Here is a 144,179-nt window from a genome sequence, read left to right on the forward strand (position 1 = left end):
AAATTAGTGGGGATGGGTTGCAGGGAAATTTGGCAGTCTGGATACAGAATTGGCTGGCCGAAAGAAGACAGTGAATGGTAATGAAAGTATTCTGCCTGGAGGTCGGTGACCAGTGGTGTCCCACAGGGATCTTTTCTGGGACCTCTGTTTTTTTCTAGTTTTTATAAATGACTTGGATGAGGAAGTGGAAGGGTGGGTTAGTAAGTTTGCCGATGACACAAAGATTGATAGAGCTGTAGATAGTGTCGAGGGTTGTTGCAGGTTACAACAGGACATCAACAGGATGCAGAGCTGGGCTGAGAAGTGGCAGATGGAGTTCAACTTTGATAAATGTGAAGTGATTCATTTTGGAAGGTCGAATTTAAATGCTGAATACAGGGTTTAAGGCAAGATTCTTGGAAGTGTGGAGGAACGGAGGGATTTTTGGGTCTATGTACATAGATCCCTCAAAGTTGCCATCCAGGTTGATAGAGTTGTTAAGAAGGCGTATGGTGTGTTGTTTTCATTAACAGGGGGATTGAATTTAAGAGCCGTGAGGTTTTGCTGCAGCTTTATAAAACCTGGTTAGACCACACTTCGAATATTGTGTCCCGTTCTGGCCGCCTCATTATAGAAAGGATGTGGATGCTTTGGAGAGGGTACAGATGAGATTTACCAGGATGCTGCCTGGACTGGAGGGCATGTCTTATGAAGAAAGGTTGAGGGAGCGAGGGAATTTCTCACTGAGTGAAGAAGAAAGAGAGGAGAGGCATATAGCCAGAGACTTTTCCTCAGTGCGGAAATGGCTGTCACGAGGGGATATAATTTTAAGGTGATTGGAGAAAGGTATAGGGGAGATGTCAGAGGTTGGTTATTTACACAGAGAGTGGTGGGCGTGTGGAATGCACTGCCAGCAGAGGTGGTGGAGTCAGAGTCATTAGGAACATTTAAGCAACTCTTGGACAGGCACATTCGCAGCAGTAAATTGAAGGGGTGTTGGTTGGGTTGATCTTAGACTAGGATAAATGGTCGGACAACATTGTGGGCTGAAGGGCCTGTACTGTGCTGTACTGTTCTATGGTCTATGTTCTAAAAAGGTCATAATGAAGACTGAGAGTTTTCCAAGGTAGCAGGGGCTAGGACACTAGGACAAGAAGTGAAGGTGACCCCATTTCGGCCAATGGTGATTCCTGGGGTCACATTTAATGGCCGGCAAAAAATCAAGTAGCTGCTGCCAGTTAGTGGCTTACCTGCGCACACCACCACACATCCCCACCTCCCCCAGGGGTAAATGGACAAATCAAGAGTGCTGCCACATTAGCAGCCTGAGTGGTGCCGTGGAGAGTGGGGCATACAGCAAGTAGATGAAGAAAACAAGATTAAATCATCAGAGGGCCAAGTATGTACAGGAACCCCTTCTATGGAAATCATCGGGGGGCTGTGGAGACTACCCCTTTGTTTCTCACCGCACAGAATATTTTTTAAGGGTGACGAACTTGTAAGTATTGATGTTCAAGGAGACTAGGGTATGCTTGTACATTGAATGCAGACAGTTCACATGCAAATTATAGCAAGAAATTAGAAAGGCAAATTGTACTTGGAACTGCTGAACGGTTTATACTGAACTATTTAAATAAGACCTTTCAAAAATCAATAAAAGACAGAGATAAAAAAATGTTTTCCATGAGTCCCCTGATGTCTGATACTGTAAATGAACTACTTCGATGGAAGTTTCCATTTAAAGTAGACAGCAGACTTGTTGCATGGAATTTCACACTGGAGTTGGGAAGGCGGTTGGTGTCAAGATCCACTTCAAACCAGAACTGTCTCAAAAGGAATGTATAATAATGCAAAGTGGTGGATTTTTATTAATTATCATTCTATCAAAACAGTGGGAACTACTGACCGTACAGGTGCTTATTAAACAATCAAAACCCTCGAACACTGGGAAACACACGGCTAAATGCGCTTGCTATGGGACTTTATTCTCAATTAGTTGAACCGCTCCCAGAGTTATTGGTGATTGTTCGAGGGCTGGTGAAAGTTTCCAGGATAGAGTGGGGTGAGGAAATATAGGGTTTAGACATAAGAAATACTTTCTTTGGGTTGGAGCATGTGGTGCTCAATGAGTGAGATTGGATGTAAGTTGGAATAAATGCAGATGAGGTTTAGCTAAGCTTAGTTTCTGTAGGGTGTGTAGTGATGTTCAGTTATCAATATACATGATCAATGTATGTAAATGTAGTACAGTCATTTCAACACTAGATGGCTCACAGTCAGATACTATAAGAACTGGGTTCCCGCCTTTTCTAAGTCAGATGATGATGTGATTCAGAACAGTGAACAAGCAAGACATAGAATAGCTAGAGTGAGAGAAGTTAGAACTAGTTTGTTATAATAATGTATAGTTAGACAGTTAACTGTATTGTACTTTAATTCTTTATTGTTAGTTTAGTATTGAGTGAAAGGACTCACAGTTTATTATTTTTTTACTCATTAAATAGTTCATCTTTCAACAAGAAGTCTATTGGTCATTTTATCATCTTGGTGGATTCAAGAGTAATATATATATATTTTAGATAAGTCAGCTTTAAAAATATAACAGGGTGAGGATGTGCTGATCTGGAGAGCCCGAGAGTAGTCAAGGTTGGAGATGACAAATAAAATTGGATAAGGTTTTCTGCAGATGATGGGCTGAGGTATGTGGACAGGTGATGTCATGAAGGTATAAGTAGGTGGTCTTTATGATGCAGTGGATATGGGGGTCATGTTTTTCCTCACAATTGTACATTTTCCTTCCTAACATCATGGCCCCATTGTATTGAATTGCGTCAGGGGATTTTAGAGCTTTTGCCAAAGTATATATGGTGCAGTCTATTGGGAAAGGATATTGGTCCGACTCAGAATTCCTCTCTCAATGGGAGAGATTTCCAATTATCAATCTGATTTATCCTGACCACTTTTCAGTATAAACACAAAAAGGATTTGCCTTGAGTTGACATTACTGGGTGGGCTTTGCACCTGTTGTGGATGCAAATGAAAACTTCTTTCCTTTGCACCTCTCTAAATAACTTGGGTTGTTTCATTACCCCAAGAGAAGGCAACTGAATATAGCAGATATTGTGTGAAATTATTGAAGCACTCTTCTCCAAAAACGTACAGAAAAATAAATATTCCCAATAGGACAGTAAATGAGCTGATTGTAATTATATGGTTTAAAATTAATTAAATATAATTAAAGATGATAATTAACAGAATAATAAACTGTAAAAATATCTTTCAACGGTAGTATAAAGGACTTATTTTTCTCCAAAATGTTCTGCACACAGGTCAGTGCATGTACTTTCAACATTGATAAGTTTTTATTTCTACTTACTTTCAAGGTAGTTTATGCAAGCACATCATATCCAATTTACAGTAATTATTGATGTTAAATCTAAAGATTGTAAAAGCGACTCAATGTTCCTCTGAAGAACATGGTACTAAACACAATGTCAAACGAGTCATCCACTGGTCGAAATCTGCCTCTGAATCATCGCCATCACATACACCATAAATTGTAGGTCCTTGCCTTAGTTTCTAACTCTTAACACAGTACACAGTCATTATGTCTCACCCTGATGTCCTCATCTTCATTTTGTCAAGGTTATTTGCCATTATTCTGAGAAATTGTCTCTTCTCCTCACACCTTAATGTGTTCACTTGTTCTTCTCAAAGAGGTGGCTTGACATCTTTATTATACATGTAAATTATACTTCAGCTCCCAATGATTTTTTGGTTCCAAATTGACAAGCAGAAGTAAGTTTCAATAGCCCAAGGGTGTGTGCATCATTTGAATCTGGTAATTGAAATGAATCTGCAACTCTAAATTTCCTTCAACATATTTAGTATGATATTAATTGAGTTTTGGAATTGATACAACTTTGGGTCTTTTCTTTACATCAAAATGCAATAAATGGCACAAATGTTCGACATAAAGATTTAAATGCCTGGTGCAGGTGTATCATCCTGTCACCTTCACAGCCCTGTGTAGTATTACTAGAGTTTGACAGAAGCTAGAGTCTGAAGTTTAGACTTCTATTTCCAAGCTCCATGAGCGACAGGAATAGCAGGCAAAAAGAAATAAATCAGTTGTGTAAGATGTGTTAAGTGAATTTCCGACACGTACCCTAATTATTTTCAAATTATTTTCAAGTCCCAGGTTTGTTCTTTGTGTACTACACAAGGCTGCCGTAGTGTGAACTGTTTTTTTTCTGGATGATTACGATTAATTGAAGACCTTGGGATCCTGTTTTGTGTCGTGTGCTTTGAGCCATCGTATGTCAAAGTCAAGTCTACTGTAGCATCATAAATCTTAATATGAGCAATATGACCCCGTAGCAGTTAAACCTAGCAGTAAATCTGCTCATTTGACAGATTGATTCAATAGATTATAATCTCATTACACAGTTATCATAAGAAATAACACTCTTTGGTTTAAATAAGGCATGGTGAGGGCTGAAGAATGCAGATCTAAGATGAAAGAAAAATCAAATTTGCTGCCAGGTTGATCTATTACAGTCAGACATGAGGAAGAGGGAAATCGCTACACTTGTGGATCAATGCAGGTGAGATGGTGAGATAGGATGAGATTGAGCATTATGTTTGTGACAGCATTCAAAAACATTGCCAAATTGCACATTACATATTAGAAGGTTGTGCTCTGAGAAAAACTGAAACAAGAAAAGGCTGGAACATGAAACCAGTTTTTTTTAAATTAAGGGGCAATTTAGTGTGGCCAATCCACCTACCCCTCATATCTTTTGGTTGTGGGGGTGAGACCCACACAGACACGGAGAGCATGTGCAAACTCCACACGGACAGTGACCTGGGGCCAGGGCCGTGTCCTCGGTGCTGTGAGGCAGCAGTGCTAGCCAATGTGGCATCATGCCACCCAAACACCCAGTTCTCTAACCCGTGTTGTGTTTAAGCAGAGGTGTGTGAGTGTGAGATTGGTGAATTTATGTTACGGTGTATAGAATTGAGTTAAGGCCTTTAGAAATTTCTGAATTTATTGCTATTATCTGTGACTGGCATATGAGCTGTTTCTAAAACTCCTTTTATCTTCAAGACCATATTAATAAAACTAGTTACAGTCGAGGCCCAGAAATATGCAATAGTTTATTGCAGTTATAAAGCAAAGACTCAAAGGCCTTAGATTGAAATTGTAGTGCCGCTTTCAAATCATTAATGCTAATAATAATCTTTCTGTCATAATGCTAATAAGCAGAATTGATAGCTTTGCCAGTGAGGAGAATAAAAGCAAAATTGATTGCTCTACAGGCTCAGCAAGCCAAAGCTTTCCTCGGTGACCTCCGATTTTTTCACTTCAGTTCATCTAAAGTTAAGTTACCCAGTTAGTCTCCCATTTACCCACCATCCCGATGCTTGCTTCCCTACGTTGGCTTCGAGTTCCTCAAAAACTCAAATACAAAATGTCATCTTCTTGTTTAAATGCTTTTGTATCTTTTACCCTTCTTGAGCAACTAAAACAAGAGCTTCACAATCCTCACCAGCGCTTTTAAATTTCTCCTCCAGGCTTCATAATACGGCCTGGCATCATGTTTCTGCCCCATTTTCAGGGCAGGTTTATGGGCCATTGGTTCAGCAGATCTATGCCCCGTACCTGTGGATGGAGTGCCCTTAGTGTCCAAAAAGGTTGGGCGTGGTTATTGGGTTATGGGGATGATATATGGGTGGAAGTGAGGGTTTAAGTGGGCCGGTGCAGACTCGATGGGCCAAATGGCCTCCTTCTCCACTGTATATTTTATGTTCTATGTTCTCTGAGTGTTTGCAGCATATGCCCCACCCATTCGTACTTTAAAATTGCATTGAATACCACAGCTCCATGCCACCTTCATTTAGTTCTCTGCACAAGACTGCGACCTATTTCACAAAGAACGCTGGCTCCCGATTTTGAGGGCAAACTCAGAATTCCTCCCAGCACAATCAAAGACTCCTACCACCCGGCTTACTCACTCTTCCAACTTCTTCCATTGGGCAGGAGATACAAAAGTCTGAGAACAGGCACAGACAGACTCAAAAACAGCTGCTTCCCTGCTGTTACCAGACTCCTATTACCCTCTCATAGACTGACCTATGCTACACTCCTGTATGCTTCACCCGATGCCTGTGTCTATATATTTACATTGTGGACCTTGTGTTCCCTTTTATGTATTTTCTTTTTCTTTTCTTTTATTTTATTTTCATGTACTAAATGATCTGTTTCAGCTGCTCACAGAAAAATACTTTTCACTGCACCTCAGTACACGTTTCGATAAACAAATCCAATTCAATCTTCTCAGAATTCCAATTGTGGCATAGTGGACAGTGAAGAGGGTTATCTAGGATTGCAATGGGATCTTGATCAATTGGGCCAGTGGGCCGATGAATGGCAGATGGTGTTTAATTTAGATAAATGTGAGGTGGTGTATTTTGGGAGATCGAATCAGGGCGGAACTTACTCACTTAATGGTAGGGAGTTGGGGATAGTTGCAAAACAAAGAGATACAGGAATACACAGTCATATGTCCTTGACAGTGGAGTCACAGGTGGACAGGGTGGTGAAGACGACATTCGGCGTGCTTGGTTGAGAGATAGAAGAGTCCAGAGGGGCAGTTTTTTTCACACAGAGGGTGGTGAGTGTCTGGAACGAACTGGCAGAGGCAATAGTAGAGGCGGGTAAAATTTTGTCTTTTAAAAGTATTTTGACAGTTAAATGGGGAAAGTTGGGTTATGGGCCAAATGCGGGCAATTGGGACAAGCTTCGTGATAAAAACTGGGCGGCATGGACAAGCTGGGACAAAGGGCCTTTTTTCATGCTTGGTCCATAGCCTTGTATGCCATGGGATCGCAAGTGCACACTAAATACTTCTTAAATATAATGTTCTAGAGATTGATTCCAATTCTCCACTTCCTGGAGACTCCAGGCCAATCCTGGAAGATTGGCAACACTAAGAACAGTGAGACATAGCAAGAAGTAACAGTGCAGTTGACATGGGTCTATTTTATGTAAAGCAAAGGTTTGGCTGAAACAATGTGGTAAAATCGGACACTGATCAATAAAATCAAATTAAATAAATGAACTTGAATCTAAAATGGAAAGGTTGGGTTGTTATTTTGTTACTATTTCATTTTTGTTTGATCTGAAAAATCTTAAATGTTACTGTAATAAACTGATGACAGTTAGATGTATTATCCATAATATTGGTGATTGTTTCAGCTTCATTGACTACATATTGAAACCTTACAATAGTAACAAACTGACTGAGGCAGTCATTTCCTTCAACAAGTTGAGAAGGAGCCAGTAAGAATTCTGAAATGGTTAAGGAGAAATAGCTGTACCCATTACTAGGGCTAGAAATTGATCTACAACCGGTCTTGGATATGGGAGTCCCAATTTACGAGCTGTCCATGCCAGTTGGCAATTGCTGGCTGGATGCCCTCACAACAGGGGACCTAATAACATGTAATGCTAACATGCGTTCCAGCGAGCCTGCAGCTCTTAAAGGCAGTCCCTCTCTGTTCCATTGCTGTGATTCTGAATAAGTGAAATGGAACATGAGGCCTGAGAGAGAGAAAGAGAGAGGTTGCCGCTTCAGCAGTCTGGTGCTGTAAGCATTAGTGACGGAAATGGACAGCAGGAGCGAGGTTATGTTTCTGTGGAGCATCAGGAGACCTTCAAGCACATGCTAAGAAAGAAATTGACACATGTGACCAGAAATATCCACTATCGGTTCCTGAGGGCCAGATTTGTTTGAAGAAGTATCACATGTGATGGATAATGGGGAATTGGTATTGGACCGAGATTTCCTGAATGCATTTGATAAGATGCCACATCACAGGTTATTACAAGAAATAAAAACTCACGGTGTAAGGGGTAGCATATTGGCATGGATAGGAGATTGATTAGTTAACAGGAAACGGAATGTGGGCCTAAATGGGCTAATTTCTGGTTGACAAGATGTAATGAGTGGTGTGCCATAGGGATCAGTACTGTAGCCTCATAAATTACTTGGATAAAGAAGCCAATGGTATTGTTACTATATTTGGTGATGACACAATGATAGATTGGAAAGTAAGATGTGGCTCACCAGTCATTACATCTTGACAACCAGAAAATGACCCATTTAGGTCCACATTCCATTTCCTGTTAACTAACAAGGAATTGTAAAATTGGAATCAAACTCTGGAACACTATATTTAAGAAGTGTTTAGATGTAAACTTGCGATCCCATGGCATAAGGAGGCTGCAAAGGGAGATGGACAGGTTAAATGAGTGGGTAATTGGAGTATAATGAGGGAAAATGTGAAGTTGCCCATTTTGGCAGGAAGAATTTAAAAAAGTATTATCTAAATGTTGAGAGATTGCAAAGTTCTGAGATTCAGGGGTATCCTCGTGTCCTCGTGCCCAAATCACAAAAGGTTAGTATGCAGCAAGTCATTAGGAAAGCTAATACAATGTTATTGTTCATTGCAAATGAAATTGATTACAAACGTAGGACGGCTATGATTCAGTTATATAGAGCATTGGTGAGACCACACCTGGAATACTGTTTGCAGTATTTGTTGTAACATGGGAGCTTTAGACATCTCAATGATGAGATCTTGAGACTTTTATGCTTAAACATGAATTGTTTATTGTTAAGACTTTATCTATTTACAAATTCCAGATGCTGTCATTCATGGTGCTGCATCTCTCATGCAAGCTGCTTCCATAGCGTTCTTTCTGAGTCCATTACACTTGACTCTAGACATCATACCATGAACAGTACAATTCTCCAGTTTCACGATAACCCTTGCTCTACCAAGAACGTTTACATTACAATGGCAAACATAATGAAGAAGTTTGGTCTCTTTATTTAGGGAAGGATGCATTGGAAAAAGTTCAGAAAAGATTTACAAAATTAATACCTGGAATGGGCAGGTTGTCTTACAAGGAAAGGTTAGACAGGCTGGGCTTGTGTCCACTAGAGTTTAGAAGAGTAAGAAACATATACAATCCTGAGGGATCTTGAAAAGGTAGATGTGTAGATGATGTTTCCTCTTGTGGGAGAATTGAGAACTAGAGATCAATGTTTAAAAATAAGGGCCGGGATTCTCCGACCCCGCGGGATCACCGTTGAAAGTGGCCCCCCTGGCGATTCTACGGGCCTCGACGGGCTGAGTTCCTGCCCAGTTCGGCCGAGTCCCGTTGGCATGGGTTACGAATGGTCCCACCTGGTGGGACTTCGGAGCTCTGGCTGCGTGGGCCATCGTGGTTGGGGGGGGGGGGGGGGGAGGGGGGGACGGCGAGGGGATCCGACCCCAGGGGGGGCCATAGTGACCTGGCCCGCGATCAGGGCCTACCAATCGGCGGGTGGGCTAGTTCCATGGGGGGCCTATGTTCCTCCGCTCCAGATCCCTGTAGGGCTCTGCCATATTGCTTGGGGGCCGGCGCGGAGACGGGAACCCACGCACATGCGCGGATTCGCGCCGGCCGAGGCGCGCATGCGCGGACTCGCGCCGGCCGTGGTACGCTGACTTTCGGGTGCCAGAGCTGCGGACACCACTCCAGCGAAATACTAGCCCCCTAGGAAGGGGTGAATACCTGCCACTTGAGACCCATTAACGCCGGAGTGGCTTGCGCCGCTCTTCACACCGACGTCAGAACTTGGCCGCGGGACTGGAGAATCCTGGCCTAGGGGTCACCAATATCAGATAGAGATGAGGAGAATATTTTTCTCAGAGGATACTTGGACTGAAAAGACAGCAGAAAAATAGCCTTTAAATATATATAGATTCATGAGAAACAAGGGGTAAAAGGTTGTTGGGCGTAGGTGGGAATATGGAGTTGAGGTTCCAATCAGATGAGCCATGATCTTATTAAGTGGTGGAGCATGTTCGAGGGGACGAGTGGCCTATTCCTAATTCATTAATTTGTCAGCACTTAAGACTTGGCAGCAGTGACAGAAGAAATTCAATGACCTTTCAGATGCAGTTAAATTCACTGAATGCATTATCACGCGACATCTTATAACCACTAAACCTTTCACATTACCCAATACACACATCACTATCACTCACCCCATCAGCAGTCCATAACACTCAGGACTCACTTCTGTTCACATATTTCACCTTGCCCAAACACCTTTTGATGTTTCCTCAAATCTCCAGCTATTAATTTGAGGCAGGCACATTGTATTGCAATCGGCAGGAGCAGGAGAGAACCAGCGAGAGACGCATATCTTCATTCACATAACCCAATGGAGGAGATGCTGCTTTGCATCATGAGACTGACTGCAGCAGAGCTTCTCACAAGTATGTTACTGCCTCGTACCTCTTCTCAATTCCCTCCTCATCCTCAATCTGCTATCTGATATGAAATGAAAGCTACGATTGGTGTGACCATGGACCTCACCCTAATTCTAGTAGCCCCACTCTTCCTTTCTGCTCTCATGTTTTATTAAGGATTGCCACCTGACCAGCCATAGGGGCTAAACCATGGGGCTGGTTTGGCACAGTGGGCTGAACAGCTGGCTTGTAATGCAGAACAAGGCCAGCAGCGCGGGTTCAATTCCCGTAACAGCCTCCCCAAACAGGCGCTGGAATGTGGCGACTAGGGGCTTTTCACAGTAACTTCATTGAAGCCTACGTGTGACAATAAGCGATTATTATCATAGTAAACCCAGGAGGAACCGAGAGAGCAACCTTATAACCAGTGATGAGGAAGCAACATTACTTAATCTTATTTTTGCAACCACTAACTCACTTACTAACACTGCCTGCACTTAGAGAGGCACATCGAGTCAGGCTGTACACATGGTATTCACTGGGAACTGCTGCTAAACCAGGGAAAGGATAACATGTATGTCACTCCGCCGGTTTCTACAAATATATAAAACAAAAAGAGTGGCTAAGGTAAATATTGGTCCTTTAGAGGATGAGAAGAGAGTTTTAATAATGGGAGATGAGGAAATGGCTGAGGAACTGAACAGGTGTTTTGGGTCAGTCATCACAGTGGAAGACACAAATAACATGCCAGTGACTGATAGAAATGAGGCTATGACAGGTGAGGACCTTGAGAGGATTGTTATCACTAAGGAGGTAGTGATGGGCAAGCTAATAGGGCTAAAGGTGGACAGGTCTCCTGGCCCTGATGGAATGCATCCCAGAGTGCTAAAAGAGATGACTAGGGAAATTGCAAATGCACTAGTGAAAATTTACCAAAATTCACTAGACTCTGGGGTGGTCCTGGTGGATTGGAAATTAGCAAACGTGACACCACTGTTTAAAAAAAGGAGGTAGGCAGAGAGCGGGTAATTATAGGCCAGTGAGCTTAACTTCGGTAGTAGGGAAGATGCTGGAATCTATCATCAAGGAAGAAATTGCGAGGCTGAGTAGACTGGGACTGTACTCGTTGGAATTTAGAAGGATGAGGGGGGGATCTTATAGAAACATTTAAAATTATGAAGGGAATAGATAGGATAGATGCGGGCAGGTTGTTTCCACTGGCGGGTGACAGCAGAACTAGGGGACATACCCTCAAAATAAGGGGAAGTAGATTTAGGACTGAGTTTAGGAGGAACTTCCTCACCCAAAGGGTTGTGAATCTATGGAATTCCTTGCCCAGTGAAGCAGTTGAGGCTCCTTCATTACATGTTTTTAAGGTAAAGATAGATAGTTTTTTGAAGAATAAAGGGATTAAGGTTTATGGTGTTCGGGCCAGAAAGTGGAGCTGAGTCCACAAAAGATCAGCCATGATCTCATTGAATGGTGGACCAGGCTCGAGGGGCCAGATGGCCTACTCCTGCTCCTAGTTCTTATGTTCTTCTTATGTAAGACTGCAGGTGAATTATTTTCCAGGAGATTTGGATGAAGATTTTGATGGGCTGCAGGAGAACAGTGCTAAGTATGCACACTGATTTGTACAGTGCATTGACAGGTCTGTTTACTAACCAATTGTTAGTCTTAGGAAACTTTACCCATCCAGCTCCAATTTGGCACAGGGGTTTGCATGGAGCTTGGAACCCTTCCTTTCCAGCATTGAACTGTTGGCCAACTCCATTACTGAATTAGACCACAATGAGCTTTGAAACCTTTCCAGCAGGTACTGTTCATTGGCCGAGGCATTGAGTACAAGAGTTGGCAGGTCATGTTACAGTTGTATAAAACTTTAGTTAGGCCATATTTAGAATATTGCGTGCAATTCTGGTCGCCACAGAAGGACGTGAATGCTTGGAAAGAGTGAAAAGAAGGTTTACCAGGATGTTGTCTGGTCTGAATGGTATTAGTTGAGCAGAGGTTGAATAAACCTGGATTGTTTTTGTTGGAAAGACGGAGGCTGAGGACAGACCTAACTGAGGTATACAAAATTACAATAGGTACAGACAAGGTGAATAGTCTGAAGCTTTTTCCCAGGGTGAAAGACTATATTATAAGGATGCACAGGTTCAAGGTGAGAGGGGCAAGCTTCGGGGAGATGTGAGGGAAAGGTTTTTCATGCAGTGGATGGCGAGTGCCTGGAACGTGTTGCCAGTAGAGATAGTGGAGGCAGGCACAATAGCAATGCTTGAGATGTATCTTGATAGGCACATGAACGGACGGAGAATGGAGGCATATGCGGGCAATAACTAGTTGGTCTAAATAAGGAATCTGGATTGGTGCAGGCTTGGTGGGCCGAAGAGCCCGTTCTTGTGTTGTAATGTTCTTTGTTTAGACATTTTTTGGAGCTGGAAGACATTAGGGAGATAAGGATGGATGAGGTCAGGGACAGGTTTGAAAATCAAGACATTGCAGCTACAGGGGTGATGGGTGAAAGGGATTATTTACTGCATGTAAAGACACAGGCAGCAGAGGTTTGCAAGTCATCAAATATAAATAGTGCAGAATGTGGGAGACTAGCCGGTAGTGTGTCAAAATAAAGACACAGATGAGGGTTTGAGCAGAAGATGAGCTGCATTCAGGGGCCAAGTCATGAAATGGTATGGAATTAATGTCTTAACGATTGTGCAGACATTTGTGCGGAAGCCCATTCAGGAGTCAAGCACATCACCAAATTTAGACCTCAGACAGTAAGCAATGGTTCTATGGAATATGGATTGCTGTTCTTTCTCAGAGTAACAGCCTTGATCCTACCACCATGGCTACTCCACCAGTGCTTTTGGTATTTCCTGTCAGCCAGCCTGCCCAGGTTGTGGCTGCCATGCTGAGGTGGTGAGTGTCGTGTTAATCACCCTGGGGTAACAGGGACTGCAATTGGATGCAGTTGTACTTGAAAGTAGACTCCAAACTTTGATGTTAGTTCAATATGCTTTATTGAACTTGTGAAGCAGTGCACACAGTTCACTGTGGGTTTGACACTCTACTAATCTAAGCGTGCTTACTGTAACTAACTAGACCAGACTAGCTCTGAGCAATGTGTAGAAGGTGCTAACTGATATATACACCCTGACTGTCATGACAGTTGTCACCAGTGGAAAGAGGCAGAGTGTTGATGCCTCGTGTGTTTTATAGTGGGAGACCAGTTTCTAGTGTTCTGCCTGGTGATTGGTTGTGTTCTGTCCTGTGTGTTGATTGGCTGTACTGGGTGTCTGTCACTGTCTGCCTGTATCTCATTCTGTGCATGAGTGCATATCATGACAGTGAGGTCAGAAGCAGGGCTTTCTATACAGGCAGAGCTGTTCGAGACCATACCGCGAGGTCATCTGTCATCTCTCCAGGTGAAAGCCAGAAGCTTTGTACCAGGCCATGCTTTAATCGCTGGGGTGGCACTGCAAGGGCAAACGGTAAAGCGTTAACATCCTTTCGCCTCTGCTAGCCATACTCTATGTCCTCATGCCAATTTCTGGTGGCAGTTTTGGCATTTCTGAGCCTTCTGTGATTTAAAGTTACTGAAGTTGTGCCGTTCACATTTTAATGAGGTCCACTCTTGTCTGCAGCTGTTAGCTTCCACACTGCCAGAACCACTGCTGGCCAAACGGCAATGGATGTTCAAGAATAATCGCAAAATGGAACAGGCTGTCAACAACCCCATCACTTGAAATCAACAAGATTCATTATTTCCATTTTATTATCAGGACTACCGTCTCAGCACCTCATATCATACATGGTTCAGTTGGCACTATTCATATGAACTTTAGCAGAATATGGATATTCATTGGACAGATGCCGACAGGATTAAAACAGAAGCAGAATATGGCCATCCCCCATCCGCCATTTTAACCTCTTTCGTGTCCCACTTTTGCCAGCTGAACTACGCTGAAATATGGCGAATTGTGTCTCTTAAATATTGTGTTTCATTTCCAAATGAAGTGTGACATGTATTTTGAACACCATTTTAAATTTATTGATGAAGTGGTCAAGGATAAAGCTGCAACAGCATGTTTTCTGCAAGTCATCTGTTACTGCCATCATAGTAGTCATATTTGTGCTATTGCGAAATGCAGGAATATTTTATTGACTAAACCTGACCTTGGACAATATATCCTGTGACCAAGTTTGAATCAGTTTGCCTTGGAAAGCAGAGTGGTTTGTTCATTAGGCCACATAAGCAAAAAAATTTGAATAGCAATCAATTTGCTTGTGAAGCTGATCAGGTGCCAAATGAAGCAATCTCTGATCTAATCCACAAATCTTGCTCTGTTTCACCGCCTGTTTCTACCCCGTCCTTTCTGTTTGTCGGGCAGTCACTTGGTTTTCTGAGTCTTGTTTAAATCAACCTTCAGAATCTCATTCATTCTTTCTCTTTCTCTATTATTCTGACACCAGGCATCGGGCATAATGCATTCACAGAGGTTTCATTTGCATTCAGCTTATGGATACGTTTGTGTGAAATATCTACAGCACAACAACAAAGTTGCAACGTGTAGATATATATATATAGTGCTTTGATTGTATTAAAATGCTTCAAAATCATGGAATTATTGAATTTACAGACCATTCAGCCCATCAAGTCTGCACCGGCCCTTGGAAAGGGCACCACACTTAAGGCCACACCTCCACCCTATCCCCGTAACCCAGTAACCCCACCTAATCTTTTGAACACTAAGGAAAATTGTTAGTATGGCCAATGCACCTAACCTGCATATCTTTGGACTGTGGGAGGGAACCAGAGCACCTGGAGGAAACCCACGAAAACAGGGGAAGAACGGTGTTTCATGGGGAGAAAGATGCTTCACATAAGCATTATCAAACTAAGTGTCACGCCACATAAGGAGATATTAGGAAAGATGACAGCGCACTGAAGAGAGGACCTAAAATCAGTGCTCCTGCAATCAGGATTTAGGGAGCTCAGTAGAACGTTAGTGAGCAGGACGTCAAAAGTAGTAAACTCCAGATTACACCAAGTACCATGTGCAAATGAGTGTGCAACTGGGTGGATAAAGCAGATGAATGTGTCTCCAGGGGAACAGTACTGGCTTACTCCATCTTATTCAGACTGTTATATCATTACACTGTTATGAGGATCCTTCCTGTTCATTTCCTGTCTATTTCCTTATTTCCCCATTCTTTTATTTTTGCCGTTGCAATTTTGATTCGTAGACAATTCATGAACAAGGCATATGGCCCGTGCCTTTAATTCATGCAGAGGATTGCAGCAACAGGAGGGATCACAAGTGGCAGAGATTGGCTAGAACTCTGTTTGATTGATTTGGCTGGTGGCAGATGAATTGGCCCAAAAGCAAGTGCTCTGCCTGGTAGCGGGTGGTGATTGGATTTGATCCCACTGGAATGTTTTTGAGAGCTCCAAGGGTTGAGTTTGGTTTCAGTTTTGATCTTGTCAACTCTAGGAAAGGACCTGCTATCTTCTTGTCTTCGTTTTTCTCTAGAAAGGCTGTGTTTATGAACTGGATGAATCTATGTACAGGCAAAGTCCAGAACCAGCCATCTCTCTCTACAAAAGATAGACGTCTAAATGCGAAACTTGAGTTAAAGGCTCAGTTTGATGAGAAATAAGGTGCTTCTCCAGAAAGCCTGCTGCCTGTGAATACGATGTTTTCTAACCAACAGGGACCCTGAATGAAAGAAGACCATTACTGGCTACAAATCAGAGGCCTTAATTAGCAAGCTTACTGTGGAGAAAGTTTGGAGAAAGTGTGCTAATCTGAAGCAAAGACTCTTATCTTCAGACTTTAATTCATTATTTTTCACCCCTTTCCCCCTCTGTGATTGTCTGTCTTGTGCGTGTGTGTGTGTGTGTGTGTAGAGGGCGGGACAGCCAAAGTGTGTAGTATACAGCTGGTTATTGGGCTGTTTTAGCTCAGTGGGCTGGACAGCTGGTTTGTAATGCAGAACAAGGCCAGCAGCGCAGGTTCTATTCCTGAACCAGCTTACCCGAACAGGTGCCGGAATGTGGCGACTAGGGGCTGTGACTTCATACTTGTGACAATAAAAGATTATTATCATTATTATTAGGTATTAGCTTGTTGTTATCCAGTTGTATTTTCTACATATATTCATGATATTTCTTGGTATAAAGAAACAGTAATTCTGTTTCATTTTACAAACCTGGTGACTGTATTTAACGGGCAACCAAGAGCCAAAGACTTTGGATATTTTGATAAGAATTATTGGTTAATTTACTTGTGTTGTGACTCTGGGATGTGTGGGGCAGGAACATGACTACAAACCTGCCAGGGTGTCATTACACTGTGTAAATATGAGGGAGCTGGTCAAGGGTCCACAATTTGGCCACAACTGGAGAGAAGAGTGGCAATACGGCAAGTGGATGGGATAATTAACGTGGCAATGTTGTTCATTGATCCACTGAATGTAGCCAGCTTACTAAATACTGCAGCGAGTTGTGGTGGCACGGTAATGCCAACTCCATCTCTGTATCTTGGGAAGCCACTGAGGAATTCAGTTCAGCACACCATAGGGAAAGCTGACAACAGGCCATTCATTCCAGGATTATCAAACAGTGGAACAACATTTGCACTTTCACACTCGGCTAGGGGATAGATCAATAGAGAAGAAGTGGCAGACTCTTAAGGGGTTATTTCAGAACGTTCAGAATAAGTATATTCCTGCTGCAAAGAAAAAATTGAAAGGGAGGAGCCGCCATTTATGGTGAACTAAAGAAGTTAAGGAAAGCATCGAACTTAAGGAAAAAATATACAACTGCGCAAAGATGAGTGGTGGGTCAGATGGTTGGACAGAGTAGAAAGAACAGCAGAGAATGACTAAGAGATTAATCAGGAGAACGAAATTAGAGTATGAGAGGGAACTAGCTCGGAATGTAAAAACAAATAGCCAGAGTTTCTGTCGGTATTCAAACATGAAAAGATTAAGTAATGTGAGTGCTGGTCCACTAGAGGGTAACAATGGGGAATTCATAGTAGATAATAAGGCGCATGAAATGAACAGACATTTTGCTTCTGCCTACACTGCAGAGAATATACGAACCATTCCTGTAATAGTTGTAAATAAGGAGGTGGATTAGAGAAAGGAACTTGGTGAAATTAAAATTACTAGGGAAGTAGCACTGAGGAAACTGATGGAGCTGCGGGCTGACAAGCCACCAAGGCTCTTCAAAGAGGTGACTAATGAGGGGCTGGATTCTCTGCCCCGAGATGCTGGCAATGTGGATCGAGGTTAGCGCCAGACTGACAGTTACGCTCCAGCCTCCTGCTGGCTGCAGGATGGCGTTCATGCTCACGCACCAGCGGGAGTATGCTATTGGATGTAAATAGGTCTTAATAACCCAGTTACATCGACTTGGCAGGCCCGGCAACAGATTCCATGGGCCCTCACGTGGGCACAGATCACTACAGATATCACCAAAGGTGTACCTGGCATGGTGGTCCCCCCAGACACCCTCTAAAGTGGGAGCCACCAACCCCGCCCCCCCCCCCACAAGCGATCCCCTGACTAAAGAGACCCCCCCTACAAAGACTCCCTAACTAGAAGAACCTTCCACAGTCACCTATTAAATAGAGGGATCCCCCAGACCCCCCCCCCCCCCCCCCCCCCCCCCAGAAACAAAGACCCCTGTCTAGAAGTTAGGGAACCATCCAGACAGAGGCAGTGACATAAATAACATTTGTAACACTTACCTGGAAGCACCACTTGACCATTACTGGAAAGAGCACAGCTGAGACCTATGTTGGGCGGCACAGTGGCACAGTAGTTGGCACTGCTGCCTCACAGCACCAGGGGCCCGGTTTCAATTCCGGCCTTGGGTGAAAGTCTGTGTGGAGTCTGCACGTTCTCCCCGTATCTGCGTGGGTTTCCTCCGGGTGCTCGGGTTTCCTCCCACAGTCCAAAGATGTGCGGGCTAGGTAGATTAGTCATGCTAAATTGCCCTTAGTGTCCAAAGGTTAGGTGGGGTTGTGGGATTACAGGGATAGGGTGGGGGAGTGGGCCTGGTTGAGGTGATCTTTCAGAGGGTTGGCGTAGGCTTTATGGGATAAATGGCATCCTTCTGCACTGTAGGGATTCTATGATGATGTTTAAACCCCTCAGATCTTGTACCTGCAAGTGATTCATTCATTTCTAGTAATGGGCTGTGATTGATGGTTTCCACAAAACAGCTTCAGCCTTGCTTCATTCATCTCGCTTCATGGGTATGTGACTCTAGCTGCTGAAATCATAGAATTTACAGTACAAAAGGAGGCCATTCGGCCCATCGAGTCTGCACCAGCACTTGGAAAGAGCACCCTACCCAAGCCCACACCTCCACCTTATCCCGGTAACTCAATATCGCCACCCAACCTTTTTTTTGGACACTAAGGGCAATTTAACATGGCCAATCCACCTAACCTGGGCATCTTGTAAATGTAAATAATCTTTATTTTCACAAGCAGGCTTACATTAACACTGCAATGAATTTACTGTGAAAAGCCCCTCGTCGGCACATTCTGGCACCTGTTCGGGTACGCAGAGGGAGAATTCAGAATTCTCAGCTGGTACGGGAATTGAACCCACGCTGCTGGCCTTGTTCTGCATCACAAACCAACTGTCTGTGATGCAGAACAAGGTCAGCAGTGTGGGAGGAAGCCAGAGCACCCGGCGGAAACCCAGGGCAGACAGGGGGAGAACGTGCAGACTCCGCACAGACGGTGACCCAAGCCAGGAATTGAACCTGGGACCTTGGAGCGGTGAAGCAACTGTGCCACCGTGCTGCCCAGTGGGATAGGCTCTGGCACGTTGGTTTGGGGCTAGAAAGTGTTTGAGGGTGTGGGTAGAAGGGGTAGGAGGATTGAGGGTGGGGTTGAGATGCCCGAGGTGGCTGGGTAGATTTGGGATGGGTTTGAGGAGGGGGATGGGTGTTGGGGGTTGCAAGGATGGAGGTTTAAGAGGTGGGGAGGAAGGTAGGTAAGGGGGGAAACTAGGTAAGGGGGTGGGGCATTGGACACAGGTGGGGGCTCTGGGGCCCAACTAGTCTTGAGACTGTCTGAAAAGCTTTTTAAAAAAATTCCACTCCATTCTAAACACATGAAGCAATCAACTGTCTTTAATTAAATTCAGAGCTGTCCCTTTAGGGGAAAATAGCTGAAACGTTTTTAGCCCTATTCCGCCTGTTAACAAATTGTAACCATTAATTCAATTCTAAAATAGTCAACCTAATATCTGTATTCCACCTCTCTGTATTCAGCAATACTGGAAATTGGGAAGTGGACGTGTTTAATTGCGGGTAATGTAATGTCATTGTAAAGTCACCAGATGACCATAGGCTGCTTTCCCCTTTGAGAAAGACAGCTGACTGGTGGTGATTTAACTGAGGATCACCACACCACAGGCAATGGGCAAGGTTGAGAATGCGGGATCTCCATGAATAACCTCAGCCGGTATGGAAATTGAACCTGCACTGTCGAGACAACTGAGCTAAACCGGCCCCCACTGCAGGGTAAAATTTCAAAGGTCAGGCTGCAAGAAATTACTGACTTTCTGGGCTTGGTTAAGGCTCCCTCCTATTTAAACACCCTGTGCCCATCAGAGGACCCCTGCCTGCAGAAACACTCAATCGCTCAAACACCTCCCCCACCCCACTTTAGCAGGGTCAGCCTGACTGGACCTGACCTGCCCCACTTGGCTTCACTCAAGGTCACCTGCTGCTGCCTGGGGCCTACTTAGGTCTACAGTGCCCCTCAAGTGGCATTGCTGGGATTAAAGAGCTACGGCCCTCTGATTGACCAGCATTTCTGAGACGTGAGGTATCCTGTTTCATGGTAGAGGAAGCAGGGGCAGAGGGTACTGGAAGACATATCTTCAGGCAGCCAATTGCCTGACGCCTCTAAAATCCAGTTATGTCTTCTAGGGCTGGTTGATCAAAGCTCGACCCCTACTTTCATATCCTTGGGTGGGGCCACTTCATCTGCCTGGAAACCCGGACTCTGACTTCTCACTTCTTGGGTAGTCCCTCAGGGTCGAGGAGGACTTGCTTCCACTCCGGGGCGATGGGTTCTGCGGTGGCTGAATGGTCCGATCCTGGGTCCACAGACTCTGCCACATGTTTGGCAGGTGGTGTTTGATAAGGTGGGTGGATGGGATGCTCTGAAATCTGCCCTCTCCTTCCGCTGTTTACACTTGGCCTCCGCGTGCTCCACCCTGTGTCGCTTGAGGTGATAGATGCTTTCGCAAATGTTTCTTCACGAACTTGAATGAGTTTTTCGAGTAAGTGACGAAGATGATTGATGAAGGTAGGGCAGTGGATGTTTTCTGCATGACCCTCAGTAAGGCCTTTGACAACGTCCCTCATGGCAGACTGGTGCAGAAGATGAAGTCACACAGAATCAGAGGTGAGCTGGCAGGATGGATACAGAACTGGCTCAGTCAGGAAGACAGAGAGTAGCAGTGAATGGTGCTTTTCTGATTGGAGGGCTGGGACTAGTGGTGTTCCGCAGAGATCATGCTCGGACCTTTGCTGTTTGTATAAATGATGAAATGAAAATCGCTTATTGTCACGAGTAGGCTTCAAATGAAGTTACTGTGAAAAGCCCCTAGTCGCCACATTCCGGCGCCTGTTCGGGGAGGCTGTTACGGGATTTGGAGGAAAATGTAACTGGTCTGATGGGTAAGTGTGCAGACAGCACAAAGGTTGGTGGAATTGCAGATTATGATGAGGACTGTCGATTGGAGACTTGAGTGGAGTGATGGCAGATGGAGTTTAATCCAGACTAATGTGAGGTAATGGATTGAATTGGATTTGTTTATTGTCACGTGTACCGAGGTACAGTGAAATGTATTTTTTCTGCGAGCTGCTCAAATAGATCATTTAGTACATGAAAATAAAATAAAATAAAAGAAAATACATAATAGGGCAACATAAGGTACACAATGTAAATACTTAGCACTGGCATCGGGTGAAGCATACACGAGTGTAGTATTAATCAGGTCAGTCCATAAGAGGGTCGTTTAGGAGTCTGGTAACAGCATTCTGGATGCTCTAATACAGTAAATGGCAGAACCTTAAGATTATTGACAGGCAGAGAAATCTGGGTGCACAGGTCCAGATGTCACTGAAAGTGGCAACACAGATGGAGAAGGTAGTCAAGAAGGCATACGGCATGCTTGCCTTAATCGGCCAGGGCATTGAGTATAAAAATTGGCAAGTCATGTTGCAGCTGCATAGAACCTTAGTTGGGCCACACTTGAAATATAGTGTTCAATTCTGGTCGCCACAATACCAGAAGGATATGGAGACTTTGGAGAGGGAACAGAAGTGGCTTACCAGGATGTTGCCTGGTATGGAGGGCATTAGCTCTAATGAGAGGTTGGATAAACTTGGTCTGTTCTCACTGGAACGCTAGAGGTTGAGGGACGACCTGATAGAAGTCTACATAATTATGAGGGACATGGACAGAGTGGATAGTCAGAAGCTTTTTCCCAGGGTGGAAGAGTCAATTACTAGGGGGCATAGGTTTATGATGCAAGGGGCAAAGTTGAGAGGAGATGTGCGACAGTAGTGGATGACTGGAACTTCCTGCTGGAGGAGGTGGTGGAACCAGATATGATTGTGACATTTAAAGGGCGTCCTGACAAATACATGAGTAGGATGGGAATAGAGGGATACAGACCCCGGAGTGTAGAAGGGTTTAGGCTAGACGGGCATCATGATCAGCGCAGGCTTGGAGGGCTGAAGGGCCTGTTCCTGTGCTGTACTTTTCTTTGTTCTCCAGTTTGTGTGTTCTAAGACAAACGATTCCCATGCGTTGATGGGGATGTTATATTTATTTAGGGAGGCTTTCTGAGTGTCCTTGTTGTGTTTCTTCTGACTTCCTAATGATCACTTGCCATTGCGGTGTTCAAAGTCGAGCACTTGTTTCCAGAGTCTTGTGTCAGGCATGCGGACAATGTGGCCCACTCACCGCAGCTGGTGGAATGTGACCAGTGCCTCAATATCGGGTACATTGGTACGCCTGTCCTGCCAGTGGATTTACAGGATTTTGCGGAGGCAACATTTGTGATATCTCGCTAGGGATTTGAGGTGTCTGTTGCCCATGTTTCACACAGGAGGGCGGGGACCACAGCTGCTCCGTAGACCATGAGCTTGGTGCTGGATTTGAGGTCTCGGTCTTCAAGCACTCTGTCCCTCAGGCGTCCCAAGACCGCACTGGCGCATTGGAGTCGATGTTGGATTTCATCGTCAATGTCTGCTCACATCAAGAGGTATGGGAAATACACCCGAGATGAAGGTAATTCAAAATGTTTAACATTTCAGAATATAACCTGCTGGGAAAGACAAGTGATGAAATAAAATCTTGTTTTCAATTGACTTCAGTTGGAAGTAACAATCGTGGGAGATGTGAAACAGGATGCTGACTTGTTAACAGGCTTTACAGTACAACACCAAGATTTATTTCAAATTGCGATCTGACCTCCGTAGATCACAATTTTCTCTGATTTATATTCTACTCTTTGCGTCCGTCGTTTAACATTGCACTGATTTTGCTGTTTTTATTGATTGCCTGTGTTGGATAAGCATGTTGAAAATGAAGTCTATTAAGACTCCTTGGTCTTCTAACACTTCATTGCTAGCTATTTCAACATCATTCATGAAGTTCATTTGCTGCTTAGTTTTTCAGCCATGCTGCGATAATTTACACTGTAATCCACTATTGAGCTCCACATACATTTATTTTGGTCAACTCACTCTGTAACTTCTGAACTGCTACCTTCAATTCCACTGCCCCCTCTGATTTTGTATCATCCCCAAAGTTGACCCCTTTCTGCATTGAGCTTTTGAGTCCAGATTCTTTAGGCAAATGGGAAACAGTACTGGTTTCAACATTTGAGTCCTGGGGCATGCCACTCAATAACTCTTCTCAACCTGACCCCACCTTCAGAGTGGCACCCGAGTAATTGTTGCCAGTGCAACCCTTATCTCTTTCAACACCGGTACATGTCGCCTATCTCCACAGAGTAATTTTATTCTAGTGTATCTCAGCTTCATTGGGACTTGCATCTCTTTTATGTCAAAGTTATTGATTTTATCTTGATCATACCTATGTAGGCACATGGCTGTTGTTAACATTTCAGGGGACAAGCGCAGTAAATAATAGATGACTATCACGAAAGGACAATCTTCAAAGACAAAGGTATAAATGCAAAATTGTCCTACCGAGGATTAACCGGCGAGTCATAAAAAAAAGAGGCTAAGGCTCCCTATGGATGGATTTAAAAGTTTATTCAATGGGATCAAATAATTCAAGCAAGTGCTTTATAACTTACTCTAGTCGGGACTTTGAATGGTATAATGCTTTCACTGGTGGGTTATTTTAATCCTCAAGGGAAGAGGACCGAGAATGTAATGAAATGAAATGAATGTAGACGTGTTTATAAAGGGTGAGAGTCACCTCTATTCAGAAATAAGGGGCGGGGTTTTCCCGCAATTGGCACAGCACGCCTTCGCCCGTATTAGAGCAGACATAGCCAAGGCCGGGATGCATGCAGTAGATGAGACACTGCCCTTTCAAGTAGAGAGCGACGCTTCAGATGTCGCCCTTGCCGCCACTCTAAACCAGGCAGGCAGACCCGTGGCATTCTTTTCCCGCACCGTCCACGCCTCCGAAATTCGACACTTGTCTGTTGAAAAAGAGGCCCAGGCAATCGTTGAAACGGTGCGGCACTGGAGGCATTACGTGGCCGGCAGGAGATTCACTCTCCTCACTGACCAGCGGTCGGTAGCCTTCATGTTCAACAACACACAGCGGGGCAAGATCAAAAATGATAAAATCTTGAGGTGGAGAATCGAGCTCTCCACCTATAATTACGAGGTCTTGTATCGCCCCGGCAAGCTCAACGAGCCCCCAGACGCCCTCTCCTGAGGTACATGTGCCAGCACACAAGTAGACTAGCTCCGTGCCCTTTGCCATCCGGGGGGTCGCTCGGTTGTACCACCTCGTCAAAGCCCGCAATCTGCCCTCCTCCGTCGAGGAAGTATGGACAGTCACCAGAGACTGCCAGGTCTGTGCGGAGTGCGAGCCGCACTTCTACCAGCCAGACCGCGCGTGCCTGGTGAAAGCGTCCCGCCCCTTTTAACGCCTCAGTGTGGATTTCAAAGGGCCCCTCCCGTCCACCGACCGCAACACATATATCCTTAGTGTGGTTGATGAATTCTCCAGGTTCCCATTCGCCATCCCATGCCCGGATATGACGTCTGCCACCGTCATCAAGGCCCTCGACTCCATATTTGCTCTGATCGGTTTCCCCGACTACATCCACAGCGACAGGGGATCCTCATTCATGAGCGATGAGCTGCGTCAGTTCCTGCTCAGCAGGGGTATCGCCTCCAGCAGGACGACCAGCTACAACCCCCGGAGAAATGGGCAGGTAGCGAGGTATGGAGGGCCGTCCAGCTGGCCCTACGGTCCAGGAACCTCCCAGCTGCTCACTGGCAGCAGTACCTCCCGGATGCACTGCATTCCATCCGGTTGCTACTGTGCACTGCCACGAATAACACACCCCATGAACGTGTCTTTACCTTCCCTAGGAAGTCCACATCCGGGGTGTCGCTCCCGACTTGGCTCGCAGCTCCAGGACCGGTTGTACTACGTAGGCATGTCCGACTCCTCAAGGCGGACCCCTTAGTGGACAGGTTACGCCTGCTCCACGCCAACCCCCAGTATGCCTACGTGGAGTACCCCGACGGCCGCCAGGATATGGTCTCACTCAGGGACCTGGCTCCCTCGGATGCCACTCCCACTCCCACACACCTCCCCACCCACGCGCCACCCGTGCTCCCAGCACCAGCCCCACCAGGTCCATCCCTCCTTCCCCTGCCCACGCTAGAGGACGAAGAAGATTTTGGCACGCTCCCGGAGTCATCCAGCTGCTGGCCAGCACCAACACCGCCAGCACCGATGCCGTCAACGCCGCCACCGCCTATACAGACATCACCACCACTGTTACGTCGCTCCCAGCGAACCGTCAGACCACCGGACAGACTTAACCTCTGACGGGCACCGGGTCACAAGATGGACACATATATTTTTTTCCCTCCCCTCTGTAAATAATTCACAATTCTGTATATAGTTCCACTCTACCCCCGCCAGACTCATTTTTAACAGGGGATGAATGTGGTGATCCACTGTGTAATTGTGTGTGTGCCTATATTAGGGGATGTACAGTAGTACCTATACTACAGGTTCGCCGGTAGCCCCTGCCGGCTAGCTCCGCCCACAAGGAGCCATATAAATATGCATGAGTTCTCCTGATCAGCCATTCTACCAGCTGCATTCGGAGGATATACATCTAACCGTAATAAAGCCTTTTTTTTATACCCATTCGAGTCTTTAGTACAATTGATAGCGCATCACACCCCACATCTTGTTTTGTTTTCTGCATCACAAAGTTTAATTTATCAACACACACCTAATAATTTGCTTGGTACTTAAGGCTCAAATCCAGCTTGCCAGGACTCTACCCTGATGAGATGCTTTCCTATAACACCAATGTAGATTCAGGAAATGCACCTGGGAAAAATACTGCGCTGTATTCACCGTTCTGGAGACTAAGTGAGGAGGAGCGGTGGTATTTTTTGACAAAAATATCAGCGCCGACCTCTCACCGATCCTGTGACCAGTGAGGGGCTAGCAGCCACGCCGAGTAAAACCCCCCGCTCCCACGAGATAAACGGCCGTAGAATAGGTCCGTGGGGATGACCTGCAGCAGTCATACCGGCTGTGCGCTGACCCAATCTGCCAAATAGTGCCCACCTGGCTATCACCTGGCCATCCCCCACCAGTACCTCCAGCCCTCATGGAGCCCCCCCCCCCCCAGTTTCGGCGTCAGAAGGGATTCTCCGCCCAATCGCTGATTACAAATTCAACGTCGGAGAATGGAGAATCCCTCCCACTGTCTTCCCTTGTGGCTGGTCATCAAAGGCGTTTTTGAAAAAAATAAAAAAATTAGAGTATCCAATTCATTTTTTTCAATTAAGTTGCAATTTAGCGTGGCCAATCCACCTGCCCTGCACATCTTTTGGGTTGTGGGGGCGAAACCCACATAAACATGGGGAGAATGTGCAAACTCCACACGGACAGTGACCCAGAGCCGGGATCGAACCTGGGATCCCGGAACCGTGAGGCAACCATGCTAACCACTTGTGCCACCGTGCTGCCCTATCAAAGGCATTTATTTACTGCTAGCCAGTGTTGTACAGGGGTCTTCATGTCTATTGTGCAGAAAGTTATTCCTCTTTATTCTGTGTCAGTCTGCTCCAAGCTTAAAGGAGGTGATAGACTGCATGGATGGCTTCTGGCCGATCGTGTTCAGGGTAGCAGGTCGTGTCTGACAGATCACAAAAGTCCTGCAGAATATAACGACCATAACAACCGATTTTAACCAACTCAGCCTGACGAGAATGTGGCAGCTTCTGCTCAGGCTGCTGTTTTAGACCCTGCCACACAATTTTCTCCATCCTGAGATGTTTAAAGCTCATATCAGTCAGCAGAAAGGCATTTGGAACATGAAAACTACATGGCCTGATATTTTAGTGGGATTGTGCACAATTCTAATGGTGCAATGTTATGTCAAACTGGATTTGCACAGATTACAAATTTGAAGCTGAACATTCGAGGAGACTGAACCCCAATTAGCGGCTCATTTATCTGAAGCATTTTTTTCTTGTGTGCTGAAAGGTGAACTGTGATCCAGGCTTCTGTCAAATGGGATCTCAGTCAAACAGAAGCAGGTTTTCTGGAGTTAGCTCCTCCAATGGCTTGCGTCTGAAATAAGCATTTACACCGTTGTCACTTGATCTTCAAAAGTAGCTGCAGCAATCAGTGTTGCCATGACCTTGGGAACAAACTGCATTCAATGCTTCTTACACGAAGTAGATTAGCAAGCAGTGATTTTAGTTTCTATTCAACATAGGGTTGCCAAGCCTCTAGAATCCACAGAATTCCTACAGAGCAGAAGGAGGCCATTTGGCTCATTGAGGCTACACCAACCCTCCAAATAAGCACTCTACCTATAGTCCCCCTACCTTGCCGTTATTCACCTCCACAACCTCGTGCATTGATCATGGCTAATCCACCTAACCTGCATATCATTGGACTGTGGGAGGAAACCGGAGCATCCGGAGGAAACCCCCGCAGACACGGGGAGAACGTGCAGACTCCACACATTCCCCCAAGGCCAAAGTTAAACCCAGGTCCCTGGCACTGTGAGGCAGCAGTGCCAACCACTGTGCAACTCAATTTGCCTGGGCTCTCCAGGAATTGAAGATTGACCTCCAAGAGGCTGCACATGTCCAATTCCGGAGGAAACAATTCATTAATAATATCTTTTTTTTAAATTTTCTTTGAATATTTCTCTTACCAGATATTAAAATAGTGAAAATTGGAGGTTAGCAGTGGGGGGAGGTGGGGAGGCTGCTTGGTTGACAGTCAGGCACCGTTCAATAGGTTGATGTCTTTTTGCTTTCCAACTGCCGTAAGAAGACAGTGCATCAGAACGATGTTGTGTTGGTCAACAAAGGGCAAGGGTGGGGCAAGTCGCATGATGAAACCCCCAGGAATACATTTCAACACAACTAGAAACCTTAAATCAACAGACCGACTCTTGTCCCTGCAGGAGACCCATAGAAGAGAGGTAATGTGGGTAGGCACCAGTGAAAGATTGACAAGGATTGACAACTGGGGAACAATGACCAATTTGCACCCACTCATTTTCGAGTGACTGAGAGCAGTTGTGGGTGAAGTTCCCACCTCTTTTAAGTATTAATTTGGGTAGATGCATATAATTTCTCACTGCACTGTTGCTAAATGTCTATGCACAGCACAATACGTACCATGGACTGTTAGGTGGCACTAATTATAATACATGTATTATACTCATTTATAAACTTGTTTTATCCTTTTTTTCTTCTACTAGCACCATGGGAGGTAATGGTAGAGTGGTATGGTGGCGTTGTCACTGGGCTAGCAATCGAGAGACCCAGTAATGCTCTGGTGACCTGACTTTGAATACCACCACGATGATGGTGGAATTTGCAAATCCCAGTAGTGGGAAGGCGACAGAACTCTGCCATCACCATCTCAGGGTATGGACAGGCACAGCTGAGGTGGCAACACAGTGGTATTCAGTGGTATTCGGAAGGGAGTTGCCCTGGGAGTCCTCAACATCCACTCGGACAAAATGAGGTTTTATGGTTGTTTACACTTACTGCAACACCGCCCCCATCTCCCCCAACCCTCTACCCTCAACCTCTCGCAGTACTCCTCTGTGCTCTGTACTGCACTTAGGGGAAACACTGGATGCGACAAGGACGCAAAGTATACATTGGGTGGGGGACTTCAATTCCCATCATCAAGAGTAGCTCGATAGCACCACAACAATCCGAGCTATCTGGATCCTACAGGATATAGCTGCTCAATCGAGTCTGCAGCAGATGGTGAAGGATCCAACAAGAGGGAAAAACATACTTTACTGCACCCTCACCATTCTGACAGTATCAGTAGGAATGACCATTGCACAGTCCTTGTGGAGATAAAGTCCCGTCTTCACATTGATGGGCCAAAGGACCTTTCCTGAGATGTAGACCTCAATGACTCTATGATGTGCTAAATGGTGTAGACTTCAAGCAGATCTCGCAACTCAAGACTGGGTATCCATGAGGTGCTGTGGGCCATCAGCAGCAGCAGAATTGTACTTAACCACAGGCAGTAACCTCATGGCATGGCATATTCCCTGTGTGCCATAACCACCAACCCAAGAGATACAACCCTGTTCAATGAAGAGTGCACCAGGCATACTTAAACATCAGGTGTCAACTTGATGAAGCTACAACACAGGACTACTTGTGTGTCAAACAGCATTAACAGCAAGCAATAGACAGAACTTAGCAATACCACAACAGATTAGATCCAAGCTCTTCAGCCCTGCATGTGAATGCTGGAGGATGATTAAACAACTCACTGGAGGAGGAGGCTCCACAAATATCCCCATCATCAATGATGGAGGAGCCCAACATATCAAAGCAAAAGATAAGGATAAAGCATGCGCAATAATCTTCAGCCAGAAGTGCCGAGTGCATGATCCATCTCGACCTTCAACAGAGGACCCCGGATTTACAGATGCCAGTCTTCAGCCAATTCAATTCGCCCCACATGATGTCAAGAAATGGCTGAAGGCACTGGATACTGCAAATGCTATGGGCCCAGACAATATCCCAGCAATAGTACTGAAGACTTGTGCTCCAGAACCTGCCTCACCCATAGCCAAGCTGTTCCAGTACAGCTACAGCACTGGCATCTACCCGGCAATGTGGCAAATTGCCCGGGAATGTCCTGTACAGAAGAAACAGGATAAATCCAATCAGGCCAATTATCTCCCTATCAGTCTGTTAGTGAGAGAAACAGAGTTAACGTATGAGGTTGAGCTGCCCTTTCCTCAGAATTGAAGAAAGATAGATAGGTATATAAATGTTTTTAATCCCGTGGGGGGGAGGGGGGGGGGGGGGGGGGCAGGAAAAACAACAAAGAAAGTCATGGAGGGCAAGAGAGGATAAATAACAAGAAATTTGTGACACAATAGCAAAAGCAGCTGGTAGTGGCTATCGTAAAGAAACAAAGGGCGGGATTCTCCGGCCACGTCCGCCCAGCGATCGGAGAATCCCACCTGAGATCAATGGACTTCTCCATTGTCTGCGACTCACCCGTGGCGATCTTGTGGCGGGCGGGACAGAAGAATCCAGCCCAAAGATTGTGTCAAAATGAGGAACGAATGGCTACATCACAGCCATCTGAGGGCAACCTGAATCTTAAACCTGTGTTCCCTGGTTATCAACTGCCCTGCCATGGGAACAGTTACTCCCTGTCTCTTCCATCAAGACTCCTCAGAATTTAATGGGAACATATGAAACTGTTTGTAATGAAATTTGAGTTTAAAACAAAATATCTTTCAACGTAATATACCCTATTCTGTATTTACAGTGCATATGTCTCTCCAGTTGCTCAGGTGAATGTATTTTTTCCCATGTGTGCTACTAGTTATAGCTCAGTTAGTGATGGAAACTGCAATAGCTTCCCTAGTGTAATTGAGGATTGGGAAGATGGATAGTACAAAGCCACCAACTGATGCATTAGACACTGGGACACTTAACATCTTTTACTCTCTCAGCTGGATCTGGGGCTTGGATTTACAGTATCACAGGCACAACAGTGTGTGCAAAGTCTGTCAAAATGGGTTTTGAATAGTCTTGCACTGTGGTTTGTGGATCATTCAGGAAACCCATTTAAATGGCATCCGAAACATGTACAGGTTTTAAAAAATATATTCTTTCATGGGATGTGGGCATCACTGCTACAGTGCAGAAAGAGGCCATTTGGCCCATAGAGTCTGCACCAGCCCTCCGAAAGAGCACCCTACCTAGTGCCCCCTCATCACGGCACCCCACGTAACCTTTGGACACTGAGGGGCAATTTAGCATGGCCAATCTACCTAACCTGCATATCTTTGGACTGTGGGAGGAAACTAAAGCATCCAGAGAAAATCTACGCAGACACGGGGAGAACATGCAAACTCCACACAGACCCAAGGCCGGTAGCACAGTGGTTAGCACTGTTGCTTCATAGTGCCAGGGTCCCAGGTTCGATTCCCAGCTTGGGTCATCATCTGTGCGGAGTCTGCACATTCTACCTGTGTCTGTGTGGGTTTCCTCCGGGTGCTCCGGTTTCCTCCCACAAGTCCCAAAAGACGTGTTTGTTAGGTGAATTGTACATTCTGAATTCCCCTTCTGTGTACCCAAATAGACAAAATGTGTTGACTAGGGGTTTTCACTTCATTGCAGTGTTAATGTAAACCTACTTGTGACAATAAAGATTATTTAAAAAAATAAATTAAGAATTGATCTCTGGTGGTGTGAGTGCTAACCACTGCGCCACTTTGTTTTTGAACTAAGTGTCTTGCTAGGCCAGTTGAAATGGGAGTTAAGAGTCACCTTGCCGTCGGTCTGTAGTCGTGCGTAGGCCAATTAGGTGAGGATGGCAGATTTCAATCTCTAATGGGATACGTGAACCAGACAGGTTAAAAGAAAACTATAGTTGTTGTGGTCACCACTGCTGATGGATAGCTTTTATTTCCAGATTTATTGATTGAACTTAAGTTGTGCCAGCTTCCTTTGTGGAATTTGAACCGATGGTCCCAAAGCATCTGCCTAGGCCACTGGATTACTAGGCCAGCGAAGTTGCCAATACACCACCATTGCCCCCTTCCTGCCTACAGCGGGAAGCTTGGCGGGCAGCAATCTTAATTTGGCAGGAGGTTAAAAATCAGTTTACTGACAGAGGGATGAACTTTTGCAATTAGTTTCTCTGGATTTTAAAGGCACATTGTGTTCCCCAACAAATGATGTCAGGAAACCTTTTGGATGAATGAGCATGCTCATTAAAAGGCTGGCTCATCAGAATTAAGTTTCCCTTCCAAATTAAGCTCCCCGTCAATCAGAAATTGGAACATTCATATTTACCACTGTCTATAAGCGGTATGCGCCTGACGGGGTTGACTTCTTTCACAATGTGGCCCCCCATCATTAAGGCCACACCTCTTTCAGGCTCCCCCTTTCAGGAAACCCCGTTCACCCACCCCCACCTTTCAAAACTTCCCTTCATACCCCCTTTCAACCCGCTACCCTTAGTACCCTCCCCACTTTTCATGAGCATGGTCCCCTTCAGGTCCTAGCCGATGGCAGTGGTCCTTGGCAACAGGGAACTGCTTCATGGCACCGTGTCAGCCCCTACATGGCATGCAGGCACTGCCCCTGGCACCCAGACAGTGCCAACATGACACCCCTGCAGTGTCAGGTTGGCACTGCTCAGGTGCCAAGTGTAGTTCCAGGGCACTGCCTGCCCCATCCACGGCCACTTGGGGGCTCCAATAACCTCTGAGCACACCCCCCACCCCCCACCCCTCCCCCATCCTTCCACCATTTCCATCACATTTGGTTTCTATTTTTGGAGATCAGTACAAATTCACGTTGATGTCAAGTGCGCAGCACTGTAGCACAGTGGTTAGCACAGTTGCTTCACAACTCCAGGGTCCCAGATTCGATTCCCAGCTTGGGTCACTGTCTGTGTGGAGTCTGCACGATCTCCCCGTGTCTGTGTGGGTTTCCTCCGGGTGCTCCGGTTTCCTGCCGCAGTCCAAAGATGTGCGGGTCAGGTGGATTGGCCATGCCAAATTGCCCTTCGTGTCCAAAAAACTTAAGTGGGGGGTTACTGAGTTACAGGTGCTCTTTGTAAGGACCGGTGCAGACTCGATGGGGCAAAAAGCCTCCTTCTGCATTGTGAACTCTATGATCCTAAGCTTCGCTAGTTGGTCCGGTGAATACCGATAACCGGGAGATTGTGGCCTCGAACAGACTTTGCACATTTAAATGAGTTTATTGACTCTTTTAAATATCCTGACCTGGCTTGCTGCCAGCTTTGGCATGATCCATACCGTGTTGGGTGTAGCTGGTCAGGTGCATCATGTGTGACTCAGCCCTGTATGCGCCCGCTCGCACAGTTCCTGAACATCCTGCAATCTGCTGCTGTATGCAAGTCAGGTCTCTCCAGCAGTGATTACATGGAACCTTGAGACCCCACAAAATTTGTGTTCAATCAGTATTTGAGTGCTAAATCTCCAGGTTTCTTTCTGCCTTTGCACCTCCTAGTAAATTCAAATTCTGACAATTGATTAGAATCAAAACTATGTGCTTAATCCAGCCTTTCAAACATGTGTGTGCAATTAACACAGCCCCATTTAGCACCTACTTTAACCCTTGGACCAAAGATAAACCCCTCTATAGTTTCAAGCCCTCGAACTATCATTTGAAGACATTTGACAAATTTAAGTCTATTAGTCATGGACACGTTATCATTTTTAATGTTGCATTTATTGAAATCATGAAAATGCATTTAAAGGAACAAAATGCAGAGTTATCAGTGAGGGTAGTTTGTTTTAAAATAACTCAAACAATAGCAATAAATCACCAAAGAATGGCTGTTTCCTGATGCACCTAAAATTCTGGACTTATATTGACATCCATTTTAAATCAACATATTTAGAGGAAGTTTGTACTTAAGGAACTGAGATGCATTTTGGAGAAGGGACAGGTACACGAGCATAAAAGAAGAAAAATTTGAGCATCGCGTAATCAGGTGTATAGCGCACTAAGAACATAGAACATTCAGTGCAGAATGAGGTCATTCAGCCCATCGAGTCTGCACCAACACACTTAAGCCCTCACCTCCACCCTATCCCCGTAACCCAATAACCCCAATAACCTTTTTGGTCACTGAGGGCAATTTATCATGGCCAATCCACCTAACCTGCACGTCTTTGGACTGTGGGAAGAAACTGGAGCACCCGGAGGAAACCCACACAGACAATGTGCAGACTCCGCACACTCAGTAATCCAGCGGGGAATCAAACCTGGGACCCTGGCGTTGTGAAGCCATAGTGCTATCCGCTTGTGCTACTGTGCTTGCACTTGAGTTGCCTCAATTTTTCACACCAGCGATGCACCATCAATTGGACTGGAGTCGTACTAAAGTTCCAAACGACAGGCTTTAATACGCTAGATGTGAGCCCGGCAGTGGTCGTACAGAGAAAGGCCGACTGCAAGCCAACACGAGCTCTTATACCCCGCCTTGTAGACGGAGCTACCAACCTCTCCGCCAATCGGTGGGGAGTCACATGACCAGCCACAACCAATTGGCAGAGAGGCACATGACTTGCCAGGGCCAATGGGCAGTGAGGCTGCTGTACCAATGGCAGCCTGGTTCTCTAGTAATATGATCTCTCTAGCCATACTACCACAACCAGGTCATTCCTTTGTGCCCCAAAGTACACATGTCAATAGACACCATAGTGTTTGCATAGATGTTGAACAAAGAGGTTCAGGTTCACAGCACATGTGGATTACAAAAGAAAAGTTCAAATAGACTTTATCATTACCTGAATTGATGCCTTGACATCAGTAACTCCTTGTCATGTTAACTGCTGGTTGTTGTATGACAACTCTCACCTTGAAGGATTGACTTCATGTTGACTTCCTGACAATTTTATATTCAATATACGATGAAGATTTATTGTCTTGATAAATATCAAGGAAAAATACAGTTGGTCAGAACAAGCCTCCCAAAAATCCTTTAAAAATGTACTTCATTGAAGATTTTCCTGAACACTTAAATTGTAGTCTTACTTTTGGTGTCAAGATAGTAAACACTGGGGATTCAATCAGAGATAGATGTATTTATTTTGCCTTGTGGAAGAAATTAGATGTTCAGAGGTGTAGATACAGCAGTGATCAATTGTAGTTTGTTGATGGATAGCTCTTATTTATTATTCTTGCTTGGACTGACTACCCTGTTTGGTCTTTAAAGTTGGGATGTTAGTGAGCAAAGAATGCACATTCATTTTTGTCCAAAAACACATATTGGCCTTCATTTAAACTGGAGGGAATATGGAAAAACTATGGGGCAATTTTCTGGTGAAGTTCTCTCCACGACTGTCATTTGTCTGGTATTCCAGGAAACAGCGGATGGATCTTTGTGGAAAATTATTCACTATGGATCCAGTGAGCATTCAATACATGATTCTTACCCAAGCCAGCAACTTCAAACAGAGCGTTAATGTCTAATTTAACCTATAAACTGTGCTCTATTTGAAGTGTTTAAACTGTTTAAAGGAGCTGACAGTAGATAAAGAGAAAGAGACATAACTTTAAAACTAGTGCCAGGCAGATCATTGGAGCTTTCAGAGCACATTTGCTTACACAAAAGATGTGATGGAAATCTAGATCTCTCTTCACAAGGTGAATTGATATCTGAAAAACAAGATGGATGTTATTTGTTAGGCTAGGGCATTAAAGTGAGGCAAGGAATTAAGGTTCATATAAATACTTATCAAATCGATTGGCTAAATGGACTTAAGGAACTGAATAGCCTACTTATGGTCTTATTTTCCTATTATGATCGTATCTTTAAAAAGAAGCATGACCTTGTAAGCATTCCCAGTATGTGAATGCTTGCGTGAAGGCAGGGTTGTTTCAGAAATTGTGGACAGATTTAGTTACTTTAAGTATAAAACAATTGCAATTCAAGGTTTAAAAGAAAATTACACATACGTCCCTAAAAAAGAGAGCATAACTTAAATGTTTCACTGTCTTCTCAGGAAAGGTTTGCAGCTCCAACAACAATCAAGAAGCTCAACACCATCTAGGACAAAACAGACACTTGATTGGTACCCCTTCCACAAGTATTTAATCTCTCCACCTCTGATGAACAGTGGAAGCCGTGTGCACCATTTACAAGAGGCACTGTAGGAACTCACCAAGGTTCCTTAGACAGCACCTTCTAAACCCACAAACACTAGCATTGAGATAGACAAAGGCAGCAGATACCTGGTAACACTACCACCTGGAGGTTCCCCTCCAAGTCACTTACCATCCTGGCTTGGAAATATATCGCTGTTCCTTCATTCTCGCGGGGTAAAAATCCTGGAATTCTGTCTTCAAGAGGACTATGGGTGAACCTACACCTCAGCCACTGTAGTGGTTCAAGAATACAACTCATCACCACCTTCTGAAGAGCCAGGAAGGATGAGCAATAGTTGCTCTTCTAGCCAGCAACACCCACATCTTGCAAATTTGTAAAAAAATAACTTCTGGAGTTCTAACTTAGCAATGAAGGGTTAATGGCACAGCAGTTGGCATGCAGTTGGAACACAGCAAAAAATGTGAGCGGCAAGTTCTGAAAATTGCCAGGAATAAGCTCGGAAAATTGTCGGGACCAAATTCCGCAATTCCTGATGTGCGTTCACTACTGCAAAGCTCCACTAGCTGTGTTTTTATTACTACGCCAGTACAACCAATATTTTCATTCAGTTGTGTGTCATATCATTCAAACGTATTACAGGTCCACTGATACACGTATAGGCTGGGAATCCAAGTAAGTGAGTGTTTTCAGGCATGACTAATAAAAATTAAATACCCACATAAAACAACTGTGGTCACTCACTGAGAAAACCATATGTGCTCTCCAGCTGTACTGGTGTTAAAACTGGCCACTTATCAGAAAGAGAACTCCAGCTCTATTACTTTAACAAGCACCGTCTGTATTTATTCGCATGATATTTAACAAGGGATGACCAGAGGATCATGAACAGAAGTTGTTTACCTCATGCTATCTATTTTGATGCCAACTATTCATTTGTCTTTTAATACCATTAGGAACCATTCATTAGCCTAACCCTCTGAACCAGTCTGGTCACTCCAACACATTTTTTTTTGCCTCACATGATGGCTATTTTTCTCTTTCCACCACTCATCCACCCTCCACACAGTACTGCCCCCACTTACCCCCAACCCTCCCCCCGCCTTCCTCCACAACTCCGTACCGCCGCAGGACGCTGCACTCTGTACTCTTCAACTGTTAGATTTGGAGCTGCTTCACTGGGCATCTGGGTATCATTGCAAGGGCACAAGCCACTGCTGAAACCTTGCCAGCACTAAGTTTATGGCAAGCTCTTTGACGTCACAGCCAAATTCAATCCCATCCTTGCTCAAAATCCTCACTCAGATATACACATCTCCAGCTGCAGACTGTTGATAGTGACCATGCAGGAGCAGTCCAGGGCCTTCCTCACCTCAGAGTGCTGAGGTAATTTAAGCATCCTGACCACTATCAATCCACATTTTAGCTCATGCTTTGCTCAGCCATGAGGACAGATATTGTGCACTGATACATTTTCCATCTTGTCCTTCCAGGGGCTGGTTTAGCACAGGGCTAAAGACCTGGCTTTGAAAGCAGGCCAAGGCAGGACAGCAGCACGGTTCAATTCCTGAACAGGCGCCGGAATGTGGCGACTAGGGGCTTTTCACAGTAACTTCACTGAAGCCTACTTGTGACAGTATGTGATTTTCATTTCATTATTTTTTCAGTGAAAGAGAGCGAGGAGAGCGGTGGGGACACAGGATAAAAGAGCGCGAGGAGAGCGGTGGGGACACAGTGAAAGAGTGCGAGGAGAGCGGCGGGGACACAGTGAGAGTGAGGAGAGCGGCTGAGACACAGTGAAAGAGCGCGAGGAGAGTGGTGGGGACACAGTGAAAGAGCGCGAGGAGAGTGGTGGGGACACAGTGAGAGTGAGGAGAGCAACGGGGACACAGTCTGCCAGAGAAGCGGCCTTCAGATTTTCGGCGGGAGCAGTGGCCAGGGGTCTGTTGGGAAGGTAAGTTTACGTCTTTAAAAACTTACCTTGCAGGAGAAGCGGCCTTCAGATATTCGGTGGGAGCATTGACCAGGGGTCTGTCGGGAAGGTAAGTTTACCTCTTTAAAAACTTTAAAAACTTACCTTGAAGAGTGACATCACAGCAAAACAGTGACCTGATTGGCTAGTAAGGAAAGTGCCCCAATCAGCAGTAGCTGGGAGAAATTCAACTATTCGTGTGTTGGTAAGTATTCTGATTGGGAAGTAAAATCTTTATTCCTTTCACTTATTCATTAATTGATATTATATTTGTAATTAGTTAAGGTAAAGTGTAAAAATGGCAGGAGATCCCAGACCTGTGTTATGCTCCTCGTGCTCAACGTGGGAGTTCAGGGACATGGCCGATTACCATGACTCCTTCATGTGCGGGAGGTGTGTCCAGCTGCAGCTCCTGTTAGACCGCATGATGGCTCTGGAGCTGCGGATGGACTCACTTTGGAGCATCTGCGATGCTGAGGAGGTCGTGGATAGCACGTTCAGTGAGTTGGTCACACCGCAGATTAGGATTGGTGAGGGAGACATGGAATGGGTGACCAAAAGTCAGAGAAAGTGCAGGAAGGCAGTGCAGGTGTCCCCTGCGGTCATCTCCCTCCAAAACAGGTTGACCGTTTTGATACTGTTGGGGGAGGTGACTCACCAGGGCAAGGCAGTAGTAGCCAGGCTCATGGCACCGTGGCTGGCTCTGCTGCACAGAAGGGCGGGAAAAAGACTGGCAGGGCTATAGTCATAGAGGATTCAATTGTAAGGGAAATAGACAGGCATTTCTGTGGTCAAAAACAAGACTCCCAAATGGTATGTTGCCTCCCGGGTGCATGGGTCAGGGATGTCTCAGATCGGCTGCAGGACTTACTGAAGGGGGAAGGTGAACAGCCAGTTGTCGTGGTGCATATAGGCACCAACGATATAGGTAAAAAATGGGATGAGGTCCTACAATCACAATTTAGGGATTTAGGAGATAAGTTAAAAAGTAGGACCTCAAAGGTAGTAATCTCAGGATTGCTACCAGTGCCACGAGACAGTCAGAGTAGAAATTCAAGAATAGTCAGAATGAATACGTGGCTTGAGAGATGGTGCAGGAGGGAGGGGTTCAGATTTTTGGGACATTGGAACTGGTTCTGGGGGCGGTGGGACCATTACAAATCGGATGGTCTACACCTGGGCAGGACTGGAACCATTGTCCCAGGGGGTGCTTTTGCTAACACTTGGGGAGGTTTTAGACTAATGTGGCAGGGGGAATGGGAATCAGTTTAGGAAGTTCAAGGTCAGTAAAGAGGCAGCAACTAAAGCCAGTAAGGTACTAGATAATAAACTCAATGTGACTAAGGGGAAGAGTAGACAGGGAAGAGATGATGAACGCAAAGGGACAGATGGTCTGAGGTCCATTTGTTTTAATGCGAGAAGTGTAGCAGGTAAGGCAGATAAACCTAGGGCTTGGATTAGTACCTGGGAACATGATGTTATTGGTATTACTGAGACTTGGTTGAGGGAAGGGCAAGACTGGCAACTAAATATCCCAGGGTATAGATGCTTCAGTAGGGATAGAGAGGGAGGTAAAAGGGGTGGAGGAGTTGCATTACTGGGCAGAGTAATATCACAACTGTGATTAAAGAGGGCACGATGGATGATTCGAGCACTGAGGCAATATGGGTAGAGCTTATAAATAGGAAGTGTGCAGTAATATTGTTGGGACTTTACTACAGGCCTCCCAAAAGCGAGCGTGAAGTAGAGGTACAAATATGTAGACAGATTATAGAAAAATGTAGGAGCAATAGGGTGGTCGTGATGGGAGATTTTAACTTCCCCAACATTGAATGGGACTCATGTAGCATTGGAGGCGTAGACGGAGCAGAATTTGTAAGGAGCATCCAGGAGAGTTTTTTAGAGCAGTATGTAAATAGTCCAACTCGGGAAGGGGCCATACTGGACCTGGTATTGGGGAATGATCCCGGCCAGGTGGTTGAAGTTTCAGTCGGTGATTACTTTGGGAATAATTCTGTATGTTTTAGAACACTCATGGACAAAGACGAGAGTGGTCCTAAAGGAAGAGTGCTAAATTGGGAAAAGGCCAAGTATAACAAAATTCGGCAGGAGCAAGGGACTGTGGATTGGGAGCAGCTGTTTAAGGGTAAACCCACATTTGAAATGTGGGAGTCTTTTCAGGAAAGGTTGATTAGAGTGCAGGACAGACATGTCCCTGTGAAAATGAGGGATAGAAATGGCAAGATTAGGGAACCATGGATGACAGGTGGAATTGTGAGACTAGCTAAAATGAAAAATTAAGCATACATAAGATCTAAGCGACTTAAAACTGATGAAGCTTTGGAGGAATATCGGGAAAGTAGGACAAATCTCAAACGCGCAATAAAGAGGGCTAAAAGGGGTCATGAAATATCTTTGGCTAACAGAGTTAAGGAAAATCCCAAAGCCATTTATTTGTATATAAGGAGCAAGAGGGTAACTAGAGAAAGGATTGGCCCACTCAAAGACAAAAGAGGGAATTTATGCGTGGAGTCAGAGGAAATGGGTGAGATTCTTAATGAGTACTTTGCATCGGTATTCACCAAGGAGAGGGACATGACGGATGTTGAGGCTAGGGATGAATGTTAAATACCCTAGGTCAAGTCGGCATAAGGAAGGGGGAAGTTTTGGGTATTCTAAAAGGCATTAAGGTGGACAGGTCCCCAGGTACGGATGGGATCTATCCCAGGTTAATGAGGGAAGCGAGGAACGAAATAGCTGGGGCCTTAGCAGATATCTTTGCAGCATCCTTGAGCACGGGTGAGGTCCCGGAGGACTGGGGAATTGCTAATGTTGTCCCTTTGTTTAAGAAGGGTAGCAGGGATAATCCAGGGAATTATAGACCTGTGAGCTTGACATCAGTGGTAAGCAAACTGTTGGAGAAGATACTGAGGGTTAGGATCTGTTCACATTTGGAAGAAAATAGACTTATCAGTAATGGGCAGCATGGTTTTGTGCAGGGAAGGTCATGTAAAAACCTAATAACATTTTTTGAGGAAGTGACAAAGTTAATTGATGAGGGGAGGGCATGTCATATACATGGATTTCAGGCGTTTGATAAAGTTTCCCGTGGCTGGTTGATGGAAAAAGTGAAGTCGTATGGGGTTCAAGGTGTACTAGCTAGATGGATAAAGAACTGGCTGGGCAACAGGAGACAGAGAGTAGTGGTGGAAGGGAGTGTCTCAAAATGGAGAAAGGTGACTAGTGGTGTTCCACAGGAATCCGTGCTCGGGCCACTGTTGTTTGTGATATACATAAATGATCTGGACGAAGGTATAGGTGGTCTGATTAGCAAGTTTGCAGATGATACTAAGATTGGTGGAGTTGCAGATAGAGGAGGACTGTCAGAGAATACAGCAAAATATAGATAGATTGGAGAATTGGGCAGAGAAATGGTAGATGGAGTTCAATCCAGGCAAATGTGAGGTGATGCATTTTGGAAGATCTAATTCAAGAGCGGACTATACGGTCAATGGAAGAGTCCTGGGGAAAATTGATGAACAGAGAGATCTGGGAGTTCAGGTCCATTGTACCCTGAAGGTGGCAACGCAGGTCGATAGAGTAGTCAAGAAGGCATACAGCATGCTTGCCTTCATTGGACGGGGTACTGAGTACAAGAGTTGGCAGGTCATATTACAGTTGTATAGGACTTTGGTTAGGCAACATTTGGAATACTGCGTGCAGTTCTGGTCACCACATTACCAGAAGGATGTGGATGGTTTAGAGAGGGTGCAGTGGAGGTTTACCAGGATGTTGCCTGGTATGGAGGGTGCTAGCTATGAAGAAAAGTTGAGTAGATTAGGATTGTTTTCATTGGAAAGATGGAGGTTGAGGGGGGACCTGATTGAGGTCTACAAAATTATGAGAGGTATGGACAGGATGGATAGCAACAAGCTTTTTCCAAGAGTGGGGGTGTCAATTACAAGGGGTCACGATTTCAAGGTGAGAGGGGGAAAGTTTAAGGGAGATGTGCATGGAAAGTTTTTTACGCAGAGGGTGGTGGGTGCCTGGACTGCTTTGCCAGCGGAGGTGGTAGAGGCGGGCACGATAGCATCATTTCAAATGCATCTGGACAGATATATGAACGGGCAGGGAACAGAGGGAAATAGATCCTTGGAAAATAGGTGACAGGTTTAGATAAAGGATCTGGATCGGCGTAGCCTGGGAGGTCTGAAGGGCCTGTTCCTGTGCTGTAATTTTCTTTGTTCTTTGTTCTATCTATGGAGGCATTTGATTTATCATGATCTATGGTTTCAATCAGGATAAACAAGATGGAACTAAACTTGTTTTGACAAATGCTGCAGTCTGCAATATTTTAATCTGTTGATCAATGTGTCGATATCCTCCCTGCGCTAATGTAACAGAGCCAGTAACTTCTTTATAATAAATGGCTGGACAAGCACGAGCACACAGGCTTTTGATAAAAATGTATTCACTTGATTACTGAAAAAGAGCACGTCAAGATATTTCACACTGAGGTAATCTATTATTATGGACCAGATTGGAATCAGTTTAGACCTGCCCTTCAGGAAACTGTTTGGATCAGACTTTATATTTTAGCCAGTTTTATTTGCCAGTAAAGCCTGGCAGGGTGTAAAACAGGTTATGTTAAAGTTGCTCTTCAATAACTGGGCAGAATTATTTGTATGAGAAATTGATGTTACAATTAGGGTAATACATTAATCAAACCAAACTCCGCTGAACACGGTGACAGTTATATAAATATGATCATTTAGCTTTGAAGAAATGACCGCCCTAACATGATCATCAAATTCACATTATTCACTCTTCGCGGACATAAAATAACATCCCCTCCCTTAATCAATAATATTCCAAGACATAGTCTCATCGGCATCCATTGTTGATATTACTCTGTGTTGAATTTCAGGCATATCCGCATAATAATAATGTGTGATAAAACTGAAAATAAAATCTAGAGTTCCAGAGTCACTATTTTGTCACAATTTGATTGGTAAAAATAATTTGACCCGCTCAGCCACACTGTCTATTATTCCATTTAATCATACATTCAGGTCTAACATTTGAATGCCCTAATAAAAATTTGGACTGACTTCCAGTGGCACATATGGTAGAGCTCTTTGTCAGGTTTATATTGATGCATTTATTTGAAAAGGGGGGAAATAGCCATAAAGCAGGCTTGTCCAAACATTTTGCATGGGGCAGCCACATTACAATTTTTCCTCACATTTAATGAGCAAATTTTGGAAATATAAGATTTGGCGCAACATTAAACATGATTTTATTTTAAAGCTTACGTATGAAAAGAAATGACTTGCTGGGCAAAGCAAGTGTCAAAATAATAATTCAATTATTTTTTAAAAAAATGAGTAATAAATAATATCGACCATTAGAATGTGAAAGCTGAGCGTGTATGTGTCCAACTCACTCCTAGTCTCAGGTTGATCACTCACCCTCACCCATTGTGAGGGTGATGAGACCATCAATTCACAAGACACGTGATTGGAAGTGAACAGTGGTTTTAATAGTCTTACAACTGAGCCTGCCTGCGACGAGATGAACTGGCAGCAGGCTCACGGCTGCAGATCCTTATACTTACGGTTAGTGGGAGGAACCATGGGCGGAGCCATGGGCGCAGCCAAGGGTGGAGCCCAGTACAAACTCCTCATCTCCCCCTTTGGGCAGAGCCGCGCAACGGCTCGTATACAGAGCCCACAAGGACACAATACATATGATACAACAAAGTGTGAATTACTAGGTTTATAATTCACCACAGAGGGTGTATAAGAATGTTTGTTATTGTGTGGGGGTGAGGGTGAATAAGAACACGGGGTTTAGGAGTGAGCCAGACACACACTTTCCACACCCTCTTAACCCGTCTCTCTCACACACACTCGCCCCTATATCCTACGCACAGCCACTCACCCTTCTCTCACTCTCTTTCACGCATACACACATTCCTCTCTCTCTCACATACACACAAACACACACACCCCTCTCTCACACACACAAACACACACACTCATCCCTCTCTCTTACACACACACGCTCACCCTTCTCTCACACATACACACACATCCCTCTCTCACACACACACCTATGCTTATCCCTCTCTCCCTCTCTCTCTTACAAATACACACACTGGCTCTCTCTTTCTCCCCAAGCCAGAGGTCGGACAAGTCCGGATCACACCCACCTTTTGGATTATACAGTGAGGGCATCTGAATCATATCACACTTCATTAGCAAGGAAGTATTCAATGAATGGCATGGCACTGGGATGTCCCAAGGAACAAAAGGACCTTAATGTGTTTTCCATAGATCTCTGAAGGCGGGAGGGCAGGTTAATCGCGTGGTGAAAAAAAGCATATGGGACACTTGTCTTCATAAATAGATTCTAAAAGCAGGGTGTTCATGTTGAAGATATGTAGAACTTTGGTGAGGCCACAGCTGGAGTACTGTGTGCAATTCTGGTCGCCACATTATTGGAATGATGTGATTGCACTGAAAGGGGGTGCAGAAGCATTTCACCAGGATGTTGTCTTGGATGAAACAGTTCAAGTTCTGAAAAGAGGTTGGATAAGCTTGGGTTGTATTTGCTGGGGCAGAAAAGACTGAGGGGCGACCTGATCGGCCACCATGTGACGCTGGTTCTGGGAGTTGGGAGTAGATCGTGCTTGGAGATAGACATATTTTGTAGTAGCTCTGAAATAATTCGTTTTGGTAGTTCATTTTTTATTTATCATAATTATCTTAATCACAAAGTTGTTAAATAATAAATTATTTAAATTAGGTTTATCATTCACTTTGGCCAGTCTACAGAACATGACAGGCATGAACAGGGTGAATAGGGAGCAGCTGTACCCTGACGTGTTATCTGTGTTGGTCTAACATCGACTGCAACTGAATGCGGTGAAACGAGAAACAGGCTTCCGACACAGGAGATGGTCCAACACTGTTTTATTGAACCTGTTGATTGCTGTACATAATCTGCTGTGGGTTGACACTCAACTAACTGATAACCTCCTACTGGCTTGGCCAGACTAGCTCTCTACCACATGGTGATGATGTTCACTGGTTTGTGCACTGTGACTATCTCCTTAGCCATATCCTGTGAGAGAGGGAGAGACTTAATGCCCTGTGGGCTTTATAGTGGTGGTGCCTTGTTTGGTGATTGGTTGTTCTGTGTCGTGTGTGTTCATTGGTTATCCTGTGTGTCAATCACTGCCTGTCTGCATCTCATGACATACATGAGTGGATATTATGACATCTCCCCTTTTTAAAATAAATTTTGGAACGTGGTTGTATACACATGCATAACTATGTACAAGTGGGGAATGAAATGAAATGAAATGAAATGAAAATCACTTATTGTAACAATTAGGCTTCAAATGAAGTTACTGTGAAAAACCCCTAGTCACCACATTCCGGCGCCTGTTCAGGGAGGCTGGTATGGGAATTGAACCGTGCTGCTGGTGTGCCTTGGTCTGCTTTAAAAGCCAGCGATTTAGCCCTGTGCTAAACCAGCCCCTGATGTCATGGCTGCGTGCTGGTTGTTACAGATGCACTCGAGGTAGGTTCGTTAGAGTTAATAGCTCCCTGGTACCATGATGTGTTATCTGTGTTGGTCTAACATCGACTGCAACTGGATGCTGTGAAACGAGAAACAGGCTTCCAACACAGGAGATGGTCCAACACTGTTTTATTGAACCTGCTGATTGCTGTACATAATCTGCTGTGGGTTGACTCTCTATTAACCTAACTGATCACCTCCTACTGGCTTGACCAGAGTAGCTCTCTACCACATGGTGATGATGTTCACTGGCTTGTGTGCTGTGACTATGTCCTTAGCCATATCCTGTGAGAGAGGGAGAGAGAGAGCCTTAATGCCCTGTGGGCTTTATAGTGGTAGTGTCCTGTCTGGTGATTGGTTGTTCTGTGTCATGTGTGTCCATTGGTTATCCTGTGTGTCAATCACTGCCTGTCTGCATCTCATGATATACATGAGTGGATATTATGACATTCCCCTTAGTTGAAGCGAGAGTCATGAGGGGCCACAAGTTCAAGGTGAGGGACAGGAGGTTTAGGGGGGATTTGCGGAAAAACCTTTTTATCCAGAGGGTGGAGACGGTCTGGAATGACTGCCTGGGGAGGGCGGTAGAGTCGGGTTGTCTCAGATTCTTTAAAAAGTATCTGGATGAGCACCTGGCCCATCATAACATTCAATGCTATGGGCCAAGTGCTGGCAAATACGATTAGGTAGGCAGGCCAGGTGTCTTTCATGCGTCGGTGCAGACTCAACAGGTTCTATTGCAGAAGGCTCCAATGACCAATCTGATGTGACATCCTACAGAAGAAGATGGGGCATGCACAACAAAATGCTTGGATATATTGACAGCCTACAAGAAAGCCTGAAGTCAGTGCCAATGATCAGGCTAAGGTTTGGCACCAACTTACCACAGTGACACAGAGCTTTACACAAAGCTTATCCTCTTCAGCCTGGATGTAGAGGCCAAATCATTTCATACACTTGTGGACCCAGTCATTATGCAGAGTCTCATGGTTGTTGTTTCAATTTCCATTGCAGCACATGCAGATTTCCCAGCGACCACGGTGCTGCATTGAAAGTTCAGACTTCTATCATGCAAGGTCAGAGTTAATGTCTCAGATCTAAATGACCCTTCTAGAAAAAGGGCCTGTAGATGGGTCATTTAGATTTGCAACATCAACTCTGTTTCTCTCACCACCGACGCTGCCTGACCTGCTGAATTTACCCAGCATTTTCGATTTTTATTTCATGTTTCCAGAATCTGCTGTAATTTGCTTCTAAACAATCAAAGGATTGCAGGGAGGTGATTGATTTACTTTTGTGTGCCATTTGGAACGACTTCATTCAGGGACTTGGGTTGAATTGTTTATTTTCTTCAAAGCAGACAGTGTGATGGTCAGTGACAAAGAGAAGGTAAGGAGTGGGACTGTTGGGGAATTTGGGTTGCGTGACTGCTATTGCAGTCAGTGAGGTTCTTCATGGACAGCCCATCGAGAAATGGCTCCCTTTTTCCTCCACCTGCTCCTTCTGGGCCAGTTGTCATGCAGCTCATGGAAAGGGCTTTCCCTTCTGAGGGTTTGGACAGAGTACAGTCGGCCACCACGATACTGGACACATCATCGGCTGAGCACTCTGGGCAGCTGCCAGGGGGCCAGACTCTGATCTGCATGATTCCCTTTGGGCACACTGCAGCTGGACATTGAGGGACTGGAATCAGACATGGTTCTGGTATAAGGTAGAGATAACATGTTGCACCAACAAAGTGACATGTGGGTAGTCGATAGCAACCCGCACCATGCAAAACCCTGAAATCCGAGAGCGACCATTTGCTCGTTCCAACTGTTATCTCTGACATGAGAAAATGATTCATTCTGAATGGATGGAGAAGTGCCTATTATGCAAATATGGACATCTAGCGGCTGTTAACGCTGGAGTGAAACCGACATCGTTAACTGATTGATCGCATGAGTTATCTACTCTGTATATTTCGGCAGCCATTCACCCTACCATGTCAGCACCTTTAGCAGCCGCAGCATGATCTCCGGTGTAGCTCACCCCAGAGATGTTGTGCACATGTCATGGACACAATTTGAGAGCATTTTTACTGCTGGTGCAAATCATCGTAATTTAAATTTATGATTTTTCTCTACAGTCACATATGTCACCAAGCGCAAGAATTGTTTTTTTGCCAAACAATCCTGAGATGATTCCTGTGGAGAAGATTTAAAAATAAAATTCACAAAGAGTCTGATAATAACAAATATCTTTCTGCTCTGTGTTGAATGGAGGGAAAAATTATCTTCAGTAACAGCTTCCGACCTTGAATAAAGTTCAGAGAGTGGATTACGTGCTTCATAATAGTCAATATAATGCTCCAGCCTACAGCTAAGCATGAGTAACTTTGTGTGGAATGCAACCATTAACACTACTGAGTGACTGAACAGACTGACCATACAGACATTTTCCATGTTCTCCCAGCATCAATCTCACAGCAGCTAGAAGCTGACACATACCAGAAAGTGAAGGACACAAAGCAACATTTCTCGGATATAGGAATGAACAAATGTTGGGGTTTTGGTGTTCAAAGAGGGGCAGAGGTGCAAGGTCCTCACTAAATAACATTTTAGCAGTGGAAGTATATATGAGTTTAACACAACAATAATAACTTCATTTTATTAAATCAGTGAGATGCTTCACAAAAGCATGATTAGATTAAAACAACAGAAGGCAGGAAGCCATGTTAAATTATAATTTTTCTGACTGAGAGATGGTGTCCCGTAATGGTCAATGCTAGGACCATTGTTTTGACATATATAAATGACCAGGATATTGGAATATAGAGCAAAATTTCAAACTTTATGGATGGCACTAAATGTGGAGGAGTGGCAGACAGTGAGAATGATACCAATTCACTGCAATAGGTCATAGATATCCTATCAGAATGGAAAACAAGTGGCAGATGAAATTTACCACAGAGAAATATGGGCCAGGACTCTCCGAAATCCCGGGGAAGTGTTGACGCCGGCGTCAAAAGCGGCGCAAGCTATGCCAGCATCAATGGGCCTCTAGGCCCATTGGGTCTGCGCATATGTGCGCCATGGCCGGCGCAGGTCTGCGCATGTGCGCCACGGTCGGCACAGATCCGCGCATGCGCGCCACGGCCGTCTCCACACTGGCCCCCGGGCAATTTGGAGGAGCCCTACAGGGGCCTGGCATGGAGGAACATAGCCCCCCCCCCGGAATGAGCCCGCCCGCCAATCGGTTGCCCGCCAATCCTGGGCCTGGCCACCGTGGAGGACCCCCCCCCCCGAGTCGGCTACTCTCTCCCCCCCACGAGGATGTTCCCTGCAGCCAGAACGCCAAGGTCCTGCTGGGTAGGACAATTATGCAAACGATGTAGGTGGGACTGGGCAGAACTCAGTGGGCACTCGGCCCATCGAGCGCAGAGAATCGTCGGGGGGGGGGGGGCGCATTCAGTGGCCCCCGATCGGCGCCACGCTGGTGCGATGGCCGGCGATTCTCTGGTTGCCAACCTGAGAATCGGCAGCCATGAGGTTTCGTTCAGGCAGAATGAATGGGGAAGGCAATATAAAATTAATAGCACAGTTAGAACATAGAACAGTACAGCACAGAACAGGCCCTTCGGCCCTCAATGTTGTGCCGAGCCATGATCACCCTACTCAAACCCACGTATCCACCCTATACCCGTAACCCAACAACCCCCCCTTAACCTTACTTTTATTAGGACACTACGGGCAAGTTAAAAGACTATGCAGGAATAAAGAGACTTGGTGCGCATGTGTATAGATCTTTGAAAGTGGGAAAACATATTGAGAGTGTGATTAGTGTAATGATCCTCCTATTAATCCCTGTCTGCCCCTTGATTTTCCTTTTGATATCTGTTATTATGTTCTTTCAATTTTTGTACCTGGACAATTAATGGGACCTATCCCTTTAAGATGAACTGTACCTTTAATGTTAAAACAGGAAACTCCAGCAGGATGTGCTACTTAGTCTGACATCAGTGATGACACCTCATGATGGACTTGGCTGGTGGTCAATGAGCTGTTTTAAAATTGCCAGGCCTTAGCTGATATTCAAAGCTACTTGGTGCTGACTGTTTGAGAATGTTCTGCGGTGCAAGGAGGGTTTCATCTTGTTTTTAGTTTAGTTTTGATCAGAAGCTGGAGGTCACAGCTCTGATTTCTCTCTCTCACTTGATGGACTCTGTCTAAACATCCAAAGTAAAAACTTTATTTCTGCAGAGCCAGATTAAACCAGGGTAAAATCCAGACCAGCAGCAGCTGAAGTCAGGATAAATACTCTTTTTAAAATCTTGTGTGGGGACTGTATTCTTATCTCAGAAAGGTTGTTGGCCATTGCTGCTGCAATAACTTCAACCTCCAAAACAAGGATACTCATCTTCCATATCAATCCTGTTATTATTTTTACCCCTCCCCCTTCCTATGTGTGTGCCTGTCTTGTGTGTGTTTAGGTAGAAGGAGGGTGTGTAAAAGGGGAGTAGCAGATTAGCTGGCTGCTATTCTATTGTAATTGTTGCAAGTGTTACCTCTATTTTTGTTGTAAATAAACAGTTGTTGTGTTTTACTTACAGATATCGTGCTTGTAAATCATTAGAGTAGTCAAGGGCCAAAGATCTCCGCCTTCAACACCATAATCCCAGCCAAGCTCATATCAAAGCTCCAAAACCTAGGACTTGGCTCCCCACTCTGCAACTGGATCCTTGTCTTTCTGACCAACAGACCACAATCAGTAAGAATGAACACCAACACCTCCTCCACAATTGTCCTCAATACCGGTGCCCCGCAAGGCTGCGTACTTAGCCCCCTACTCTACTCCCTGTACACACACGACTGTGTGGCAAAACTTGGTTCCAACTCCATCTACAAGTTTGCTGACGATACGACCATAGTGGGCCGGATCTCGAATAACGACAAGTCCGAATACAGGAGGGAGCTAGAGAACCTAGTGGAGTGGTGTAACGACAACAATCTCTCCCTCAATGCCAGCAAAAGTAAAGAGCTGGTCATCGACTTCAGGAAGCAAAGTACTGTACACACCCCTGTCAGCATCAACGGGGCCGAGGTGGAGATGGTTAGCAGTTTCAAATTCCTAGGGGTGCACATCACCAAAAATCTGTCCTGGTCCACTCACGTCGACGCTATCACCAAGAAAGCACAACAGTGCCTATACTTCCTCAGGAAACTAAGGAAATTCGGCATGTCCACATTAACCCTTACCAACTTTTACAGATGCACTACAGAAAGCATCCTATCGGGCTGCATCACAGCCTGGTATGGCAACTGCTCGGCCCAGGACCGCAAGGAATTTCAGAGAGTCGTGAATACCGCCCAGTCCATCACACAAACCTGCCTCCCACCCATGGACTCCATCTACACCTCCCGCTGCTGGGGGAAAGCGGGCAGCATAATCAAGGATCCCTCCCACCCGGCTTACTCACTTTTCCAACTTCTTCCATCGGGCAGGAGATTCAGAAGTCTGAGAACACGCACGTACAGACTCAAAAACAGCTTCTTCCCCACTGTCACCAGACTCCTAAATGACCCTTTTATTGACTGACCTCATTAACACTACACCCTGTATGCTTCAACCGATGCCAATGCTAATGTAGTTACATTGTATATCTTGTGTTGCCCTATTATGTATTCTCATGTATTTTCTTGAATTTTGTTTAATTCCCTTTTCTTCCATGTACTGAATGATCTGTTGAGCTGCTTGCAGAAAAATACTTTTCACTGTACCTCGGTACACGTGACAATAAACAAATCCAATCCAATCTCCAAACCTTTATACAAATTATTGGTTAATTCACTTGTGTTGGGACTCAGGGGTTTGTGGGGCTGCAACCACTGTGCAGTGGCCCAGGGTGTCGTAACATTAGCAACACATAAGTGATCTTTGGATTCATAAATAGAGGCAATTAATGCAAAAGTAGAGAAATTATAAAGCACTGGTTAGGCCATAACTAAAATATTAAGACCAGTTCTGGACTCTACTCATTAGGATGTATATGAGGTCCCTTTAGAGAGGGCAGAGCATATTTACCAGAAGGTAGTCGAAGAAACACTGTTCTCATTATCTGGTAGTTTCAAATACGAGGGATACTTAGATTTAGGGCACGATTAAATGGGACAAAAACAGAGTCCCATTTCGGGCACATTAAACTCGTTGTTTCTCCGTTCCTGCAGAGCCAAGGAAGACCATGCTAAGCAACGACACTTTGACAGGGTTTTTTTGCCCTCGACAGGGAACGCCTGCCGAGGCCGAAATTACAAAATTTCCTGCACTGACGAGCTCAGATTGCCAAATACAGGAAGAAGACTCGCGGATTGAGGTGCCACGCTGTTTCAAATGCCTCAGCAAAACCCCCCGTGGCATCCGGATAACCCCCCTGCGCTCTCTCTCCCCCCCCCCCCCCCCCATCACATCCAATTTACCTTTTACAGAGTTCTCGAGCCCTCTCCTCACCTCACTTCATATGGACAAGGAACCCCGGGCCCGAACCTGGATATGGGCAATTTGGCACCCCTGCACCTTGGCACTGCCATTCAGGCCTCTCGCAGAATTCAAAGGCTTGTCACATCACCAAGGCCCATAAATCACACCCTTAAACTTTGCAGAAAGAAATGCAGGGGCATGTAAGGGCCAACATTTTTAAGTGTTGAAAGATAATGACCTGGAACTCACTACCTCCGAGGGTCTTGGAAGCAGAGGAGATCGATGATTTCAAAAGGAAATTAGACGGGCATTTGAAGGACATAAGCCAGCAAAGCTACAGGTGTAGTATGGTGAATGTTGACTGCAGTGGGCCATAGAGAGCCAGCAAACATTGAATGGGTCAGCTGGCCTCCTGTTGTGTGCTAATGACCTTGTGACTCTATGACTCTCTGTGGGCCAAAGGTTTGCACAACGAGGATGTTTTTAAGGTGGCACCTTAAAGAAGAAAAGAGAGGTAGAAAAGGTTAACGGAGGAATTTCAAAGCTTGAAGGAACAACGACAAAAGGTGGGACAGAGAAAATTGAGGATGAACAAAGGCCACAATTAAAAGAACGCAGAGTTCTGAAGAAGACTGGAGGAAGTTATAGAGGAAGGGGCCTGAATTTTCACAATGATAGGCATCTTCTCAACATTGCAGTGATGACAGAAGAGGCAGAAGGAATCTCATCACCTGAACATGGCACACACCATTTTGCATGGCTAAGAATGGGCTCAGGTCAGAATTTGTGCATGCATAAGTTGACATGTTCCGTGTCAGGAAAACAGTGATGACTGGGGTGCGGGGGGGTGAGTTAGCATTAAGTTGGAATGGGGATTTTTTAAAATATAAATTTAGATTACCCAATTATTTTTTCCAATTAAGGGGCAATTTAGCATGGCCAGTCCACCTACTCTGCACATTTTTGGGTTGTGGGGGCGAAACCCACGCAGACACGGGGAGAATGTGCAAACTCCACACGGACAGTGACCCAGAACCGGGATCGAACCTGGGACCTCAGTGCCGTGAGGCGGTTGTGCTAACCACTAGGCCACCGTGCTGCCCTTGGAATGGGGATATAAAGGACGCTGAGGGTTGGGTTCAGGAACATAGGTTGACATGTGGGAAATTAAGGTTTGTAGATATGGATGGAGGAACGCAGGTTGGTATGGAGGGTACAAGGGGCCGAAGGAAGCTTGGCTCGATGGCATGAGTTTGCATGTGTTGACATGGAGAGGCATGACTGATCAAGAAATATCGCTTAGTTTCTTTCATCCATGCCAAATGACTATTTTACCGTCTCTTCCTCTCAACTCCCTCCCTCTCTTCCATCTTTTTCTCCAACCGGAAGTGCGAGGAACTGATTGACCTATTGTCACCAAAATAGTAGTACATAGAACATAGAACATAGAACAGTACAGCACAGAACAGGCCCTTCGGCCCTCAATGTTGTGCCGAGCCATGATCACCCTACTCAAACCCACGTATCCACCCTATACCCGTAACCCAACAACCCCCCCTTAACCTTACTTTTTTAGGACACTACGGGCAGTTTAGCATGGCCAATCCACCTAACCCGCACATCTTTGGACTGTGGGAGGAAACCGGAGCACCCGGAGGAAACCCACGCACACACGGGGAGGACGTGCAGACTCCGCACAGACAGTGACCCAGCTGGGAATCGAACCTGGGACCCTGGAGCTGTGAAGCATTTATGCTAACCACCATGCTACCGTGCTGCCCTAAACAGAAACAGTCGTGTTCTTTTTTCAATTCATTTACAGAATGTGGACGTCACTGGTTGGCTAGCATAAATCGCCCATCCCTAGTTGCTCTTGAGAAGGTGGTGGTGTGCTGCCTTCTTGTACCACTGAAGTCTCTGAGGTATAGGTACATCCAAAGTGCTGTTCGGGAGGGAACTCCAGGATTTTAATCCAGCAACAATGAAGGAACGGTGATGTGTTTCCAAGACAGGATGTTGAGTGACCTTAAGGAATACCTCCAGGTGATGGTGTTCCCAGGCACCTTCCGCCCTTGTCCTTCTAGATGGTGGCAGTCGTGGGTTTAGAAATTGCTGCCTGAGGAGCCTTGGTGATTTCATGCAGCGCATCTTGTAGTGGTACAAGTCATTACTACTGCACGTCAGTGGTGGTGGGATTGAATGTTTGTGGAAGGGATACCAGTCAAGCAGGCATGGCTGGGTACCTGAGAGATTGTGTGGCAGCTTGAATTCACCTGTAAATCCAAGGTCGAGGAATACTAACAGGGGAGATTGAAATCCTGGATGTGGATCCTTGGTGAAGGCATCTGAGAGAAAATACTGTGTGGGAGAAGATTGCAAGGCATGTTTTATCGAGCATGGAGTTTGGAAACACTCATGTGGAAGCCAGATTCCAGTGAGACCAGTTAGCTGACTATGTAACAAGCATCTGGGGAGATTTCATGATAATTAGATGGCATTTGCTTCTAGGTTTCAGAGTTGCATGAGTCTGACCACATTTGGCCTGTTGCTTTACATGGACTGTGTACTTGCCAAGAACATTATAGCATAAGATATGTTTTGTAACTTGTATTATCCTTAAAAATCGGTGTGCATCGATGAAGATAAAGGTGGTGTGAAGGAGTATTGTATTATAGTCCATCTTAAATAAATGTTATGACCTATTGAGGTTCTGTTCTTGGACCTGACTGCCCAGCAGTAGCATCAGCTGGATTCAGAACAAAACCCTGAGTGTGACTTTTATAGTTGTTACTTTTCTTTTATCCCATGTCACAATCGACTTTGGATAACACCTTGGAAATTCCCTTACTCAAAGAAAGTTAAGAGTAACTAAACTTGGTCAAGGTGAGCACGAATATGAGAACGCTATAAAACTGGTACCTGAAGGGTATCTCCATAGTCTCTGGAGTGAATAGTCTCTGTTCATGGGACATGGCCATCGCAGGCTGTCCCAGCATTTATTGCCCACCCCAATTGCCCTTGAGGGAGTCAGTTAAGAGTCAACCACATTGCTGTGGGTCTGGAGTCACATGTAGGCAAGACCAGGTAAGGATGGCAGATTTCCTTCCCTAAAGGGCATTAGTGAATCAGATGGGTTTTTAAGACAATCGACAATGGTTTCATGGTCATCATTAGACTTTTAATTCTAGATTTTTAATTGAATTCAAATTTTCCCCAAGGTATTACTATGGGCCTCTGATTTATTAGTCCAGTGACAATCCCACATTTTGTAAATTACCTCGTATTTTTTTTAAATTTTCTGACTCTCATTTTCGATTCACAAGACAGCTTTGAATGAAGGTCATTTAAATGCATTTGATCTCATATTTAGAGGTTATCAACCTCCTTTGTCTGCTCATGACAAGATCCATCAGTTTTTCAAAGCAGCCCAGTGTCTCGATTGGGATTATTCGTGAGGGGAACGGTAGTGACAATATAACTGGGCTATTAATCCAAGGCCTGGAATAATGCTCCAATTAAATTAGTTCAAATTCCACCGTGGCAGCTGAGGGAATTTTAAATTTGAATGATTAAATGAACCTGGAATAAGAAGCTCATCTCAAAAATTATGGTCACTAAGCTGACGAATTCTTACAAAAACCTCGGATGCGATTAAACGGGGGAAAAAAACCAGAGTCCCGTTTTGGGCACATTTATAGAACTTAGAACACAGAACAGTACAGAACAGTACAGGCCCTTCAGCCCACGATGTTGTGACAATCATTTATCCTAATCTAAGATCAACCTAACTGACACCCCCTGTTTAGCACACTGGGCTAAATCGCTGGCTTTGAAAGCAGACCAAGGCAGGCCAGCAGCACGGTTCGATTTCCGTAACAGCCTCCCCGAACAGGCACCGGAATGTGGCGACTAGGGGCTTTTCACAGTAACTTCATAGTAGTAGTATCTATTCAGCTTCATTTGTGGCTTCTCCCTCTTTGCCTGATGGGCGTTGAAGTCAGATTTAGCAACTAGGGGCAGCACGGTGGTGCAGTGGTAGCACTGCAGTCTCACGGCGCCGAGATCCCAGGTTCAATCCTGGCTCAGGGTCACTGTCCATGTGGAGTTTGCACGTTCTCCCAATGTTTGTGTGGGTTTTGCCCCCACAACCCAAAGATATGCAGGCTAGGTGGATTGAACATGCTAAATTGCCCCTTAATTGGAAAAAATGCATTGGGTCCTCTAAATTAAAAAAAACACAAAAAAAAGATTTAGCAACTATATTGCTGCTGTGCAAGAGATTGAACACAAGACTGGCTGGTTTAGCACACTGGGCTAAACAGCTGACTTGAAATGCAGAACAAGGCCAGCAGCGCGGGTTCAATTCCTGTACCAGCCTCCCCAAACAGGCGCCGGAATGTGGCGACTAGGGGCTTTTCACAGTAACTTCATTGAAGCCTACTTGTGCAATAAGTGATTATTATTATTAAGATTTAGACTCACCCTGAGAATCTCTGAAACATTAGGTACTGATACATTCTTGGCAATGTATTTCCAATAAGGACATTCCATTCAACATTGTCACAAAGACGCTTGTCTGTCTATGTTGAGTCTGTGTTTAGCTTTTGTTCTGACTTTTTTCATCGTAGCTGTGTGTATGAGTTATTTGGTGGCAAGGGAACAGAAGATTTTCTATTTTGCACAATAGATTCGGATTCAAGCATTGATAGTTTACCAGTGGTGAGATCAGAGAAAGAATATACTGATAATTCCTCCCATGTTATTCAGGAAAAATGATTCAAAAAACGTTTTGTTGCAAAATGACATGAAGATTGGAAATCTATTTGGTTCCAAGTAATCGGTGACGATATTGAGCTGTTTTGTCCAATTTGATCTGACATGGATGGCAAAATTCTCTGCCTCGTGATGTTGCAAATGCGAACCACGATTGGAAAGAGAATTGGGTCCACACCTGGTTCTGATTTAGGTGCCATGCTGGGCAGCACGGTAGCATTGCGGATAGCACAATCGCTTCACAGCTCCAGGGTCCCAGGACGCATTAGAATTGTACTCTTTATATCATATTGTCTCTCCTAATTCCTTCTACCAAAATGAATCACTTCATATTTTTCTGCATTAAAATACATTAGCCACTTGCCTGCATATTCCATCAACCGAGCTGCACCTTTGAAGTTTACCAATATGCTATTCAAATTTGTTTTCACGAACTTCAAAATTTGAAAACTTTTTCATTCATTCGTGAGATGTGGACATCGATGGCTGGGCCAACATTTGACGCCCACCCCTAATTACCCCTGAACTGAGTGGCTTGCTAGGCCATTTCGATTCCGGCTTGGGTCACTGTCTGTGCGGAGTCTGCACATCCTCCCCGTGTGTGCGTGGGTTTCCTCCGGGTGCTCTGGTTTCCTCCCACAGTCCAAAGATGTGCAGGTTAGGTGGATTGGCCATGATAAATTGCCCTTAGTGTCCAAAATTGCCCTTAGTGTTGGGTGGGGTTACTGGGTTATGGGGATAGGTGTTAACCTTGGGTAGGGTGCTCTTTCCAGGAGCCGGTGCAGACTCGATGGGCTGAATGGTCTCCTTCTGCACTGTAAATTCTATGTATTCTATGTATAATCCCTTGCTGGTGGCAGTAGCGAGGTTTGCGCCCTATGCTGGTGGTGGCATGCAAAACCAACATTTGCCTGCATTTAGATGTGATGAGCGAGTTGGACACAGTGTGCTCCACCTTGCCCAGGCGGAATTTTCCTGAGCATGAATTACAACAAGTATTTACAAATGTGTTCTGGGCACCAGGGCTGCAGAGGGGGAGAGGGAGGCTAACAAAACACTGAAAAATCATTGAAAACTGTTGGGGTAGGCTGCCCGGATCAGGGGCAGTAGCTCACATTGCTTAGTGCTGCCTGTGTCCTTTAAACAGTCATAGTCAGCAGGCCTATAGCCACCTGGGAGCCCACCCAGCACACCTCTGGGCACCCTAATACCCCAGCTGTATCATCAAGGGCCAAGCTCAATCAGGAGTCCGCAACATGTTGGCACTCCTCAGAAGCACTGCCCCATTGCAAAGGAAGCAGGGTATCAGCAGAGCTCACCCCAATCAGGGAACATCTGCATCGCAGCCTTTGGAAACATCTGCCCCTCTCAGGCAGAGGACCCCCACCAATCCCGATCACCAGCTGTCTCCTCCTGGTGGCAGTGCTGACTGCCTCTGCCACCATCACCAAGGCAGTGTTCAGCATGACAAGCTTGAGTCTGTGGCCCATGCTGGGAAAGAGGGTGTCCCTACACTCCTGGTTGGCATGGAGCTGTGGGTCCACCTTTGATTCCCAACCACTGTGGAGTGGTGGTGTGTGGAGGGGGGGGGGGGGGGGGGGGGGGGGAGGTGGGGGGGACACATCTTCTCTGAGCCAGCTTGGTGTTTGAAGTAAGTGTGTGGTAAGTGAAGTGCTTAAAAACAGCCCCGGCTCCCGCTAACTCCGGCCCAGCGATTAGAACGACCGCTAGGCAGAGAATTGCTCAGAATTCAGGCCAGCAGAGTGCTGGCCTATTGGCATGTCCTCAATTGCTCCAGAAATAGCACCCCCAACGGGAAAACGGATCTCACGCAATTCAATCCCGGCGTCAAAACTTAATCTCCCAAACAGAGAATTTCACCTGAAGTCTATTATAGAGAGGTACTTTCCTAATATAAGAGAATCATTGAATAGTTAAGAGTATAGAAGAATTACCTTTTCGACCTGCTATGTCTGTGCCAGCTCGTGGTAAGAGCAACCCACCTGGCTCCATTTCCTCAACTTTCAAAACCTTTCTTCTTCAGATAATGTTACTATGTCCATAACTGGACATCATAGTTTGAGGAGAAGGGGTAAACCTTTTAGGATTGAGGTGAGGAGAAGTATCTTCAACCACTGAGTGGTAAATCTGTGGAAATCAGGACCACAGAAGGTAGTTGAATCCAAAGCATTGTATAATTTCAGGAAGGAATTAGATATAGCTCTTGGGGTTAAAGGGATCAAGGGAAATGGGGGGAAGGTGAGATCAGGGTATTGAACTTGATGATCAGCCAAGATCCTAATGAATGATGGAGAAGGTTCAAAGGGCCGAATAGCCTCCTCAGGGAGTCCCCCCAGCAACCCCTCTACCTCAACCAGCGCCCGGGGCCCTGCCAGACGCGACCCCGGAAATGTAAACAGCGCCCTGGACCTCGCTAGCGCCCTGGATCCCGCCAGCACCCTGGACCCTGCCAGACGCAACCACCTACCTTCCACAAGGGCTGACGTCTCTCATCGGATCCCAGGATCATCCAGCAGCAGCCGCCGACCGAGAAAGCGAGGGAAACGCAGCGGTCTGCAGGTTAGACTGAAGGAATGCGGTTTCAAGACCCCTCTCCCCAGCATACTCCTAGCAAACGTCCAAGCGATTGAAAACAAGATAGAAATTCAACTCCGTTGAAGTTGCTTTATGGAAACTAAGGAAATTTGGCATGTCCACATTAACCCTTACCAACTTTTACAGGGAGTCAATCTCGCGGTTGAGCCATGGTTTCCGGTTGGGGAACGTACGTACTGCTTTCTTTGGCACGCAGTCGTCCACACATTTGCTGATGAAGTCTGTGACGGTGGTGACATACTCATTTAAGTTAGTCGCTGAGTTCTTAAATATGGACCAGTCCACTGTCTCCAAGCAGTCACGTAAGAGCTCTTCTGTCTCCTCAGACCAGCACTGCACAACCTTCTTAGCTGGATTCTCCCGCTTGAGTTTCTGCTTGTAAGCTGGGAGAAGGAGCACAGTCTTATGGTCTGATTTCCCAAAGTGCGGTCGGGGGATGGAACGGTAGGCGCCCTTGATTTTTGAGTAGCAGTGGTCAAGAGTGTTGTCGCCCCGGGTGGTACAACGGAAACAACGGAGACTGCGCGCGAGGACCCGAACACGCTGCAAGGTATTCCCGCGCCCGCAGAACGCCGGGACCCATCCGGATCGCAGACTCACCCCCCCAGCAACCCCTCTACCTCAACCAGCGCCCGGGGCCCTGCCAGACGCGACCCCGGAAATGTAAACAGCGCCCTGGACCTCGCTAGCGCCCTGGATCCCACCAGCGCCCTGGACCCTGCCAGACGCAACCACCTACCTTCCACAAGGGCTGACGTCTCTCATCGGATCCCAGGATCATCCAGCAGCAGCCGCCGACCGAGAAAGCGAGGGAAACGCAGCGGTCTGCAGGTTAGACTGAAGGAACGCGGTTTCAAGACCCCTCTCCCCAGCATACTCCTAGCAAACGTCCAAGCGATTGAAAACAAGATAGAAATTCAACTCCGTTGAAGTTGCTTTATGGAAACTAAGGAAATTTGGCATGTCCACATTAACCCTTACCAACTTTTACAGATGCACTATAGAGAGCATCCTCTCGGGCTGCATCACAGCCTGGTATGGCAACTGCTCGGCCCAGGACCGCAAGGAACTTCAGAGAGTCGTGAATACCGCCCAGTCCATCACACGAACCTGCCTCCCATCCATTGATTCCATCTACACCTCCCGCTGCCGGGGGAAAGCAGGCAGCATAATCAAGGATCCCTCCCACCCGGCTTACTCACTTTTCCAACTTCTTCCATCGGGCAGGAGATTCAGAAGTCTGAGAACACGGACGAACAGACTCAAAAATTATCCCCACTGTCACCAGACTCCTAAATGACCCTTTTATGGACTGTCCTCATTAACACTACACCCTGTCTGCTTCATCCGATGCCAATGCTTATGTAGTTACATTGTATATCTTGTGTTGCCCTATTATGTATTCTCATGTATTTTCTTGAATTCTGTTCAATTCCCTTTTCTTCCCATGTACTGAATGATCTGTTGAGCTGCTTGCAGAAAAATACTTTTCACTGTACCTCGGTACACATGACAATAAACAAATCCAATCCAATCCTGCTTCTATTTCCTCATAGGACAATCCATCCCAGGAATTAGTTAGTGAATGGAAGTGGTTTCGCATCCACTTGACAAGAGGTCCAGACGCTTCATAATTTTGAACGTCTCTATCACATCTCTTCTTAACCTTTTCTTCTCCAAGAAGAACAGCTCCAGCTTTTCTAATCTATCTGTCTGAAGTTCCTCATCCTTGGAACCATTCTCATGAGTTTTTTCGACGCTATTTCAAATGCTTTCACATCCATCCTAGAATCTAGGTGCAGAACTGGGTGCAATACTCCAGTTGACGCCTAATCAGTGTACAATGTAGGTTCATCATAGCTTCCTTGCTTTTATGTCCCAATTTATAATGTCCAGGGAACCATGAGCATTCTCTAACTTCCCTGCCACTTTCCATGATTTATATTACATATAACCTCAGGACGCATTAGAATTGTACTCTTTATATCATATTGTCTCTCCTAATTCCTTCTACCAAAATGAATCACTTCATATTTTTCTGCATTAAAATACATTAGCCACTTGCCTGCATATTCCATCAACCGAGCTGCACCCTTGAAGTTTACCAATATGCAATTCAAATTTGTTTTCGCGAACTTCAAAATTTGAAAACTTTTTCATTCATTCGTGAGATGTGGACATCAATGGCTGGGCCAACATTTGACGCCCATCCCTAATTACCCCTGAACTGAGTGGCTTGCTAGGCCATTTCGATTCCGGCTTGGATCACTGTCTGTGCGGAGTCTGCACATCCTCCCCGTGTGTGCGTGGGTTTCCTCCGGGTGCTCTGGTTTCCTCCCACAGTCCAAAGATGTGCGGGTTAGGTGGATTGGCCATGCTAAATTGCCCGTAGTGTCCTACAAAAAGTAAGGTTAAGGGGGGGTTGTTGGGTTACGGGTATAGGGTGGATACGTGGGTTTGAGTAGGGTGATCATGGCTCTGCACAACATTGAGGGCCGAAGGGCCTGTTCTGTGCTGTACTGTTCTATGTTCTATGTTCTAAAGACCAAAGAACAAAGAAAAGTACAGCACAGGAACAGGCCCTTCGGCCCCGCATGCCTGTGCCGACCATGCTACCCATCTCATCTAAAATCTTCCACACTTCCTGAGTCCGTATCCCTCTATTCCCATCCTATTCATATATTTGTCAAGATGCCCCTTAAATGTCACTATCATCCCTACTTCCACCACCTCCTCCAGCAGCGAGTTCCAGGCACCCACTACCCTCTGTGTAAAAAACTTGCCGAGTACATCTCCTCTGAACCTTGCCCCTCGCACCTTAAAACTATGCCCCCTTGTAATTGACCCCTCTACCCAGGGAAAAAGCCTCTGACTATCCACTCTGTCTCTGCCCCTCATAATTTTGTAGACCTCTATAAGGTCGCCCCTCAACCTCCAACGTTCCAGTGAGAACAAACCGAGTTTTTTCAACCTCTCCTCATAGCTAATGCCCTCCATACCAGGCAACATCCTGGTAAATCTCTTCTGCACCCTCTCCAAAGCCTCCACATCCTTATGGTAGTGTGGCGACCAGAATTGAACACTATACTCCAAGTGTGGCCGACCATACAGCTGCAGCATGACTTGCCAATTTTTATACTCAGTGCCCCGGCCAATGAAGGCAAGCATTCCGTATGCCTTTTTGACTACCTTCTCCACCTGTGTTACCACTTTCAGTGACCTGTGGACCTGTGATGATGGAATCCTCTCCACGTGCCTGGGTGAGTGCAGCTCCAACAATAATAAAGAAGCTTGAAATGACAAGGACAAAGCAGCATGGCTGTTTGGCACCCCATCCACTACATTGCACATTCAATCCCTCCATCATCAACGCATGGTGGCAGCCGTGTGTACTATCTACAAGATGCACTGCAGCAAATCACCAAGGTTCCATCAACAGAATCTTTCACCCACCTTATCCACCATCCAACCTACACAACATCCAGCAAACCCATCTACCCCATTACCAACCTATCATACTACCCCACTACCCACTTGGCATGCTACTCACCTGTCACCATACCCATCTGCCATCCTACATTACCCTATCCACCTTCTACACTATCCAGCTGCCACCTTATCCACCTACCAATCTACCCATCTGCCACCCTATGCCACCCTATCCACTTACCACCCTAAACAGCTGCCATTATACCCACCTGCCTACTTATCTCACCAATCTTACCCACTCACAGACCTGCACACTCATTCATTCCCTCACTCATTCACTCGCGGACTTGCGGGTATTAATTCGCGAACACACTGAAAAGGTATTTAAATGCCCAAATTTGTTTCTGCATTTTCATGGGCACTTACCAGAATAAGTCAGCGAGTGCTGTAAAAAGTGGGTGTGGCTTTTCACTCAACACCCCCAGCTCCCCCCCCCCCCCCCCGATTGTCCAGTGCGCATTGCGACGAGGAAGCAGAGTGATGGAAGGGCGCTCCGCGTTTCTGAAAAAGTTGGGATCAATAGAACTGGCCAGAAATTTAGAGCAGAGTAAAGTAAGAGTGAGCAGCAATCCGAAGGTCATTGCCACTTCTCGGAAGTTCAGCCTCTATTCCAGTTTGCCAGATTCCAATTGAATCAAATTAGTAAGGCATCAGTGCAAGCCTCCAATTCTGAGAAATGCTCTTAAAGGTTTTTTTAAATGAAGATTGAAGCTGCTCCAGAGAGAGTCTGGAGGTTAAGTATTGAGGGCAACACAACAGAAAGCTTTACAGATATTACTTGCCTGGATGAGTGCAAATGCAACAATGCATAGTAAGCTCGCCATCATCCAGGTGATGAGTAAATCATTTGTTTGATCAGCATCCCCATACACCACCTTAATTATGCATTCTCTCCAGCACCGACACACAGCAACAGCAGCATTGTGCCATCCACATCTGACAAATCCAAACGTCGAGCACCTTGAAGAACAGGGGCAGCAGGTTCATGGGAACACCACCATCTCCAGGTTCCCCTCCAAGCCACACACCATCCTGACTTAGAACTGTATGACTGTTAGTGCACTGTTTCCTGGATCAAAATCTCAGAACTCCCTCCCTAACATTGGGTTTGCCTGCACCACATGGACTGCAGTGGTTCAAGAAGGTGACTCACCCCCACCTTTGCAAGGGCAATTACTGATGGGCAATAAATGATGGCTTGTCAGCGGAACCCAAATCCTGCAGATACATTTATATATAAATGACTGTTACACAATTCAAATGGGTGTCAGGAAAACAAGTGCAATCAAGTTCCATAATTTTGTTTTTAGTGGTAACTCTGTGTTATGTGCTCGATGTTTTGTCTGGCTTTCTGTACTTTGTAAGCCAATGCATTATGAAATTGTAAGATCCATGTTGTTTTTTGTTTGTTCAATTGCTGAAACAATAAATGGCAGTTACAGTGTGACTCCCCTCTTGTGCCCACATGCGTAGTGATCAGTCTTTGAAGGTACCAATATTAGAAACAGAAAAATTGGCGATGAAGACGATGGGCTTTGTGGTAATGCGACTCGAAAAGCTAAACAAAAGTAAAGAACCTTTACTTTTCCGCTTTCAACCGCATGTAGGAAAAGACTACAGTGTTAATCACTGGAACCCACAAAGTTTTGAAAAAAATAAGCCTGCAGACTTTAATAATAAAAGTAAACTGCATGGTTAAAAATAGAATTGCAGCTTTTTTGTAAGATTGGGGGGGGGGGGAAATGCAATCAGAAGTTTAACCAAAAATGGGATATTCAAGAAAATCGTAATAATGAAAAAAAAATAATAATAAGTGCTTATTGTCACAAGTTGGCTTCAATTAAGTTACTGTGAAAAGCCCCTAGTCACCACATACCGGTGCCTGTTCAAGGGAGGCCGGTACGTGAATTGAACCTGCGCTGCTGGCCTTGTTCTGCATTACAAGCCAGCTGTTTAGCCCACTATGCTAAACCAGCCCCTGGTCAGTGTAGAAAAAAGTTAGTATTGGGAAATTACCAGCAAAGGAAAATGGTCCCAATCAGACCACATGCTCACCGGGACTACCAATGGGCAGGAATTTCAATTGGTTACAACTAACGGGCTGAAAACAGCCTCAGATGTACAAAAAAACTAAAATAAACCTGCAGAATTTATCGCCTGCAATTTCTGCAGTGTGGTTCAAAGAAAAATTTTAAAAGCTTGGCAGCATTGAAGAGGAACAAAACGACTCAGCAGAGTCGACTTTACCGGGCAGCACGGTAGCATAGTGGTTAGCACAATTGCTTCACTGGTCCAAGATCCTAGGTTCGATTCCCGGCTTGGGTCACTGCGCGGAGTCTGCACGTTCTCCCTGTGTGTGCGTGGGGGTGCTCTGGTTTCCTCCCACAGTCCAAAGAATGTGCAGGTTAGGTGGATTGGCCATGCTAAATTGCCCTTAGTGTCCAAAATTGTCCTTAGTGTTGGGTGGGGTTACTGGGTTATGGGGATAGGGTGGAGGTGTGGTCTTGGGTAGGGTGCTCTTTCCAAGAGCTGGTGCAGACTCGATGAGCCGAATAGCCTCCTTCTACACTGTAAATTCTATGAAATTCTATGACTCAACCCTGGGAATCCTTAGGAAACAGAGAGAGCAAAAGATCCGTCGAGTTAAAAACAAACATCAAGAATCACCCCGAACAAAAAAAGGGAAAAGATTGATGCCCTTAAAGAGAGTTAAGTGCTGTCAATTTCCAGCTCAGCACTTCAAAATTACTCAAGTGTGAAGGGGCATGAAGGGAATGCACTTAGCTCTCTTTGATGATATGTTTGATGTTTGTAAACATTGTAGTTCTGGCACTTAGAGTGAAGAAGATGAATGCAACAAGGCTCACAGCTGTTTTGTGGAAGCTGTCAATAACAGCCCACTACCAGAAATGAATGAATGGCTTGCATCTAATGGATCTGAGGAATTTAAACACAGGACACAGTTATTCTCTTTCCGGGAATGGACATGCGGTGCTTCCAAGTGAGTGTTCCAACTGTAATTTTTTTTTTCATTGCCTCTGTCTGGACTGCTCTCCAGCTTCCAGACAGAAATATATTTTCTTGGGGATGGGGGAGTCCCTCAGGGGTTCCCTTTTGGTCGGCTTCCCTGTGAGGTTTCCCTTTTAAAAAAATCTTCAGTGTCACAAGTAGGCTTACATTAACACTGCAGTGAAGTTACTGTGAAAAGCCCCTAGTCTCCACATTCCGGCGCCAGTTCGGGTACACTGATGGAGAATTCAGAATGTCCAAATTACCTAACAGCACGTCTTTCGGGACTTGTGGGAGGAAACCAGAGCACCCAGAGGAAACCCATGCAGACACAGGGAGAACGTGCAGACTCCGCACAGACAGTGACCCAATCAGACCTGGGACCCTGGTGCTGTGAAGCAATACTGCTAACCACTGTGCTACCATGCCACCCAGGGGTCCTCGGGGGATCCCTTTAGTAAGGAGGTCTGTGAGGGTGTCCCTTTAATTAGGGTTTCTTGGGGGTAGAATCCCTTTAGTTATGGGATCTCTGGGGGTTCCCTTTAGTTAGGGGGTCCTTGGGCAGGCAGGAAGGGTCACCCCCGTACTTGGGGACTCTCCGTTTTAAAAACTAAGTGTTGACGCCAGGACTCAAACAGTGGACTTCTACGATCACTAAATCGGCGGAGCAATTCATGATCCGTTAATGGGCTCGCACCGGTGTAACATGGATCTCGATCGATTCCAATGAAAAACAACGTCCAATTCGCCAGGGTTGAGATTGTCATTCAAGAGACTGACGAGCTGCAGCCACATATTAGCACTCCGCTCCACAAACACACACTCATCCCAGCCAACAAGATGGCAGCACGGGGAGTGATACCCTGGTTCACAGATGCAGAGCTCGAGACCCTACTGGATGCCTGAGAGGAGAAGCGGGCCACCCTGTTCCCCGTGTGGGAAGGAGAAGCGACCCACTGCCATACAACAGGCGTGGGCGCAAGTGGCAGAGGCTGTGAGCGCTGTGGGCCCCACCGCAGGAACCGAACAGCAGTGCAGGAGGAAACTGCACAACCTCCTCAGGCGACCACATTGAGTTGGCGGCACTGTGACTTGTCACCGACCCCGGTCTCACACACCCGTAACCCCCCCTACCCAGAGGGCAACTGAACCCAACCCACTGGCAGTGTGCATGCTCCCCACCCTGCAGCACATACCAGCACCCATAATGTCCACCATGGCTGGGTGCTCTGATCAAAAGGCCACCAGCTGCCCACCCGCCTGTGCTGCACAGGGGTTATGCTGCTTTGGAGGGGGCGGAGCATCACAAAAGAGCCGCCCCCCCCCCCCCCCCCCCCCCCCGCCCCCGATTTAATCAGAAATGGGGATTCTCTGGCCGATCGCCGAATGCGATTTCGACGTTGGCAAGCGGAGAATCTCGCCCTATATTCTTATACAGTTTACTACTAACTGCCGGGTGCCCCGAGTCATTTGATGAATCTCTGATGCCACCTGCTGTTCGGAGGTCATTCCGATAACTATGTGCACTGATAGATAACTATATACATTAATGTGTGCATGCATATCACCACAGCACAGGAGAGGGCTCTTTCAGAAGGGTGTCAGGGATGAGCTGGGTAGGCTGCAGTGGGGGTGGCTAGGCGGTGGATGTGGGCATGGGCCAGGGCCCGAGGTCAGACACCACACATCATCCGGTACTCCGCCCCTCCCCTTCCTTCTCAACTCCAACCCCTCCTCCGCACCCCTTCCCCACAACCGCCACCTCTTGGGTACGTTGGGACTGTGCGATGGAATAGTCAGCCCGCATGCAGGTAACACCCATGTGGATGGTGCTACTGTGGGCAGGAGTCAAGAATTGTCAAACGACGCAGAGCACCAAAGTTCATCCCAGAGCGGATCGTTATCATCGTCCAACCCATGAACCAGACCTGCTGTTACTGTCAACCTAGGGCCTGCAGTCTGAGTCTGGGGGTGGAATGGGACGTTCATGTCGTCGGCTAGGCTCCCTAGTTGGTGAACCTGGAGGTGATTAGATCGTCTCGTGTGCATTGGCTCTGGTACAAACCTTGGGATGGTTTAGCTTAATGGGCTGGTTTAGCTCACTCAGCTAAATCACTGGCTTTTAAAGCAGACCAAGGCAGGCCAGCAACATGGTTCGATTCCCGTACCAGCCTCCGTGGACAGGCGCCGGAATGTGACGACTAGGGGTTTTTCACAGCAACTTAATTGAAGCTTACTCGTGACAATAAGCAATTTTTATTTCTTGTGTGGCCTCCAGTACCTGCCCTGGCCCCATGCTCTGCCCATCCTGGCCTGACTCCTCTTTGGATGAGGCCTGGCTTAGGTGACGCCAGGTCGACAAATGACAGGCGCTGCCGGTAAACATGAGACCTGATATAGCGTCTCCTTCCTTATTGGGTGGCTGCCTCTCCGTCATTACCGGCTGGTTCCTGTTCCTCTGGGGCAGGCTCCGCTGCTGCAGGGTCTTTCTCAAGCACCTTCTGCTCATACAGCCTCAGTCCATTCCCCCAGGGCTGCGGTGGTTTGGATGAAGGTCACTATTCTTAGTTAGAATTCGAAGTCCATTGTCTGCAGGGGTTGAAAGGCAGACATGTGAGCATGGTGCGTACACACATACCGTATCAGGTCCAATGGGCTACACGGTGGCCCCGGCCTGCACTTCAGACCCAACCCCAGCATGATGGGGGGGACCCGGCGCCAAAAATGGTGAAGGTCACTCCGGCGTTGGGCCCCCAAAACGCCGCAAATTCTTCGGCCCGGAATGGGCTAGTAGCGGGGTGATGCCATTTGCGACAAGATGGCCGCCCGCCGCGCAGCCCCAGGTTCCAGGAGCGCGACATCGAGGCAATCCTGGACGCAGTAGAGCAGAGGAAGGAGGCCCTCTACCCCGGACACGGCCGCAGGGATGCCCCACGCCTCAGCCGGTGCCTGTGGAGGGAGGTGGCAGAGGCCGTCAGCACCGTGGCTGTAACACCAAGGACAGGCGCACAATGCCACAAGAAGGTGAATGACCTCGTCAGGGCAGCCAGGGTGAGTAACCCCCCCCCCCCCCCCCCCCCCCCGCTCCCGATGTGCGGCACACCCCCAGGTGCAACCAACCCTAACCTAATGTGCTGCGTACCTATGCCAATATACGCACAACCACTGGTCTGCATGTCTATCCCTGCCTAACACTGTTGCCCTTTATCCCTGCCACCCACCCGTCCGCCCCCTCAGGAGAAGCGTGCACACAACAACAGGGAGCGTGAGAGGACTGGAGGGGGCCCATCTGATGAGAGACCACTCCCCGTTCATGAGGAAAGGGCCCTTGAACTGGCAGGCAGACCCAAGGCGTGGGGCGCATCACCAAGTGAGACCACCCATGGCCCGTCCCCATTCCCCCATATCCCCAAACCCCCATATCCCCCAATATTAACCCTCGCCATATCCCCCTTCCCCATATCCCCCATATCCCCCCTCCACCATATCCCCCATTTCCACCCTCCCCCATATCCCCCATATCCCCCTCCCCCATATCCCCATATACCCCCTCCCTCAAACAAGTCCTATTGAATAGCAGAATATACAGCAGACATTGGAGACGGGATTTTCCAGCCATTCCCACTGACGGAACCTTCCGGTCCCTCCAATGGCACCCTCCCCACCCCGGGTTTCCCTGCGGTGGAAGTTGCAAACAACGGAAATCCCCATTGACAACGGTGGGCTGTCTCTGCCACAGGGCTGGGGCCAGAAAGGTCCACTCACAGTCTTCTCCTGCTCCTATTTCTAATGTTCTTATCCCAAGTGCAATGACTGACAGTTACTTCTCGATCAACATCACTGTGTAAAATATCACCTGATTGCTATCAGATTGCGTTTTGTGTGGGAGCTTTCTTTGCACAATTTGGCCGCCGCATTTCCGACATTACGGGCGCAAATTTAACGTCCAAAACAGAGTCCCATTTTTGGTGTGCATAGCGGGGTATTTTTCAGCACCTACAGCACCACTATCTAATGGGACTATATTTTTTTGGAGCCTCAGCGAGGAACGCCTGGTCGAGGCCGCACTTACCTCATCTGCTGCATTGTCGAGCTGAGCTCGTCAATGCAGGAAGAGATCGGGGCACCATTTTTAAATGCCGCCCCGATCCCTCGGCCCCCTTGGACTCACCACCACGGCCTCTGGGCCCCCCAACACCCTAACTACTCTTCCAGCCCTCGACATCCCACGTCTTAAGGGCAGGTCACCCACAGGCCCAATCCCTGGCACAGGCAACCTGACACCCGGGAAACACACTGCCAGAATGGCAGCCTGGCAGTGCCCCTACCAGCCTGGCAGTACCACACAGGCATCCTGCCAGTGCCATGGTACCAGGCTGCCATTGCTAAGATGCCCAAGTGGCTGAGGAGAGTCAGGGTACCAAGCCTGCCCAGGGGGCCTTTGATGGCCTGAGAGACCCACTACATCTCCTCCACGTTTGTATGGACCAGTGCTAAACAGCGCCATGGCGTGGTCTCCCAGGCACAGGCATACATTCCTGGGCCTCGAGGAGCATTGCGCACTGACATATTTAAATTAGCCTAATAATTCACTTCAATAAGAGCGAGGTCCAGATCTCACCTCTTGCGAGATTGAACGGCCTCGTTGCATCATCGAGTCGGCTGCACCACAACAATGAGCAGACTTCAGACGTCTTTCATTGGCTGTGAAGTGCTTTGGAGTATCTCGAGGTCACGGAAGGTGAAGATCTCCTTTTTCTAAACGCATTTTCTATCGCAGTAAACATTCTATTAAATATAGTTTCATTACCTGCTTAGTAAACTGAAGTTGACAAATAGCTCAGTTAAAACAAAGCAGCATTCTTCGACAATAAAGAAAAACGTAGATGGGCCTGAGAGGCATTTGTGGGGGTGGGGGGCTGTGTGTGGGGGGGGGGGGGGGGGGATGGGGGGGGGGGAGCATAAGATCACAATTGGGTGATTCACTGTGTTAACCTTGACAGAATACTTACAATCCCCACTGCCCTCCAACTCCCCCCCTGCCCACCCCCACACTAACTTATTTTTTTCCCCAGGTTTCTCTCGAGCACCTTCATGTCCTTCACATTTACTCATTTACATTTAGATGGGCTTCTGGAGTCAGCATTACTGTATCACAAGCATCGGCTCTTCACTGAACCAAAATCATTACAGTTGTCCTTTTAACTCAGGCAGCAGAATCTTGCTCCCTGAAATGGCCCAGAACATACAGCAATGATGATGTCATCAGATTGCTCCCAATTCATTTAACTGGAAAATATTACCTGTCAGTAATTCACTACTTCCACTTCACGGACTGCCGACATAAAATTAGTTGAAAATCCTCTTTGATTCCAAGACGCAGTTTCTATTTTTAAAACTATGATAAATATCATGCTTTGGAATTTGCCTGATAATGTTTTATTTTCAGCCGAAAGGCTCAGAACAAGAATAGATTTACAAAGAGTAAATAAATAGGGCTGTAGTCTTTAATGACTCAAGCTCAATTGACAAGAGAGGATTATCACTCATGGGCATAAAAGGTTTTATGGATGAACAGATGTTTTTGGTGGAGAAGACAGATAAATCAGTTGCTTGTCTCTGCTCTGGAAAAATGGAGTTAACTGGAGTCACAATAAGCGATCAGCGTGAAGAATTTTACAGCCTAAGTGCAATAACTAGTAACCAGAGTCAGTCAACTGCACTTAATATTGGATCCAAAAATTTCAGACCTTGTACTCTGTCCTCCATTTTGACCACATTATAATCCGATTTGTTTGTCCCTACCACTCCCCACACTCACCCACCCTACCCCAGAGGACCATCCGTCACTTGTTCTTAGGTTCCCTTTGACTGAACTCTCACCCTCGTTCTGCTAATAACACATTCTGCTGTCTTATCTTTATGCCACTATCAGCATCTTCTTTCACCTTTGATACTACCATTAACGCTCCTTTTGTCTTATGCCCATGACATCCTTGTCAAATCTCTTGGAACTCCCACCAATCCCTAACTTATTTTACTCAACCTGCTCCAGCCCTGCTCATACACTTCCCCCCTTTTCAACTCTGAAGACGAGTCAAATGGAATCAATACAATAATTCTGCTTCTCTTTCCACAGATGCTACCGGACCTTTTAAGTTTTTTCATAATTTTCTGCTTTTATTTCAAAATTCGAGCATCTGCAGTATTTTGGCTTGATTCCAAATCTTCCCTGGCTGGCCTCTCACTTTGCACCCTTCAGAGATTTGAGATCATCCCAAACTTGTACCTAACACATACCTAAGTCCTGTTTATCTATCACTCCGGTGCTCACCGTCCTATGTTGGTTCCCAGTCCAGCAGCACTTCACTTTCAAATTTCTCATCCTTGTTTTCAGATCCCTCCATGGCATAGTCTGCACAGAATTTACAGTGCAGAAGAAGGCCATTCGCCCCATTGTGACGGCACAGGCCCTTGGAAAGAGCACCCCAATTCAGGTCCACACCTCCACCCTATCCCCATAATCCAGCAACCCCACCTCAATGTTTTGGGCTCTAAATATAATTTAACATGGTCAATCCACTTTACCTGCACATAGAACATAGAACACTACAGCGCAGTACGGGCCCTTCGGCCCTCGATGTTGCGCCGACCTGTGAAACCATCTGAAGCCTATCTGACCTACACTATTCCATTTTCATCCATATGTCTATCCAGTGACCACTTAAATGCCCTTAAAGTTGGCGAGTCTACTACTATTGCAGGCAGGGCGTTCCACACCCCTACTACTCTCTGAGTAAAGAAACATCTTTGGACTGTGGGAGAAAACCGAAGCAACTCGGAGGAAACCCACACGGACACGTGGACAACATGCAGCCTCTTTACAACTCATTACTTTCCTCCAGCTCAACAACCCTCTGGTCTCTACACTCTGCTAATTCTGGCTTCACGCACATCATAATTTGAACCACTCGAACACGCCTTTAGATGCAGAGATGTTTGGGTTGGATTCTCCGCACCCCGACGGCGAAATCGCGTCTGGAGTCTGGACGGCGAATTCATTTTTGCGCACAAAATCGGGACCGGTGCAGGTTCCCCGATTCTCCGGGCCATGAAAAGCATCATGCTCGGAGAGTATGCTGCGCCCCAAAGCACCTATCTGAGGCTATTGATGAAGGCCCGCTCCGCTACTCTCTGCCCCTGACTGGCCGGTCCCGACGGTGTGGATCTAATGTGGTCCAGCTGGTCAGGATACTGGCATGGTGACTGTGGACTCAGCCCACGGCCGCCCTGGTTGGGGGTGGGCTGATCAGAGGGCGGGTGGGGGAGGCCTTATATGCGGCCGGGCAATGTTTGGGCGGGCAATCGGGGTCGGGCGTGTGGCAGATCGGGGTGGGGGGTCTATTTTTAGTATCCAATTCCGCGATCTGAGTCCACCATGGAGCATGGCATGGACGCTAGAGGCCACCGCCGTGCGCATGCGCAGTCTCCGACCTGGAAGGGCGAGAGGTCCCATATCTGCAGCAAAAGCTGTTTGATCTACGCCGGGTCCCTGCTAGCCCCCTGCAGGGCTCGGAATATGTGGCCCTTTCACGTCACTTTCTCTGGCGTGAAAGTCCACGGTTTTGACAGACGGCGTGGAGACATAGTCCCAATAACGGAGAATCCAGCCCCTTGTCTCTGTAATTCCCTCCCTAAACATTACCCCTCTCGACCTCACTCTCTCCTCCTTTAAAACATTTCTGAAAACCGACTTATTTGTCAAAGCTTGAGGTCACTAGAAATCTCCAGATGTCGCTCTGGGCGAATAATGGGCAGGATTCTCCGCGAAGCTTCAGGGCGGGCAACTCCGGCGCGAAGGAGTGTCGTGAACCACTCCGGCGGCAGCTCGCCCTGAAGATGCGGAAGAGTGGTTTGCACCGCAACGGTTGGCGCAGAAGGGGCTTGGCGCCACGCCAACCAGCGCTGAAGGGCCTCCACCGGCCGGCGTGAGTTGGCGCATGCGCGGGAGAACCAGCGTGTGCTGGCGTCATCCCAGCACATGCGCAGGGGGGGGTTCATCTCCGCCTCAGCCATCGCAGACTGCTACAGCGGCCGACGCGGAAGAATAGAGTGACCCCACGGCACAGGCCCACCCGTGGATCGGTGAGCTCTGATCGCGGGCCAGGCCACCGTGGGGGAACCTCCCGGGGCCAGATCCCCCCGCACACCCCGAGGTCCCGTAGGCCGCCAGTGTAGCCATGTACTGCTGGTAAGTAAGTACCTGTTGTAATTTATGCCGGCGGGACCGGCCATGAACGAGCAGCCACTCGGCCCATCGCGGGTCAGAGAATCGCCAAGGGGGCCGCTGCCAGTGGCCGCCGACCGGTGCGGCACGATTCCAGCCCCTGCCAAATCCCCGGCGCCGGAGAATTCGGCCGCCGGCAGGAGCGGGATTCATGCCGCCCCCCTGCGATTCTCCAACCCGATGGGGGGTCAGAGAATCCCACCCAGTGTTCCTGGGAAGCACATTGGGATATCCTGTCATGCTGAAGGTGTATAAATTCAAGTTGTTGTTCGAGAATAAAGTAATCAATTTGTACAAAACTGGATTCTCCGCCCTCGGGATGCTCCGTTTTGCCAGCATTCCGGGGGTTTCCTAACGGCGTGGAGCTGCCCCACAATGGGAAACCCCATTCACTAGCCAGCGAAACAGAGCATCCCGCCGTCGGACTGAACCAGAAATCTGGCATGGCGGGACGGAGAATCCAGCCCAAGCTCTCAGCAGCGACATAGGGTTGGATTCTCCGATTTGTGGCTATGTCCGGAGCATGTGTCTAGTCTTTAGTCTTAAAATCAAAAAGTCGGCGCCGCCCCCGCACCAATGCTCCACCCGGTGGGGGACTAGCAGCCACGCCATGTAAAGCCCCCAGCTTTACCTGCAGATACGGCCAGGGAATTATCAGGTCTGTGGCCGCACATGTGCACGGCGGTGACCTGCAGCAGTCGTGTTGTACAAACTGGTGCCGGCCTCTCGCGGAGCTGGTCTTCCAAATAGTGCCCCCCTGTAACCCCCCTCGCCACCTTGGACCATCCCCCACCAGTCACCCCAGCCCCCGCCGAAGTCCCCCCGGCCAGCGGGACGGTTCGCCCCCCCAACTTTGGTGGCACTGCACACATTCGGAAACCGCCGTGCAAGGTCCCCGACAACTGTGAGCACACGTGTCCCACGCCATCAGGAAGTCGGCCCATCAGGGTCGAGGATCGAGGGAGGTCCTCAGATGACGTTCTGAGGCCGTCCTAATGATATGTGGTGTACTCAGCGATGATGCCACTTTTGAGGAGACGGAGCATCCGAAAAGCGGCGCCACCCTGATTTCAGCGTCGAAACGGATTCTCCGGCCAGTCGCCAAATGCGATTTCGGTGTCGGCAATTGGAGAATCCAGCCCATAATGTTTAGACAGATTGCTTTCGGAAGTGATGATGAGGGAGGTCTTGCGGTGCAGTGAGTAGTATTCTTGGGGAGCATTTTCCGCCTCCCCAGCCACCTGTTCCTCAGCAGTGCCGGCAGTAGGATTCTCCGTTCCTCCGGCAACCAATGGGATTTCCCATTCTGGCCACCTCATATGACCAGGAATCCCCTGGGCAGGGGTGCACTGCCGGCAGAATGAACCCCGCTGGCGGAGAATTCACTCCCTTGTCTCAGAGCTAAAAAGCTCCAGGTTCACATTCCCCTTGAGGGCTTGAATAGCCATGCAAGATGCATTTATAACCCGGCCAAACAGATTGAGGACCAACTTGTAAAGCCTGCCAATGGCAAGCGGTAAGAGTGGGAGAGATTCCTCGTCAGCCATATGTAATGGAAAGAAACGGAAGCCTCCGCCAACACTATCCATAGCTCCACTCTCCAACATGCATGTAAAAGTGTGTGTTGCCATGTCAACTCAGATTACTTTGAGGGCGAAAACGAAACAGAAAATGCTGGGCAATCTCAGCAGGACTGTCAGCTTCCGTGGAGAGAGAACAGAGTAAACATTTCAAGTCTGGATGATGCTTTATCTGAGCTGTTTCGGTTTCTACAGTAATTTTCTTTTATCCTTGAGGGCCTATTGGCTCAGTTGTCTAGATGACTGGTGCAGATCAAATTGATGCCAACAGCATGAAGTTTGATCCCTGTTCCAGTTGGGGTTAATTTGGAGCACTCCTCCTTGCATTACTTGTGGTGCTGTGGTTCGGACCAGCCTTCAGGCGGAAAATGTAAGAAGGAGAATATGGATGAGGAACACGTTAACCAGCATGCAGGAATAACTCCCTTTGCTTTGCATAGCGTTATCAGATCTTTTACCACCATCCAAGAGAATCCATAGAATCCCTACAGTGCAGAAGGAGGCTATTCGGCCCATCGGGTCTGCACTGACCCTCTGAAAGAGCACCAAACCTAGGCCCATCCCTTCACCTGTAATGCTGTAACCCCACCTAACCTGCACACCGTTGAACAACAAGGGGCAATTTGAACATGGCCAATCCACCCAACGTGCATACTTTTGGACTGTGGGAGGAAACCGGAGCACCAAGAAGAAACCCGCACAGACACGAGGACAATGTGCAAACACCACACAGTCATCCAAGGCCTGAATTGAACCCAGGTCCCTGGCACTGTGAGGCAGCAGTGTTAGCCACTGTGCCACCGTGCTGCCCCCGTTAAGACATTAAACTGAGGGCAACTAGGCCGCAGTTTAATGTCTCCTAGATACATAGAAAATAGGAACAGGAGAAGGCCATTCGACTCTTCGAGTCTGCTCCTCCATTCATTACGATCATGGCTAAGCATCAACTTCAATTCCCTGATCCCGCCTTCCCCCCATATCCCTTGATCACTTTAGTGCGATATCGAATTCCTTCTTGATATTACACCGTCTTGATCAGGGCAGCATTCCCTCAGTACTGCTCTGAAGTGTCTGAATTAAACTTTAAATCAGATAAAGCCAGTTATCTGTACTAACTTGTTATTTTTTTTCTTAAATGTGCTTTTAAAGGATAAATCAAGATAATGAATTGGCACATGAGCCAATTCTATGTCATATGCTGGATGGAGCCAATATGTGCACACCATACTAGCAGGTGCTTGGTTACATTGTTTAAAATCTGTCAGACGTTATACTTTTGCACAAAGGTGATGAGGCTGAATTAAAATCCCAATCAGATATTGTGTAAAAAGGTTTGGGTGCGATCCCCCCAATCAGGGAAGGTGTTTTGTTGATTCCTGGAAAAAAGATAAAACTTGTTTCTTTCTCATTGTAAGTAAATGTTGACTTGCATAAATAAATCTCTGCATGTAACATGGAGAAGCAACTCATTATTGCTACTGTCCATGTACTGTCCAATGGTTAGCAGTGCGGCCTCACAGTGCCAGAAACCCGGGTTCGATTCCGGCTTGGTCGAGAATCTGTGTTAGAGCTTGCACGCTTTTCCCATGCGTGTGGGTTTCCTCCGGGTGCCAGGCTTTCCTCCCACAGTCCAAAGATGTGCAGGTTACGTGCACTGGCCATGCTAAATTGCCCCTTAGTGTCCAAAGATGTGGAAATTAGGTGGAGTTATTGGGATAGGGAGAGGGAGTAGGCCTATGTGGGGTGGTCTTTCAGAGGGTTGGTGCAGACTCAATGGGCCGAATGGCTTCCTTCTGCACTATAGAGATTCTATGGATACTTAGATTATGGACTTTTACTGTGAACACCATGAAACATGTAAAACTGAAGAAAATAGTGCCCCAGGCAAATAGCAGACTTATTTTCTTTATTAAAAACAGTTTTTCCTTTATTTATGTAACAAAGTATGGCATCTGCAATGCACTGAACTTGCTGTTGGCAGAAAACATTTTATCCATGAATTACTTGGAGCCTTCGTTTCAGAAATAGCCCATATGAAGAACAACGGTTAATTTTAAAACTCACTCCCGTGCTCAAAGAGAATGAGACATGGAGTAGGGATGGGGGTTGAAGTAGAGACAGCATCCTCTCCTCCAACTTGACACACCACTCATGCCAGACAAAAGTTTAAGTGTGAGTTTTTGGGAGGAGCGTGAAGTGCTCAGCACAAGCACCCTTCATTTAATGGTGGAAGCCAGGGCCAGATAACAGCAATCAGATTTTTAATTTTGAAGCGCAAGGTTGATGCTTGTTTGTGGTTCCATGGGGAAAACCTGTGGTAATAGAGCAGGAGGACTAAAAGAGGCCTAAAAATGTATCTTTTTTGTTGGCTTCTGGGGCCCCATGGCCACGTTTGCTGAAGCTGAATCACCCACTCGTCCAGGAACCATTTACTTGGGCCCTGAAAATATCACCAGCTCCAGGCTCTCCCAACATTTTTTAAAAATTTGTTCATGTGGGCATGGCTGGCCAATACCTGAGGGCATTTTGGAGAGTCAACCACATTGTTGTGGGTCTGGAGTCACACGTAGGCCAGACCAGGTAAGGATGGCAGATTTCCTTCCCTAAAGGGCATTAGTGAACCAGATAGGTTTTTATGACAATCAACAATGGTCATCATTAGACTCGGGGTGGCACGCTGGCACAGTGGTTAGCACTGTTGCTTCACAGCACTGTCTGCATGGAGTCTGCACGTTCTCCCCATGTCTGTGTGGGTTTCCTCCGGGTGCTTCGGTTTCCTCCTATAACTCCCGAAAGACATGCTGTTTGATGAATTGGACATTCTGAATTCTCCCTCTGTGTATCCAGACAGGCAGCAGAGTGTGGCAACAAGTGGATTTTTGCAGTAACTTCATTGCAATGTTAATGTAAGCCTACTTGGGTCAACAATAAAGAGATTATTATTACTATACTATTTCATTTCAGATTTGTAAAAATCAAATTCAAATTTCATCATCTGCCATGGCGGGAACACGGTCGAATACGGGCCACAGAGCCATGACCTTGGATTCCTAGTGTAACGATAATAACACTACGCCACTGTCTTCTCTTGCTGATCTGACATCATTGACACTGATATTGAGCAGGAATTGAACTTGGCTTATTTAAATAACGTGTGTGAGTTAAACTGCCCTGAGCCTCACCCTGCCAGCGATGACACATCAGTCATGATCTCAGTAAATGGAAGAGCAGACTCGATGGGCTGAATGGGCACTTCTGCCCCCACATTTTATGGTCTTGTTGACAATCGCCCCTCATCCCCATGGCTGATGGCAAATTATGCAAGGCTTGCACACAAATGCACGAGTGTGCTCCCAGATGTCAGGGCCGTCTGCTGGGGGTACAATGTTTGTTAACTTGCCCCTCAACAGCAATAATAAAAAAATGTAATTTCAATTATTTATTCATTTCCCTTTAAGTTGCTAATGTCTGAATCTGCTTCCACTAGCATTTCAGAAACAGCCAGTTCCCATGATGTCAATGTCCAAACCTGATTTTGCATCAGGCTTCATTTGAATGAAACCAATTAACTGTGAATGCCAGGCAGAGATGGGGAAAGTAGTTGACGAAGTGGAGCGAGCAAACTGAGCTAACAGTGGTCTGTATTTACTATTTAAGTTCCCTGGAAAAGAAATAGGGTGGGCTGGAGATTGGGAGAAATTTCTTTATTCAGCAAGTTGTTATGGCCTGGAATACAATACTTGAAAGAACCAGTGTCATGTGAGAGTATCTTTAAGAAATGGGTGTTTATAAATGGGTGTGTATATAAATATGAGTAGTGAGGGTGTTCATTACTGCAGTGATGTCAATGAGTGGGTGGAGCTGGGCTGTCTGTCAGCTTTTCACTTTTGTTTTAGGCTATTTGCTGCAGGGTGTGTTTTAGTTTTGTTTTCAGTGTTCGAGCTGAAGCCAGACAGAGCAGGTGTACCGTTGATCTCTCTGCCATGAAAAGACTATTTCTTGATCATTTGGTGAATTCAGAATTATAAATGTTTTCAGTAGTGAGTTTAACTTGATGTGCTTCTGATAAAGGTTTTGTTTTTTTAAGTCGTATGGATGTTAAAAGGAAAGCTTAAAGGATTACTTAGTGTTGTAGTCTTTGGGGGCTGTATTTGAGTTAATGGTTGATAAGATGTTCACTGTTTGTTTTAAAAAGGTTAACTTGAATTCATAGAATAAACATTGTTTTGCTTTAAAAAATACTTTTCCATTTCTGCTGTACCACACCTGTAGACTGGGCCGTGTGCTCCCCATACCACAATCTAGTAAAAGTTGTGGGTCAGGTGAACTCCATGATACACTTTGGGGTTCTCAAAACCCTGGCCCATAACACCAGTTACCTCCATCTATACATTAAGAGTGTTTGCTTCCAAGTACTTGTCACTGGATAGCACACAGGAAACTAAATTCTGGGCTATTGTTCCCTCCCTAGGCCTGAGAAACTGAAGCTTATGACTGCCCCTCTTTGCACTCAGCAAACTCTGTCTCAGAATTAACTTGAGGCCTTAGGGCTCTGGATTAATACACCAAATAGTACCTGTGAATTAAAGAATGAAACAGCAGAGACTGAGACATTTCAGCTTTTTCTGGGTTTTTGAAAGAACTCTCCTTTAGTACCACTCCCTTGCTTCCCCCCCCCCCCCCCCCCCCACCTTCTTCTGTTCTCTACCTGAAGGCAGGCCCGACTCACAACACCACCACCAGTTCGGGTAAGGCACTGAATCATCTCCAGCTGGGGTGGGATTGAGCCCAGTACTGTTGGCACCAATCTGATCCAAACTAGGCCATCCAACCAATTGAGCCAACTGGCCCATCACAAAGACTGAAGGCGGGATTTTCCGCTCCTACGTGCCCTGGGAATCACCGTAGGTCGGAAGGAAAATCCGACAGGTCAGCGTAGGATCTATTGACTTTGGGCAGGAGTTTCTGGTTCCAAAATCCCGCCCTTATGTTACTGTGGCAACATGCACTTGTACATGTTTGTTGCAGCCAGGAGCCAAGGATAGTGATGGCAGAGAGTCTAACACCTTTCCAAAACCTCTCAAATTTCTCTAAGTTCATATCCAATGAGCTTTTGAAAATTATTAGCGAAACTTCTTCCAACACCTTTTCAGGCAGTGCATTCCAGATCATAATAACTCAACTCCGAGATTTTATTTCCTCATGCTGTCTCTGGATTGATTAAGAAGGGGAAATACAATATGAAAGTAAGCTAGCAGGGAACAAAAAAAACTGACTGCAAAAGCTTCTCTCGGTATGTCAAGAGAAAAAAGATTGATAAAAACTAATGTAAGCTACTTACAGTCAGAAACAGGAAAATTCATAATGGGTGCAAAGAAATGGCTAAAGAATTAAATGTGTACTTTGCTTCAGCCTTCACAAAGAAAGACAAGAATAATGTACCTGAAGTTCTGAGAAACACAAGTTTCAGTGAGGAGCTGAAGGAAATTAGAATTGCTAATGAAATGATTTTGGGGCAATTAATGGAATTGAAGGCGGATAAATTTCTAGGGCCTGATAATTTTCATCCCAGAATGCTTAGGGAAGTGACCCTAGAAATATTAGATCCATTGGTGGTCATTTTCCAAAATTCTTTGGACTCTGGAATGGTTCCTATGGATTGGAGGGTAGCTGATATAACCCTGCTATTTACAAAGGGAGGTTGAGAGAAAACAGGGAACTATAGACCAGTGAGCCTAATGTCAGTAGCAGGAAGTTGCTGGAGTCCATTATCATGGCACTTGGAAAGCAGTGGTATAATCAGACAAAGTCAGTATGGATTTACACAAGGGAAATCATGCTTGACAAATCTGCTGGAGTTCTTTGAAAATGTAGCTAGTAGAGTTGACCAGGGAAAACTAGTGGATGTGGTTTATTTAGACTTCCAAAAGGATTTTGACAAGGTCTCACATAGCAGATTACTACCAGCCTCTCCGGACAGGCGCCGGAATGTGGCGACTGGGGGCTTTTCACAGTAACTTCATTGAAGCCTACTCGTGACAATAAGCGATTTTCATTTTTTTTTTCATATTTCACTATGTTAAATTAAAGCGCATGGGATTGCAGGTAGTGACTTGAGATGGAGAGAAAGCTGGTTAGCAGACAGGAAGCAAAAAGTTGGAATAAATGGATTTTTTTCCGATTGGCAGGCAGTGACTAGTGGGATACACAGGGATCTGTGCTACAACCCGAATTGTTCACATTATATATTAATGATTTTGACGAGGGAACTAAATGTATTATCTCCAAATGTGCAGATGATACAAAGGGGGGGTGAGTTGTGAGGAAGATGCTTTAGCGGGATCGTGACAGGCTGAATATGTGGGCATATGCATTGAGATGCAGTATAATGTGGATAAATGTGAGGTTATCCACTTTCGTAGCAAAAATATGAATGCAGACTATTATTTGAATGGGTGTAAATTGAGAGAGGTGGATACTCAGCAAAACCTTAGTGTCCTCGTGCATCAGTCGCTGAAAGTAAGTGTGCAGGTACAGCAGACAGTAAAGAAGGAAAATGGTATGTTGGCCTTCATAGTGAGAGGACTTGAGTATAGGAATAGTGCAATTGTACAGTGCATTGGAGACGCCACACCTGGAGTATTGTTGCAAATTTGGTATCCTTATCTGAGGACGGATGTTCTTGCAATGGAGAGAGTGCAGCGAAGGTTTAACAGGCTGATTCCTGGGATGGTGGGACTGTCATTTCAGCAGAGACGAAGTCAGTTCGATTATATTCGATTGGGTTTTAAAAGAGTGAGAAGGGATGTCATAGATCATGGCTGATCATTAAGTTCAATACCCTGATCCCGCCTTCTCCCCCATATCCCTTGATTCCTTTAGTCCAAGAGCTATATCTAATTCCTTCTTGAAATTGCCTCAACTACTTTCTGTGGCAGTGAATTCCACAGATTCATCACTCTCTGGGTGAAGAGATTTCTCCACACCTCAGTCCTAAAAGTTTTACGCCTTCTCCCAAACTATGACCACCTAGTTCTGGACTCCTCCACCATTGGGAACATTTTTTCTGAATCTATCCTGTCTTATCCTGTTAGAATTTTTACGGTTTCAACGAATGGTGAAGCAGGCTTGAAGGACCGAATGGCCTCCTCCTGCTTATATTATCTATGTATATTTCTATTTTTTAAAATAAATTTAGAGTACCCAATTTATCTTTTCCAATTAAGGGGCAATTTCGCCTGGCCAATCCACCTAACCTGCACATCTTTGGGTTGGGGGGGCGAAACCCACGCAGACATGGGAAGAATGTGCAAACTCCACACAGACAGTGACCCAGAGCCGGGATTGAACCTGCGACCTCGGCGTCGTGAGGCAGCAGTGCTAACCACTGTGCCACCATGCTGGCCTTCCTTTGTATATTTCTATGTATGGTTCTTTTGCCATGAGGATATTAGAAAATCCCTGAATGGAAATTCAGCAAAATATAGACAATATTGGAAGGAGGCGATTAGCAAAAGCTCAATACTCAAAAGGCCGTCAGTTATTCCTATACCCATGGATGGTGCCTCATTAAGCAGGGCAATCATAGTAATGCACTTATCAGTCGTCCGTATGTCATTATGGCCTAAAAGTATTCTCCGTATATTTCTCTTTTTATTTTTGAAATACGCATTTCTTGCCAGAAGGGATTGTATTATTCAGAGGTTAAATGGGAGCTGTTCGGGGGTCACCTTTCTCATGGTGCAGCTGACACTGAACAGACTGAGTTAAAAATGAAGAATTACCAATGCTACCAAGTGTGAAGCTACTCTCTAGGCACTGCCGTATGATTTCTCTTGCACTATTGACAAATCGCCTATTTTCTCCATGTTAAATAAACCCAGCAGAGGAAATGATTTGCTTGGAAGGGGCTTCATCACGAAACAAGTGCTGCTTTTCCTTCACTCCCCCCCTCCATCTTCCCAATCCCCCACCCCAACTCATGCCAAAAAAATAGACCAATGGTTGTTTGGAGACAACAATTTGAAGAACTTTTGCAAAAGACACAAAATACTCTGACCCATAAGAGTTTAATAATCTCACAACTCAGCAACACATGTCAAAACATTCTAGGCATGATCGGTCTCTCTTCAAATTGCTATCATGCATCATTCGGTTCACGATTGATTCTGTACAGTTTATGAAAGAACAAATACATTCTGCATGGAATATTTTATTGATGGGAGCGCAAGCTCCTATTTTCTGAAGCCCTGTATAAATTCATTCGAAGATAATAGGAGCAGTTTAACGTGAAGAAATAATTGCCCAATTTCTTCTTCAAAGGCACCATGAAGCATATTTTCAAACAATCAATTCTTTTGTCATTGAGCAGGTTCTCCGGGGCTCAGAATTCACTGCAATGCTGACATTGTTGAACAATTCCATACGTAGAGACTATTGCTTGCCCTGATCCACCAGTGGCGGATTTACACCAAGGTTTCCTGGGACAACAATTAGAATACCAAGTTCCAAGAAGATGATTAATCTTGATCTTCTCCTGATGTCCTTATCATCACAGATGCCAATCTTGAGTAAATTTGATTTGTTCCATGTATGATATCAATGAATGGCTAAGTGTACTGGGTACAGCAAAGAAGTGCAGGCCCTGAAACATCCCGATTGTGGTACTGAAGACTTGTTCTCCAAAACTAACCTCACCCATAGCTATGATGTACCTTTACAGCCGAAACACTGGCTCCTAAATTGGAATTTAGATGCATAACCTCGACTGACACTCCATTGCAATGCTGAGATAATACTGAGGTAATGCAGATGCATTCTTTTGGATGAGATGTTAAACGCAGGCCCTGATTTTTGGCGGGGTGTGAGGCGAAGGACATAAATGTTTAATAGAAATGCATTGCATCCTGGGACGCACTGGATTTCCTGGTGACTCTAATTAATAGAGATAGGACCGCCTTTGTGAACTAGTGGGGCTGCGGAATGGGAGCAGACCACCAAAACTGAAGGCCATAGGACTAAAGGTGCATTGGATTGGATTGATTTATTATCACATATACCAAGGTACAGTGAAAAATATTGTTCTGCGTGCAGCTCAAACAGATCATTCTGCACATGAAAAGAAAATACATAATAGGGAAAACATAAAATTCACAATGTAAATACATAGACAAAGGCATCGGGTGAAGATGTGTGAAGAGATTAGGGGCGGTATTCCACGACACCCCGCCGGGCCGGAGAATCGCCTGGGGGGGGTGGCGTGAATCCCGCCCCGCTGCCCCAACGCCAGCTGCCGGATACTCCGGCGCCGGTTTTTCGGCGGGGGCGGGAATCACGTCGCGGCGGTTGAGGGCCGCCGGCAGTGGGCCCCCCCGCCGATCCTCCGCTCCACGATGGGCCAAGTGGCCACCCGTTTTCGGCCAGCCCCGCCGGCATAAATCAAACAAGGTCCTTACCGGTAGAACCTGGCTCTGCAGGCGGCCTGCGGAGTCCTCGGGGGAGCGCGGGGGGATCTGGCCCCGGGGGTGCCCCCACGGTGGCCTGGCCCGCGATCGGGGCCCACCGACCCGCGGGCGGGCCTGTGCGGTGGGGGCACTCTTTCCCTCCATGCCAGCCGCTGTAACGGTCCGACATGGCCGGCGCGGAGAAGAACCACCCTGCGCATGCGCTGGGACCACGCCAGCACATGCTGGCGCACCCGCGCATGCGCCAACTTGCGCCAGCTGGCGGAGGTCCTTCTGCGCCGGTTGGCGCGGCGACAACCCCGCCGGCGCCGGCCTAGCCCCTGAAGGTGCAGAGGAATCCGCACCTTCCAGGCAGCCTGACGCCCGAGTGGTTCAGGTCACTCCTCGGCGCAGGTATGGCCTGGCGGGGCGCCGGTTAGGGGAGATTCCCACTCAGGACAGTCCATAAGTCCATCAGTCCATAAGAGGATCATTTAGGAGGCTGGTAACAGCAGGGAAGAAGCTATTTTTGAATCTGTTAGTACGGTCTTGGGCCGAGAAGTTGCCATACCAGGCTGTGATGCAGCCAGATAGGATGCTTTCTATGGTGCATCTGTAAAAGTTGGTTAGGGTTAATGTGGACATGCCGAATTTCCTTAGTTTCCTGAGGACGTATAGGCGCTGTTGTGCTTTCTTGGTGGTAGCGTCGACGTGAGTGGACCAGGACACATTTTTGGTGATAGAACATAGAGAAATACAGCACAGAACAGGCCATTCGGCCCACGATGTTGTGCCGAACTTTTGTCCTAGGTTAATCATAGATTATCATAGAATTTTGGACACCTAGGGCAATTCATCATGGCCAATCCACCCAACCTGTATATCGTTGGACTGTGGGAGGAAACCGGTGCACCCGGAGGAAACCCACGCACGCACGGGGAGGATGTGCAGACTCCACACAGACAGTGATCAAGCCGGAATCGAACCTGGGACCCTGGAGCTGTGAAGCAATTGTGCTGTCCACAATGCTACTGTGCTGCCCTCAAGAACAAATTAATCTACACTCCATTATTCTACCATAATCCATGTACCTATCCAATAGCCACTTGAAGGTCCCTAATGTTTCCGACTCAACTACTTCCACAGGCAGTGCATTCCATGCCCCCACTACTCTCTGGGTAAAGAACCTACCTCTGACATCCACCCAATGTCTTCCACCATTCACCTTAAATTTATGTCCCCTTGTAATGGTTTGTTCCACCTGGGGAAAAAGTCTCTGACTGTCTACTCTATCTATTCCCCTGATCACCTTATAAAACTCTATCGTCGCCCCTCATCCTTCTCCGTTCTAATGAGAAAAGGCCTAGCACCCTCAACCTTTCATCGTAAGACCTACTCTCCATTCCAGGCAACATCCTGGTAAATCTCCTATGCACCTTTTCCAAAGCTTCCACATCCTTCCTAAAATGAGGTGACCAGAACTGCACACAGTACTCCAAATGTGGCCTTACCAAGGTTTTGTACAGCTGCATCGTCACCTCACGGCTCTTAAACTCAATCCCTCTGCTAATGAATGCTAGCACACCATAGGCCTTCTTCACAGCTCTATCCACTTGAGTGACAACTTTCAAAGATCTATGAACATAAACCCCAAGATATCTCTGCTTCTCTACATTGCCAAGAACTCTACCATTAACCCTATATTCCGCATTCATATTTGTCCTTCCAAAATGGACAACCTCACACTTGTCAGGGTTAAACTTCATCTGCCACTTCTCAGCCCAGCTCTGCATTCTATCTATGTCTCTTTGCAGCCGACAACAGCCCTCCTCACTATCCACAACTCCACCAATCTTCGTATCATCTGCAAATTTACTGACCCACCCTTCAACTCCCCATCCAAGCCATTAATGAAAATCACAAACAGCAGAGGACCCAGAACTGATCCCTGCGGTATGCCACTGGTAGCTGGGCTCAAGGCTGAATATTTGCCATCCACCACCACTCTCTGACTTCTATTGGTTAGCCAGTTCATTATCCAACTGGCCAAATTTCCCACTATCCCATGCCTCCTTACTTTCTGCATTAGCCTATCATGGGGAACCTTATCAAATGCCTTACTAAAATCCATGTAGACTACAGCCACTGCTTTACCTTCATCCACATGCTTGGTCACCTCCTCAAAGAAGTCAATAAGACTTGTAAGGCAAGACCTACCCCTCACAAATCCGTGCTGACTATCCCTAATCAGGCAGTGTCTTTCCAGATGCTCATAAATCCTATCCCTCAGTACCCTTTCCATTACTTTACCTACCACCGAAGTTAGACTAACTGGCCTGTAATTCCCAGGGCTATCCCTATTCCCTTTTTTGAACAGGGGCACGACATTCACACTCTCCAAACCCCTGGTACCATCCCTGTTGACAGTGAGGACAAAAAGATCATTGCCAACGGCTCTGAAATTTCATTTCTTGCTTCCCATAGAATCCTTGGATATATCCCGTCAGGTCCGGGGGACTTGTCTATCCTCAAGTTTTTCAAAACGCCCAACACATTTCCTTCCTAACAAGTATCTCCTCGAGCTTACCAGTCTGTTTCACACTGTCCTCTCCAACAATATGGCCTCTCTCGTTTGTAAATACTGAAGAAAAGTACTCATTCAAGACCTCTCCTATCTCTTCAGACTCGATACACAATCTCCCGCTACTGTCCTTGATCGGACCTACCCTTGCTCTAGTTATTCTCATATTTCTCACATATGTGAAAAAGGCCTTAGGGTTTTCATTGATCCTACCTGCCAAAGATTTTTCATACTCTCTCTTAGCTCTCCTAATCCCTTTCTTTAGTTCCCTCCAGGCTGTCTTGTATCCTTCCAGCGCTCTGTCTGAACCGTGTTCCCTCAGCCTTACATAAGTCTCCTTCTTCCTCTTAACAAGACATTCAACCGCTCTTGTCAGCCATGATTCCCTCACTTGACCATCTCTTCCCTGCCTGACAGGGACATACATATCAAAGACACGTAGTACCTGTTCCTTAAACAAGTTCCACATTTCACTTGTGTCCTTCCCTGACAGCCTATGTTCCCAACTTATGCAATTCAATTCCTGTCTGACAGCATTGTATTTACCCTTCCCCCAATTGTAAACCTTACCCTGTTGCATGCACCTATCCCTCTCCATTACTAAAGTGAAAGTCACAGAATTGTGGTCACTACCTCCAAAATGCTCGCCAACTAACAAATCTATCACCTGCCCTGGTTCATTACCAAGTACCAAATTCAATATGGCCTCCCCTCTGGTTGGACAATCTACATACTGTGTTAGAAAATCTTCCTGGACACACTGCACAAACACCACCCCATCCAAACTATTTGATCTAAAGAGTTTCCACTCAATGTTTGGGAAGTTGAATCCTGTGACTTCTGCACCTTTCCAAAATCTGTTTCCCAATCTGTTCCTCCACATCTCTGCTGCTATTGGGGGGCCTATAGAAAACTCCCAACAAGGTGACTGCTCCTTTCCTATTTCTAACTTCAACCCATACTACCTCAGTAGGCAGATCCCCCTCGAACTGCTTTTCTGCAGCTGTTATACTATCTCTAATTAACAATGCCACCCCCCCCCCCCACCTCTTTTACCATCCTCCCTAATCTTGTTGAAATATCTATAACCAGGGACCTCCAACAACCATTTCTGCCCCTCTTCTATCCAAGTTTCTGTGATGGCCACCACATCGTAGTCCCAAGTACCGATCCATGCCTTAAGTTCACCCACCTTATTCCTGATGCTTCTTGCGTCAAAGTATACACACTTCAACCCATCTCCTTGCCTGCAAGTACTGTCCTTTGTCAGTGTTACCTTCCCCACTGCGTCACTCCACGCTTTGGCGTCCTGAATATCGGCTTCCTTAGTGGCTGGACTACAAATCCAGTTCCCATTCCTCTGCCAAATTAGTTTAAACCCTCCCGAAGAGTACTAGAAAACCTCCCTCCCAGGATATTGTTACCCCTCTGGTTCAGATGCAACCCGTCCTGCTTGTACAGGTCCCACCTTCCCCAGAATGCGCTCTAATTATCCAAATAACTGAAGCCCTCCCTCCTACACCATTCCTGCAGCCACGTGTTCAACTGCACTCTCTCCCTATTCCTAGCCTCGCTATCACGTGGCAGCGACAACAAACCAGAGGTGACAACTCTGTCTGTCCTTGCCTTTAACTTCCAGTCTAACTCCCTAAACTTGTTTATTACCCCTTTTCCTACCTACGTCGTTGGTACCAATGTTCACGACGACTTCTGGCTGCTCACCCTCCCCCTTCAGGATCCTGAAGACATGATCCGAGACATCCCTGGCCCTGGCACCCGGGAGGCAACATACCTTCCCGGAGTCTCGCTCGCGACCACAGAATCTCCTATCTATTCCCCTGACCATTGAATCTCTTATTACTATTGCTTTTCTATTCTCCCCGCTTCCCTTCTGAGCCCCAGAGCCAGACTCAGTGCCAGAGACCTGGCCGCTAGGGCCTTCCGCCGGTAGGTCATCCCCCCCAACAGCATCCAAAATGGTATACTTGTTTTGAAGGGGAACGGCCACGAGGGATCCCTGCATTGTCTGCCTGTTAGTTTTCTTTCCCCTGACTGTAACCCAGCTAGTCTTGTCCAGTACCTTGTGTGTGGCTACCTCCCTGTAATTCTTCTCGATAACCCCCTCTGCCTCCCAGATGATCCGAAGTTCATCGAGCTCCAGCTCCAGTTCCCTAACACGGTCTCTGAGGAGCTGGAGTTGGGTGCACCTCCTGCAGGTATAGTCAGTGGGGACACCAGTGGTATCCCTCACCACCCACATCCTACAGGAGGAGCATGCAACTGCCCTAGCATCCATCCCCTCTTACTTTACAGAATATAGCTGCCCTGTGGACCAACTGGACCTCCGCCCTCCGACTCAGCTCCAGTCAGCTGTACTCTAAACTCCTGGCTCCCTTCTCGCTCTTTGCGGAAATGAAATGAAAGGAGCACCTTGCTCCCTCCTCATCTAACTCCCTCAGTCACCAAACTCTCACTATAGCACTCAAATGCACCAAGTTCAGCACTCCCTCAGTCACCAAACTCTCACTATAGCACTCAAATGCACCAAGTTCAGCACTCTCTGTCACCAAACTCTCACTATAGCACTCAAATGCACCAAGTTCAGCACTCCAATGCAAACAAAGTCTGCACTGTAGCTGGATCATTTTATACTGTGAATCTAGCCTCTGAAAACTGGCCTAATCCAATTAACTAATTAACAAGCTCCAGCTGCAAGTACATACAAGTAGAACCTTTGTTTAAAGCTGATTGAAAATTCACCTTCTTCTAAACCAAACAGCAACTTTTAAGTTAATTAACTAAATAAAAGAAAGACTAGACTTTAAATAAAAATGAACCCTTATACTCCCTCAGTCACCAAACTCTCACTATAGCACTCAAATGCACCAAGTTCAGCACTCCAGTGCAAAACCAATGTGATGTGCACACATAGGAATTGAAGCTGCTAACCATCTCCACCTCGGCCCATTGATGCTGACAGGGGTGTGTACAGTACTTTGCTTCCTGAAGTCAATGACCAGCTCTTTAGTTTTGCTGGCATTGAGGGAGAGATTGTTGTCGTTACACCACTCCACCAGGTTCACTAATTCCCTCCTGTATTCTGACTCATCGCTGTTCAAGATCTGACATTGGCTGTAGAGATACAAATTTGGATAATGGACAGAGAGCAGTGAAGAACGAGATTTGAGAGAGGTATCCCATGCTATTCCTGTCGGTTCAATGGTGAGAGCACAGCCTTTTTTGATATATATCAGTGTTGTCCTCACACAAGGATCCAAAGAGTAAATTTCAGCAGGGTAGGTTTTGGCACAACATTAAACATGAATTTCAGAAAAATAAGTTGAGAGAAGAAATAATTTGTTGAGCAAAGAAAATGTCAAAGCAACAAATTTATATTTGTAAAAAATAAGGAATTAATAAAGTTGACTGCTGGAGTGAGTTTGTTTGAGAAAGTATCAGAGAGTGTGAAAGTGTGAGGGTGTCAGCAAATGTGAGAGTGAGAATGTGAGTGCGTATGTGGGGGCAAAGGTCAATGAGAACCCTGACACTGAATCAGCCAAACACACTCTCAAACATGCAGCATGCTCACTATCCTGCACACACATGGACACACACACGCACACACACAAACACTTGCACTCTTGGAAGCACGCACTCTCACACACAAACATATTCACTCATTCACTCCCATTCACACGCGCACACACTCATTTACTCACACACTCACTCGCTCTCACACAATCGCTCTGACACACACAATCTCACTCATTCTCACACGCACATACACACATACATGCACGCACACACTCACTCACTCTCACGCACAAACTCACTCCATTCACACACAGGCACACTCAGGACACAATCTTCTGGTCCCACCAGCCAAAAGCATTGTAGTGGGGGAACATTATTTGACGTGAGGCCAAAAATCAGTTTCCTAATGGTGGGATGAAGTTTAGGAACCTACCTCCCTCCCTCACCAGAAGAGAACAAATAACTTGCTGAATGAGTGAGTGAGTGAGTGAGTGAGTGAGTGAGTGAGTGAGTGAGTGAGTGAGTGAGTGAGTGGGTGAATGAGGAAGTAAATGCATGAGTGAGTGAATTCTGTTCTTTGGAATCCTCCATAAAAGTTGCACTGGGAACCGGAGCACCCGGACTAAACACACAGACACGCGGAGGACATACAAACTCCACACACCTGAGGTAGGAATTGAACCCGGGTCCCTAGCACTCTAAGACAGCAAGGAGGAGAAAGTACTTGCAAAATCGTTCACTTATACTTACCTGTATTTCAATGTTTGCTTTAAAACTCAATTTAACATTAAAGTCAGAAATGCACTCACAGTGAGGAGGGTAGCTACAGACTATGAGTAGGCATAGCCACAATGAACGATACATGACAGATGAAATTTCACACAGAATGAAGCAATTAAGTTCTTCGGTAGAATGAGGGGGAGCAATGTAAATTTGAAAACGGATGCAGCAACAGAGAAGTGCGTGGGTGTTGAAAGGGCTTTTAAAGCATGTGGGATGCTTGACTTTGTCATTTATAATTAGGCATTTGAGTACAAAAGCAAGGAAGTTCTATTAAACCTTTAAAAAAGCACAAAGGTCCCGATTAGAGTATTGTGGTCAATTTTTGGCATGATGCCGGGATTCTCAATCTGCGAAGTGTTAACGCCGGGACTGAATCACAAGTGTTTGATGGTGTTGAAAGCAGTGCTGGTCCCGGAGCGATTCAGGACCTGTTATTGGGCTAGCACTGATGCCACGTGGAACTAATGCAATTCCAATGCGTGCCAGCATGTGCTATGGCGGGGTCGGAATCGTCACTCGCGAGCCTGACAAGCAGGAGCTGCACATAGGCACTCCACTCCCTGCACCCCTTCACAGTGAAGAAGATGGCACTGGTTGCACTGGCGCAAGGCCATCCTGTTGGTGTGTCGGCTGGGGCTAGAGGGTCCTCCTAGTGGAATGACCTGGGGTGGGCACCCATACGACAATTGACTCTCAGTTCCCAGTGGGTAATCAGCAGCGTGCGCAACTGTATGGCTGCTTTGCAGGCTGCAGCAATGGTAGTCTGCACCCGGCCACCCCAACCCATGGCCCATCACCGAGTCGTCTCCCGCTATTCCCCCGGCCAGCGGCACAACTGTCAGCACACTATAGTGCTGTTGGACTGATGCACCATCAATTGGACTCGAGTCATGAAGTAGTTCCAAACAACAGGCTTTAATACACTAGATGTGTGCCTGGCAGTAGACGTACAGAGAAAGGTCGACTGCCAGCCGGTATGAGTTCTTATACCCCGCCTCATAGGCGGAGTTACCAACCTCTCAGCCAATCAGCGGATTGTCACATGACTAGCCTCAGCCAATTGGCAGAGAGGCACATGACTTGCCTGAGCCAATGGGCAGCGAGTCCTCTGCACCAATGGCAGCATGGTTCTAAAGGTACCGTAATCTCCCTAGTCATACTACCACATTCACCCCTTGTGGAGAAAGAAGTGGGTGGGGGGGGAGAGAGAAGCGGGAGGGGGGGTGCGTGTGCCCCATAAGACTGGTAGTATGACGAGAGATAATTCAAGTTGTACCAAGTATCTTATGGCTGCCCACTGGCCCGCGACAAACGTGCAAAACAATATCACCGCACACAGTGTATAATCGAACAACAATTTACAACAATGAAGAAAAATATGCAAAAAAACATGTGCACGAACACAAGGAGTCCATAAAGTCCATCAGAACATCAAATTGACTCGATCAGCCAGGTGGGTGCCTTCGATGTCCTGCTGGACCTGTGCAGCGGTGCCGGTGACGTTGGAGCGGTGGTCGTCCGTGACCCCGGGAGCGGCGGTTGTGGACCTGTGTCCGTACCCCTGGTTGGTGCTAGTGGTGGTCGGGCCAGGGGAGGGGTTCCTGTGCGCTGGGTCTTGGGGGCGCTGGGGGCGGTTGGGACTGGAGGGGGGTGTTGGTGCTGGGGGTTGCAGCCGCATTCCGGCGAGTGCTAGGTCCCGAAGGGAGACCGTGTCCTGTCGTCCATCGGGATACTCCACGTACGCATACTGCATGGAGTAACTGGACTCGTTCAACCAACAGGTCGGACTTGTGCACCCGCACGTGCTTCCCGAGCTGGATGGGCCCGGGGGTGGCCAGTCAGGTTGGGAGCGGGGAACCTGAGGTGCCAACTGGAAAGTCTTCAAACAGGAGTTCCTCCTGTATATCAAGGCCTCCGACCTCGAGGCAGCATCGGATGCCTGAAAGATCACGCTGTTCCTGTCAACTGCGGGGGATCACGCCATCCACATCTATAACTCGCTCAAGTTTGCCGATGGCGAAGGCAAGACGAAGTTCAATACGGTTCTGCTGAAATTCGACAACCACTGCGACATTGAGGTGAATGAGAGCTTTGAACAGTACATCTTCCAACAGAGGCTTCAGGGTAAGGATGAACCTTTTCAGTCCTTCTTGACCCATCTCCGCATCCTAGCGCAGTCATGTAATTATGACTCGACGGCTGATTCCATGATCCGGGATCAGATCGTTTTCGGGATCCAGTCCAACTCCCTGCGGGAGCAGCTCCTCAAAATCAAACACTTGACCCTCTCTGTCGCCATCGAAACGTGCGTTGTCCATGAGCATGCCAGGAATCATTACTCCCGCATCAGGGCAGCAGAAAATGCAAAACTAGCCTCCCACGAGGCAGAAAGGGTGCAGGCCATTGTAAAAATGCAAGACCTGAGCATCGAGGAGAGTGGCTGTTTCGCGCACTTTTCCCGGGTCCCTACGCATGCGCGCCATGACCGGGTGGACGGCGAGGCCGAAGACCCCGATGCGCATGTGCGAACGTCGGCCGACCGCACTGCGCATGCGCGATGGCGCACAGAACGCGCTGACGTCAGCGTCATGATGTGTCCAAATTGTAGCTCCACCAATTTAAAGCGGCAATGTCCAGCCAAAGGAAGGCGATGTCTACAGTGTGGAAAGCCTGGGCATTACGCGGCCTTATGCAGGTCCGCTCCACCGACCAACAGCCAGCAATCCCAGCTGCAGCGCAGAGGTGTAACAAGACATGCAGGATTCGGATCCTGACAGCCCAACGGACGCTGATGCTGACTGCCTCGAGTCTCCATACCGGGTGGGCAGAATCATCTCGCATGAGCTGGCCTCCGCCATGCCTGAAAATCGCCTTTCAATCCTCACTGTGGATCCTGACGACGAGTGGTGTGCTGTCATCATGGTTAACAAGTCTCACATCCAATTTAAATTGGACACTGGCGCATCTCCAAACCTCATATCACAGTCGGACCTCGACAGCATCCCAGACCAACCTAGCATTCTTCCACCAGCCTGCCAGGTCCTTGACTACAATGGCAATGCCATAGCTGCCAATGGATCGTGTCAGCTAGGTATATCTCACAAGGCAATCAAAGCAACATTAGATTCAAGTTTGTCTGGCCTGACAAGGCATCCCTGCTCGGTGCTCGCGCATGGAAACTCCTAAATCTGGTCCAGCGCATCCATGCCATGTCCTCGACACCGGCGACTGCCTCACCCAATGTAGACGACATTCTCACGCAATACCACAACGTGTTTGATGGAATGGGCACCATATCGTTACAAGATATTGCTCAAACCGAATGCCACCCCAGTGATCCATGCACCGCGCCGGGTGCTGGCTCCTCACAAGGACTGTCTGAAAACACAGCTACGAGAGCTCCAAGACCAGGATATCATCTCAAAGGTCACGGAACCAACAGACTGGGTCAGCTCCATGGTCTGCATCAAGAAGCCCTCTGGTGAACTCCACATTTGCCTTGATCCAAAAGACCTGAATCGCAACATCATGCGCGAGCACTACCCGATCCCAAAGTGTGAAGAGTTAACCTGTGAGATGGCTCATGCCAAATTCTTTACCAAGTTGGACGCCTCCCGTGGGTTCTGGCAGATACAGCTGGACGAGTCCAGTCGGAAGCTGTGCACGTTTCACACTCCGTTCGGGAGGTATTGCAACAACCGCATGCCTTTTGGCATCATATCAGCTTCCGACGTATTTCATCGCATAATGGAGCAAATGATGGAGGGCATCGAGGGGGTGCGAGTCTATGTGGACGACGTGATCACCTAGTCCACGACGCCCGAAGATCACATTGCTAGCTTCAAACAAGTTTTCCAGCGGATTCATGAAAACGGCCTCCAGCTCAACAGGGCCATATGCTCATTTGGTAGATCCGCTGTCAAGTTTCTGGGTGACCACATTTCACAGCAGGGTGTGCAACGTGACGCTGATAAGGTGCTGGCAATCAATGCCATGAAGACCCCAGATGACAAAAAGGCGGTCCTCCGTTTCCCCGGGATGGTGAATTTTCTCGGGAAATTCATTCCCAACATGGCATCCCACACCACAGCATCTCATGTAAAAGTCGACAGTGTTCCAGTGGCTTCCCGCACATCAAGCTGAAGACAAAGCTCACACAGCCCCAGTACTGGCATTCTTTGAACCAACCAAGGATACCAAGATATCCACAGACACAAGCCAGAACGGCATTGGGGCGGTGATCCTCCAGCGATACGACTCCTCGTCCGGGGCTCCAGTGGCATATGCCTCCAGGGCCATGACTCCGACCGAACAACGGTATGCCCAGATCGAAAAGGAGTGCTTGGGTCTCCTGACAGGAATAGTCAAGTTTCATGACTATGTATACGGCCTTTCAAAGTTCACGGTGGAAACAGATCACAGGCCTTTAGTCCACATAATCCAAAAGGATTTAAATGACATGACACCTCGGCTGCAGCGAATTCTTCTTCGTCTCCGCCGCTATGACTTCGTACTCGTCTACACACAGGGTAAGGAGCTGATCATCGCGGATGCCCAATCCCGATCCGTCACCACGCCGTGTGAACAGGGCGACTTCATTCGTCACATTGAAGCACAGGTGCAGTTGTGTGCCAACAACCTCCCAGCCACTAATGAACGAGTCATACAAATACGCGAAGAAATTGCCAATGATCCCCTACTGCAGCGCGTGATGAAGCACCTCGCCCATGGCTGGCAAAAGGGGCAGTTCCCCAGTTCTTCAATAGAACATAGAACAGTACAGCACAGAACAGGCCCTTCGGCCCTCAATGTTGTGCCGAGCCATGATCACCCTACTCAAACCCACGTATCCACCCTATACCCGTAACCCAACAACCCCCCCTTAACCTTACTTTTATTAGGACACTACGGGCAATTTAGCATGGCCAATCCACCTAATGTTAAGGACGAGCTGACGGTTGTTGAGGGGATCCTTCTTAAACTAGATAGAACCGTCATTCCCCAAAGCATGCAAAACATGGTGCTCAGGCAGATCCATGAGGGTCACCTGGGGGTCGAGAAATGTTGACGCAGAGCTCGGCAGGCAGTTTACTGGCCTGGCATCAGCCAGGACATTGCCAACACAGTCCTCAACTGCACAACATGACAGAAATTTCAACCAGCTGAGCCCAAGGAAACGCTGCAACAGCATGAGATTATGACCTCTCTGTGGTCCAAGGTGGGGATAGACCTCTTTCGCGCCAATGGGCGTGATTATATGTTCCTGGTCGACTACTTCTCCAGCTACCCAGAAGTGGTGAAACTGTTGGACCTCACGTCCAAGTCCGTCATCAAAGCCTGCAAAGAGACGTTTGCCAGGCCTGGCATTCCGTTCACAGTAATGAGTGACAAAGGTCCATGTTTCTGCAGCCAAGAGTAGTCCGACTTTTCACGATCCTACCACTTTAGTCATATCACATCCAGTCCCCATTACCTGCAATCAAACAGGAAGGCCAAGAAAGGGTCCATGTTGTCAAGCGGTTGCTGTGGAAGGCTGCAGACTCAGCCTCGGATTTCAACCTGCCGTTATTGACATACAGGGCAACCCCTCTGTCGACTGGTTTGTCTCCGGCGCAGTTGCTCATGAACCGCAACCTGAGGACGACTGTTCCAGCCAGCCATGTTCCCAACCTTGACCACCTCACGTTGCTGCAGAAGGTGCAGCAATCCAGGGACCAGCAAAAGATCACGTATGATGCTCATGCCACGGATCTGCCTGCGCTGGCTCCAGACGATGTTGTTCGCGTTCAGCTGCCTGAGGGAAGTTGGTCAGCTCCAGCTGTTGTCGTCAGACAGGCTGTTCCCAGGTCTTTCGTTGTCCAAATGGCTGATGGCTCCACTTTACGGTGCAACAGGAGGGCGCTGCGTAAAGTTCCCTGCCCATCACCCGATCGCATCTCTCCGCATGTCATCATGCCTCCTCCGGACGTCTTGCACCACGAGGCCACCGAGATGGCAACCATCCCGCCTGTCCAGGTGCCGACGTCCCCCTCCATCTCTGAGGCGATCAACAAGAACTTGTCGCCCACCACAAAGACTGAATCTATAGACTTAAATCTTGTAAATTTTGTTCAGTTTGCTCTGTATCTGCACGATAGATACCTTCTCATGTACATATGTTCATTTGTTCCCCACTTGTACATAGTTATGCATGCATATACAGCCACATTCCAAAATTTATTTTAAGAGGGAGAGGCCTCCTGCTGTACTGTAAATTCTACACCCAGCCTAGCCCATCCCTCACACCCTTCAGACAGAGGTTTGAGGCAGGTCGAATGTTAATGAAAAGGCTCATCAGTGCAGGAAGTGAGGTAAGTGAGGAAAAGGCGGAGCATTCCTCACCAAAGAAACAAAAGCAGAGTCCTGTTTGATAACGGGGTCATCCTCATTGTCGCAGCAGCGAGAAAACACCGCCATAGTCACGCAAAACAGGATTCTGCATTTTGGGCATTAAATCGCGCCTGTAGCTCCCAACCGGAGAATCCCGGCCGGCAGGTCTGGGATCACCCATCAAAGACGGCCTGAGAGTAATGCGAATGAACCATTTCCTGTTCTATTTGCACAATGTCCAGATACTCGACTGGTGGTGCCAATCCATCAGATCTAATAACTTTGCTAAGAGGAGGAATTCCCAGAACTGACCTCATCAATTGGAATACAGTATCATGTTTTACTTACTGGTCAGTTGAAGAGGGCAGTCACATGACAAGCCAACCCTTTGCATGTTTTATACCCTTGTTTTCTCAGCAAAATGGAGGACAAGCAGCTGAGAAGCTGAGCAAGATCTTTCCTTCTCTCTCTCCCTCTCTCTCCCCACCCAACTTGTAAGCTTTGGGCCCAGTCTGTGATTGTTTGACTCTCTCTCCATGTCTCGCAGGCAGAGATATAAAAGAAAGAACTTGACTCTGTCATAATATGCACCCATGTACATCGTGAGGTAAAAGCAGGCAGAGAAGACACCCAGGTGAGCCAATCAATATACAGAACAGAACATGACCAATCACAAGCTGGGACACCAGAGGGGGGCTTCCAACTATAAAACACACGAGACATCAGCACGCTGCCTCTTTCCACTAGTGACAACTGTAGTGACAGTCAGGGTGTACAAATCATTCAACACCTTCGACACGTGGATCAGAGCTAGCCTGGTCTAGATAGCCTACTTTAGATTACTTAGAGTAGTAGAGAGGAAACCCACAGGCAGCTGTGTGCTTCATTACTAGAGTTCAATAAAACTCATACCCCGGACAGCACGGTGGCGCAGTGGGAGCACTGCAGTCTCACGGCGCCAAGGTCCCAGGTTCGATCCCGGCTCTGGGTCACTGTCCATGTGGAGTTTGCCCATTCTCCCCGTGGGCTTCGCTCCCACAACCCAAAGATGTGCAGGGTAGGTGGATTGAACATGCTAAATTGCCCCTTAATTGGAAAAAAATTAATTGGGTACTCTAAATGTATATTAAAAAAAACTCATATTGAACCAACGCTCACGTTTGGTGTACACTTGATCAGGTAATTGCATCGTGTGCAATCTTGTTACCCCAGGGTGAACAACACAACAAACTCCACAGCCAGGTCTCCAGAAGATTCAGACAAATCACCAATCTGCAGTTTGAAACAACCAAGACCATCGAGTGAAAGCAACAACAGCACCAGATTCAGCCTGAAACCAGCCAAGGTACTGAACTACAGACTGTGATGTTCCTTTAACTTTAATGAACTCTAATTTAACCAACCTATCCTTCTCCACTCTGTAACCTATATTTGTGTGTGTATGTGTGTGTGTGAATTGAATGTGTGTATGTGTTTGTGGCCTGAAAAATCAATGTGGGCGGGACTCCCCATCCTGCCAGCCCCGTTTTCCAGCACGGCATGCCCTCGCCGACAGCGGGATTCTCCTTTCCTGCAGCCAGCCCATGGGGCCACCCCAGGCTGTCGGGAAGCGCACAGGGGGGAGGATCTCACCGATGGAGAATCCCGCTGTGTGTATATTATTATTTTACATAGACCCGTTTCAGGACACGAAAGCTAAATTTTCTCTTTGTTCATGTTCTTTTATGATCACAGTGCGTAAACCATTATGTACTCATTGAATTAGCCAGTATATCCTTTGCAAAGAAATAAAATCTGTTACAGTGAACCGAGGAGAGGGCAAAGAGGAGAGCCATTTGATCCTGCCTCATCGGGTCATAGTGGACAGTTTTAACCCATTCATCTGTCATTTTCAGACATCGAAATATATATAATTAGAAAAGGATAACATGGTCTATTCCTTCCACCGACTATGTCCAGTTTTCTTTAACGAGGACCCAAGCCATTTAAAAATTATTTTTCAAGGGAAGTAATAAAGCCAACATTATTTTTCCCAGAAGATAGAACTCTGTGAAATCTGTCCCTGAATCCCACTCGTAATCCAGCATAAATCTGAGATATTTGTCTCACACCACATCCAGCATTATTCAACCCTGACCATTCACCTACAGATGACATTTCAGGAGTCCCAACAGCATACGAACCATTGTGCTCCTTATAGTCTTTGATCAATGTCTCTGCTTAGCCATGCAAATGACAGTGCTAGTTTTAATTAGCTCCTATCCAGATTTTCTCAAAGGAGTTTACACTTGCAGCATCAACTGTTTTTAGTGGCAGTAGATGTTTGGTTTGTGTGTGTTGGGGGAGGTGTGATGGTGGGGGGAAGAGTAAGTGGGAATACTATTAGTCTATCCTTCTCCCATGCTGTTGGATGCAAAGGTATTTTGACAGCAATGTTATATCCCAACGCACTGCAGTTTCATTTCCAATAGATGATAAATGGCTAAGGGTGGGTTTGTCCTGGCTTTACACGGAAATTGTTCAAGCACTGTTTTCTTACTATGGATTCACCAAGTGCAACAATGTAAATAAGAAGTCGTCGCAAATGACAGAAAATCATGGTGAATTAGAACTCATTCAGGTAAAAACTTCAGTCAGCTGACATTATTTAGACTTGGGACCTGGTCTTATTTTCCTCCGTGTTGAAAAACATTCATTTTCCAAATGTTAAATGGATATAAAGTGAGCATGAAGTCATTAATTCTACACACCCCCACTCCCCATCCACTCACTCCCTTTACATTACTCCAATTATTCCTACCCCAGCTGCCCCGGATCAGTGACCTGGGCAAGCATAGTGCCGGGGAAGCCATGGTGTTGAAGAGGGGAAAACATCCAACCTTCCTGCTTCAATTTCCTGTGTTTTCCGTGATCTGATTCTAGTAGTGGGAAGTAGTGATGGGCCTTTTGTTAACATTGGACTCTTCTTCAATGGGAGTGCCTGTGGGAGCCTTGCAATGAGGCAAGGAAGGCCACCCATACCAGCCTCCCCGAACAGGCGCTGGAATGTGGCGACTCGAGGCTTTTCACAGTAACTTCATTGAAGCCTACATGTGACAATAAGCAATTGTTATATTATTATATACAACAATGAATGTCACCTCTCTTTCACAGCCTGTTATCAGCCTGGATCTACCAGCCTGGGGGTTTTCAGCTGCTGTCTTCTCACACCTGAGGTTGTAGATCATTGTAATGACTTAGGCCAGGCCTTTGAGATTGACCAATTAGAATACGAGTTCCCTCATATTTGTGCCCCAATCAGGGAACCCCTTTCTGTGTATATAACAGGGAGTGTCAGATCCTCTGCACTCCTGGTGTAGACTGCAGACCAAATGGGTCTGGTTGTTCTGCTGTTGCGTTTGTAAATAAAATTAATTGTGGTGACGGGACTTCTGCCTCCGTGGACTTATTGCAATCATTTTACATTGTCAGGTTTAGGTTTGGTGACCAACCTTGATTCCTGTACAAGGCTCTGATAGGGGTTGAGCCTGTACGAAGAGAGCAACAGGGCAGTTCTAATGACCAATTTCGGACTCTTTGAGGGCTGGCTATTCATGTGATGAGACGTGAACTCACAGCCAGAAGGGGTAGTTGAAGTGAACAGCATGGATTAATTTAAAAGAATGGTTCATGAGTAAGAAAGAGATAATAGGACATGTTGATAGGGTTAGGTGAAGTAAGTTGGGAGAAGGCTTGAGTGAAGTGTAAATACACTGACATGGACCAGCAATGGCTTGTTTCTATACTGCCCATTCGATTTAAGTAAACATTAGCTTTCGGAGCACTGCTCCTTCCACAGGAAGGGGCACCAAAGGAAGGAGCAGTGCTCCGAAAGCTAGTGATTCAAAACCAACCTGTTGGACTTTAACCTGGTGTTGTAAAACTTCTTACTGTGCTCACCCCAGTCCAACGCCGGCATCTCCACATCAAATTTTATTTATACAAGTTTGTTTTCTTAAAGCAACGTCCAAGTCAATGTTTTAAATTGGCACTGCCGCCTCTGTTCCAAATGCAATTTTATGAGGCACAGCATGAACTTGGAATTTAGCATGAGTTATTCATTCAGGGCGTCAATACAAACTACAAAAATGTATGTGTTCAAATATAACAGTTTTGTATCAATTTAGCATAGGGAAATTACTATGCTTTATCATTTAATACGGCTGAAAGGTTGGAAATCGTGCTGGCAACTTTCTGATTGTGAGGAACTTGAGTATTCTATTACTCAACAACATTTTGTTTGAGTGAATGAGTTCAGAATTTTCTAATCGCTTCTTAATTTCTCCATATCAACCATCTTCACCCCACCAACAGCACGGTAGCATTGTGGATAGCACAATTGCTTCACAGCTCCAGGGTCCCAGGTTCGATTCCGGCTTGGGTCACTGTCTGTGCGGAGTCTGCACATCCTCCCCGTGTGTGCGTGGGTTTCCTCCCACAGTCCAAAGATGTGCAGGTTAGGTGGATTGGCCGTGATAAATTACCCTTACTGTCTAAAATTGCCCTTCGTGTTGGGTGGGGTTACTGGGTTGTGGGGATAGGGTGGAGGTGTTGACCTTGGGTCGGGTGCTCTTTCCGGGGGCCAGTGCAGACTCGATGGGCCGAATGGCCTCCTTCTGCACTGTAAATTCTATGATAATCTATTATAAAAGAACAGGCACATGGCCCATTTTGAACACTCTGTCATCTTTAAATGAAGAGAGTAGAATATGAGAGTAATCTAGCCAGGGATTGTAAGAACCTTTGCACAAATGTAAAAATGAAGAGAGTTGCACAGGGAAATACAGACTGGTTAGCCTGAAGTCAGTCATCAGGAAAGTGCTGGAATCTACAATGAAGGGAGTCTTAACACACTTAGGAAATCATAGGAGGTTTTCCAGCCCGCTTGTGGTGTATTTTCCGGCAGCAGAGGTGGCTTGTCATTGGATACCAGGGGGGTGTTCTGGTCCTGCTGAGGCCTGTGCCATTTTGTATGGCTCACTGAGGAACCAGCCATGGCGGGGGGGGGGTCACTTTTGACTGGAATATCCCGTCGGTGGGAAGGGCTGGAAAATGTTGCCCATCGTATGATCAAAGTCATCATAGTTTTACAAAAGAGAAATCATGTTTGACAATATTTTTAGAGATTTTCAAGGATGTTACTAGTAAGGCCAATAAAGGAAAGTAGATGTAGTTCACTTGGATTTCCAATAGTCATTTAATATTTTGCCATACAGGCAACACGGTGATGCAGTGGATAGCACTGCTGCCTCACGGCGCCAAGGTCCCAGTTTCGATCCCGGCTGTGGGTTATTGTCCCTGTGGAGTTTGCACATTCTCCCCGTGTTTGCGTGGGTTTCGCCCCCACAACCCAAAGATGTGCAGGGTAGGTGGATTGGCCATGCTAAATTGCCCCTTAATTGGAAAAAATAAATAGATGAGTGCCACAATAATTAGTGTTGTTGCCTGAACTATTTCTGATCTATATTAATGACTCAGACCAGGACTTCAAAAATTGTGGGTTGTGACCCCCATTGTAATTGTGGGCCGATCATTTGGGATCACAGCTCTGAGGCAGCAATGGTGACTTGTCCAGTGGAGAATCTGGTTGGGGTGTAATTTTTCTTTCCAAAATAGGCTCCAACTGATGCACAATCAATGACTACTAAAGCGAGGTTGTAGTCCAACTGAAGGCTTTAATAAGCCAGATGTTTCCCCCAGCAGCTCAGGTACAGAAAGGAAGCTGCTGGGGCGGCACGGGCTCTTATACACCGCCTTGCAGAGCGGAGCTACCATACAGGCTCGACCAATAGAAAGCATACATTATCTACCAATGGTGTTCCAGCATTACTAGGCCGTAATATCTCTACACAGACTACCACATTCACCCCCTGTTTAAAAAAGAGTCCGGCGGGGGTGGTGGCTTGGTATTACAACATGGTAACGTGGTACAAGTTATGGTTATGGGGGTACCGCAATGCTTCCGTACAGCATTTTGCCTTATTATCGTAACTATTTACAATTTTACAATTTTACAATTAACTATATACACGTTAAAATGAAGCAATCAGTTGATCGGGACCCCTGGTTGTCCTCTGTGATCGTCGAAGCTTCGGTGGTGACGCCGGTGGAGGTTCGGGCGTCTGTGACTCCTGAAGCATGGTTTCGATCTCTGTGGCAGCTTCAACACCCCTAGATGGCGCTGGTGGGGGAGCTGATTGACCTGGGAAGGGAGCGTCTGGATGTTTGGCTTGCCCGCAAAAATAGCAGCGGGGTGCCCCGGGGTTGCTGGGCTGTCTTGCAGCGCAAACTTGTGGGGGAGTGTGGGGCATTGCCTCGGAGTCGGCTGCAGAGGGATTCCACGCTGCCCAGGGGGCTGCCGTGTTTCGGGAGGCCACATCCAGAGAGCCAGCAAGGGCCCGTCCTCCTTGAGGCCTGGAGTTTCTTTATCCAGCAAACGCTGGCGGATTTAAGAGGACAGCATACCTGCAACGAAAGCGTCCCGAATCAACAGTTCAGTATTGGTCGTTTGCTGAAACTTGCGAGCAGCTGTGGTTTCTCCCCAACACTAGGAGCGCACGGTAGAATTCTTCCAGTGACTCACCAGGAATTTGTCGCCTCGTTGCTAGTAGATGCCGGGCATAGACCTGATTCACAGGGCGAATGTAATGTCCTTTCAGCAACTCCATCGCGGCATCGAAGTCGTCCGCGTCCTCGATGAGGGTGTAGACTTCTGGGCTCACACTCGAGTGCAGGATCTGCAGTTTCTCTTCTCTTGTGGGTGTGTTTTCTGCCGTTCCGAGGTAGCCGGTGAAGCATGCCAGCCGGTGCTTGAAAGTCGCCGCCGAATTTACTGCATGGGTGCTGAGTTGCAGACACTCCGGCTTGATTCGGAGCTCCATTCTTTAAATCTAGTTTCTTAAATTGATGCACAATCAATGACTACTAAAGCGAGGTTGTAATATAACTGAAGGCTTTAATAAGCTAGATGTATCCCCCAGCAGCTCAGGTACAGAAAGGAAGCTGCTGGGGCGGCACTGGCTCTTATACCCCGCCTTGCAGGGCGGAGCTACCATACAGGCTTGACCAATAGAAAGCATACATTATCTACCAATGGTGTTCCAGCATTACTAGGTACCGTAATACCTCTACACAGACTACCACACCAACCAATTGTCCAGATTGCCTATTTGAATCAGAGCTTCAATTCACTAATCAGGACTTCCTTGGAAACATTTGTAATGGAGTCTGTACTTTGAATATGCGCTGTGACCAATGGTGGGACAGACCATGGATCAGAGCCATTTTCCCCACTCATCAACTCCCTTCTTCCTGATCTGCAACTGTCCCCTGCCCACCCATTCCTGCTCTCCTCCACTCAGCCCCTTTACCTCCACTCAACAACTCTCCCCCTCCCTGCTCTTACTTTGACTCTGGGGTGGTACCAATTTTCAAGCATTGAAATAGGGTCACATGGCCAAAAGGTTTGGGAAACACTGACTGAGACAAAGAGGTAGAGGGTAGAGTATCTAAAGTTGCTGATGGTACAAAGGTAGGTTGGAACATTAGGAGGACGCAAAAAGTCTGCACAATCTAACCAAAATAAAACGGAGTCCATTCTGGGCAGGATTAGCGGGATCATTCCCAGTGGTTGAAGCGCCAAGAACCACCCCGCTATCTAAAGGTTCTATGATTTTATGTGCAGGTTAGATGGGGATATGGTGGGGGAGTGGACCTGGGTGGGGTGCACTTTCAGAGAATCGGTGGAGACTCAATGAGCTGAATGGCCTTCTTCTGCACTGTCGGGATTCTATGGGTCTATGGCCCTAATTGTACAGGGTTCAGATAGAATAGTGTGTGCAGTTTTGGTCCTGACATTTAAGGAGGGATAGGCTTGTAATGGAGGCAGTACAGCCAAGGTTCACTAGATTGTAAACGTTTTGAGTCCGTATGACTCTCCTTCATGTGGACTGGAAATGTTGGGCTGGATTCTCTGCCGTCGGGATGCTCTGTTTTGCCGGCAGCCCGGGGGTTTCCCGACGGCGTGGGGCTGCCCCACAATGGGAAACCCCATTGACCAGCCGGAGTAACAGAGCATCCTGCCAGCGGGGTGAACCAAAAATGTGGTGCGGCGGGGCAGAGAATCCACCCCATTAACTCTGTTTCTCTCTCCACAGATGCTGCCAGACACGCTGAGTTATCCATAAATGTTCTGTTTCTATTTTCTGATTCCCAGCATCCTCTGTATTTGCTTTTAGTTCACTCCTGGAATGAAAGCGTTTTCCCAATGATGAGAGGCTGAGCAAATTGGGTCTACATTCTCTGGTGTCTGGAAGAATGAGAGGTAATTGGATTGAAACATAAAAGAGTCTGAAGGAGATTGAGAATGTATCACAAGTTATAGCCTCAGCACTTGCGACATACGCCAGGTGGGAGGGCAATGCCAATGGGCATGTTGCCTCCCACTTTCCGGGCAAGTACCTGCATGCTCTAGTGGGGGCAGTGAGTGCCAGCCGGGACATTCTCAGACGCAGGATGGCAAGAATTTGCCATCGCACCAGACAGAGACAGCCTGGTCAGTGTTGTCTGCCCAGGTCAACAAGCATGATGTTGTATGTTGCACCTGGACCCAGTGCCACAAACGGTTTAACGATCTTGCATGCTCAGCAAGGGTGAGTGCCGAGTTGGAATGGTACATGTGGTGATGTCTTGAAGGATGGCCAACCTTCGTTGTGGTCAGGGGTGTAAGATTTAGAGTTACAAAAGGCACATACACTTGTGCTGGCCAAGATTGGGAGATCTCCAACTAGCCTTGGGTGCACAGAAGGGTTGAGGTGCCAATCTGACAGACATTTCAACCTGGTTCCTCAGGAGCGGAGGGGATAACATGGGGCTGGTATGGTGTTGCAGGTATACTGTGGACTCGTGAATGCACTTTTGTCAGTATGGAGGAAGATAATCCATAAAGTTGTGGAGCACACATGACCTGGTGACTGGGTGGCCAACCTGCCTGTACTAAACAAACATGTGATGGACACACTTGAGTTAGAGTGTGAGTGTGGAGCGAGGTCCTCAGATCACAGGAAAGACAAAGAACCCAGTGGACAGATGAGAGATTGGTGAAGAGTGCAAACCATGTGGGGTCCTCTCATCACAGATCAGAAGCATAAAATCTCCACAGTGCAGAAAGGCCCATTGAGTCTGCACCAACCATCCGAAGGAGCACCCTACCAAGGCCCAATCCCCTGCCGTAACCCCGTAACCCCACCTAACTTTGGACACTAAGGACATTTTAACATGGCTAATCTACCTAACCTGCACATCTTTGGACTGTGGGAGGAAATCGGAGCACCCGGAGGAAACCCACGTAGACATGGGGAGAATGTGCAATCTCCACAGACAATCAGTCACTCGTCATCAGAATCGAACCCAGGTCCTTGATGCTGAGAGGCAGCAGTGCTCGCCACTGTGCCGCTCCTAAGAAAGAGTCCACAGTGATACAGAAATTAAGATGCCACACTTGTCCACAGTCTCACTAGCCTGCCTTGAATGCACATTCAAAATGTGATGATTGATTCAACTGATCTAATGGGCAGGATTGTCCCATCTTTTGTTAGTGACAGGTGTTGACGGAAAACCGATATATATCTCTTCAGATGCCCAACCGAGTTTTCAGACCCAATTTTCAGCCACTCTGACAAACCAAAATCTGGGATATGGTTTAATCCGTCAGTCTGGCAGGGCGGGGCCTGAGAGAGCCAGCAAAATCAGCTCACAGAGATCGAGCCGCCATCTTTAAACGGCCTACCTCTGCCAGGGGCACTGCCAACCTATGCCAGGGGCAGTGCAACCTGTGCCAGGGGCAATGCAACCTGTGCCAGGGGGCAGTGCCTAACAGCAGTATCAAGGCACAGCCCAGGTATGTACCTCTTCCCCGGGGGAATATACTTGGCGCCCCCCCGGTGGATTTCCTGAACTGAAACCCTGTTTTAACACTTGGTATAAACTTCGCTGATGAGCGATTTGAGTATTTAGTGAGGGGGGATCATGTGGCGGGGAAGCCTGTCATTAGTATTAAAATGTAGTCAAATGTAGTTAAATCAGGTTCCCACCCTTTGTGGACGGGGACCTTAATATGTCACTGGTGACAGTGTGGAAAATCGGGAAGCAAGCGAGATCTTACCGGCGAAACCCTGACTCATGGGATTTAACATACTTATCCCCGTTTATGCTCGCGACGTATGCAGGGGCGCATAATCGTCCCCCATTGTCTTCCTCCCTCAAATGCTGTGTTTATGACGCTCTGTAGATTCTTACAGTCTTGGGCCGAACAGTTGCCATACCAGGCTGTGATGCAGCCAAATTAGGATGCTTTCTATGGTGTATTTGGTAAGATCAATATGGACTTGCCAAATTTCCTTTGTTTCCTGAGGAAGTATAGGCGCTGATGTGTTATCTTGGTCATTGCATCAACGTGGGTGGACCAGGACACATTGTTGGTGATGTGCACCCCGAGGAATTTGAATCTGTCAACCATCTCCACCTCAGCATCATTGATGCAGACAGCGGTGTGTACGATACTCCAGTTCCTAAAGTCAATGACCAGCTCCTTAATTTTGCTGATGTGGGAGAGATTGTTGTTGTTACACCATGCCACTAGGTTCTCTATCTCCCTCCTGTAATCTGACTCATCATTGTTTGAGATCCGACCCAGTATGGTTTTGTCATCACAAAACTTGTAAATACAGTTGGAACCAAATTCTGCCACACAGTCATGTGTATAGGGAGTATAGATGGGCTAAGTACGCAGCCTTGCAGAGCCCCGGTGTTGAAGACTATTGTGGAGGAGGTGTGGTCTATGGACCAGGAAGTCGAGGATTCAGGTGCAGACGGAGGAGCCAAGTCCATGATTTTGGAGTTTTGATATGAGCTAGGCTGGGATTATGATGTTGAAGGCGGAGCTGTAGTCAATGAATAGGTATCTGCCATAGAAGTCCTTGTTGTCAATATGCTTCAGGGATGAGTGTCGGGCCAGGGAGATGTCTGCTGTGGACCAGTTGTGGCGGTATGCAAATTCATAGAATCATACAATCATAGAATTTACAGTGCAGAAGGAGGCCATTCGGCGCATCTGCACCAGTCCTTGGAAAGAGCACCCGGCCTAAGCCCACACCTCTACCCTATCCCCGTAACCTAGTAACCCCACCCAAACCTTTTGAACACTAAAGGCAGTTTAGCATGGCCAATTCACCTAACCTGCACATCTTTGGGCTGTGGGAGGAAACCGGAGCACCTGGAAGAAAAACCCATCCAGACACGGGAAGAACGTGCAGACTCCGGACAGACAGTGACCCAAGCCGGGACTTGAACCTGGGACCCTGGAGCTGTGAAGCAACTGTGCTAACCACTGTGCTATTGTGCTGCAGTGGATCAAGGCATTCTGGGAGTAAGTAGTTGATGTGTCTCATGACCAACCTTTCGAAGCACTTCATAATGATAGATGTCAAGGCCACCGGACGGTAGTCGTTGAGGCACGTTACTTGGTTCATCTTTGGCACCGGCATGATGGTGGCCTCCTTGAAACAGGTGGGAACCTGTTTTTCTTTTGTTTTTTTCCAGGATTCTGGAACGATGGGCGGGATTTTTCAGCTGCGCCCGCGCTGAGAACGGAATTTCTCGCGCAACGGACCTTTAAATGGTCCAAGCACCGTCTGTGGTGATTCTTGCTGCGGGCGCGGCTGGAAAATCCCGCTCAGAGTGTTTATATTTTCGTTTGGAATAAAATTTGGGGGGGATGTACAAAAGATAGCGATTCCACTGTTGCCAGTTTTTATGTTAAAATTAGCATCAATATCACTCATTTTGTGTTTAAATAAGGTGATATATCAACAATCATAATGTGGAAAGTTACCTCAGTGATTGATCCTGGTCATTGTCGGGAGCAAAGGAAAAATTAGGAAAAGCTGTTCTGGATTACCAATGGATAAATTATACTCTTGCCACAGTCTGAAGCATACTCCAGCGAAGCTTCTTCTACAATTAGGGGTTAATCTCTTTTCGAACTTCTGTTTGAAAGGGGTCCTGCTGGATTAACAAGTTTCTTTCAAAGAAAGGGCAAAATAAGAACAGCTCGGTGTAGCATAGCGTCCTGCTGATCTCATATATCAGTGTCAGCACCCTGCAGGACCAACGGCATGTTCTGAGGAAACCTTTAGCTCTGGGAATAACTATCTGTGTTTGTAATTCATGTCCAGTTGATACTAGCTGTCATCTAAATTATTCAGATAATGATTCAAATTTCTTCCAGAGTCAATGCTCACTTGATGAAAGGGCAGAATTTCAAAAGCTTGTGAAAAATCTGTCTCAGACTTTCAACTGGAAATCAAGGGCTGGGAGAGACAAAACAACGTTAGAATAAAGCGTTGTGCAAAAATAGGAGGGACCAGACAGGCGAGCAATGCTAATGAAGCTTAAGGCAAGTTTTGAGTGCTTGTGCGAAACTGCATGCAGCATGACAAATAGGTTTGGTGAGCTACAGTCACAAGTTGCCACATGGGGTTAGGATAATGCGGAAATGTTTGGAACCTGGGTCTAACAAGGGCAGGAACGGGAACTTAATCCGGGCTGCAATGACTTCAAAAAAATATGGAAGGAACAGACAAAGGCATTGATCAACGATACATGTCTGTATTTGAAAATGAAAAATGAAAATCGCTTATTGTCACGAGTAGGCTTCAATGAAGCTACTGTGAAAAGCCCCTAGTCGCCACATTCCGGCGCCTGTCCGGGGAGGCTGGTACGGGAATCGAACCGTGCTGCTGGCCTGCTTGGTCTGCTTTAAAAGCCAGCGATTTAGCCCAGTGAGCTAAACCAGCCCCAGTTTTAATAGCTCATGGTAACACAGTGGTTAGCACAGTTGCTACATAGCTCCAGGGTCCCAGGTTCAATCCCCGGCTTGGGGTCACTCTCTGTGTGGAGTCTGCACATTCTCCCCGTGCCTGCGTGGGTTTCTTCCAGGTGCTCCGTTTTCCTCCCACAGTCCAAAGATATGCAGGTTAGGTGAAATGCCCTTAGTGTCCAAAACGGTTGGGTGAGGTTGCTGGGTTATGGGGATAGGGTGGAGGTGTGGGCTTGGGTAGGGTGCTCTTTCCAAAGGCCGGTGCAGACTCGAATAGCCACCTTCTGCACTGTAAATTATATGATTCTATGATTCATGAAGGGGCAGGAATGGAGACAGGCGTTTGGTTGAATATCGGGGAGCTCGGTCGGAAAGGTTCCTTGACGCGACCATCCATGTCAGATCAGTTTTCCAATTGCAGGCTGAAATATGGATTGAAGGTCCCCTCCGAGGGGGCAGGCAGCCAATATGCACAATAAAGGGCCCATTTAAGAGCTGTTTCACGTGGCTGCTTGCATTTTGGAGTGTGGTGCAACACCCCCACCACTGGTGGTTTATTAGCCCAAATGAAGGACATCAGACAGGCAAGGCAGCTCCCTCGGCCCCAATGGCCTGCCTGGAGGGGTTTCTCCTCCAACCTCTGGTCCCCTGAATGTTATATTTTTTTAAAATTTACATGGTCAAGCTCCCAAGCCTCCGACATTGCTAAGCAGAGGTGGTCCTCCACCCGTGGCACCGCTGAGGTGTCAGAGCTCCCAGGCCAGTCAGCACGGTGGACCTGAAGGCGGGCATTTCGGTGACTGGCTGTGGTAACCAGTCCTGCTGCTGGCAAGAGTGGGCACACTTGTCATCTTGACATTTGCGGGGTCTCGACACCTGCAGTAAAATGCAGGCAACTACTCCAACTCTGAAAAAGGATGATAGGCTCAGGCATTCTAATTTGGTTAGACTTAAGAAGCAGTTATATATGAGATACCAACAAACAGGGAGATTGAGGTGGAGAAGGGGCTGGTTTAGCACAGGGCTAAATCGCTGGCTTTGAAAGCAGACCAAGGCAGGCCAGCAGCACGGTTCAATTCCCGTACCAGCCTCCCTGAACAGGCGCCGGAATGTGGCGACTAGGGGCTTTTCACAGTAACTTTATTTGAAGTCTACTCGTGACAATTATCGATTTTCATTTCATTTCATTTCATTTCAGAAGCAAATTCCAAGTAAATTTCAGAAAGTGTAAAAATATTGAATTCATGATCATGCGAATCGTACTTGCACTAATGAAAATTTATTGGGGGCTGAGGGAGAAAGTAAATTGAATGGAAGGGGAGGGAATACCTAGAAAGTGTACAAGATCTGTTTATTGATCAATCGTAGAATCATAGTAATTTATATCAAGGAAGGAGTCCATTCACCCACCTTGTCTGCTCCGCACAACAACTAACTGCCCAGCCTAATCATACTTTCCTCTTGGTCCATAGCGATGTAATTTTCAGCATCTCAAGTACAAATCCAGTGTTCTACAAATGTGATGAGGGTTTCTGCCTCTACTTTCCATCCACCAAATTCCAGATCCCGACCACTCTCTGGGTGAAAGAATTTCCCCTTGAACGGATAATTATAGGCCAGTGAGCTTAACTCCGGTAGTAGGGAAGATGCTGGAATCTATCATCAAGGAGGCATCTGGATAGAAATTGTCCCATTGGGCAGACGCAGCATGGGTTCATAAAGGGAAGGATGTGTCTCACTAATTTAGTGGAATTTTTTGAGGACATTACCAGTGCAGTAGATAACGGGGAGCCAATGGATGTGGTATATCTGGATTTCCAGAAAGCCTTTGACAAGGTGCCACACAAAAGGTTGCTGCATCAGATAAAGATGCATGGCATTAAGGGTAAAGTAGTAGCATGGACAGAGGATTGGTTAATTAATAGAAAGCTAGAGTGGGGATTAATGGGTGTTTCTCTGGTTGGCAATCAGTAGCTAGTGGTGTCCCTCAGGGATCCGTGTTGGGCCCACAATTGTTTACAATTTACATAGATGATTTGGAGTTGGGGACCAAGGGCAATGTGTCCAAGTTTGCAGATGACACTAAGATGAGTGGTAAATTGAAAAGTGCAGAGGATACTGGAAGTCTGCAGAGGGATTTGGATAGTTTAAGTGAATGGGCTAGGGTCTGGCAGATGGAATACAATGTTGACAAATGTGAGGTTATCCATTTTGGTAGGAATAACAGCAAATGGGATTATTATTTAAATGATAAAATATTAAAGCATGCTGCTGTGCAGAGAGACCTGGGTGTGCTAGTGCATGAGTCGCAAAAAGTTGGTTTACAGGTGCAACAGGTGATTAAGAAGGCGAATGGAATTTTGTCCTTCATTGCTAGAGGGATGGAGTTTAAGACTAGGGAGGTTATGCTGTAATTGTATAAGGTGTTAGTGAGGCCACACCTGGAGTATTGTGTTCAGTTTTGGTCTCCTTACTTGAGAAAGGGTGTACTGGCACTGGAAGGTGTGCAGAGGAGATTCACTAGGTTAATCCCAGAGCTGAAGGTGTTGGATTACAAGGAGAGTTTGAGTAGACTGGGACTGTACTCGTTGGAATTTAGAAGGATGTGGGGGGATCTCATAGAAACATATAAAATTATGAAGGGAATAGATAGGGTAGATGCGGGCAGGCTGTTTCCACTGGCGGGTGAAAGCAGAACTAGAGGGCATAGCCTCAAAATAAGGGGAAGTAGAATTAGGACTGAGTTTAGGAGGAACTTCTTCACTCAAAGAGTTGTGAATCTATGGAATTCCTTGCCCAGTGAAGCAGTTGAGGCTCCTTCATTAAATGTTTTAAGATAATGATAGATAGTTTTTTGAAGAATAAAGGAATTAAGGGTTATGGTGTTCGGGCCGGAAAGTGGAGCTGAGTTCACAAAAGATCAGCCATGATCTCATTGAATGGTGGAGCAGGCTTGAGGGGCCAGATGGCCAACTCCTGCTCCTAGTTCTTATGTTCTTATGTAACCTCCTCTAAACCTCCTCCACATTACCTTGTAAGCGGGATTCACCGAAATAGGCGCGATAGCCTGATGCCGGCGTCAAAAATGCCGCTATTCACTCCGGCTTCGGGCCAGCCAGAAATAGCGTAATTCTTTACACTCCTGGGAGTTAGGTGGACGCTGGAGGGGTTGACGCCACGCCAGCCAGTGCTGAAGGGACTGTGCGAGTTAGCGCATGTGCAGAACCGCTGGCGTGGCTCTGCGCATGCGCAGACTGGCAGGCGTATTCTGCCGCATGCGCAGGGCGTTGTCTTCTACGCTCTGGCCATGGCGGACCCCGACAGGGATCGGCATGGAAGGAAGGAGTGCCCCCATGGCACAGGCCCGCCCGCAGATTGGTGGACCCCGATCTCGGGCTAGGTTACCGTGGGGGCCCACCGCAGGGTTGGACCCCCGCGCCCCCCCGAGGACCGCACCAGCTGACTTACCTGCCAGGTCCCGCCATGTGGGACCATGTCTAATCCCCGCCGTCGGGACTGGCCAGAAGCGGGCGGCCGCTCGGCCCATCGGGGCCCGGATAATTGCCGGGGGGCCCGCTGCCAATGGCCCCTGACCGGCGTGGCATGATCCCTGCTCCCGCCCGAAAACCGGTGCTGGAAAATACGGCAGCCGGCGTCGGAGCGGCGGGGCGGGATTCGCACCACCCCCCTCCCCGAGAATTCTCCGACCCAGCGGGGGGTTGGAGAATCCTGCCCATGATCTCTGTCCCTAGGTTACAGACTCCTCAACCAAGGGCAACAGCAACATCTTATCCACACGATCTAGACTCCCTCATAATTTTATACAGGCCAGTTAGGGCTCCCCTCTTCCTTCTCTGCTCCAAAGAACATAATACTAGCCTATCAAATCTACCGCTATAACCAACATTCTCTGGCCCAGGCAACATCTTTGTAAATCTCCTCTGTACCCCGTTGAGTACTGTCACATCTTTGCTATAATGCGATGACCAGAACTGCACACAGCATCCCAGCTATTGCCTAACTACTGTTTTAAACTGTTCCAGCTCTTATATTCTATGCCTTGGCTAACAGAGGCAAATGTGAGATGGTGGTATAGTACAATATATCTCTGGACGAGTAATCCAAAGGCCCAGATTAATTTTCAGCGGACATGATTTCAAATACCACTATGGCAGCTGGTGGAATTCCAATTCAATTCATTAAGTTTGGAACATAAAGCTGATCTCAGTTATGGTGATCATGAAACTACCATTGATTATTGTAAAACCCCACCTGGTTCGCTACTGTCCTTTAGGGATGGAAATCAGCCATCGTTACCTGGTCTGGCCGACATATGACTCCAGATCCACAGCAATGTGGTTGACTATTAACTGCCCCCTGAAACGGTCTGGCAGACCACTCAGTTCAATGGCATTCGGGATTGGCACTGAATTCTACCCTTGCCAGCGACTCCCACATCTCATGAAAATATTTTTTTTTGCAAGTATTCCGTAATTTGACCAATTTATCTAGCTGACCAACCAGCTTGAAAGATGGATGGCCACGTACTCCAAGGTCCCTGTCTTCCTCAAGACTTCTGTAAAGGACCAATCAGATTGGAAAATAGTGTTGTAACTCCTCTATTCCAGATAGGAAGGAGACAAGACAAGAAACTCCAGGCCAGTTAGCTTTAAATTGGTTGTAGGGAAATTGCTTGAATCTATTATTCGGAAGGTTATAGTGGTGCACTTAGAAAATCTGAATGCAGTCAGGCCAAATCAATATGGTTTTGTGAAAGGGACCTCAACTATTCACAATTTATGTCAATGACTTGGATGAAGGGGCAGAATGTATGGTTGCGAAATTTGCTAATGACGCAAAGATAGGTAGAAGAGTAAGTTGTGCAGAGGACATAAGAAGTCTGCAGAATATAAGAAGCACGGATAGATTAACAGATTGGGCAAAGATTTGGCAGAGGGAGTATAATGTGGGATAATGTGAACTTGACCACTGTTGAAGGATGAATAGAAAATAACATTGTTTAAATTGCAAGGGGTTGCAGGAATCTGCGATACAAAGGTATCTGGGTTCCTGGTAAATAGATTGCAAAACATTAGAATACAGGAATTGCAGGCGATTAGGGAGAAAAATGGACCATTGGCATTTATTGCAAGGGGAATGGAATATAAAAGTCACTACAGTTGGTGAAAACAGATCTGGAGTACTGTGTGCAGTTTTTGTCTCCTTATTTAAGAAAGGATATAAATCCTTTGAAGCAGTTCAGAGAAGGTTCACTCAACTGATACCTGGGATGAAGTGTTATCTTATGAGGAAAGGATGGACAGGCTGGGATATTGGTGGGTAATTGAATGAGAGGTGATATTATTGGAACAAATAAAATCCTGAGGAGAGTTGACAAGGTGGATTCTGAAAGGGTATTTCCCCTCGTGGGAGAGACTAGAACTGGAGGCATAGTTTAAATAAGGGGCGGGAATCTCTCTCCCGCCAGCCGGCCAATGGGGTTCCCATTGTGGTCACACCATGGCTTTTGGACACTTGCAGTCATGGGTACGCTGCTGGCGATCCCAGCAACAGAGATCCTGCAAATATTCACATTCAAAGTATCATCTTGCATCATTGACTCTGTTTATATATGTAGTTGTGGAACCCACCTCTTCACTCACCTGATGATGAAGCAGTGCTCCGAAAGCTAGTGGTTCGAACCAAACCTGTTGGACTTTAACCTGGTGCTGTAAGACTTCTTACTGTGCCCAGCCAAGTCCAATGCCGGCATCTCGACATCAATGTAAATGTGGGCAGAGATAGGAATATAAGAACAGGAATAGGATGCTCAGCCGCATGAGCATGTTCCATCATTCACTTTGCCATGGCTGACTTGTACCTCAACTTCACCTACCCTCCCTGATTCTGGGATATTTCTTAATATCTTTACCTACTTTAAAAGGTGAAGCCGGAATGGAGTGGAGCAGTACAGCGATAAGATTATGAGTCTAAACCAAATGGAACAGAAGAAAAAGCGCAAAGCACGGTGGTACAGTGGGTAGCATGACTGCCTCACAGCACCAGGGACCCCCATTCAATTTCTCCGAGTGCTCCGGTTTCCTCCCACAGTCCAAAGAAATGCAGGTTAGGATGATTGGCCATACAACATTTTTCCTTAGTGTCCAAAAGTCAAGTGGGGTTACATATAGGGATAGGGTGGGAGCGTAGGCGAAGGTAGAGTGCTCTTTTAGAGGGTCAGTGCAGACTCTGAATGGCCTCCTTCTCACTGTAGGTATTCCATGATGCTATTCTAAAATGACATTCAAGGACAAGGAGCCACATGAGGTGTGTATACTGGTAAGATTTTGCTTTAATTTAAGTTAATCAACTCAAAAGCGAGACTTAAATTAATGAATTAGTATAAACACTAAAGCCAATTTGATCATTTGCCATCTAATTACAATCAGTATTAATCAGACCGAGAGGACAAAGTTAAAATTATACAACAAGGGATAGTGACACTAAAGGCTCTGAATTTCCCAGTAAATTAAAAACTGTGTTTGTTCAATAAAAGCTGTAACGATAAGCCCAGCAACTGCAAGCTGGTCACTTTAACCTCTGTGAGGGGAAAGCTTTCAGAAATCGTCATTCAGGACAAAATTAACAATCACATGACACATTGGATTAATTACGGAAATCCAACAAAGATTGTTGAGGACAAAATGAATTTAACCAACTTTCTTGAGTTGTTTGATGATGTTACATCAATGTTTGATGAGGATACGGTAGTTTATGGGGTTACGGACTTTTGAAAGGCATTTGCTATAGTGCCACATAAAAGGCTTTACCGCAGATTTCACAACTTTAAAATAAAAAGGACAATGGCAGCATGTATATCAATTCGGCTGAGTGACAAGACACAGAAGTGGTGGGCGGGATTCTCCGAAATAGAGGCAGAGTGTCCCCGTCGTCGTGAACAGCGTCACGTTTCACGACGGCGCGAAACGGGCGCGGGCATTACCAATTCTGCTTCCCACATGGGGCCAGCAGGGCACTGGAGCGGTTCACGTCGCTCCAGCCTCCCTTCCCGGCGCCAACTGGGCGCTGCAACAACCTGCGCATGCAGAGTGGCACAGCGCCAACCCGGACATAAACAGAGGACTGCATAGTTGTGTATGAGTCTGGAGTCACATGTCGGCCAGACTGGGTAAGGATGGCAGATTTCCTTCCCTGAAGGGCATTTACAACAATCGAAAATGGTTTCATGGCCATCGTTAGACTTTTTATTCCAGATTTTTATTGAATTCAAATTTGACCATCTGTCATGGCAGGATTCAAATACAGGGCCCCAGAACATTACCCTGGGTCTCTGGATTGCTGGTCCAGTGACTGTACCATTACCCACCACCTCCCCATATCTGAAGAGAACCAAAATTACAGGACCATTGGGAAATGTTGGGGCATGGAACTTGCTGCGTTGCTCCTGCAGATAGCCGGTATGGATATAATGGGTTGAATAACTCCTTCCGTGTTGCATTTTTTATTCCATATCTAACATTCAGTAGGTAAGGTAGCAGCCACAGAAAGAGCAGACTGTTTAAAGTACCCGGCAGAAAAAAGTTACAATTAAAGGTATACTGAGGTAGTTACTGCTTACGACAACGTCATGGCTGGGCCATCACGTCAACCAGCTAATAACCTCCCAGTACTGAGCAGAGCCACGCAGCTACTGCAGAAGGGAGATATGGTAGATGCAGTGACAGAACCACGTCTTAGAATTATAGAATCATAGAATTTACAGTGCAGAAGGAGGCCATTCAGCCCACCGAGTCTGCATTGGCCCTTAGAAAGAGCACCAACCACCACCCTATTCCCGTAACCACCCCTCAACATTTTTTGGACACTAAGGGCAATTTAGTATGGCCAACCCACCTGACCTGCAGCATCTTTAGACTGTGGGAGGAAACTGGAGCACCTGGAGGAAACCCACGCAGACTCAGGGAGAATGTGCAGACTCTGCACAGACACCTCAAACTACCTTGACCAGGACTTGGCAACAGTCCAACACCCCTTCCCTCAGGAAGTACATAAAGCTCACTCCAGGTTACGCGATCATTACAGGAGTTTTGATTGAGATTGTTAAAAATTTGATCAGGTGAAATATAGATGACAAGATATAGGATTTTCTGGGCTCACCTGCTGCTAGAATCGATTGGTCCTGCTGAAATTCGATTAACTTCTAGCTGGCCCAGCACACCTCCACAATAGGTTGCGCAATGGCAGGACTGGAAAACTTTGGACAAAGCCTAACATTCATTTCACATGGCAGAGGTTGGAGGGGCGGGGCGAGGTGGCGGGGATGAGGTATAATGGAAGTCATGCTTGCTGACCCCAGAACGAATTTGGAGGCATCACAGGAGTATGTATTTATAGTCCCACTTCAAAGAATTTGGGCAGGATTCTTCCACCCCTCCAGCCGTAAGATCGCCACAGGTGAGATGCGGAGAATGGAGAAGTCTATTGACCTCAGGTGGGGCTGGAGAATTCTGCCCATTATAAGCACTTGGCACTGTCAGTCAAACTGCAAACTGGCAGTTTGATAGGTTGCAAAATCAGTCATTTAAATCCTTAAAGGGAAGGAAATTCAAATTTCTTGACAGCTTGACTGCTCCTATGACAGCTCTCTTGTCAACCCCTTGGCAACTCCCTTGACAGCTCCTATTATAGTTCCACTGAGCTTGACAGTTACAATGAGTTAATCCATTTGTCAACTCCCATTCATGTCTACTTTTAACAATCCAAAATTGCACTTGATCTCTCCCAAAGAGCACCTCACTTCTCCCGCTACAATATCTGAAAGGATACTTTACGTCTCCCAAAATGTATCTTACTGCTCCAAAGAACTTTGCAATCTTTAGAATTTCTCCTATAGATCTAAAATTCACAAGTCATGATTTAAACATCTCACTAGTAAAACTGGACCTGACTGACAGCAGATGCACTTCAACACATGTGAATCATGGGTGTGTAAATTGCAACCTACTCCACTTCCCGCGCACCACCCCCCCCCCCCCTCCCCCCCCCAACCCCCACCCTCACCACTACCACCACCAACACACACACCTTCAATATTGATCTGGGCCATTTTTGAGGGCAGGAATTCCAGATCTGGGCGTACAACACAATATATGATAAGCCGGAGATCCTCTCCATCATTGAGGAAATTCGGACATCAGTTTCTTATGCAGAATGTGCAAAAGCCGACAATGCTGGTGGCAAACAGCGTCAAATATTATACAGTGAAAGCCAGAAGCAGAAGATGTCCAGTTTCGAACCTGTTATATTCTAGTCCCAGCTCATTCAGTTCCCAATGGTTATGCTTTGACAGATGTTTCACAAGTTTTACAGATTTGACAGTCTCTATCACTGAGTGAGTAATAGCTTAATAAGAAATTGGAATCATAATTTAACTAATTTGAATAGATATCTCTATCAATGGACATGTACCTCTGACAAGGAATGCAGTTCCCTGCGTTCAAATGCCCTCAGGATATTCCTGAGGCCCTGCAGGCAGTGATTTACATTGCCTCAGCATACTTACAAAAATTAAAACAAACCAGGTAGAAGCAATCTTTTATGAAACAAAATAAATTGAACAAAGATTTGCCAGAATGATCATTTCCCTTGACATTAGGAAACGCTCGTAGATGTTTGTAGATACGTCTAATTTCATAAGGGGTGGATTTCTATCCTTTGATATTGAAGACAGCCAGGATATCAATTCAGTTTTTTCTTAATCAGGGAGTTCTTTGGTGATCCATTGTGATACATTTTTGCGTGGGATGAACATCAACAATATGAACTATGGATTTCTGATGCATCAGTTTGAAAATCTCAATCTTTCAAGTGAGACTTCCACAGCAGGCATTAACATGCAGCATCAGAGGACGAAATGTCTTCATGGGTGACTTGTTGCCGTGCTTTCTTAAGTCGAGAACGTTGTTCTCTGTATGATGAGGTTCTAAAGAATAATCACTGTGTTACCACTCCGAGAACAATTGCAAGTAGTGAAGCAAAACGTGGAGTGAAAATTGAACCATCTGATTCTGTGATTATGCTGCAGTTACCATTTCAGTGCATTTGATTCTTGTTGTTGCAGATTCCTTCCTTTTACTTATGGTGGCTTTGAGGAGATAAACATTATCAAAGTGTGTTTCGCTGGAGAAATAATAAGCAAGCAAGACCTGTAAGTCACTAAAGTTAAAGGAAACAAAGAAAGAGAGTTGGCGGACCTTCCCAGAATTTGGCAAAGTGTCAGGGTCAGACTGAAAACTACCGCGTAACTCTCCATCTGAACAGAACAGCTTTGGCACCAAATATTGAGCCTCTTAGAGAGATGACAATCACTGGGTGTGGTTTATGCCATCATTCTGCAGGGCCTCACAGAGCCAGCAAGCAGCGCCACAGAGATTGGATGCCATCTTTAAAGGGCGCGTGCATCAATGCTATAGCCTAAAGGCCCCCAGACCCCATCATGGAGGTATTGGGGCTGTCCCCCTCACCCCCCGACAATCTTTTGCGGCATTGCAACCCCCCCCCAACATTACTCACCACATTGCAACCTCCCCCCCACCTACACCGCGGATGCACAAACGGCACTATGCCCCCCCCCCCCCCCCCCCAGCGTCGGTTCTCCCCCCAGCCACATATCTGCGCAACGCTCCCCACATGGGGTTCACCCTAGCGGCCTCCCCTGGAACTGCTCCCAATAAGAGTTTGGCACTGTCAGGTTGGCACTGTTGGCCATACCAACCTGTGCCAGGAGGCAGTACCAGGGTACTGCCCAGCTATGACCATCTCCACCCCACTTCCAGAAGGGCTATACTTATTTCTGTGATCCCAGAGAGATCCCCCGACTGCATTATACCTGGCGAAGCCTGCTGTGAACCTCACCAATGGCATGTCATATTGGCGAGTTATGAATATTTAATGGGGGGAGTTCATATTTAAATATATGTAAATTAATTAAAATGAGGTTCACGGGCAGCACGATAGCACAGGGGCTAACAGTGGGCTAACAGTCCCACGTTAGCACTGGGACTGCGGCGCTGAGGACTCGGGTTCAAATCCCGGCCCTGGGTTAGTGTCCATGTGGAGTTTGCACATTCTCCCCATATCTGCGTGGGTTTCACCCCCACAACACAAAAGATGTGCAGGTTAGGCAGATAGGCCATGCTAAATTGGCCCTTAATTGGGAAAAAATAATAATTGGGTACTCTGAATTTATAACAAAAAAAAATGTGGTTCACACCCTTTATGGGCATGAACCCTGTAACACCGTCAGTGAGGGGCAGGGGAAATCAGTTTCCTGATTCTCACCTGATTTTCTACTGCGTCGCCAATCCTGCGAATGGCTAGTGTGGGCTCAAAATCGACCCCAGTGTTCGGATAAATAATGGCAACAAAGACTGACAAATGACAGGCCTGATAAAAGCTTTAGTCATGACTACTTTTCAGTGCCAGAGGGAAGTGGCCAGGCAGTGCTGGTGGCAGTGCCAAGGTACTGCCAGGCTATGACCCTCTCCCCCCTGGAGGATGTACCCACCTGCCCACCTCCAAAGGATTTTGTTCGCCAAGTACACATCATGGGGGACCTGTTATAATTCATGTTAGCGTGCCCTCATGCTACTGTGGGGAATCTAATGGAGGAGGTGGGATTATCAGCTGTAAAAATCTGGTAATTATATTTAAATGGATTCCAGTGTGGATCCCAATGTTTAACATCAGGATTCCCGTTATGTGATTAGTGGGAGGAGGGACGGAAACAATTGGATCAGGAAATCCATCAGCTTAATTAGAGTTTTGGGACTTTCTCAGGATTTCCTGCTCCAGCCGCCAATCTCGGCCCCTAAAAATGGGAGCATAAGATCTGCTCCAAAGAGTTGGGATAATAGGCAGTGAATTTTGGTATCTGACAGGAATTTGTGCTGATGCCTCAACCATTTGTTACATTTATTAATAATAATCGTTATTGTTGTCACAAATAGGCTTACATTAACACAGCAGTGAAGTTACTGTGAAAATCCCCTGGTCGCCATATTCCCGTGCCTGTTCGGGTGCACAGAGGGAGAATTGAGAGAGTCCAATTCAACTAACAGCACATCTTTCAGGATCTGTGGGAGGAAACTGGAGCACCTGGAGGAAACCTACGCATACACGGGGAGAACGTGCGGACTCCATACAGATAGCGACTCAAGCCGGGAATCGTACCTGGGACCCTGGTGCTGTGAAGCAACAGTGCTACCCACTGTGCTACCGTGCTGCCCATTACTGGCATTGATAACACAATAAGAAAGTTATGGACAGAGGAGAAGGCAAACTGTATTGATATCTTCTCACCACCTGCCAATACGCAGAATGTGTTTTGAATTATTTTTAAAGTATGTGGTGGCGTGTTTTCTTCAAATCTTCTGATTGTGGGATCCATTATTGGGGCAGGAAGCAGACTGTGGATCTGACTGAGGTGTCAGCAAATGAAAGGAAGTATGATAGTTCTTTTAGCAGAGTCCGCACTTCTCTGTCTTTCTCCATCTTCCCTCTCATGGACCTGCCAAACCTCCATACTAGCCAAGAGCTGAGCCACACTTTGCTGCCCTTCAGAGAGGCACTGAACTTCCAAGGTGATGGGTAATAGTAGACGGAGTTTTACAACCATAGATATTAGCAATACAAGGATCACAGAAATTAATATTAGTTCATGTGATTTACAGAATCAGAGTCCAATGAGGAATTATTTCACACAAGAATTTGAGTTCAGCTGGCTGAAGAGAGGAGCTTCAGGTTCACATTCCAGTTGGTGTTTATACCTCAGATAAAGTAGGTACACAGTCAGTTCACAGGCGATGGGAGGAAATCTCCCAGCAGACAGGCATTTAAGAATCTGAGCGATGGTAAAAGACTGCTTGCTCAGCCAGTTGCCAGGATTCCTTTTCCAATGATGTTGAAACAACAGACTGAAAACCTCTCAGTTCACAAAGGCATATAAAGATTTCAAAATGGTCACTCAAGTCATGTGACCTCCTTTCTCCATAATGACTTCCAAAAGCTATGTTTATTCAGTGTCTGAAACTGTCTTTTCAGGACTAATCATGAGCCATTCATTAACTGTTGAAAGGGGTACAATCCACAATCAGGGTTTTATGTTGAGAAGCCATTGTTAAGAGGCCCCACTGACTTTGCTAGCAATGTAAGCTTATTGGAAGCAAAATACGTCCCTTTGGTTCTGCTTTGAAGTGTGTCAGGTGCAATATGAAAATGAAAATCGCTTATTGTCACGAGTAGGCAAAATGAAGTTACTGTGAAAAGCCCCTAGTCGCCACACTCCGGCGCCTGTCCGGGGAGGCTGGTACGGGAATTGAACCGTGCTGCTGGCCTGCTTGGTCTGCTTTAAAAGCCAGCGATTTAGCTGAGTGAGCTAAACCAGCCCCTGGTCAATATGGCTTTGTTATGAAAGCCTGACAAGTTTTGATGTGTGAGTTTCCTGATCTTGCTGATTACAAGGGGTCTGTATAATGAGGGGATGAAATAGCACCAAAGATTAAAATGAATTATTTTGTTCTTGTAACTCCTGGTGGTAGTTCCCAGGCCAAAGGCTAAACCTGTAGTCATGTGAATTGTAGCAGCCATTTTGGGTTCAACAGAAAGTCCTTTCTTTAAAAGAAAACAATAAATAAGGTTTGGGATTTGTTTTCATGCCTTGAGAGCCATTAATATCGATATTTCCAAGCTTTTTTACTTATACTTGCACATCATGAGTAGTGTGGATAGAATGATAAACTTATGAACAGTCATTGATTGATTAAGTGAGTGAGAAAAACTGTGGATGATGGATCTCCATGTAACTAAGTGTGAGGTCTTCCATTCTGGATTAAAAATGATAGATATGAATATATTTAAACTGGTTAAGAGCTTGTAACAGTGGAGGTCCAAAGAAATTTAGGGCCCATTTATACAGATTACAAAATGATATTGGACAGGCACAAAATATGATTGGCAAGGTGAATGGAATGACTTTATAACGAAAGGATTACAATATGTAGGAAAATACATTTTGCTGCAGCTATACAAAGCCCTGGAGCATTCAGTACAGTTCTGGGCACTGCAACTTGGAAAGGGTGTGTTGGTCTTGGATAGAGTGCAGGCCAAGTTCTCCAAAATATTACCAGTGCTAAATTAATTATGAGGAGAGATTATTTAAAATAGATTTTATTCCCTGGCAGATAAAGGGGCAAAAGGTGATTTGATTGAGGTTTTGACGATTTTGAAATGAATTGCCAGGATAGATAGAAACATTCTCTGCCTGGATGTGGAATCTCGGACAGTGTTTTGCAAACCTTTTTCCCAGGACCCACTTTTACCAACCGGCTGACTTTCGGGACCCACGATGACCAACTTTCGGGACACATCCCAGCCGACTTTCGTGACCCATACTGGCTGACCTTCATGACCCAGTCAGCCAACCTTCGGGATCCACGCCGACCGACCTACATGACCCACATCGGCCAACCTTCGCGACGCACATCGGCTGACGTTCATGACCCACCTGACCTTCACTACACAACGGGCGCAATTCTCCGCACTCACGACGGTGCGGAGAATAGCGGGCGTCGTAAATTTCTACCCCCACGTTGGTCTGACGCCCTCCCGCTATTCTCCCCCCCCCCCCCCCACGCCCGCCTCCTGACACGAATCGCTGCCCGCCGTTTTTTTACGGCGAGCAGCGATTCTCAGCTGGCCGATGGGCCGAATTCCAAGGCCTTTACGACCGTTTTTATGAACGTCAAACACACCTGGTCTGACCGTTCGTAAAAACGGCCGTAAAGTCCCGATCTGGGGAACCATGGCACTGATTGGCACGGCAGTACCACGGCCGTGCCAAGGGTGCCATGGGCCCGCGATCGGTGGGTACCGATCGCGGGCAGTGGGTACTTACCCCGCGCACTCTTTATCCTTCCGCCGCCCCGCTGTACCATTTCGCGGGGCGGCTGAGGGGCATACCGGCCTGCGCATGCGCGGGTTTCACGCAAATGCGTGATGACTTCATCTGCGCATACGCGGGTTGCAGTCGTCCAATCCGCGCATGCGCGGCTGATGTCATGTGATGCGTCAGCCGTCGCAAACTCTGGCTAGCGGGCTTAACGAAATTCGTTAAGCCCACGATGCCGGAGTTCACGGCCGCGGGATGCTAGCCCTGACCGGGGACCAGAATCGGTTCCCAGTCGGGGGGCGGAGGCTGGCGTCAAACCCGCCCATTTTTAACGCCAGCCTCACGATTTCTCCCGGGTGCGGAGAATCACGCCCACCATTTTTGCTTATCTGTAATGCAACAGATGAGCCTGCTTGGTCCTTACCATCTCACTTGCTTTGTCATTCTATGTTACATTTCTGCTAAGGACATCAGCTGTGATTTAAGTTCTCGCCATCCTTTGCCATGCTTAGTTTTCAAATGCCCTTGAAGTTTTGAGGGTTTAAAACTTTCATTTGCTCGTACTTCCTTGCATATAACACGCATGGGCTTTGCGTCCTGATTTGCAGTGGTACAACTAAAGCCAGACCTCAAGAAATCATTTTTATATTTCTTTGTTCCAGAATTCAGTTTCTTCTTAATAGGTTATTCACCAGATGCCCTGGAGCTCTGCACAGAATTAATACTAGAACTGCTTTGCCCTGCTGTGGACTCCCCTGACCAACTCTCTGTTGAGCACACTGGGCTAAATCGCTGGCTTTTAAAGCAGACCAAGGCAGGCCAGCAGCACGGTTCAATTCCCGTCCCAGCCTCCCCGAACAGGGGCCAGAATGTGGTGAGTAGGGGCTTTTCACAGTAACTTCATTTGTAGCCTACTTGTGACAATAAGCGATTTTCATTTCATTTCATTCAGATTCAGTTGCGAGATCCTGGCCAGTTTGTGTCTCTGGTCCTCTCTTCCATACTACAAAACCTCTTTAACCTGGAGTTACCTCTCTCTCTGCATCTTTGATGATTTGATTGCCTGCAGGTGCTCGCATTCCGGGGCATCTCTGACTGTGTCTATATAAACATTTCTGGAACAAGCCTTTCCATTCACCTGAAGAAGGAGCCGTGCTCCGAAAGCTCGTGTTTGAAACAAACCTGTTGGACTTTAACCTGGTGTTGTAAGACTTCTTACTATACTACAAAATAACCCATCTTCAGTTCTTCAAAGTTCTGTTGCTTGCTTTCTGGCAGCTACAAAATTGAGGAACTTCCCTTCCATGATATTGTGCCCAAAGCATGGACGCACACTGCGCATGACGTCAGTGTACATGACATGCGCATGACCTTCTTTCTGCCGTTGCCTCTGGAAAGACTCTATTGTTCATATTTAAAGGCCAGTCACGGTTGGCATTCTCATTTTAAAAGCCGGTTGCAGCTGGCATTCTTTTCATTTACTTTGAAACTTCAATTCCAATACCTGGGGCTGGATTCTCCGATTTTGATGCTATGTCCGGAGGAAGTGTCTAGTTTTACTCGGAAAAAATTGGCGAGGCCCCAGCACCGATCCTCAAACTGGTGAGGGGCGAGCAGCTGGGCTATGTAAAATGCACTGCCTTCCGATATAAAGGCCTGGAGAATTGCCGGGTCCGTGGCCACGCATGCGCTCGGTGACGACCCTCATCAGTCGCGCCATGCAACATGGCGCCGGCCACACGCAGACCTGACCTGCCAGATAGTGCCCTCCTGGACATCCCCTCGCCACCCCCCACCAATCCCCACCACACCCTCACTGAAGCCCCCCCCCCACCGACTGTGGCGGCGCTGGACACAGCCTGCAGCCGCCGTTCCGGGTTCACGTTAAACTGAGAGCACACGTGTACCGCGCTGTCGGGAACTCGGTCCATCGGGGGGAGGGGGGGGGGGGGGGGGGAGACATCGGGGAGGGCCTTCAGGTAACATCCTCAGGCCGCCTTAATGGCATGTGGAGTATTCCTCGATGATGTGCTTTGGAGCGGGCGGAGTCCCCGAAAACAGGCGCCACCCGATTCTGTCCTCCCCACTCATCCCTGTCACAAGCGGTACTGGTGGCTGCCACAACTATGTCAGCGAAAGGCTCCGCGGCCCCTCGACTAATTCCTCCAGTAGGGTCTACTGTGGATGTCTTCATTGAGTGGGTCGTGTGTTATCCTGCCAGCAGGGTGGCACCTGGTTGTGTGGTGGAGAGGGTCACAATGTGCCACCAATTGCCTCCATGCTTGGAGGTTGGTGCTTGGGCAGGTCCTCTTTTGTTACCTTACTGTAGTGTGTTTGGTAGCACTACTGTATGTAACATGCGTTACTCAATCCAGTTGCGGCAGAGGCTTTCTGCACCTTGATGAAGAAGGCTCGAAGTCGTCCAGAGGTATTGAAAGATTTATTGTGTAACAGAATTTAACAACTACCTGAGTTCTTACTTTAAGATCAATACCAGTAGAAAGGTTACAACCTTTATATACAGTAGCTGTGTCTGACCACACTAGTAGCCCTGAGCTAGATCTATGCTCCTGCTCTCATCACAGTCTAATCACCAAGAGAGGTGGAGAGCCGCTTGTGTCTGGCTTTTATACTCGCCATTGCTGCCCCCCTAGTAATCTTTCAATTTCCCATTAACCCCTTAGGTACATGCCTATGTAAAGATCACTACAGGTGCTACAGATGGGAGTGAGACAGGGAAGTGTGCGTCTGCTCGGAGTGTAGCTGCAATGTTCTGTGGGTCCTGGGTATGACACACAGATTGTGACAACCTGTTTTAGGGCAGGATGGATGGGAACAGGGGTGTGGTGAACAGGCAAGGCTTGGAGACAGCTGGTGGTCCTGAGGAGTAGGCTAGCTGATAGTGTCACTGATGAGGCCTCTGCCCTGAGAGGGGCAGGGAACCAGGTCCTTTAGTTGAAATGAGCTCTGCTATTACCCTGCTATTACCCTGCTTCCCCTGCAGTGGAGTTGCGCTTCTGATGAATGCCAACACCTGGTGGGCCACTGATTTGAACTTGGCCATGCCCAACCCATTGATGTGTCAGCTGAGGGTTTCCAGAGGAGTGGTTTGGGTGGGATCCCAAATAACCAGAGGCTCGGTGAACGGTTAGGGAGGCAGTGGCACAATGGTATTGTCGCTGGACTAGTAATCCAGAGTCATGTTCTGGGGACCTGGGTTTGAATCCCGCCAGGGCAGATGGTAAAATTTGGATTCCATAAAAAATTTTGAATCAGAATTCTGAAGGTAACCGTGAAACCCTTGTCGATTGACGTAAAAACTCATCTGATTCACTAATGTCCTTTAGGGGAGGAAATCTGTCATCCTTACCTGGTCTACAGGTAAGATCCACAGCAATGTGGTTGATTCCCAAAAATTCCCTCATGAATTGTCAATAAATGCTGACTCAGCCAGCGATGCCCACATCCCAGGAAGGGGATGCCCACATCCACAGCCATGGCACCCAGGCCTCGCCTGTAAATGCAAGTACCATATCACGCCCGTGTGACTCCTGGCTAATTATAATAGTGGGGTGGGGGAGGGGAGGGCTGGCGGTGGAGACTTGGGCTTCCAGCCTGTTAGCCAGATTTAAGTACATACCAATCACGGGACAGATAGTTCGCAGAGAGAAAAGAGAATGATTACAGTTCAGAAGGAGGCCATTCAGCCCATCATGCCTGTGTTGGCTCACTGAATGAGCATTTCACCCAGTGCCATATAATCCCTGCAGTGCAGAAAGAGTCTCTGAAAGAGCACCCTACCTAGTCCAACTCTCAGCCCAATCCCCTGCTCTATCTCCATAGCCCCACTTAACTCGCACATCCCTGGACACCAGGCTGGTTTAGCTAAGTGGGCTAGACAGCTGGTTTGTGATGCAGAACAAGGCCAGCAGCGAGGGTTCAATTCCCATACCAGCTGCAAATACTGAATTCTCCCTCCATGTATCTGAACAGACAACGAGGGGATTTTCACAGTAATAAAAGCAAATTACCGCAGATGCTGGAATCTGAAACCAAAGAGAAAATGCTAGAAAATCTCAGCAAGTCTGGCAGTATCTGTAAGGTGAGAAAAGAGCTAACGTTTCGAGTCCAGATGACCCTTTGTTGTAAGCTACCGGTGTTGGGCAATGAAGAATCCACCCCTTGTGTTGTAATGACTGGAGCTATGCCCTCGACTGCTTCTTATTTTTACCAGAATTCTACAGCTATCCTGGCCCTGGCAGAAGCTGTGCCGGGCGGAACTCCTCCCTCCTTCAAACTGGCATTCATACCATCAGAATGGCAGAATGTCCACAGTTTGATTCAAGCTCAGAGGTGTGCTGTCACTGTCATCATTGCAGGGCTGCACAGGAATGTGTCTGATCTCTGTTACACACTGTTTGTAATAAAAGGTTTTTGTCCTCCATTACAGCAGCAAGTAAACTTAAAAAATTCTTCATTGACTGTAATGCATTTCGATGGTTGTCAAAGTTGCGATAGAAATGCAAGCCTTTCTTTGTCATTCTCTTCTAACAACAAAAATGCCTTTGTTTAGCATCTAGTAAACATTTCATGAGGCTTTGCCAATATCTCTTGTCTCCAAGTCACATAAATAAATATTAATGGGCCAAAATTTATTGCTGCGGGTGGCACAGTGGTTAGCACTGTTGCTTCACAGCTCCAGGGTCCCAGGTTTGATTCCGGCTTGGGTCACTGTGTGGAGTCTGTACCTTCTCCCTCTGTCTGCGTGGGTTTCCTCCGGGTGCTCCAGTTTCCTCCCACAAGCCCCAAATGACATGCTTGTTAGGTGAATTGGACATCCCTCAGTGTACTGAACAGGCGCCGGAATGTGGAGACGAGGGGCTTTCACAGTAGCTTCATTGGAATGTAAGCCTACTTGTGACGATAATGATTAATATTATTATTATTAATTGGATGGTGCTCACCTATCATTCCACTTGCCCTTATCCATTTGATTTTTATGAGCTTTCAGACTGCAAGTTGCAGTTTGAGATCTGACTGGTGCCACAGCCCCTCTAGAAATCTGTGAACGTGACAATTGTGAACTGTGTGTCTCTTCAATCAATCTGAATGAAGCACTTTTAATGAACAGCACAGAAGCTTGGGCCAGGGAGTGTACAGTTAGAACAATGAATTCAAGGCCACACAGCTATGCAAAGCAAACTAAAGAGAGGGGGAAACATTGATCAGGAGGGATTATGGAGGAGAAACACATGTCTAACTGTGCACGTGTGCCATTCACCTGACCATTATTGTTACAGTGAAATCTCAGAGTCTTATCTATTTACAGCAAGGACAAAATTGTACCTGCCTCTACCACTGCCTCTGGCAGCACATTCCAGATGCTCACCACCCTCTGTGTGAAGAAATTTCTCCTCTGGCCTCTTTTGTATCTCTCTCCTCTCACCTTAAACCTACACCCTCTAATTCCAGATTCCTCTACCTTTGGGAAACAATGTTGACTATCCACCTTATCTATGCTCCTCATTATTTTATAGACCTCTATAAATTCATCCCTAAGCCACCTACAGTCCAGGGAAATAAGTCTCAGCCTATCCAGCCTCTCCTTATAACTCAGACCATCAAGTCCTGGTAGCATCCTCGTAAATCTCTTCTGCACTCTTTCTAGTTTAACAATATCCTTCCTATAATAGGGTGACCAGAACTGAACGCAGTATTCCATGTGCGGTCTTACCAATGTCTTGTACAACTTCAACAAGACGTCCCAACTCCTGTATTCAATATTCTGACCAATAAAACCTAGCATGCTGAATGGCCTCTTCACCACCTTGTCCACCTGCGACTCCACCTTCACGGAGTTATGAATCTGTATTCCTAGATCTCTTTGTTCTGTAACAGTCCCCAACTCCCTACCATTAACTGAGTAGGTCCTGCCCTGATTTGATCCACCAAAATGCACCACCTCACATTTATCCAAATTAAACTCCATCTGCCCACTGACCCAATTGGTCAAGATCCTGCTGCAATCGTATATAACCTTCTTCACTACCCACTATGCCACCAATCTTGATGACATCTGCAAACTTACTAACCATGCATCCTGCATTCTCATCCAAATCATTTATATATATAACAGTGGGCCTAACACCGATCCCTGAGGCACACCGCTGGTCACAGGCCTCCAGTTTGAAAACCAAACCTCCATAAATTGGTCGCCAAACCAATTTTGTATCCAATTGGCTACCTCACCCTGGATTCCATGAGATTGAACCTTTTGCAACATCCTACCATGTTACCTTGCTAAAGGCCTTGCTAAAGTCCATGTAGACAATGCCGACAGCACTGCCCTAATCTACCTTCTTGGTTACCCCTTCAAAAAACTCAATCAAATTCGTGAGACATGACTTTCCCCTTACAAAGCAATGCCTGACTTTCCCTAATTAGCCCTTGCCTGTCTAAAGCCTGTAGATTCTATCCATCAGAATACCTTCAAACAACTTTGATTTGATTTGATTTATTATTATTGTCACATGTATTACTATACAGTGAAAAGTATTGTTTCTATACAGACAATGCAAACCATATATAGAGAAGGAAGGAGAGACAGCAGAATGTAATGTTACAGTCATAGCTAGGGTGTAGAGAAACGATCAACTTAATACGAGGTAGGTCCATAGGTCCATTCAAAAGTCTGATGGCAGCAGGGAAGAAGCTGTTCTTCAGTCGGTTGATACGTGACATAGAACATAGAACATAGAACGATACAGCGCAGTACAGGCCCTTCGGCCCTCGATGTTGCACCGACATGGAAAAAAAAAACTAAAGGCCATCTAACCTACACAATGCCCTTATCATCCATATGCTTATCCAATAAACTTTTAAATGCCCTCAATGTTGGCGAGTTCACTACTGTTGCAGGTAGGGCATTCCACGGCCTCACCACTCTTTGCGTAAAAAACCCACCTCTGACCTCTGTCCTATATCTATTACCCCTCAATTTAAGGCTATGTCCCCTCGTGCTAGCCACCCCCATCCGCGGGAGAAGGCTCTCGCTGTCCACCCTATCTAACCCTCTGATCATTTTGTATGCCTCTATTAAGTCACCTCTTAACCTTCTTCTCTCTAAAGAAAACAACCTCAAGTCCATCAGCCTTTCCTCATAAGATTTTCCCTCCATACCAGGCAACATCCTGGTAAATCTCCTCTGCACCCGTTCCAAAGCTTCCACGTCCTTCCTATAATGAGGCGACCAGAACTGTACGCAATACTCCAAATGCGGCCGTACTAGAGTTTTGTACAACTGCAACATGACCTCATGGCTCCGGAACTCAATCCCTCTACCAATAAAGGCCAACACACCATAGGCCTTCTTCACAACCCTATCAACCTGGGTGGCAGCTTTCAGGGATCTATGTACATGGACACCGAGATCCCTCTGCTCATCCACACTACCAAGAATTTTACCATTAGCCAAATATTCCGCATTCCTGTTATTCTTTCCAAAGTGAATCACCTCACACTTCTCCACATTAAACTCCATTTGCCACCTCTCAGCCCAGCTCTGCAGCTTATCTATGTCCCTCTGTAACCTGCAACATCCTTCCGCACTGTCTACAACTCCACCGACTTTAGTGTCGTCTGCAAATTTACTCACCCATCCTTCTGTGCCCTCCTCTAGGTCATTTATAAAAATGACAAACAGCAACGGCCCCAGAACAGATCCTTGTGGTACGCCACTCGTAACTGAACTCCATTCTGAACATTTCCCATCAACTACCACTCTCTGTCTTCTTTCAACTAGCCAATTTCTGATCCACATCTCTAAATCACCCTCAATCCCCAGCCTCCGTATTTTCTGCAATAGCCGACCGTGGGGAACCTTATCAAACGCTTTACTGAAATCCATATACACCACATCAACTGCTCTACCCTCGTCTACCTGTTCAGTCACCTTCTCAAAGAACTCGATAAGGTTTGTGAGGCATGACCTACCCTTCACAAAACCATGCTGACTATCCCTAATCATATTATTCCTATCTAGATGATTATAAATCGTATCTTTTATAATCCTCTCCAAGACCTTACCCACCACAGACGTTAGGCTCACCGGCCTATAGTTACCGGGGTTATCTCTACTCCCCTTCTTGAACAAAGGGACCACATTTGCTATCCTCCAGTCCTCTGGCACTATTCCTGTAGCCAATGATGACCTAAAAATCAAAGCCAAAGGCTCAGCAATCTCTTCCCTGGCTTCCCAGAGAATCCTAGGATAAATCCCATCCGGCCTCGGGGACTTATCTATTTTCACCTTGTCCAGAATTGCCAACACTTCTTCCCTACGCACCTCAATGCCATCTATTCTAATAGCCTGGGTCTCAGCATTCTCCTCCACAATATTATCTTTTTCTTGAGTGAATACTGACGAAAAGTACTCATTTAGTATCTCGCTTATCTCCTCAGCCTCCACACACAACTTCCCACCACTGTCCTTGACTGGCCCTACTCTTACCCTAGTCATTCTTTTATTCCTGACATACCTATAGAAAGCTTTTGGGTTTTCCTTGATCCTACCTGCCAAAGACTTCTCATGTCCCCTCCTTGCTCGTCTCAGCTCTCTCTTTAGATCCTTCCTCGCTTCCTTGTAACTATCAAGCGCCCCAACTGAAACTTCATGCCTCATCTTCACATAGGCCTCCTTCTTCCTCTTAACAAGAGATTCCACTTCTTTGGTAAACCACGATTCCCTCGCTCGACCCCTTCCTCCCTGCCTGACTGGTACGTACTTACCAAGAACATGCAATAGCTGTTCCTTGAACAAGCTCCACATATCCAGTGTGCCCAACCCTTGCAGCCTACTTCTCCAACCAACACATCCTAAGTCATGTCTAATGGCATCATAATTGCCCTTCCCCCAGCTATAACTCTTGCCCTGCGGGGTATACTTATCCCTTTCCATCACTAACGTAAAGGTCACCGAATTGTGGTCACTGTTTCCAAAGTGCTCACCTACCTCCAGATCTAACACCTGGCCTGGTTCATTACCCAAAACCAAATCCAATGTGGCCTCGCCTCTTGTTGGCCTGTCAACATATTGTGTCAAGAAACCCTCCTGCACACATTGTACAAAGAACGACCCATCTAATGTACTCGGACTATATCTTTTCCAGTCAATATTTGGAAAGTTAAAGTCTCCCATAACAACTACCCTGTTACTTTCGCTCTTTTCCAGAATCATCTTCGCCATCCTTTCCTCTACATCCCTAGAACTATTAGGTCGCCTATAGAAAACTCCCAACAGGGTGACCTCTCCTTTCCTGTTTCTAACCTCAGCCCATACTACCTCAGAAGAAGAGTCCCCATCTAGCATCCTTTCCGCCACCGTAATACTGTCCTTGACTAGCAGCGCCACACCTCCCCCTCTTTTGCCCCCTTCTCTGAGCTTACTAAAACACCTAAACCCCGGAACCTGCAACAACCATTCCTGTCCCTGCTCTATCCATGTCTCTGAAATGGCCACAACGTCGAAGTCCCAGGCACCCACCCATGCTGCCAGTTCCTCTACCTTATTTCGTATACTCCTGGCATTGAAGTAGACACACTTCAAACCACCTACCTGAACACTGGCACCCTCCTGCGAAGTCAAATCTGTGCTCCTGACCTCTATACTCTCAATCTTCCGTACCCCAAAACTACAATCCAGGTTCCCATGCTCCTGCTGAATTAGTTTAAACCCCCCCAAAGAGCACTAACAAATCTCCCCCCCAGGATATTGGTGCCCCTCAGGTTCAGATGTAGACCATCCTGTCTATAGAGGTCCCACCTTCCCCAGAAAGAGCCCCAGTTATCCAGAAATCTGAATCCCTCCCGCCTGCACCATCCCTGTAGCCACGTGTTTAATTGCTCTCTCTCCCTATTCCTCATCTCACTATCACGTGGCACGGGCAACAACCCAGAGATAACAACTCTGTTTGTTCTCGCTCTGAGCTTCCATCCTAGCTCCCTAAAGGCCTGCCTGACATCCTTGTCCCCTTTCCTACCTATGTCGTTAGTGCCAATGTGGACTACGACTTGGGGCTGTTCCCCCTCCCCCTTAAGGACCCGGAAAACACGATCCGAGACATCACTTACCCTTGCACCTGGGAGGCAACATACCAAACGTGAGTCTCTCTCGCTCCCACAAAATCTCCTATCTGTGCCCCTGACTATTGAGTCCCCAATTACTAATGTTCTACTCCTTTGCCCCCTTCCCTTCTGTGTCTGTATCTGTATCTGTATCTTTTTCCTGACTTACCTATTACAGAAATAAGACTCACCGGTCAGTAGTTCCCAGGCTTATCCCTCCAGCCCTTCTTAAACAAGGGCACAATATTTGCTACCCTCCAATTTTCAGGCACCTCCCCTGTGGTTGTCGTTGATTTAAATATCTCAGCTAGGAGGCCGGCAATTTCCTCCCTAGCCTCCCACAACGTCCTGGGAAACATTTCATCAGGTCCCGGGTCTTTGTCTATCTTGATGAACTTTAATACCTCCAGCACCTCCTTCTCTGTAATATGTACACTCCTCAAGATATCACTTTTTATTTCCCCAATTTCCCTAACATTTGTGCCTTTCTCGGCAGTAAATACTGACGAGAAATATTCAGTTAAGACCTCTCCCATCCCTTATGGATCCACACATAGATGACGCTGTTTATCCTTACGATGCCCTACCCTCTCCCTAGTCACTCTTTGGCACTTTATGTCTCTGTAAAAGCTCTTTGGATTTTCCTTTGCCTTATCTGCCAAGACAATCTCATGTTCCCCTTTTTGCCCTCCTAACTTATCTCTTAACTCTACTCCGACAAGCCCCATACTCTGCAAGGGATCTACTTGATCCCAGCTGCCTACGCATGTCATATGCTTCCTTCTTCCTTTATCTGGTCCATTAACACGGGTAACCCACAGCTTTGTTTAGGCATCTAAGCACAAAGAAGTAATTTAAAGGAAAAGACAGCTTGAGAAGATTAAGGAGGGTCTTCCTAAGATAAGAGTAACAAATGGTATGACATGGGATCATTGAAATCACAATGCACATGGGACCAGAATTAAAGGAACACAACTATCTGACAGGATTATCAGAGTGTAGGAGTCCTCAGTGATTGGGGGGGGAGGGGGGAGGAAAGAGACAGGGGTGGCCGGGGCGGGGGGGGGGGGGGGGGGGGGGGGAGTGCAGTAAAATCCATGAGTCAATTTTAAAACCAAGATGAGAATTTTAAATTCCAAGCTTTGTCTGACCAGGAGTCAATGTAAGTCAGCTGGCATAGGGGCATTGGGCGAACAAGATTTGGCATGAGTCCTGATAAGTAATCAGGTTTCCTTTTTCAATTTGTAAAGAGTTTATTCTTTTAAATACGGCAATAAACCTCAAAAGCTCTGCAAAAATTAATTCATTCATCAGTCTGGCACTGTTGCTACAAGTTTCATGTTGAAATTATAATACACCATATTTTCGCAAAGCCTCTCAATCTCTATCTGCTAAGGTTCATCTCATTTTGAGAAACCTAACTGCAGTGCGCAGAATTTTAATTCAAGTGAGAAACAATTCTTCAGCTCACTTTAAATTCCAATAACATCCAACTGTTTTTAAATATGGCTAAACCTCAATCCTATTTGCATTATGAATTCATGATGTTGGATATGCTTTATGGCAAAGGCTGTTTTACTTTACAGCAAGTGGACCAAAACGAGCAGATAATTAATTTTCCTTCACCATTACACTAATGAAATTGTGATTGGTTTCCTTATTCACTTCGCATGACTGACTTAAGGCAACACAATTTGAATTATTGCAATTAATATTCCAGATTGGGTGTAATCTAAATGTACTTTTCCTTGCCTGTTTATTCTCTAGTTTCTTTCAACATATTAACAAGTTTACATTACTGCAGTAAACATAATGAGAACAAAGATAATGTTGCACTATTTTAGAAACAATTTGTTTTTTAAGGAAATCGTTTTGTTATGGATGTTTTAATATCAATTATTTTGCACAGGACAGGAAATGAATACTGCCAAAGCTTTCAGGCACAGTAGCAGATTACACAATACTAGTTCCACTCGGAGCTTACAATGTCCAAAAGCTATTTTATTTTAATATTGTTTCATTAACTTATTTATTTTCTTCACCATAGAACAAGACCGCTATGGCTGCAGTGCGTAAAAGGCCCTGAGCTTGACCTCAAACCGTCTGAAGATAAATTGTGTCCTTGAATCACTGTCTGTGTGGAGTTTGTACGTTCTCCCGTGTCTACATTGGTTTCTTCCCACAGTCTAAATATTTGCAGATTAGGTGGATTTGCCATGATAAATTGCTCCTTAGTGTCTCTGGATGTGCAGATCAGTTTATGGGGTTACTGGGATAGGGGGGAGTGGGCATGGATAGAATGCTCATTCAAAGCATCGGTGCAGAGACAATGGTCCGAATGGTCTCCAACTGCACTGTAGGCATTTTACGATATGATGCTCAAACTCACACCAGTCAAGTCCAGAGAAAATTATCAACATATTCAGACGAGGCAAAATCCAGCTCAACAAAGACTGCTTTACCAGTAAACATGCAGTTTGCACATCTGGCAGGTGCTAAATTGAAATTTGCATCTGAATTTCTGAGGTTAGCAACTTATCATATTTATGCATAATTGCAAGTGTAGATTTGAATGAGTGCTAATGGTATAAGAGCAGAAAATTTGTAAGAGGGAAATTTAAGGGAATGGGGCCAATCAAGGCAACTATTAGCGTATGGGGCTAAATTCTATAGAGATATAGAAAGACATTTTGATCTATTAGCAGCTTTTGTTCAGGCTGAAGGGGGCATGATGCTGCATGACATATACCCAACAACTGGATGGGGAGAAACCTCTTCTGATTAAATATGGAGAAGACCAAAGCCATTGGACAGGATTCTACATTTCAGAAACTAAGTGCTGACGCAGGGACTGAATTGGTGGACTTCTACGACAACTAAACTGGCACTGGTCCCAGAGCAATTCAGGATCCGATTAGTGGAACATGATTGATTCCAATGAAAAATGGTATCGGATTCGCCGGGGTCAGGATTGGCACTCAAGAGGCTGACAAGCTGCAGCCACATATTAGCACTCCACTCCCAACACACACTCAGCCCAGCCAACAAGATGGCACTGATTGCGCTGGGGTGCACCCATCCCGTTGATAGGTTGTCGGTGGCCAGAGGGTACCTCGGGGACACCCATACGTCCCTTGGCACTAAGTTCCCAGTGGGCAGTCAGCGGAACATGCAGCCTCATGGCTGCCTTGCAGGCTGCAGCAATGGTGTTCCATGCCCGTCCACCCCGACCCCATGGTCCACATCCTGGCTGCCCCCAGCCAGCAACACAACTGTCAGCACACTGTAGTGATGATGGACACTATTCGTACCCCTCTCTCTCCTTCAGCAGCCACGGCACCTGTTTCCCGATTTTTAAAACCACAAGAGAACCTTGCTATCAGTATTTCTTCCTGGCAGAGGCGGAGCACCACGGGAGCCCTGGAGAATACCGGGTCAGGCCCATTAAAGATATGCCAATGGCGTTTATTATACGTGTGGAGTAGAATACATTCACATAGAAGTCGAGGCACCAGAGCATGGCATTCTGTTGGCCGCCCATCGCCGGTCAAGATTTTCACCTCACACATAATTCTCCGCCCAATCACGTTTCCTGATTCCGGCGTCGCTGGACGGAGAATCCCGCCCATTGTTTCTGGTTCTAGCATCAAACAGCTTCCGAGCCACTGACTTCACCCCCTTTCCAACTGTCTAAGGCTGACAAATGCTGCCTATAATCATGATATCCCATTTGTCCCTGAGTTTAGATGGTCGCCCCATATCTACTCCAACATGCATGCACCTCTGCAACATCATGTGTTTTCATCTCTGTCTCAGCATATCTGCTGCTGAGACCCTGAACAAAGTTTCATTCACCCATTACTCCTGTTTTCACTGATTTACTCTTGGTTTTAGTAATGCCCTTGTTCGAAAATTATTGCCCTTGTTTTAAAATTCCTCTTTGGCCTCATCATTCCTTCACTCTGTATTCTGCTATAGAAGGACAATCCTCTGAGATCTCTGTGCTTTTCTAAAGCTCCTCAAAACTGCACTCTTGCACACCCTCAGTTGTCATTGTTCCACCTCTGACTGTGTCTTCATCTGCCAAGCTCTCTAATTCCCTCCCTAACCCTCGCCATCTCTCTATGTCTCTCCTCTTCTTTCGACCTGCTTCTTTGACCAAACTTATTGTCACCTATGCAAATATATCAATCCTATCAAGAGGCTTTGAATGCTTTTGCTACATTGTAAACATCGACTATATCAAAGACAGGTAATGATTGCAATGCACTTAGTGCTTGGAATGCACTTAACTCTCTTTGATGTGATTTCACTATTTAGGCCACTGAACTGTGAAGGGACATGAATGTATCAAAGCTGCAGGCGATCTGTAGAAGTTGTCAATAAAAGACCACTATAAGAAAGCTTCAAATGGCTTGCAGCTAATGGATCTGTGGGAACCAGCTGCAGGTCAGAGCTGTTCTCCTTCAAGGAATGGACATGTGGAGCTGCAAGGTAAGTGCTACAGCTGTAATACCTCTCAGTGCCCCTATCTTGACAGCTCCCTAAATTCCACAGAGGGGTCTCTTTTCTTGGTGGGGAGGTTCTGTGTGTGTGGGGGTGGGGTCTGTGGGGGGGGGGGGAGGTTCCCCTTAGGCAGGAGCCCCTATGGTGGCTCACCCTATTACTGGGATCCGTGTGGGGGGTCTCCCTATGACAGGGGTCCCTGTGGGGTTTTGTGAGGGGGAAGGGGTCTTAGAGAAGACATAGACAGGCAATGCATTGTTGTGGGTTCATTGGCCCTTTGATGAGCTCGGATGGTCTGTACCAGTGTGGCCCTGACAAGCTGGACCGTTCGGTGGGTAAAAGAGTCAACAGGTGTCCCCTTGCCGCACCACAAGGTCCACCCCAACATGGCCATGTTGGTAGAGACCACAAGTCCACCCACATGATTCCCGGCCGCAGGGATCGGAGAATCACAGGGGGCTGAAGGATTGGGTGCCGGGCTTGGTAAATAGATGGAAATGGATCATTAAGACATTTATTTACACCCCCCCACTAGCGCACATTGTGGACCTCATTCACACTGCCAGTGAGAGCATCACATTCGGATCTTGATTTACCGTCGACACCCAATTCTCCGTCCCATCGGGGAAAGCATTCCGGGCATCCCAGGATGGAGAATCCCCCCCCCAATCTTTTAACCACCAGCGCTTATTGTCCGGAATGTTTACAAGATCCACCGCAGCAACTTCCCAGCCACCTTCAACAGTGACTTTCAAACCCGTGAGCTCCCCCACGAGAGGATTAAGGCCAGGAAACACACGGTGACATCAACTTCTGCAAGGTCCCCACCAAATCACACGCCATCCTAACATGGAACTGTATTGTCATTCCTCAACTGTCGCTGAGTCAAATCTAGCATCTTTCTCCCGAACAGCACTGTGGGTATACATACATCCATAAGGACTGCAGTAGTTCAGGAAGTGGCTCACCCCCACCTACTCAAAGGCAATTACAAATGAAGAATAAATGTTAGTCTTGCTGGCAACATTCTCATTCCATGAAGAAGTAAAGATAAAGTGCTGGTGGAGCCACATGGAATGGTTGTCAGAAAGTTTGGCCTGTGATTATCCTAACATGGATTCTCTTTCTCAACGTATCATATATTCTGAGAGAGATGCTTCCAACAGAATGGTTACCTAAGTATTTGCTTATCCTGCTGGCACCATCAGGTCTACTGTTGTAGTTTGCTTTAGCCTTGCAGCACTCATCTGCCATAATGAACTCTGTTCACCAGGCTAATGCTATTGAGCAGCATGAACTTCCCAACAGCTCCCTATAAATCCTCTTCTTCTTGCTGTCATGTTAGAAAGGTGACCTCCTTTTGAAAGACTAACTGATGACACACATCAAAAAGCAAATCACTGTGGATGCTGGAAATCTAAAATAAGCAGGAAATACTCAGCAGATTTGACAGCATCTGGGGAGAGAGAAACAGAGTTATCATTTCAGTTCAATGACCTTCCATCAGAATGCCAGCAATAGCACTGGAAACAAACAACGTTTGGAACAATTTTCAGAAAAGCTGATGACCTAAATGTCAGTGGAAAACATAGTAAAATGATAATGCCTTTAATGTGTAAAGATGGCCCAAAATGATTAAGAAATCAATTCTCGGGCAGTGCACTGCTGCCTCACGGCGCCGAGGTCCCTGGTTCGATCCCAGCTCTGGGTCACTGTCCGTATAGAGTTTGCACATTCTCCCCGTGTTTGCGTGGGTTTCGCCCCCACGACCCAACGATGTGCAGGGTAGGTGAATTGGCCCCGCTAAATTGCCCCTTAATTGAAAAAATGAATTGGGTACTCTAAATTTTTTACAAAAGATACCAATTCTAAAACATTACAGTTAATTTACTGACCGTACCCATTGAAATCTGGGGCTAGATTTTTCCTCCTGACTCTGAGTGAAGCCACATTAGGACGGCCAAGCTAGAAGTGCGCAGAGCCGCAATTTTAAATTTGCCCGCCAATTACTCACGGGCATCTTTTTCCTAGAGGTGGGGAATGTGACAGAGTTTCACTCAACATTCATGTAAAGTTATGCCAGGAATGCCTGCAGCGAACCTAATTTTGCCTGACATCGGTACGTACTCTCATTGAGACAGGTAGGTTCCTGAAGGCTGGCGTTCAACACCAGGCCAGGTGTTCAATTCATAAATCTTGAGGGAAGCCTGCTGTGGAGTTCAAAGTTCTTGCTGATTTTAAAAGTGATATTGTAATGGTCAATGTTTATTAAAGTATATTTTTAATGTTGCAATTGATCATAAAGCTCCTTCCTTAACAGGTAAGAGATTATTACATTGACTAGTGCTAGGAAGGTGCTTACATAATTAGCATAATTTATTCAGTAGATAATGGCCGGGATTCTTCCCTACCCGGCGGGGAGGGGGATCCCGGCGTGTTGGAGTGGAGTGAACCACTCCGGTGTCGGGCTGCCCCAAAGGTGCAGAAGTCTCCGCACCTTTAGGGGCCAAGCCCTCACATTGAGGGGCTAGACCCGCGCCGGAGTGGTGCCAGCGCCGGAGTGGTGCCCACTCCGTCGGCTGGCGTGATGACTGTACCCAAATACATCACTTGATTCTCCAATATTTCGGCCTTTTTGGGGTTAACCTTACATCCGATTGAGTTCAGAAGTTCCAGGAGTTCAGACAGAAGCGTGGTGTGCTCTGCTTTGGTGTCTGTCTGCAGTAATAGGTCGTCCACATACTGTACCAGACATTCGGGTCGGGAAAAGTTTGCTAGTCCATTTGCCAGCTGTCGGTGGAAAATGGAGGGGGAATTATAGAATCCTTGTGGGAGGCATGTCCATGCTGTCCTTTGAATGTGAAGGCAAATTTGTACTGGCACGCCTTTGCCAATGGAATTGACCAAAAGCCGTTGCTAATGTCCAATACCGTGAAATATTTGGAGTGGAGTCCCTGCTTGAGCATGGTCTCGGGACCTGTTGCTACCGTGGGGGCTACTGCTGGGGTAACTTTGTTGAGTTCCCGATAATCGGTGGTCAGACGCCATGATCCGTCGGGCTTCCTCACTGGCCAAATAGGGGCATTATTAGTCGAGGCTACTGTCCTAAGTACACCCTGCTCTAATAAGCTCTCTATAACTTTTACAATTTCTCCCTCTGCTTCTAGGGGAAATCTGTACTGTCTCTATGGTCTTGGGTCAGGTCCTGTAACTTGAACTTGTCCAGTCATTCTGCCACAGTCGTGCCGGTGACTGGCAAATGCTGTCCTGTGTTTGTTCAATACTGTCCTAACCTGTTTGTTCGTGCTAAGTGTGGTCGGGTCAAAACAATAGTCTCCTACTGTGAGCATTGCGGGTGCTCTGTCAGATTTTGCCATTCGCCAGACACACTGATTTACTGGGTCGAACGACAGGTCATAAAGTCAATGCCCAGTATGTGTTCTGCTGTGCGGGGCAGATTAACTAAAACAACGGGGTGACTGG

This window comes from Scyliorhinus canicula, chromosome 6 (genome assembly GCF_902713615.1).
Source record: "Scyliorhinus canicula chromosome 6, sScyCan1.1, whole genome shotgun sequence".
Lineage (NCBI taxonomy): Eukaryota > Metazoa > Chordata > Chondrichthyes > Carcharhiniformes > Scyliorhinidae > Scyliorhinus > Scyliorhinus canicula.